Source organism: Monodelphis domestica, chromosome 4, assembly GCF_027887165.1.
Source record: "Monodelphis domestica isolate mMonDom1 chromosome 4, mMonDom1.pri, whole genome shotgun sequence".
Classification (NCBI taxonomy): Eukaryota; Metazoa; Chordata; class Mammalia; order Didelphimorphia; family Didelphidae; genus Monodelphis; species Monodelphis domestica.
This window is the reverse complement of record NC_077230.1, coordinates 255,774,641-255,918,819: the sequence shown is the minus strand read 5'-3', so window position 1 is coordinate 255,918,819 and position 144,179 is coordinate 255,774,641. Positions and strand designations below refer to the sequence as shown.

At 34.9% G+C, this 144,179-nt stretch overlaps 1 protein-coding gene across 3 annotated transcripts; it reads right to left on the bottom strand.

Annotated features, from left to right (window-relative positions):
- Nucleotides 1-24,449: 24,449 nt before the first annotated feature.
- PGR (progesterone receptor) lies at nucleotides 24,450-125,670 on the bottom strand. Of its 3 annotated transcripts, XM_001362335.5 has the most exons (8): nucleotides 123,151-125,668; nucleotides 121,746-121,897; nucleotides 78,394-78,510; nucleotides 46,988-47,293; nucleotides 32,011-32,155; nucleotides 29,501-29,631; nucleotides 25,366-25,523; nucleotides 24,450-24,984 (listed from the first exon to the last, which is right to left on the bottom strand). In XM_001362335.5, the coding sequence occupies exons 1-8, from the start codon at nucleotides 124,836-124,838 to the stop codon at nucleotides 24,829-24,831; spliced, it is 2,853 nt and encodes a 950-aa protein (XP_001362372.1). In that variant the 5' UTR covers nucleotides 124,839-125,668; the 3' UTR covers nucleotides 24,450-24,828. The 3 variants fall into 3 exon arrangements, with proteins under 3 accessions (XP_001362372.1, XP_007495012.1, XP_007495013.1); XM_007494950.3 differs by lacking the exon at nucleotides 78,394-78,510; XM_007494951.2 differs by lacking the exons at nucleotides 24,450-24,984; nucleotides 25,366-25,523; nucleotides 29,501-29,631; nucleotides 32,011-32,155 and adding an exon at nucleotides 32,162-39,033 and having other exon boundaries at nucleotides 123,151-125,670.
- Nucleotides 125,671-144,179: the final 18,509 nt, after the last annotated feature.

The following is a 144,179-nucleotide window of genomic DNA, read 5'->3' as shown; positions in this document are numbered from 1 at the left end:
TAGTCTAAAGATAAGCTTAAGAATCAGTAAAAGAAACAAAAAAAATAAAAGTGGTTAAAATGAATGAAGAAAAAGGAAGAACATATATGAGAAAGATAAAAGTAACAGTAAAAGTATTTGCTATGAGACATTGAATGTTAAAATGGCAGAATTAAATGTAGTGTAATCCTGCTGTAACTACATGGACTTGGATGTAATGTAGGACAAATTATGTCTTTTAAAAGAAAAGCACATTTAGGAAAAGCTTGATTTGATTTTGATCTAACACTATCATTTTATAGAGGTTTCATGTGTTTAAAAACAGCTAATGATAATAGCCAACATTTACATAGTGCATTAAAATTTACAAAGCAATGTACAAATTTCTCATTTTCTTCTCATAGTCACCCTGGGATATAAGTGCTATTATTATTTCCTTTTTGCAGATGAGGAAATTGAGATCGAATTTAAGTAATTTATCTAGGATCATACAGCTAGTAAATATCTGAGGACAGATTTGCACTCAGGTTTTCTTGAATTCAGGTCTGGTTCATTCCTTTCTAGGGTCTACTCTTGACTTTTTTAGACTTTTCTCTAGAATGTCACAGAAATCTTCTCACCCTAAAAGTTTACTTCATTCCTAGATTTTTCACACTGAAATGTATACCCCTTGAGAATAATGACTTCTTTCTTTCTATTTATATTTGTATTCTCAGTGCTTAGCACAATTCCTGGAACATTAGTGTGATCTTAATAAATGCTTATTTTAAAAATAAATAATATTCCATAGCATTCATGTACACAATTTGTTTAGCCATTTTCCAGTTGATAGGCATCTCCTTTGTTTCCAGCTCTTAATTATCACAAAAAATGCTACTATAAATATTCTAGAGTATATGTGGATTCCCCCCCCCCTCCACCTTTATTAATGGCTTCCTTGGGAAATAAACACAGAATTGAAGTCTCTGGTCCATTCAAATGGGTAAGGACATTTTAGTTACTTTATTTGCAAAATCACAGATTATTTTCCAGAATGACTGTAGTGATTCACAGCTCTGCCCACAATATATTAGTGTGCCTATCTCTCCAAAACCCTTCCAACATCCACAATTGCCTTTTTAGGGGTCATTTTTGCCAACTTGAAGTATGAAGTGAAACTTTAGAGTTATTCTGATTTGCATTCCTTTTATTATTAGTCATTTGGAGCATTATTTTCATGTGGTCATGAACACATTGCAATTCCTTTTTTTTGAGAACTGTTTCTTGATATCCTTTGACTGTTTATCTATTGATGAATATGTATTTGTCTTGTATGCATTTATTAATTGTTTAGGGTTATCTTGTATACCAAATTCTTATTAGAGAAGTTTGCTACAAAGATTTTTTCCCATTTGACCACCTCCCATCTTAACCTAAATGCATGAATATTCTCACAGCCAAAGGTTTTCACTTTCATCTAATCAGAAATGTGTATTTTATCTCTTGTAATTGCTTATAGCTCTTGTTTTTTTAAGGACATAACTCTTGCCTATCCGCCACTGTCAGACTCTGAATGCAGATTGAGGCACACTATTCTTCATTTTATTCCTCCATGATTTTTCTCTAGTGTTAAGTAGTATGTGTATTTCACATTATGATGAACATGGAAATAGGTATTGTATGATCACACATATATTACTCATATAATATTATCTTTCCTTTTGAGAGGGTGGAGGGGTGGGTGGGAGGGAGAGAACATGGATTGAAAAATATCAAAAAATGATTATTGAAAATTGTATCATTGTGGGATGAGCAAATTAATTGACTTTGCTACTAATAGCAATGCAACGACCCAGGGCATTTCTGTGGGACTAAGGAGAAGAGTGCTCTAGAGAAGTAACTGGAGGAGTAGAAATCCAGAAGAAAACATATGATTTATCACTTGTTTATATGGGCATGTGACTTGGGGTTTTGGTTTTAAAAGACTGCTCTTTTGCAGAAATGAATAATATGGAAATGGGTTTGAGTGATAATATATGTATGTATAATTCAGTGGAATTGCTTGTCATCTCCTGGAAGGGGAGAAATAAGAGGAGGGAGAAAACATGAATCATATAAACATGGAAAATTAAAAAAAAACAAAGAAAGAAAATTGTGTCAATATGTAATGTGAAAAATAAGAGAATGCATCTCTTACCCATATCTGTGAGTATATAATCTGTTTCTCACCTATTTTTAAAAATAGTACCATCTCTAATAATAAGTTAATGTATCCATTTTAAAAGGTATTATGGAATAGGATATAAGGTGTTGATCTAAGTCTAATTACTACCAGACTGCTTCCTAGTTTTCTCAGCAATTTTAATCAAATAAGGACTTTCACCCTATGTAACTTGTTCTCCACTTTACCAAATGCTGGATTACTGATTTCTATTGTTTCTAAATCTCCCTCCCTACCATTGATGTATCTCTCTTTTCTTTAACCAATAAAAGGTAGCTTTCATAACTATTTTTAATTTAGTTTGAGACCTAAAACTATTGCCCCTTCATCCTTACCTCTCTCCATCATTTCCCTTGATATTCCAGAACTTTTTTTTGTTATTGTTTTATCAAGCTCTGTGAAGTATCTCATTGGTAGTTTGATTGGTATAACAAAAGTGTAAATTAATTTTGCTGATATTGTCATTTTTATTATATTAGTCTATCCACAAGCACTGGACACTCTTCTATTTTATTCATTTATTATATTAAGGAATGCTTTGCAATTGAACTTATACAATCTTTTGTCTGTATTGAGAGGTTGGTCTCCAAGTATTTTGTGCATTTTATAATTATTTGTTTTGATTTTTGAGGATTTATTTTATTGCCTGCAACTGGTCTCAATTAGCGTCTTTCCGTAATCCCTTGGGTTGTCCAAGTAAACCAAAAAGGCAAAAAGGTGTAATCTTATCTTCTTTCTACCTATCTTTATTTCTTTCTTTATTTCTTTAATTCTTTTCTTTTGTTTTATTACTATTGCTAGCATTTCCAGAACTATATCAAATAATTGTGGGGAAAGTGGGCATTCTTGTTTCTCTCCTATGTTAAATGGAAAAGATTCTAGTGTTTTTTTCAATGCATATGATACTTGCTTTTGGTTTTAGACAGATGCTTTTAATGATACTTAATAAAAGGTCCCTCTATGCCTGTACTTGTAGGGTTTCTAGCACAAAAGAGTGTTATAATTTGTCAGAGGCTTTTTCTGCATCTCTTTGAGATGATTTTGTGGCTTTGGATATTTTTTAGTATTGTAACAAGGGAATCACTTTAAAAGACTGATATATATTAATTTAAGGTCGCCAAGGAATCAGCTATGTAATTCCTAAATGAAAAACTCAAGTCAGCCGTCAGCCTTTTTTGGAGTTTAATTACAATAGGAGTAAGAAGGGAATTAGAGATAGAGAGAGAGAAAAAGGGAGAGAAGGGAATAGGGCTTAAATACCCCTTCTGTTTAGGCTGGGCCAAAAGGCCCAAGCCCTTAGATAGCTGGGGCAAAGAAAAGAGATCAGTCCCTATTACTCACGTGTCCAAAATGGAGAAACAGTCTCAGAGGCCCCCACCTTCAGCTTCCTTCAGAGCAAGCCTTCTCAGAGCCCAGGAACCACACCGACCAAAACCTCCACCTTCCCCCCCTGGAGTCTGCAGACCCCCTATCTTTAAGGAAACCATCCAAGTTCCTCCCCTCAGTTCTCTCATCTACCAATCATTGTTCATCAATTTCCCTGTGCCAATGGAGGCTCTAGCTTAACCCAGGACCGCCCAGAGGTTTCTGTCTTTTGCACATGTCTGTTGAAGGTCATATTTTCAAATGATTAAATCTTTTCTCCTTTGCTACAGCCCTTTCTAAATCCTGTTAACTTGAGTATGGTAGAGATTGGAATAATTAAATTTTGATCTAGGCTGCAGCCCTTACTCAATCCTATTAGGACTGAATAGGGTGGAGATTTATTCCAAGTATCTCCATTGTATCAATTCTAAAATCAATCAAGACTCAAAGAAATTCCTGTTCTATGCTTAAGCATAGGTCAAAGTCCTTTCCATTGTTCAGCAAAGGGTTTCTGTCCTAAAGTAATCTTAAGAAGGGAAGAGAAAGAACCTCCCATGCCAATGGGGTTCCCATTCCCATAGACTATCAGTAAGAAATTTTCCAAGTATGAAATATCCCAATGGTGAAATTTCCAACATTTATAAGTCTAAGGAAATTTGAGGTTTACAGTATGATTATGTTGATTTTCCCCCTTAAAGTTGAACCATCCTTACATCTCTGGTATAAATCCTACTTGGTCATAATGATTTCATAGATAAACTTTTCTAGTCTGTTTAATAGCATTTTGTTTGAAATTTTAGTCAATATTAATTCATGATAATGATCTCTAGTTTTCTTTCTGTGTTCTATCTTTCTCTGGTTTAGGTATTGTCATCTAGGTCACACAGTAGATAGAGCACTGGACTTGGACTCAAGTCCAGCCTCAGACATTTATGAGCCTGTGTGACCAAGAACAAGTCTTTTAATGAGTTTGCCTCAGTTTCCTGTAAAATTAAATAGAGAAGGAAATAGCAAATAATTTTAGTATCTTTGCCAAGAAAATCCCAAATGGGGTCAAGAAGAGTTGGACATGACTGAAACAACTCAACAACAACAATAGCAGCTTAGGGATTAGGACTATATTTTTCTCATAGAAGAATTCTTATAGAATGTTTTCTTTCTGAATTTTTTAAAATAATTTGGGAACTATACATACTAACCTTTTAAAATTTGATTTTCCTGTAAATTTATCAGGAGTAGGTGTTCCTTTCATTTCCTAGTTCTTTTATAGCTGGATCTTTTTATCTCCCCCTCCCCCAAGATTAGATTATTTAACACCTTTAGCTGGTCATCTTATAGTTTGGATACTTTAAATTTTTGAGGATATTCGTCTATTTTGTATTCTCAGTTTTAGCAAATAACTATGCATAATAGATACTATTATTATTTTTTATTTTTTATGGTTTTGCTGTGATTTCACCTTGCTCATTTGCTATTTATTGATTTGATTTTCTGCTTTCTTCTTTTTAATCAAATTTATTAGGGGATTATCAGTTTTATGAGTTTTTTTGAAACATCTTTTAGTTTTATTATTTCTAAGGTTTTTATTTACAATTTATTTCCCCATAAATTTTAATATCTCCTTTTTGTGTTTATCTTAGGTTTGTTTTCTATTTTTTTTCAAAATGCATATTCATTCTGTTAATGTTCAATTTTCTGATTTGGTTAATGTATGTATCCCCTCCAACTGCCTTAGATGAATTTCAGAAATGTTTATATGTTGTTTCAACATTACCACATTACATAGTTAACTGTTTCTATGATTTATACTTTGTCTAATTCATTATTTAAGATTTCATTTTGAAATCTTCTTTTGGGTCTATATCTTTTGTTTTTAGTCCCTGAACCAATTTTTACTCTTATTTTATTATGATCTATAAAGCATGTGCTACCTATTTGTCTTTTTTCACTTGTTTGCAATATCTCTATGCCCTAGTATGTTGTCAGTTTTTATAAAAGTTGTATATAGTGCAGAGAATTATATATTTTCATTTCGCTCTCATTTTGGAAATGCCATAAATCTAACTAACTAATTTCCAGCAATTTGTTCAATGCTATATTTTTCTTTTTATTTATCTTTTCTGTTAGGCTTATCAAATACTTACAGTGTGATATTGAAGTCTCCTGTCATTATCATGCTACTTTCTATGTCTTCTTGAATCTCAAATAATGTTTCCTTTATGAATTTGGAGGACTAGGGATTTGGAGCATGTGAATTTATGGTTAATATTTATTTGCTTTCTTTGGTTTCTTTGCTTTCTGTATAATATGGTTTCCTTGTTTATTCTTTTTGATATTTGTTTATACATGATGTGAACTACTGCTTTTTAAGATTTGCTAGATGCATATTTTTTCCATTTTTTAGTTTTTTTGTGTTTGTCTCTTTTTAAAATTTGTTTCTTGTAAACAAAAGACTGTAAGGGTTTGCTATCATATCCAATTGATCAATCTTTTTTTATTTTATTGGTTTAACCCAGTCACATGTAAAATTGAGTCAAATTTATATTTTCCTTGATCTATCTCTAAAAGTTTTTTTTTCAAATTATAATCTTCCCACCTGACTTCAACTATAAACACAATATTATGTACCATCATTTACTTTAAACTTAAAAAAAATGTGATCCTATTCACTTTAGATCTCTTTCCTTCAATTATCTCTTCTCAGGTTATCCTTTTCCCTTTAGAGTTTCATTTGTTCCTCTCTCTTGCTTTTATCAGTTCTATTTCTTTCCCTACTTTCTCCCTTGTAGTCAAGCAGATTTCCTCTTCTTCTCCTCCCCTTCAGCTAGTCCTATTCTTTAATTTTCTTTTCTTTTTTAAAAAAACTCTCACCCTCCATCTTTGAAACAATACTATGTATTAGTTCCAAGGCAGAAGAGTGGTAAGGGCTAGGCAATGGGTTGGTGGGTGGGGGACGGGAGTTGTTAGTGACTTGCCCAGGGTCACATAACCAGAAAGTGTCTGAGACCAGATTTGAATCTAGGACCTCCTATCTCTAAACCTGGTTTTCAATCCACAGAACCACCTAGCTGCCCCTGTTGATTAATTTTACATTTTATTTTTTGTACCCCTTTCCAGAAAGGATTTCTCTTACTCTCTTAATTACCTAATTTCTCTTTCTGTGTACTCTTGACCCTCATTCTTTGATTCATGACTTTTGTAGTCACCCATTATTTTTGTTGTGCAGGCCATACATTCTGCTCTTGTAATTTTCATTCCTCTTTTAAACCACTCAAAAACAGCATGATATGGTTCCATGTTCTACTCAAATTCTATTGGGTCCTCAGTTTCACCAATTATTGGATTATTTTCCTGCATTTTGCAATATTTATTCATTGATTCACTATGCCAGTTTACAGAGTTGGAAGCCATATATCCTCTGTTTTTATTTTACCGTTTGACTTACCTCTTTATGTTCAAGGTGTTTGAAATGTTTTTCTTCCTGAAATCTTTGGCATTTTTAGTCTCTTCCCTTCTCCCCTTGCCTATCCCTGACTACCTTGTTTTCCTTATCACTCACTTCCTGACTCTCTCCCCTTTATTTAAAGTTTCCTAAAGAGATACATTTCAGAATGTCTAGATGTGTCGACCTTTTCCCACATTGGGTAATTCAGGGTTCACCAGCCTATGTCTCTCCCCCAAATGAATTTTTGGTGGTCAGAATTGGTTCCAGTTGGATGCCATGCTCTTTGTTCAGATTTGGTGGAGTGTTACATAGCTCTCCATATATACAGTGTCCTCTGAAGTATCCTTCAGAGTTCTCTCCTGGGCTCTCTTCTCTTCTCTCTTGGTGATCTTGTCAGCTCTCTTTAATTTTATTACCATCATCATGTTGATAATTCTCAAATCTACCTATTCTGTCTCAACCTCTCAAATTGATTTCCAATCTTTCACCTTCAATTGCTTTTCAAACATCTCACATTGGATGGCCAATAGACATCTTAAATTCACTATGTCCCAAACCAAATTCATTATATTTCCTCCTAAGCTCTCCCTATCTCCTAACTTCTTGGTTGCTATAAAATATAAAACCATCTTCCCCTTTCTCAGGCTCACAACCTAGGAGTCATCCTAGTAGTAGTAGTAGTCTCTTGGTAACCGAGGATAACTTTTGTCTTTCTGTGTTTTTGTGCACAAAGACACTTGTGCATGAAGATTTAAGTGGAAAAGTCGATGCACAGAGACAGTCCCACTCTCTCGGCGTTGGAAGCCTGGGTCCAGTGGCACGAAAAGTCGTTACACCTGGAGACTTCCTCAGCTTCATTGGATGACTGTGTTGTCTTTTGTGCTCCAACACGCCCTAAGCACTCCACAGTGCTTTGCTGCGTCGCCCTCTCAGCCGTTGAACCTTCTTATTGGTTTCTTCCATCTGTTCGACTGAAGCAGTCTTCACATGATGGGTGAGCAAGGCCCTGGTTCACCAGAGGTCGATGACCCAATGGCTACCCTCACAAGGTTTAGCTGGCCTGTCGAAGCCCTTGCCCGGGGTGTGGCCACTGCCGCATGCTAGCAGCTACTGGGAGCCACAAGTGAGAGCTGAGTGTCAGGTGAGTGTCAGAGGCTGGAGAGCTGCCCTAGGTGGGCATGACAAGCCCTCCATACCAGAGATATTACTCCTCCCTGAGCACCCCATGCACCCCTTAGATTCTTCTTTATATGTCACCCCCCTACCCCACCCAGTCTCCAAATTATTTCCAAGAACTTTGATTTCTCTTTTGCAATATCTCTTGAATACTCCCCCTTCTTTCATTTGACACTTCCATCACTGATTCAGGACATCTTTACCTCACACCTGCATCAACTCTCTCTCCACTCTAATTAATTTTCTAATCAGTTACCAAAGTGTTTTCCTCAAGCACAGGTCTATTTCCCCCCTCCCCCCATTTGATAAACTTCAGCAATACCCAATGCTCTGTTGGGCACTCAAAGTCCTTTATAACTTACCTCCTCCTATTTTTCCAGTCTTTTGCACCTTACTTCCTCACACACACTTTTTGATCTAATGATAATGGCCTTCTGACTATATCATGATATTGTTTCCCCCATTAGTTTATAAACTCCTCGAAGGCAATAACTGTCTTTTGTCTTTTTTTGAATCTTCAGTGCTTAGCACAGTGCCTGGCACAGAGCTTAATAAATATATGTTGATCAATATTTCCAAATTTCTGTTAGCCACACTTGAATAGACAGATTGGGAAAATGAGGTCAATGAAAGGAATGGAAACCATGTCATGTGAAGGTGAAGATCAAAGAAACTTGGAATGTTTAGCTTCATAGGACATTTAGGTGGGGAACCATGGGATCTACCTTCATATATTTGAAAGGCCCAGATTTGTTCAATTTGGCTTTGAAATGCACAATAAAGATTTGTGCTTGCACTTACAAGGAGGAAGATTTTACTTCAATATAAGGAAAAACACAGAGAGCCGTAGACTAATGGAATAGCTTGTCTTCAGGGTAATAAATCTTCCATCACTGGAGTTCTTCAAGTAGAGGCTAGATTAGTTTGCCAGGGATGTTGTAAAGTTTAGTCCTGCTTAATTAGGTTTCTTATGTTCCTTCCAAAACTGAGATCTCTGATTAAATAATAGTTTCTATTGATTCTCCACAGACTGTATAGCCCCCCAAAATGAATCACAGAAGCTATTTAGAAATTAAACCTCTTTTCAATAGATTTAAGAGGTATATTTCAGGAAAAAAATAATAGGCACAGTCTTCATCTTTAGCCACTTCTTCCACAGTCTCCTTGCCAACCACCTAACCACTCACATAAGATGCTATTGAAACTTCTTTCCCAGGGGTCTGTTCTCCTTATTGGTGACTGTCTCCTATGGTATTACTATTTCAAAAAAGTCACATCCATGCTTCACATCACTCTTTCATCCCAAGATACCTCCTTCATAGCAACCTCTAGAATTGTTTTGAAAGATTACACCTTTCTCCTTCCTTCTCTACCCTCAAATTCTAGAACCATGATCATGGACCAACATCATCATGGTGTTGATATACACCAATATGGTCCTATTTTCTGTCCCTATAATTTTCCAGACCAAAGTATTCCTTTTGGCTGCTGTTTCCTTATGTGCTATATTCCCCATTAAAATATAAGCTTCTTGATGGCAGGTACTTTCTCTGCTTTAATAATTGTATCTTTAATGCTAAGCATAGTAGTTGAAATATAAGAAACAATTAAATGCTTTTTCATTTTTTCTTTTATTCACTTTTCTGATTGACGGAATAGAAATTAAAATGTACCGATTGTCACATCAAGAAATATACAAATAGTGTGTGGAATGACTTGATTTGAAGTGTGATTTGTTAAAATCAATAAATCTTAAAATCATAGAATAATGATATTTAGGAAGTTACTCATCTAAGGAGTATTTCATCTAAACTGTTCCAATAGGATAGCTGGGTGTTTGAGCCCTCAAATGTTTAGGAATTAAGTAAATCTTCCTAGTAGGAGATATCTTCATTGCTAAATCTTCTCTAAGAGTTAGCTTGCATTTTTGTAATTTCATTCCATCTTACATCTACCAGAAAGAATGTGTAAAACCAAAATTTAATAGATAAGAATCAATGACAAAAAAAAAGATTTGGAAGCTAGGAATTTCTATTTAATGTCATTTTATTTTCCTACCTTTCTGTCTACAAAAAAAATGCAGCCTTAAACTTAAACTGTTATTGTGCTGTTTTTGCAAGTTTTGTAGTATCTGTGTCCTGGCCTTAACATTCCAGGTCATTTGGATGAAAAATATTATACATTCTTATATGTATAAAGAAAAAAGGGAATAAATATCCACTCTTTTATACCAAGAAGTTGCAGTGAGAACATTCCTCCAAATAATTAAAAAAATAAAATAAATGTGTCAGCAAAACATGATTTATGCCAATGAAATCTCATTTTAACTCAAGCTAACATGGGCTAGGTTCCAAAATGATTTTTATCATTAAACTGTGTTCCTGAAAATTTTAAATTAAACATGACCAGGCTAATGTTCATTAAATAACTCCTTTTAATAAATATACCCATCTACTTGCCATGTCATAAAACCCATTCCCAGAGGTCCAACCATTCAAAGGCAGGTTTGCTGAAACTATGTAGAAAATGTGACTAATTCAGAATAATGCTGTCTGGACAATTTCTATGAAAAAGAGATCAGAAGTCTCATCAGGAACCAGAAACACATCTGGATATAATGAAGGGCGAATTATATGATTATAATTTTAAACTCTGCTAAGTTCAGAATGATGATACAGATTGAATTCTTGCCTCTACTAAGTCTAGTTAGATGGCATTGGGCACATCACCAATTCTATAGTCCTGAATTTCCTCATATGTAGAATGTACATAGTCATGCATTGTGCTGCTCAAAAAGCTTCAGAGGGGACCATTAGGTGACTCAGTAGATAAAGAGCCAAGCCCAGAGTTGGGAAGTCCTGGGCTCAAATCTGGCCTCAGACTCTTCCTACCTATGTGACCCTGGGCAAGTCACTTAACCCCATTGCCTAGTCCTTACCTCTCTTCTGTCTTGGAACCATGCATAATATTGATTCTAAGACAGAAGGAAGGGTTAAAAAAACCCAACAACTTCAGAAGTTCCTTACTGCAACTAGGACAAAATATAAATACACAAAAAATACTCCTTTGCTCATTCCCAAAAGCCCTTCACAATCTGGTTCTAGCCAACCCTTCTAGACTTGTTATTCATTATGCCTTTTAGTGCAACCAACACTCTAGACAAACTAGCTGCTTTCCTCTTCCTTGTGTGTCACTTCTCATCTGCTCTCACCATTGCAAGTTCTATATGCTGTTCCTCAAACTGGATTTCATCCTCTTCTCACTTCTGCCTCCTTTAAAGATCAGTTCAAGGGCTACTTCCTACGCAAAGCCCTTCGTGATCCAAATCCCCTACTCAGTTGCTAGTGTCCTTATTTAGTTTATATTTGTTGTATGTATTTTTATTTACTTACATGTTCATACATTATTTATCTGGTAAAATGTTAACAACTTAAAGGCAGGACTGTTTAGTTTTTGTCTACGTATCACCAATATTTCATACATAGTCCTTGGCATATGATACGTGCATAGTAAATACTTATTGATAGATTGGTTGAAAATATGTGTTGGATCCTGTTTTATTGTAAAGTTAAATGCAAATAAAGTTATATGCTCTTTGTTATTGAAAAAATTGTGCAAAAATAAAAAATTAGGGAAAGGAAATATATTTTACCTCAGGAATAGAGAAAATATTTCCAATGAAAGATCAATGATTGACAAATAAAAACAATTTAAGACAAGTTGAGTTTTTTTTTTTTTAAGAAAACCCATAAGTTATATATTTTTGCTCCTCCCCACCCAGGGATATTGAGAAATACAAATCATCTCACTTTTTCAATTTTTGAAAAAATTAAAACTCTTACCTTCTATCTTAGGATTAATACTGTGTATTAGTTCCAAGGAAGAAGGGTGCTAAGGGCTAATCAATGGGGGTTCAGGGACTTGCCCAGGGTCCCACAGCTGGGAAGTATCTGAATCTAAATTTGAACCCAGGACCTCAAGTCTCCAGGCATGGCTCTTAAACCATTGAGCCACCTAGCTGCCCCAACTAATTCAAATGTTAAATTAAGAATAATTAGGAATAATACTTTTTCTTAATAAATAAGACGGAAAATTATTGTGTGAAAATACAGGAAGTATGGATAATAAGCAAGGTACATAAGTGATCCAAAAGCTAGAAGGTAAATTTGTCCATGCCTGAATATGCTACGGCTGCAGATGAGCATAATTTATTTTTAAAAATAGGCTAACTAAAGAGTACAGGATGGCAGTGTAGACTACTATATTAAAAATAAATAGTCATGTGAGGAAATCCAGGTACCAGATGCAGAAATGAGGCAGAGGATATTTGGTTAAAGATCAACAGAGGCAAGAGACAAATTCCCAAATAGTGTAATACTTTATTCTCACAATACTGCCTAGACAGAGAGATGAGGACTAGAGGAAAAAGATCCAAGGCTGATCTGGAAACATAATATGATAATGTGGGGAGTTTCAATGATTTCTCCCTCTTTCCCATATCCCCTTCCTCTCCCTTTCAGTACTCTATAACAGTGAATAATATCTAGATTTGCCTCAATGCTTTAATGTAGGGTGACTGCTATTCTGGGTCTCTGATCCTTACTAACAAAGAACAACTTGTTTTTGAAGCAGAAATAATGAAGTCATTTTAGAATTTGTGATAGAAAGGAAAGGAATGCTATGCAGAGTATGAGAAATATTCTAGATTTTAGGGGAACATGTTTCAAAGGGTTTAAAGAAAAGACACAGAATCAATTGACTAAAATTTTGTGGGGGAAATCAGCCTTGGAGTGATGGGAAGTTATCTCAAAAGATTAATGTGGATTCATTAGGAATTCATTTAATAATTTAAACACCAAAAAGGCAACGAGAGAAACAGCTAGATAGTGCAGTAGATAGAGTGATGGGTCTGGAGTCAGGAAAACCTGAGTAGAATTCAGCATTGGACAATAAACCATGTGATATTGACCAAGTCATTTAACCTCTATCTGCCTTTGTTTCCTTAATTGTAAAATGGGGATTAAGAAAAAAATAAAGTGGTAGGAAGGTTAGGAAAGAAAGATAAAATAGCATAATTCTGGAAGAAGTGAAAGTTCAGAAAGAGATGAAACTGGCAAGGAAAAGTAAGGATAAATAGGATGGGATTTTCTAGGTATTTAGTGGGAAAAGTAAAAGGGATAACATTACCCCTTGGGGTGTATTACAAGAAGAAAGATGAAATATTTGACTCCCATTTGCCTTGTAGTCCTAGAATCCAATAACAGCTTCAAATATCATCTCTGACTCTTATTTGTGTGACCCTGGCAAGCACTTATTTTTTAATCTTAGACCCTTTATCTGGAAAATGAAAAGGTTGGACTAGAAGGGCTGGGAGGTCTGATTTATGATACTAGAATCTGCAGATTAGAAAGAACAAAAATGGTTGCTCAGGAGCTGAAACTCAAGATAAGCAAAGAAGTGTTAAGAGATGTCTAGCTGCTTTGGAGGTGTTCAAGCTTCCAAGCCCTGATGATTGACATAGTAGGAAGAATGAGCTGGTGTGATTGCTGAAATCACTGGTAGTGGTCACTGAAAAACTGTGGAATTACTTTTTTTAAATGGGCCAGTAATCTTGACTGATTCTTGGGAAAATTCTATGTTGTACTATTGAAGGAGGTGATTATTAATATTTAGAAGAAGAAAGACCTTGCAGAGAGCCTCATGAAGAACAATCATACCAGAATCTCATTTCCTCTTTTTGATAGATTAAATAATCAGTCAAGAACAGTATGCCAGGTATTGTCATATAATGGGAGCTTTATAGATTAAGTTGACCTAGGTTTCAGAAAAGCAGCTGACAGTCCCTCATACTATGCTTAAGGACAAGATGAAAAGATGTGGGCTAAACAATATAATTCATAAGTTGATTCAGAGCTAATTGAATGAATGGAAAAAAGTAGTCATTAATAACATGATATTACCCTGAAAGAGCCACTCCAGTGGATCATCTCAGGTTCTTGGCTCTGCACTGCTTTTTTTTTTCTTTCTTAAATCAGTAATTAAGATAAAGCATAGAAATTTTCAGGTGATACAGTGCTGGCAACAGAGTTAACATAATGGATGACAGAGTAAGGATAGATTAGAAATGTTTTAAGATGTAAATGTAAAATCTAGCACTGGAATTAAATAAATTGCTTCACAAGTACAAACTGGAGGACACAATACTAGATAGCACCTTGTCTTTGAAAAAAAGTACTACAGGTTATGAACACAACTTAGCACAGGGTCAACCAGAATTTTAAAGTTCTAAAATAATTTTTGCAAATGAAATAAGAATGCTAGAGGAAAGAATGGAAAAAGAAATGGGAGTTATTTATGGAGGAAAAACTTGGAAAGAGAATTAATAGCTAAACTCAAGAGGTTCAAGATTAAGGCAAACAGATTCTTTGAAAATTAGAATTTGCCAAAAAGCAATTAATGACTCTGTTCTTGCTTTTGTAGCATAGATAGCGAAGTTAGAACTAGTCAAAGAACATGGCCACTCTGCAAGGATGGAGTGCAATTTCATTGTGTTCCATATGTCTTAGTCATGAAAAAATCTGTTATTTGTTAAAAAATAGAAAGCTAGACCAGTAGAACAGTTATATATGGAGAATAAAAAACAATATAACTTAATTTTTGAGAAAGTAAAAAACAAATTACTTAGGAAAGAATCCCCTATTTGATTAAAAATTGCTGAGAAGATTGGAAAAGGGTGGCAGACATTAGGCTTAGATCAACACTTTAAGTCATATTCTACAACATATTCTAAATGTAGATGTAATATCAAAGTTCATACAACTTTAAAATTATAAGATAAGCAGGTCATATGCCTCTTACAAGTTTGGGTGGGAAAGATATTTTTCGTCAAGTAAAGGATAGTGGCAATTACAAAAGATAAAAGAGATAATTCTGATTACATGAAAATGAAATGCTTCTGAGCAGACTGAATTAATAAATGCACCTATGATGAGAAAGGGGGTGGTTGAATGATAAAAGACCTGTAAAACAGGTTTCTCTGATAAAGGTTTAATATACAAGATATATAAAAAATTAACTCACAAATTTGATCAGAAATTATTCCTCAATAGATAAATGTTTAAAGAATATGAACAAGCAGTTGTAAAGAATTGCAAAGTGTTAATGATCACTTAAAGGAATGCTCCAAATCACTAATAATAGAGGAACTGCAAATCAAAACAACCTTAATATATCATTTCATATTCTGCAAATTGCAAAAGTGATAAAAAAGAACTATAGGTAATGTTGGCAGGAGTTATGGGAAGATAGGCACACTGATGAATCATTGATGGAGCTGTGAACTAGTATAACTATTTTGGAAAACAATTTGGAATTATGTAAATAAAATGACAAATGACTGTATCAAGGAAGTCAATTGATAAAAAGTAAGTCCCCATACACTCCAAAATATCTATAGAAACACTTTTGATTGCAAAGAATTAGAAACAAAAGAGATATCTACAATTTAGGGAATAGTTAAAGAAAAAGTATAATGTATTACCTTGCTGTAAGAAATGATGAATATGATTAATACAGAGAAGCATGGAAAAAACTACACAAACTGATTCAAAGACAAAGTGGAGCCAAGAAAGCAATATACACAATGTCTAGAACAATGCTAATGAAAAGAACCATACAAAAATCAAATGTGAATCTTGCAGATTTATAATGAACAAGTATGTCTTGAAGGAGGAGATACAAGAGAATGCTCTGAACCCACCCTTTCACAGAGGTGGGAAGTCCACAGTTATTTTACATTTTACTTGTTTTTAGACTTTTTCAATGTATTTATAGGTTGACCTGATTTGTCCTTCATTCCTTCGTTCCTTCGTTCCTTCGTTCCTTCCTTCCTTCCTTCCTTCCTTCCTTCCTTCCTTCCTTCCTCCTTTCTTCCCTCTTTCTTTCTCTTTTTTCTTTTCCTTTTCTCTCCCCAAAATATTATTTGTTATGATATGAATCTCTCAGAGGAGGAGGGGAGGAATACTGGGGGAAAGTATGATACTTTAAGAAAACAAAAGACATCAATAAAAACTTTTAAAAAAAAGATAGTAATGACTTCATGAGACAATAAGAAATGTTAAAAAAGTCAAAAAAGAAAAAATAGAAGAAAATGTATGTTATCGCACAGCAAAAAAAAACGGTTAGAGATTTTGGGAAAACCAATTTCAAAGACTTCAGGGAAAAGAGAAGTGTAATCTTGGAGTGAATAAAATAAAATCCATCAGAAGTAGTTGGCCAGGGAAGGATGTAGGAAACAAAAAGGGAAACAATTCCATTGAAGAGGGAAAATGAAATTTATCTGAATAGACTGATGTAGATTCAGGGAGAAGCATCTTGTGTCAAGTCTAGAACGATAGCCAGTATTATTGGGAAATAGAATGCAGTAAAGGCAGGAACCTCATCTCCTTCCTAGTTTGGGGTACTTTTGCAAAGTGTATTCCCTATGCTTGAAATGTGTACTGTCTTCATCTATAACCTTTTGAAGTCTTTGGTTTCCTATAAGATTTTTTCCATAAATTTATCTTATATATGCTTTCTTTATATAGATGCAAGTTACTTTTTATATCAGAATGTAAACCTCTTGAGGGCAGGGATAATTTCATTTTTGTTTGTGTCTCTCCAGTACCTAATAGAGAGTCTGACATAAAAAAAAGCACTTGCCATGGGCAAAGCATCCTCCTAATGTTGTCATCCCCAACCCCTTCCAGCCATATTCAAATGCTGGTCACCCTGGGATCAATTCCTTCCAAGGACCAACCTCTTTGGGCAAAGATAACTACCAAAACTTATTCTTCAATGATTAACATACTGTCACCTTCTCATAACCCACCCAGAATTAGCAACTTTGAAAGCCAATTGCCATTGTTCAAATACTGTTCTCCATTCTCCATTGATAAATTATTTATTCTTATTTGCAAAAACTTAACCCAAACTCCTACTATAAAGCTATTCAACCCTTCCAGTGTGCTCTCAGGAATGTCTGATCATAAACAGCAATGTAGATTAAAATCTTCCAACTAAATCATCATTTCTTGTCCCCTCCATCTTTTTACACTCACTGAGACTTGGCTCCATGAATTTTCCACCTGCTTCTGGGTGCAGGATATCCCCTGAGGAAAGTCTGATAGAAGTTGGATTAGGCATTTTCCATCTGCCCCAAAGCACGAGACATCTTCCCACTTCCTACTACCAGCCTAATCTTCCAAGTGGAATGTGGAGAACGTCCAGTGTAAAGAAAAGCAGCTCTCTCTTTGAGTTTGAGCTTCCCATCTCCTGCTGTGCCTGTCCTTTGAGGGTAGAGATATGGTACTCTTCTGCCAATGATGAACATTCTCATACTTGGTCACAACTTTAACATCCTAGTAACTCCGAACGTCCCCCTGATGACAAAGCACCCTCTCCAGTACTGTCTGCACCTTCATTCATATTCCTTGGCTCACTTGTCAAAGTGGGGGAATCAGAATATATACTCCTTGCTCCCCATTGTTAGTTCCAGGTTCCCTCCTACCTCTATTTTTCAATCTCTCATCCTTTTAGGTCCAAGCTGTTCATCTCTCTTACCCAATCAAACTTCTGACAACCATGGTCTAAAATACAATTTGTCTTCCTTTTTGGCACATGACTTACATTTTTTCTCTCCTCTCCAATTCCTACCCTCATAGTAGGGAATTTCAACATATGTATTGAGGCTCCCTAAAAACAAAAAACCTAACCACTCAATTTATCAACTTAACATACATACCATGTCCTATTCTCCCACCCAATCTCAAGAAAAAATGGTGACACCCTCAATCTTGCTATCACCCACAAATGTACCATTCAGTGTTCAAGAATTCTGAAATCCCCTTATCCTACCACAACCTACTGACTTCTCATCTGTCCCTCTGCCTCCTCTTACATACCTCTTCTCTTCATGTGTACCATGCCCTATAATCATACCTCAACCCCTCAATTCTCTCCCAGGTCATGTTCCATGAACTAGCCATTCTCTCCTCCTCTCCCCATCTTGACTGAGTCAATTGAACCAATTCAGCTCTACATTCCTTCTTGAATCTCTAGCCCCCTTACAATATTGCTGATGAAGTTCAACCAAGCTTCAGCCTTGGGGTACTATATATACTTGCTGCTGAACGAAAGTAGAGAAAATCATGCACTTGCTCTGACTGGTTCCACTACAAATTTATGTTACATAACCTCAACTGGGCCCTCCTGGCTGCTATCCTACTTTATCTCTCTTATAAATTTACTGTCTCACTTCCCATAACAGCTCTTCAAAATAGTTTTATCCCTCCCGAAATCTTTCTTGTATCCTCCTCCCCAGCTCTCTAAGCTGAGAATCTTGCCTTGTATTTTGGAGATAAAATTGAGGCCATTTGCTGTGAACTCCTCCTCCTCTTTTCCTTTTTCCTATTGCTCGGGTGTCTTCTGTCACTTTCTTCTTCACCCTTATCTCACATGATGAAAGGGCTTTATTGCTAACCAAACCCAATACCTCTACTTGTTCAAGTGATCCCATTTCATGCCATCTCCTCCAAGAGATTTCCTCCTCTGTCATCCCTATTCTTTCACTTATTATCAATCTCTCCCTCCATATTGACTTGTTTCCTACAAACAAGCTCATGCCTCCCTTATCTCCATACCTCCCTCACTTGAGTCCTCTATCCCTGCTATTTTCTTATATTTCTTCTTGCCTTTATAGCTAAATTTCTTGCAAGGACTGTCTATAACAAGTATCTCCACTATTTCTCACTCTCTTCTTAGTCCTATGGTTTCTGCCTTTATCATTTCACTGAAACTGCTTTATCCAAAGTTATCTCTTAGTTGCCAGATCCAATGGTTTTTTTTCATTCCTCATTCCTCTTGACTTCTCTGCAGACTTTGACATTGTTGATCATTTTCTCCTTCTTGATACTTTTTTCTAGGTTTTGGGGATTCACTCTCCTATCTGACTATGCCTCTGTTTCTTTTACTGGATCTTCATCCACTAACAATGGGGGTCTCCAGGTCTCTGTCCTGAATCTTCTTCTCTCCTTTCTCTAATATTCACTATCTCATCAGCTATGTAGAAATAATTATAATCTCTATGCTAATATTTCCAAGTCTACTTATCCTACCCCAATTAGTCTGCTGCCTTCAAATCTTGCATTTCCAACTGCCTTTTAGACATCTTACATTGGATGTCCAGAAGACATTAAAACTCTAATGCAAAGAGGAGTGGAAAGAGCTAGGTGATTTGGGTTTAAGTGACTTGTCCAGGGTCACACAGCTAGGAAATGTCTGAGACCAAATCTGAACCGAGCTCTTCCCACCTCTAGGTCTGGCATTCTATCCACTGTGCTACCTAGCTATCTCCCAGAAGACATCTTAAACTCAATATGTCCAAAATGGAACTCATTATCTTTTCCTGTAAAGTCTCTACTCCTACCTTTCCAGTTTTATTTTCTCATATGCACTCTTTGATTCAGTGACACTGGCTTCCTGCCTATTCCATGAAACTCTGGGCATTTTCCCTTAATTCTGCTCCTCTCCTCCCATGTCTCCAATGCTCCCCCTTTTCCACTCTATTAACCTCCCTGGCTTCATTTAAATCCCAATTAAAATGCTACCTTCTACAGAAAACCTCCCTCAATCTCTCTTAACTCCAGTTCCTTTCCTTTGTTAATCATTTCCTTTTTATCCTTTATTTAGCTTTTTTTAAATATATATCGGTTTGCATATTGTCTCTAATTATATTGTAAACTCCTATAAGTCAGGGGCTATCTTTTGTCTCTTTTGTATCTCAGTGCTTAGTACAGGGCCTAACACATAGTAGGCACTTCATGAGGGTTTATTGATTGATGATAGAGTTTCCTTTTCTTTTAAAAGATTTAACCTTCCAATTCCTGGCTATATTTTCATGATTCAGTGGTCATAGTAGGGGAGTTGGATTATGCCTTGCGTTCAACATTGCTTTCTTTTAGGCTCCCCCTCTGTCATTATCACACCAGTGTCCTCTCTTTCTTTTGAGGTGCATTCTATTCATATTTATCATCCCATCAGGATTCCAGTAGTTATAGTCTACTGACCTCTAGGTCACTATCTTTTCCTCAATGGATTCAGTGCCTTTCTCTTTTCTTCATTTCTTGAACCCCATACAAGGGGATTTCAAAATAGATATTGATATTCCCCATTATCTATTCTTCTACCCTTAGCTATAACAATATTCTTGATCATACCATCACATCATGAACTCTAAAATTTCTTTAATGATCATAATCTGTTTTCATTCTACCTTTTCCTTCCCCTCCTGTTCTTTGCCCTCAGTGTGATCTCTAATTTCTTGAACTTTTAGTCCATTTCTAGGCTATCACCTGTACACCATATTCTCTTCCCTTCCCTTCCCTTCCCCATCTTGATCTTCTAGTGAACTAGTCTCTTGTCCCCTTTTCATTTGGAAACTCTTGCTCTTCCAGACCCTAGACATAGGTTACTCTCACCATCTTCTACTTTTGTTCCTATTTATGTGCTGCTGAATGAAGTTAGAGAAAACCACCAAACCTTGCTGACTGGATATACCATAAGTTTACATTATATAGTCTCAAGTAATCCCTGACTGTGACAAGGTGATCAATCATTTTACAATTCACTAATAACCTCAGTGGACTGCCAGGTGGTTCAGTGGATGAAGCACTGGATCTAGAGTCAGGTAGACCTGAGTTTAAATCTAGGCTTAGCAAACCACTTAACTCTATTTGTCTCTGTTTCCTCAAATGTCAATTGAGCTGGAGAAAGAAATGACAAACCATTCCAGTATCTTTGCCAAGAAAACCCCAAGTGGGATTCTAAAGAGTCAGATATAATTAAAACATAAACAACAAAAATCACTTCACTACCTCATTGACTATGGTATCTTTTTTCAAATCTTTTTTTTTCATCTCTTCTCAAACTTCCTATGGTTTTCCCTCTCCTCCCCCTCTCAATGAGAATCTTGCCACATATTTCCCTGAAAAAATGAGGCCATTCAATGTTCTTTCCTATTCTTCAACTCACATCACTCATGTGCCTTCCCTTATTATCTCTCTTACCTCACTCCTCTTTCATATGAAGAGGTAACTCTACTCCTTAACAAAGCAAACCACTCTATAAGCATAAGTGATCCCATTCCATCCTATCTTTTCCAGAAGATTGTTCCCTCTCTCAATAATATTAATTTACTCCCTATTGGCTGCTTCCCTACTAGCTACAAACATGTCCCTGCCTCTTATCCTAAAAAATTTCTCTCTTGTTCCATTTATCCCCACAAGCTATCAGAAGACATCCAGCGTTTTTTGGCTAACCTTCAGAAATCTGTTTACAAAAGCTGCTTTAAATATCATCATTTAACACAAACTGATCTCCACAAAGTTCCTAATGTTTTCTTAATTGTCAAATCCAGTGACCATTCCTCAGTCCTCTTTCATTTTGACATCTCCACAGCTTTTCACACTGTCAGTCACACTCTTTTCCTTGATACAGTCTTCTTTCTAGTTTTTTGAAATTCTGCACTATCCTGGCTCACCTCCTACCAATATGACTATGTTTATTTCTTCACTGCCAAATCTTTATCCACCAACAGCAGGGGTCTCTCAAGGCTTTATCCTGCGCCCTCTTCTCTTTTTTTCCTCGATATTATTTCATTTGGCCATCTTATCAACTCTCAAGTCTTTGTCACCTTTATGTAACTGTTAGATCTACTTTTCCAGCCCTAATCTTTCTTCTAGCCTTTGATCTCCAAATGCCCATTGGACATCTTGAGCTGGATGTCCCAAAGACACCTTAAATTCAACATGTTTAAAATTGAGCTTATTATATCTTTCCCCCCCAAATCCTCTACCCTTCCTAACTTCCTTATTACTTTTCACTCAGACTTGCAACCCAGAAGTCAACCTCAATTTTTCTCTCTCACTCTCTGCCTTTAATTAGTGGTTGAGGTCTATTATTCCTATATTTGTAACATTTCCCTCCTTTCTTTCACTATGGCTGCCCACCCTGGTCCGGGCCCTCGTTATATCAATTACTTCAATTATTTCAATAATTTTCTGATTGTTCTGCCTGTATTAAGTCTCTCCCCAATTCACTCAACTGTCAAACTGATCTTCCTAAATTGAAAGTCTCCCCCTACCCTACCTTCAATAAACTCCAGTATTTCCCTATAACCTTTAAGATCATATTAAGATTCTGTTTGACTTTGAAAATTCTTTATAACCTGGGCCCTTCCTGAATTTTGTTCAGAAGCTAGAATACCACTAGGCTTACCTGGACTTAAATTCTCCTCTTATATTTATTAGCTTTGGGATCCTGGCTTTACCTCTACAATCTTCAGACAAACTTCTTTGTACTTATTGAATTAAAAATAAGTTGAGATCAGTATTGGTGACAATAGCTCCCTCCCTATTTCTTCATCTATTTGTGTATTAAAAATGTATCCATTCGAGTGCATTCAGAGGAAGAGATATCTATTACCTTTTGGTAATTGTCAGATGAAATCATGCAAAGAGCTCATGCAGTTTATAAAGCAATGGTGTCTTGTCCTTTTAAAATATTATTGGATAATTTGGACTTCATAGAAATAGTAGAGTTAATACATGTGTAAGATGAAGAATGATTTTGTTAATTAATTATTTCACATTATTTACTTTATCAATGCATATTTCCATATTTTTTAGTTCCTTTTGGCTTTCGTTCACTCTCTGACCTGTTCCATCAAGGATAATTCTACCATCAGTCTGACTTATTGACTGGTGAGCCCTTGCCCAGAACTGCCATATCTTAAGAAGCCTTCCCTATACTAGGTCACCTCTGGCTCATTCTCTGGTTTGCTTTCCTCTCTACCAACTGACTTGCCTTCGTTTCAGGTAGCCCAATCTCTACCTCTTCCCCATTCCTCTGTGTGATGTCTTATTCCTTTAGAACATAAGCTCCTGAGAGTTTGCTTTTTTGTTTGTTTTTTCTTAGCACAATATTTGGCACATACTCATACTTAATAAATACATGCTTTCTCTTTATAGTTTAAAGTAATATAGACTTGTAGTAACATCATTGCCTTCTTATTTTCTTGGGTCAAAAAAAGCTAAATTAATAAATCTCATAAGTCACAACTTGAGTATATCTTTTAAAACTCATGAAACCCCCAAAAGGTAATCATTTTGCTAATTTTATACTCAAGACATGGATATTGGGCATTTTTAAAAAAGGAAAATCATCTTTAGGAAAAGAAATAAAAGTAATCTTTTTACTTCTACAAATATCTGGGCCAATTTAAATATTTAGAATTCATAATTTGGTAAAAGTTACTATTATTTGTGAAGAAGGAGACAAATAGCTGAGATGCGTGTTTTTCTAATTTGCCATGAGTGATCAGAGAGATACATGCCTGGGTCTTCTCAGGGTAAAGTTTCTCTGGTGATGAAACATAACAATCTCATATCATACCTTTTTGCCTTCTAAAGGCACTGTTACATTCCACAAAATGCTTAGAGGGCATGTATATTGCGTCTAGTTAGTCTATTCATATGTATTCTGCTCATTTATAAAGGATTATTTTAAGATATAAATAATATCACTAGTCCTGGGAACCCACCATCATGTTCAAAACAAAACAAAACAATTTAATGCATGAGGTTTGGGAGCTTTTGAGAAGGCAATAATAAGAATAATGTAGATGCTTAAAAAGCTTCTGAATACGAGGAGTATCCGACTAGAGTATAATAGTATGATAAGAGAAAAGGCAGGACCACAGAAAAGTATAAAAATAGAAGGTAAGAGTTGACACAGTTTTGGAGAAAGTTAAAAAGTCAGACATATCATTTCACTAAATAGCTAGTTTAGAGGTCTACAGCTCTAATCTCAGTAGGAGTTTTGATAGTTTTTTTTTTTTATTGTGACTGGTTGTCATTATCATTGTTTGCCTTGGTCTCCCCCCTTTGTTAAATGACCTGGAAAAGAAAATGGCAAGCCACTGTATCTTTGCTAGGAGGACTCCAAATGGGGTCACAAAGAGTTGGACATAACAGAAATGACTGAACAATGACTATACACACACACATATATATCTGTATAAACATATGTATGTGTATATATGTATATGTGCATGTGTATACACATCCATATTACCATCAGGATTTATGTCTCATCAATTTGAGAAGGCTAATAGGACAAAACACCTCTTTCTGCCCCTGTAGTTAAACAAATAGTAGGAATTTTAAAAAGAGCTAAATAGAAGCAAAGTGTGTAATGAACATTTTATTTTCTGTACATTTGTCTTTTATGATGGTTTATTAAGTATAACAGGGAAATAGTTCTCTTTAAATTTGATGAAATAAAATGCAGATTAAGTTCAATTTAACATTTAATTTAAAGTACTTTTCCAATCTTGTGAATTCTTAAAGAAAATATGAGTACACAACACTTACAAAATGCTAATTAAGCTTTATAAAGGAAATTCATTTGTGTTCCACAATATCTCTCTTAAATTTACTCAGCATGCTATATTACAAGTATAAGGCATTTAGCAGAATATTTAAAAAATTTAAGACACCAAATCTTGACCAAAACAAAACAGAAATTACACAAAATGTAATCCATTTTAAGAAGAAAAAATCAACATTCATTTTTTATGAAAGAGAAGAGGTTTCACCATCCCTGCAAGGATCTTGGGTAACTGTGCAGCAATAACTTCAGACATCATTTCTGGAAATTCAACACTCAGTGCCCGGGACTGGATAAATGTGTTCAAGCAGTATAGATGAAGCTGTTTCACAAGCTGTTTTGTTTGACAAATAGGTGAAAAACACATAAGAAAAAGATACAACATATTCAAATCCAGTATCTTTTTTTTTTTTTAAGCACAATATTCTATTAACAGGCAGAAAACTTGAGGAGCATGTTAGGTAATTAGTAACAATTTTTTTCTCTACGTCAAAAAGGAAAATTCTCCCTGTTATATGTGAATCTTTACATAATGATTTTTAAAAGAATAGTTTGAACATGGAAGCGTAAAGCAACATGGTAGAAATAAATATATTTTTTGCAATGTTTATATTTACAAGCTTCGGAGGAATGATGCAAAATTGAATTTAAGTTTGAATGACTTAAAAAGGTATGTAGGAGTCAGTTACTGGTAATGAGAAAAAGAAATACTTACATCATGCAAAGAATCCATAAGTCTTGTAAGTTGATAGAAACGCTGTGAGCTAGCTACAACTCCTTTCTGCCTCAAACCAATTGCCTTGATGAGCTCTCTAATGTAGCTTGATCTCATCTCATCAAACTGGTTCTGACTTCTCAGTCCTTCCAAAGGAACTAAAAGAAGATCATTATTATTAACATTTCCTGGAAAAAATAGTATATTAGACATTTTTTAACACAGGCATTCCCTGAATAAACCAATCATGATTTTCTTTTCCTTGGATATTTGACTATATATTGATTCCAACTAAATAGTAATGATTATGTTACATGGAAGTATGAGTACAGGTGCAAGCTTCTTTGGTTCACTGGATCACCTAGGCAAGTAAAAGAAAGCTCACATGGCTTCAATTTTTCAATGAAAGACAAAATTCAATCATTTTTAAGGATCAACTTTGTTATAAAAGATCACCTCTTAAGATCTAATTTTATCAGTATATACTCTCTATATATGCTGGAAAATGATAAACAAAAAATCGACAAGTCAAGTCTATTCTTGATGACAAATTTTCATATATTTGGTCTTATTTTGATATACGGCTATTGAAATGTAATACAGAATATTTATTCTTACAAGCTGCTAACTTTTTCACCTGCATATTATAAATATACTCATTAAGCCCACAATTAGTGGCAAATTCTGGGTGTGAACCAAGATGTACTAAAATAGCATCCTTTATAAATAAAGCAAAGATAGCTAGTTTCAGGCAAATGCACAACCTCTTATCTAAAAAGTGGAAAGTAATATTGTCTCTCATAATAACTGTAGGAAAATAAGAAACTACTCAACACTTAGGAAGCATTATTGATAAACCATTTTATGACATTGCTATTAGAATAATCAACTCTTTATCAATCTCTTTTTTTAAGTAAAATAATTTTAAAATATACTACAAAAGAACACTAATCTTATATGTAATTTTGAGAAGTCCTCTACTGTATTATCTTTCAGCTATTGAAGAATTGGAAGTTCTTTTTTTTTTAAACCCTTACTTTCTATCTTGGAATCAATACTGTGTGTTGGTTTCAAGGAAGAAGAGTGGTAGGGGCTAGGCAATGGGGGTTTTTAAGTTCCCAGGGTCACACAGCTAGAAAGTGTCTGAGGCCAAATTTGAACCTAGGACCTCCCATCTCTAGGCCTGGCTCTCAATTCACTGAGCTACCCAGCTTCCCCCAGAAGTTCTTCTTTTAAAAAAAAATCTTTTGGTTTTACTTCAGCTCAAAAATTCCATAATCTTAACGGTAGTGAGATGCAATGTGTTCCATAATGGCACATGGATACCCACTTACTGTGACAGCTGAAAGGATTTTAAGATGGCACCAGGATATATACCTTTGAGCCTTGTGTCAACAGTGAAAACAATTGCTGTCTTCCATGTGAAATTCAGTTAAGACAGAGAAGAGCCCTTTAAGAAATGATGCAGATAACCATAGTAGAAAGGTACCTAATGCCTAGGAGCATTTCTTTTATGTAATTGGAGAGAATCTTTATGATGTCACGGAAATGAAAGTATATCTAAATTGTTGTCTTATTTCTTTGTTCCACATCTATTATATCCCTTCTACTCTACTACTAGATTGCTGTTTCTCAATTTAAAATTCAAAACTTCAAAATATTAGAATAGAAATTGTGTGAGGTCAAAAATGATAGATAAATCAGACATAGGGTGATAAGTGCTTATTGATTACTTCAATACTCCAAGTGACTCTTGATTTCATTGGTATGTGGAGTCTCTCATAACGTTAATTGATAAAAGTTTGAAATTCACTTTATACCTAAAATGCAGTACTTAGCTTTCAAGGTCATAAAAATTCACACCTGATAACCAATCTCCTTCTGACGAATCTCTACAAACTTCCTTCCGATTCCATTAACATCTCTCATGTCTAGCTCCTCTTTCTTATTTTTCCTGCAATTTCTCAAGTTTAGGCCTTTATCTCTTTCAATTCAATTCACTTTAGTTGATTAGCTATCCCTGATGTTCTGGACTATGCCATTATGCCAGAGCTGCCTTCTGACTCCACTCCTACAGGACCCTTCTCTAAATGGATTGCATTAAAAACATGAATATTTGACTATGTACAGAATACTTTATCCTGTATTGGGCATTCATAGAATAAAATGAAAGTTCCTTTCTTTAAGGAGCTTACATTTGCTGGGGTATATAAAAATATAAATAAATAAATAAAAATGTGTAAAACAAGGTGATTTTAGGAGGGAAGAAACACCAAATATTAAGAGAATCATGAAAGGCCTGTGCAAAGGCATAAAGGCTAAAGGACATGATGTTGAATATCAAGTTTAGGGAATAAAAACTATTCCAATTTGGGGAATACAAATACAGTGCATGTAGGGAAGTATTATGAATTTAACTGTGACTATGAAGATTATGAACTGAGTGCTATGAAATAAAACAGAAGAAATTGATGAGTCAGTCTCTTTGAAGGCTTTTAAAGCCAGGCTGAGGAGTTTGTATTTTTTCTTAGAGATAATAGGGAGACATTGAAGTTTTGGGTTCCATTTGGTCCATTATAATTTTTATGGAATTTGTTGCTTGGCTAATGTTTTGTATCTTTTGTTCTAAGTTATTTATTTCTTTTGTAATTCTGTCTTCCACAGTTCTAATTTCTTTTCATTTTTTTCCCCTTTAGAATTCTCATCTCATTATAAAAACATTTTAATTAAAAAAAAAAAAACTTTGTTTCTACCAGGAGTTCTGATTGAATCTCTACCCAAGCTGTGTTTTGCTTTGAAACTTTGCTTACAGATATTTTGGAGTTATTCGCTTCTTCTGAGTTTGTGTCTTGATCATAATTTTACCATAACAGTTTTTTAATTTGCTCATTCTTTTAGCTAATTTTCTGACTTAAACTTGATGTGAATGCTAGGCTCTGAACACTTCCGGAAGGAAAATCCGACATAGTTCTATTGCAGCTTTTTTCTGGGTATTGTGTTATTACTAAAGGATCTTAGGGACAGCTCATATTCAGGACCTGTAAACTTAAAATATTTACAAACTTGCCTGAGCAACATTGGACTTATACTAAACTCAGCTAACAATAAGCCAGATGACAAATTCTGTTACTTCAGAGGCAGAATTGCATACTCCTCTTGGAAAAGTCTGCTCCTAGCATCTAAGATGTGTGGTTGCTTTTGAATTTGCTTCTCTTTCTATATATATATATGTATATATATATTATAGGACTTGTGACTATTGTTTATTCAGGAATGCCACTGGTAGGCATTGGTAGGCATAGGACCTTCCTCAATTAGCTCTGGATTTGTAATAAAAAACTGGGTAATAGGCAACAACTCTGCTAGTTGGCACCCAATCCTGCTGTAAACTTTTGGGGTCTGAGGACTCCCCTTGCTCTGGTGCAGAGCCTCTTGTTGGGTGCTGGCAGTGTTATTTTATGCATTTGGTGAGTTCTTGTCCAGCAGTTGTCAATGTCCACAATACTCTGGATTAATATCCTATACTGACCTGTACTAGAAAAATGACTCAATATTACTTTTCTTTCAATTTCCCCATTAGGATTCAGTCCAATATTTTTTTAGACATGTGTGAGAGGCTTTTTTATGGGAAGTGAGGTGGTGGGGAGCTTACTATACTGTTTTGTGCTACTTTTCCATCTTAGCTCTGCCTAATCTATGGATTTTCACAGGTTATTTTCCAGGAATTTAATGTTCTCCCTTATGAAATTCTTAAGCTCCCTTCAAAGCTCAACTCAAATGCCAATTCTTATATTAGATTTTTCCCAATTTAAGTGATTTCCTCTCCAGCTCTCCCATCCCAAGTTACCTTGTATTTGTAAGAATGGTACTTCTTTTTGGTATTCTATAAGTCCCTTAAAGGTAGAGACTTTCTTTTTGCCCGTGTTTCTCCAGTGCCTTGAACAATGCCTGGCCTGCATTAAATTTATGTTTGTTTATTAATTAATTAATATTGTGAAGATAATACTCCTATTCCTGGGTGCTTTTTCTCTTTAGTGATGCTACAACAATCTCTATGTATCAAATAAGTCTTATATTATCTTATATTGAATGAATTCTGAATGAATGAATATTGAATGAAGGGTTAATTACTCACTTGTATTAAGAAGTAGTAACACTTTCATACAGAGGAACTCTTCTTGGGTAACTTGAAGCTTGACAAACTCCTGTGGGATCTGCCACATGGTAAGGCATAAGGAATAGAATGATGATTCTTTCATTCTCTGTCTTGTGCCACAAAAAACAAACAAACAGAAAAACAAGTAAAATAACAGAAAACACAATGCAGTATCTCAGGGAACTGTACATTATTATTTTAACAGAGAATGAGATACTACTCAACAACTTTGCCCATTTTTGCATAGTTCTTTCATTTACAAATAAGTTGAATATTTGGAATTTTTATCCATCAGGGAGAAACATGTTCCATAAAGCAGGGAAATCATGTATTTTATTATACTTAAAGCTTTGATGATAAGGGGTTTCATACTAGAGTAAACCTTATTAGAAAATTAGGAAATGTTAGTACAAAAGAACAATTTTTGCAAAGGTAGTCAGGCAGATAGGTAGCATTAGAAAAGGCAGTAATTATATGTCAGATTGAATCATATTTTTAAATACACATACCAAAAAAAAAGGGGCAAAATTCCAAGAACTATAAAGAAGCAAGACATGTTTAAAAATAGGAAAAATTCCTGTGGGTTGGGGGTACAATAGAAGCACTTGTAGGATGGCTTTCAAGATGGGATCTTCAGTTCCAAGTTGCAATGACCTTCTTATATCCAAGTGTGTAAATGCAATATGATTTACAAAAATTAGCTTTATTAATAATTTTGTTAGGAGAAATGCATAATAGTGAGAGCACACAGAAAATTGAATTGGCAGAGACCAATAAGTTTAAAATAATTCATAAAATCGAATAAAAATTCTGAAATTTATGGAATTTTACTTTACTACTTTAAAATTTATTTGATACCTAGATAATATAGCACTTATTGTATATTTATGTTTATAGCTCCTTTATTTTATTTTTTAATGAATTTATTAATTTATTGATTTAGAATATTTTTCTGTGTTTACATGATTCATATTCTCTCCCTACTCTCTTCCCTCCCCCATCCTGAAGCTGAAAAGCAATTTCATTGTTATACATGTATTATTGCTCAAATCCTATATCCATATTATTCATATTTGCAATAGAGTGATCTTTTAAAACCCAAACCCCCAATCATATACCAATAAAACCATGTGATAAGTCATATGTTTTTCTTCTGCATTTCTACTCCCATAGTTCTTTCTCTGGATGTGGATAGCATTCTTCTTCATAAGTCCCTCTGGATTGTCCTGGATCATTGCAATGCTGCTAGTAGAAAAGTCTGCTATATTAGATTGTGCCACAATATTTCAGTTTCTGTATACAATGGTCTCCTGGTTCTGCTCATTTCTCTCTGTATCAGTTCATGGAGGTGCTTTCAGTTCATTCAGAAATCCTCCACATCCTCATTCCTTACAGCACAATAGTAATCCATCAACATCATATACCACAATTGGTTCATCCATTCCCCAAATGACAGGCACCCACTTATTTTCCAATTTTTTTGCCACCACAAAAAGCACATCTAAATATTTTTGTACAAACATTTTTTCCTTATTATTTCTTTGGGGGTACAAACCCAACAGTGGTCTAGTTGGATCAAAGGGCATGCAATCTTTTAAAGCCCTTTGGGAATAATTCCAAATTGCCTTCCAGAATGGTTGGATCAATTCCCAACTCCACCAACAATGTATCAGAGTCCCAATTTTACCACATCCTCTCCAACATTTATTATTTTCCTTTACTGTTATATTGTCCAATCTTATAGCACTTATTTTGTACTCAGGAAGACTTGAATTTTAATCCTGTTTTGGATACTTCCTAGCAATGTAATTCTAGTCAAAATCACTTAAAATTCTCTCAGATTAAATTTCCTCATCTGTAAAATGGTCATAATAATAATTGGACCTACCTCATAATGTTGTGAAGTTCAAATACGGTAATGCATGTAAAGCACTTTGCAAACCCTTAAAGCTTATATAAACATTAAGAATTATTAGTTTGAAAGGTTATTAACACATGAAATAAGCAGGATTAAATTAGCAATTATAATTTGTCATAAATTATAACTGTTTTTAAAAGATTTTTCTTAATGATAGACACAAGGAACATTACAAAAATTTAAATATTACTAAATTATCTTAGTTATTATCTTTCTCAATTTTTTTAGTCTAATTTTTCCAGTAAAAAAGAAACATTTCTTTTCATGTTGAATGTATTATAACTTTTAAAAAGATAAAGTTCTTCTGATATTTTCTCTCTGGGAGTAGCAAGTTACTAAATTTAATAAAACTATACAACTATATGTCTTTAACTGCTCATGATAATATATGTAGAATAACATAATGTAATTTAAATTTTATTCTTGAAAAACATCCTTTTATATTTGTGAAACCTGAATCTCTTAACAAAATCTTTATTACTCAGCATGTCCTATTTGGAAGAAATATTATTTAGTAAAATAAAACTTTAATAATTTCAAAAATTCTTAACAGGCAAGCAGCTATACTTACTCATTAAATATCAGATCAGGTGCAAAATACAGCATTTGACCACTGACATGTTTATATGATCTCCACCCTAGTCCAAACACCATTAGGCTCATCCAAGAATACTGGATGAGAGTTATTTGATCATCAATATGTAAGTTACGGAACCCTAGAAATTAAATGCAAAATTAAAATAAGTCAAAAGTATTTCATTATGTAAAAGAATTTAAACACTTTGAGTTCTTGGTAAGTTATATGAGTTATATAGTAGTAAAATGTTATCAATCTAATTTCACAAACTTTGATTTTACAATGCTGAATACCAATTGCTAATAAACCCATGTGAAAAATAAATAACAGAAGTAATTTTAAATTGGACATTGAGATTTTACATTTGTATAAGTTACCTGACATTTTTGAAATTACTATCTAATATAGCTGCTTTATTCAAACTCAAAGTTCAAATCTATTTACAAGTGACTTGTTCCAAGTGTTCAAAAAATTAGAAAAATAAAAACCTACAACCAACAACCCCACAAATACTATTGATGACCTTGAAATGTCAAGTTTGGGAGAACTCCAGAAAAGAGCTATTGGTTCCTTCCCATAAATTATAAATATCTCCTGATTTTAGAGGAGGGGCATAGAAGAAGAAAGTATCATTGGATTTCTTTGTACATGTCTTTTGATCCAGTTCAGAAAGGAAGAAATTGGAATGTAAAGAAAAAAAGTTTAAAAAATAAGAGGTGAGAGTAATTCCCAAAGTAACAAGGGAAAAAAATGGTACTTCAAGAATGTGGTCATTTCTTTGACTCTTCCTTTATATTATACTCAAGCCCAAGTAAGTTCACATATTAAGGGTATGATTTCATAACAGTAGAGAGTAGCTGGTGCTTAAATTGTTTTGTCATGCATTTTTTAAAAAGTTATTTATGAACTATTAATTTGTTTTGAAATTTTGGATTTGTGTATAGTGGATCTTTACAAAACTAATGCCTATAGAGATAAAGTGATTTCCAATATTACATAATTAGTAGGAAATTAAGTCAGGATTTGAACTAAGTTTCTCTTCACAAAAAACTGTTTTTTTTTCTCTAAACTTTACCATGCAACTTCCTTTATTGGTTGTTTATATATCATACTATAACAGTGAGATTTGAATAGGAAGATTATTAAAGGTAGTATGTCTTATGATTTCTCCAGATACAAATTTATTAGTTTTTTAAATGTTTCTAGCTATCATTAGCATTTTTAATATGGCCTAAAGTGCTTCCTATGGGATACAATTTCATAATTTTAAAATATTTTATCTGGTATTTATCATGTTTTTGTTTTATTGTGTTGAGGAATATCTTTTTAATGGTAATCAGTTAAAATTTTAAATCCTTCAATTACTGAAGCTAAATATCATCACACTTTTCAACTTTTGTCAAGTCACTTTCTTTTTTTTTTAATTTTTATTTTTTTATAAAACTCTTACCTTCCGTCTTGGAGTCAATACTGTGTATTGGCTCCAAGGCAGAAGAGTGGTAAGGGCTAGGCAATGGGGGTCAAGTGACTTGCCCAGGGTCACACAGCTAGGAAGTGTCTGAATCCAGATTTGAACCTAGGACCTCCCATCTCTAGGCCTGGCTCTCAATCCACTGAGCTACCCAGCTGCCCCCAATCAAGTCATTTTCTTTAGTGTACACATTCTACCTTTTAATGAATTTTTAAAAATTTGTGCATTTTTATTGTAAGATTTAAAATAGAGTAATTTTATTACATAGAGGAAAGTTAAAATTTGTTGCAGTATCTTAAATGTTTAAAACTCTCAAATCATTAACAGTTATTTTAGCTCTATAACTGCATGGAATAATTACTACTACTACTACTACTACTATAATTACTTTACCTTTTACAGTGTTTACTAGTGATAAATGGGGCAGCGCTAAATTGATTTCAACATTTCAATATAGCAGTACTTTTTTTACTGCAATATCATACATTGTTATATGTCTGCACAAAGAAGGGACTACTGAGATCAAAATCCCATTGAAGATAGTGATCAGGTAAACTCAATACATTTCACATGATGTTGAAAATTAAAAGACTTCATGTAGAGAGGTGATTCATGACTACTCATTGTTTAACCATGAGTAGAGAAAAAAAACTTTTCCATATAAGTAATTTGACCTGGTAAATTTCTGATGGGAGCATTGTTACAAGGAATCCAATATCAAAGATTATAGAAAAAACTTTTAAAAGGCGCAATTCTGAAGACAACTTGTGACCTGCTAGGTTTCCTCCTTCTCATTTCTATCTTTCAGTCTTACGCATATCAAATGTCATGATGCCATTAAAAGTTAATTCTGTGAAGAAATGTGGCTGCTGTTAACTTTGGGGAAAACAGTGGGGTTATAGTACTCTTTGTGTCAGGAATACTTTGGTTATATGCTAGTGATAATATGATGCCTATAGGAAAATATGGAATACAATCCGCAGTGGCCTAAATACAGTTTAGATAGAGATGTTATCTGGATTATACATTTATAAGTGGATTGTTTCTGGGAAACCATTAGTAGTAGTAGTAGTCTCTCAGTAACTGAGGATGATGATTGTCGTTGTGCGTTTTTGTGCACAAAGACACTTGTGCATGAAGATTTAAGTGGAAAAGTCGATGCACAGAGACAGTCCCACTCTCTCGGCTTTGGAAGCCTGGGTCCAGTGGCACGAAAAGTCGTTACACCTGAAGACTTCCTCAGCTGCATTGGATGGCCGTGTTGTCTTTTGTGCTCCAACACGCCCTGAGCACTCCACAGTGCTTTGCTGCGTCGCCCTCTCAGCCGTTGAACCTTCTTATTGGTTTCTTCCGTCTGTTCGGCCGAAGCAGTCTTCACATGCTGGGTGAGCAAAGCCCTGGTTCACCAGGGGTGGATGACCCGATGGCTCCCCTCACAAGGTTTAGCTGGCCTGTCGAAGCCTTTGCCCGGGGTGTGGCCACTGCCACATGCTAGCAGCTACTGGGAGCCACAAGTGAGAGCTGGGTGTCAGGTGAGTGTCAGAGGCTGGAGAGCTGCCCTAGGAGGGCACGACAAGCCCTCCATACCAAAGATACTACTCCTCCCTGAGCACCCCATACACCCTGTTATCTTCCATATTTGACCTTCCAGTGAATAGTCTGAATTAATTTCTTTTAGTATTGACTGAATTGATCTGCTTGCTGTCTAAAGGACTCTAAAAAGTCTTCTCAAGCACCAAAGTTCATGAGCTTTGACTCTGTAGTGCTCAGTTTTCATTGTAGTTCAACTCTCACATTGCTACATCGTTACTAGAAAAGCCATAGCTTTGACTGTGAATTTTTGGCTGCAAGGTGATGTCTCTTCTTTTTTTAGTATATTGCTCAGATTTTCTATAGTTTTTCTTCTAAGGAAAAAGACATCTTTTAATTTCATGACTGCAGCGACCATATGCATATCTTTGAGTCTGAGAATATCAAATAGGCACTGTTTCCATTTCTTCTCCCTCAATTTGCCAGTAGCGATGGGATCAGTTGCCAAGATCTTAGTTTTTTTTTTTTTATATCAATCTTTAAGATAACTCTCCTCTTTCAACCTTATCAAGACGCTTTCTCTTCTTCACTTTCTGCAATCAGAGTTGATTGTCTGCATGTCTGAGATTGTTGAGATTTCTCCTGGCAACCTTAATTCTGGTGATTTGTCCAGTCTGGCATTTCTCATTATGAATTCTGCATATAAATTAAATAAGTATAAGGAAATCACAGAGAGCCTTGCCAAACTTTTCCAGTCACTGCCTTGTTGTGGTCAAGAGACGTGTAGTTCAATGAAACTATAAATGATGCTGTGCAGGGTTACCCAAATTGAACAGATCATTGTAGAAAGTTCTGACAAAGGGTCATATAAAGAAGGAGAAAGAAGTGGCAAACAACTCCAGGATCTTTGCCAAGAAATTCCCTGGATGTGAATAGAATATCTCAATATATGAGTACCTGACCAATTATTGAAAAAGTGAAAGGGATCTCATATGAAGCTCAATTGTTACAAATTAAAACAATAATTGAGCTCAGAAGTAGATTTTAAAGTAATAATAATAATGATGATAACAATACATATTACTATTGTCATCATTGTCAAAATTTTGGCTCTTGATACTGTCATACATGAATCAAATAGTAGCAAAATAAAGAAGCATAAAAATCAAAATATGTATTGGGAAAATTTTTAAAGACTATCAGGGAAAAGGAAATTTTTCAGTAATATAAGGCAGTTATCAAAAAAATTGCTTTCTTTGATTAAAATATTGGGACAAATATTTCTGAAAGACTTTAGAAAAACATATGTTAAACTTCCATTTCTATTCCAAGTAGGCTTCCCTGTAATTACCACCAGCTTCATTGAATACTCCACTTTTTTCCACCAGAATTTTAAGGAACTTTGAGCAGGGACCTATGGTAGTTTTTTTTTTTGGATAGTGTTTTCAAAATTTTCTATTTGAAAGAAAGACTATCATAGAGGCATTGGAAAGTATACCTTAAATTATACTGTTGTTTCATTTTAATCCCAGAAAATGAGATAAAGTATAGGGAAAAGACTGAGAATTGAATCTTGTTTACTTAAGTGATAATCAAGAAGAGAGGTGTGGACAATACACACACACACACACACACACACACACACATACACACACATATTTGAGAAAGAAGACTGTGAAGAAAATAGATATGGAACCCAGAAATTGGAGAAAAAAATTCTGTTTTTCATGTTACATAATATATTCAACCATTCCAAATTAAAAAAAAAACCCTCATAGAAATAAATAATACTTAACAACAAGTGATAATAACTTGTAATTTTTGATAAAACTATATGTGCCAAAGTGGCACAGTGGATAGGACACCAGGCCTAGAGTTAGGAAGATTACTCTTTCTGCATTAAAATCAAATTCAAAATACTTATGAGCTGTGTAACTCTGGGAAAGTCACTTAACCCCTTTTCTTTCAGGTTCATTATCTGCAAAATGAGCTGGAGAAGGCATTGCAAACCGCTTCAATATCTTTGCCAAGAAAACTCCAAATTTGGTAAAAAAAAACTTAGACATGACCAAACAACAACATACAAGCCTTCATGTTTCTGTAAAACATGTCAGACTTGATGAAATATGTTGGAAAAGTATTAACTAAAATAAAACTATCTGCTTATAGAAAGTTCTCAGCATATTATGGACTTTTATTTCAAGTTCATTAATAGATTGGTTGGAATTCAGGACATATTTTGACAGAACCAATGTTATAAATGGTGAATAGGCATTCCTGTGACATCTCACAAAAGTCTATTTAACTCCTATTTAACTCCCAAAATATTTTATAATGAAAAACAGAAAACTATCCTAACAAATCAGCAAAGCAGTAAAATGGAATAATAAATGTTATCTTCCTGCTTTACAAAAGGGGGGTTCAATTAAAGGAAGATGAATTAGTTCTAGAATAAGTGATTTTTTGGAGTCTCCAGTTAGAATTCTGGGGTCCATGCACTTTTGATGGAAAAAATACATCTTTATTTTCACTAAACTGTAAATGAAATTTATTATTTAAAAAGTCCATAGACTTCTCCAAAGTGAGAAAAGGCTCAGGTTAAGTTTTTATGTTCTTGAAGGTTGAAGACATAGATTTCATTGCTCAAAGCTTACTGAATTCTAGCTCAAACATATATTATTTTTTGACTCACCTCTTCAATTTTTTCTTCCTAACGTCTACCCAGGCAATATCAATTTTAAGGAATGAATTGGTAACCAAATACTATAAGAAAATTGATTCTCTTTCCCTCTTTTATCCTAATCCTTACAGATAGGTTGAGAATACTATAAGCAGCATATTATTTTAAGCAGAAGGAAAATCACAAGTTGATATGTTTGGTAATAAAGACAATAATGATAAAGAAACATGCTCTTAGGAATATTTCCAGATTATGGAAGTTGATTTTTGTGATTATGTCTTGTTTCACTGCAAAACTTTTGCCTTTTTCTTTCTTTGACATCACTAGCACAACTCATGCCTATCAACTATTCTTGGGATAAGTTACTAGATCACAAAAGAAATGGAGAGAAGAAATACATAAAGAGAGAAGAAAAATTTCCTGTGGTAACTGGAAAGCTTCAAAAGTGGAAAAGAAGGGGGCAGCTCAGTAGCTCAGTGGATTGAGAGCCAGGCCTAGAGATGGGAGGTCCTAGGTTCAAATCTGGCCTCAGCCACTTTTAGCTGTGTGACCCTGGGCAAGTCACTTAACCCCCATTGCCTAGCCCTTACCACTCTTCTGCCTTGGAGCCAATATACAGTATTGACTCCAAGATGGAAGGTAAGGGTTTAAAAAAAAAGTGGAAAAGATGAAATGGACAGACATAGGCATGGAGGGACATGACAATAAAGTTTGGTGTACTATGGAAGTTGAATTCCTAGACCCCAAGTGCCACTGTTAATGGCCTGATATTATCAGTCAGGTATAGTTTAATAGAGATATGTAAAATCCTATACTTCTCTTTAAAAATAAATCAACTTTTTAAGAACAAGATGATAGAGATTCTCCTAAATCATATGAAAAAGATGTTAAACCTTCAGTGGATTATGATTTTGATAAATCATTAGTTCAATGTAATAGTTCTAAAAATTATATTTGGCAGCATTAAGAGAATTAAAGTATTCTAAATATTGATTTCAAAAAGACAGGCCTCAGTTTCAGAGAGAAGCTTGGAGTCGTTAAAATATTGTGTAGTTTTCTACATAAAATACTGCAATTCAAACTGCTTTCAAGTCAAGGTCATTAAAAAATAAATCTATATCTGTCCAAGAGTTGTTTTACATAAGGGTACTACAGGTTGTTCAATATGTTATTCTGGATCATAAGACTCTTCATTCACTTGGTTTTCCCTCTGTAGATGGTTGTCAACCTTTTTCAAATGATTATGGATCTCTTCATAAGAGGTATTTCAATTTTCCAGGGTTTGATGAAATACGTGGAATAGCACCTCCATCCTGGAACATCTGCAGGACCTCACCTATAAAGGGAAAAACTCTTTCATCTGAATTCTATTAGACATTCTTAGTTTCTGAGGCAAAAACATTTACAAGTAGACTTCTTGTTTTTATCTAACTTAATATTGATGTTATCGAACAGCTTATTGCTGCAATTATATCTTTCAGTGAATGCTGTATTATTTTCAATATCTGTATTGAAGATACTTTGTTGCATTGTTATGCTGTACCAAATCAATTGATTTCTTTTGTCAACAAACAATATGCACAGAAATGCCCCAAAGACTTGGTGAGAAAGTCAATTAACAACTGTGAATTTTGAAAGTTAGTTAGTTTGCAGTTACAGTGGTAATACCTAAAGAAGTTTTATGACAGCAATTGAGAGCTTGAAATCAACACTCATTTCAGGGGGGAGTGTAGAATATTAATTTTCTCAGTTCCTTGCTCCTCCTCTTCCTCCTCCTTCTCCTCCTCCTCCTCTAAGCTGCTAGCCATAATTTATGTAGGGTAACTGAAGACTTCTTTTAAGCATCTTTCTTGCTTTAGCATTTTATTTCAGAGTCCTAAGAAGAGTCTTTTAATGAGAGAGAAGACAAACATTCTTGTTTTCTGAAAGATAGAGTAGGATTTTTCAATACCTTTTTATTATCCCTCGGATTAATCTATTTAATATCTGGGGGGCAAATTCCCATTGCCATTCAAACACCTTCTTCCTATGCCCCTTACAAGTAAGGTAAAGCAACAATTCCCTAGGTATTATATAACAATTTTGTAATCTAAATTTCCTTAAAAATTTTCCCCTAACCCATTAGGTTTTATGCATTTATCTAACTAGCCTTTCATTTGGCAATGTACCAGGTTCAATTTACTATTAATAGACGATTCATAATCTTTAGCACCTGGCACATTGTAGATTCTGCTCAAATTCTTCTTGAATTTAACTTATTAAAATTTTAAAATCTAGTTTGACATGAGAGGCTATGTAATTTTAAAAGTAATTTTATATTTTTTCTGGATCTGATTACCAGTCTTACCACTTTATGGTTCTCCTATGCTTAAGCAGGACCTTTATTCTCTGAATACATAATATGCTTTCTTACCCCCAAGCTCCTGTATCAAATGCCCTCTTCTTCCTCAGCTTTTGAAATTCTGGCCATTCTTGTGAGATTAACTCAAATACTACCTGCTCCAAGGGGCTCTCTAACTTTCCCAGTGGGAAAGAGAGATAAAAGTTCTAGTCTTAGAGTCAGTTATTAGACAGGGTTCAAATTGTGTGTTTAATATTAGTTGTATATCTCAGGACTACTTTCTTAAATTCTTTGAGCTGAACTTCAGTTTCTTGTAAATTTAGAATAGTAATACATGCATATGAGTTAGTTAAAAGAGCTAGAGTGAGGACATCATTTCTAAATCATCATGTGTTATCTAAACATGAATTATCATTATTGTTATAGGCATATAATAAATGCTTGTTCTCAATACAGAAGAGAATGCTCTCATGTTGACATCTACAGCACTCGGTTTGCAAAAGGGCATCTGAAAGAAGACAACCTTCAGCCATTTCTCTGCAGTTTTGCAAAAGCTTCTGAGTACTACAGCCCTGAAAGACATCATGGCACAGTGGATAGAATGGTGTGAATAATAATTTGCCTTCCTGACATATAGTCAGGAAGATCTGAGTTCAAATCCTATCTCCGATATTTAGTAGCTATATATCCCTGGGAGTTCATAACCCTTTTGAGCCACATCTATACAATGGGAATAACACAGCAATTACTATAAAGGGCTACTTTGAGAAACAAAAAAAATATTTTGGATATCTTAACTTTTGCTGATTATAAAATCCCAGGATTTTGGAGCTGAAGGTGATTTTGAAATTTATTTAGCCCAAACTTCTCATTTTATAGGATAAAACTGAAGTCCAGTTTCAACCCAAGGATTTCTAATTCCAAATCCAGTGTTGTCGGCCACACTTCCTACCCAACCATGATGATCATGATGTCTATAATAATAATTCATATCAGGAGACATTAGCTTCCTTAAAAATATTTTTCCTCATCTCTTTTCTTCTAATTTGTTCTTTACTCCATTTCTAGATGGTTTCCTTATGCAGATATCTGGTCATGTTGCATACCTTACTCAAAACTCTTCTCTGGTTCCCTATTGACTTCTGAGTACAATTTAAACATTTTTTTAATCTTTGCCTAGCATTCAAAGCTCTCTGCAACTACAGTTTTTCAAGTGACAATTTTATACTTGAAATGAAAAATTTATGTAATAATTGAAAATATCTAAAAGTGGAATGGGCTGATGCAAGTTGGTGGGTTCCCCCTCACTGAAGGTTTTCAAGTAAAAAAACACTTGTTAGGTAGTTTATTAGAGGGGATTCTTATTCAGGTATAATCTACTAGATCAGTGATACTAGATCACTACCTTTTAGAGACTGAGTGCTGTTCCCCCTCTACCCACTTCAGTGTCTGGCACACCTTGCCTTCCCCCCATCCCAACACATAGGAGAGGGAGAAAGCACTCCCATTGGGCTGCTGGGCAGAAGGGTGGGTGAAGTGAGGAATGTCCTCAGTGAGTGTAGAGAGGGGGGAGGTGAGTGGTCCAAACCCTCTGCTTCCCTCCAGCTCTGCTGCCTGTGAACTTCCCATCTTACCGCCTGTGCACTCCCATTGGGCTGCTGGGAAGAGGAATGGGTGATGTGAAAAAATGTCTTCAGGCCCAGTAGAGATGGGGAGGGGAGTGGCTCTACTGAAATCCCTCTGCCTTACTTGTAACGACCTCTGGGGGGGTGGCACACCTGCCCACATAGAGCCCTCTTTGCGCCATCTTTCACACATGCCATAGGTTTGCCATCACTGTACTAGATAGTTGTTGAGGGCTCTTCTAACTCAGAATTTGTGAAATTTAAAGTCACCCTACTGACAGAAACCTCCTCAACTGTTTTTCTACATATCCTTCAACTATAATCTCACCTTCTCTTTTCCTATATGGAGACTACTAGCAGTTCAAAACAAGCCAATCATATAGCTACATATTCTAGTGCTTTGGGCTTGGTCATCACAGAAAAAAATAAAATGTTGAAATCATTTAATAAAGATCAATATTAAGAGTGAAGACCCACAACCTCTCTGGCTGTCTATCTTATGAGGGGCCACTTATCCTTACCTGGTCCTAGGACTCATTCTACAAACATCCATTATGGACTAAGCTGAGTAAATATGGATTTCTCAACAAATAATTAGCTAAGATTCTACACTTGAACACCTTTCCCCCATATATTTCATGTACCTGTATTCAATACCCAAAACGAATGTACTCAATAAGGATTCTATGCTCTGCTCAATTTCTTTCCTTTCAACCCACCAGTTTTATGTTACTCATTAACTGCTCAACACAGTTGAGTAACCCCAAGAGATAAGTAATAATTGCAGACACTTGCAGGAACACTATGTCTTTCCTGAATGGTTATTTGCCTTCTCTCTTCTAAACCTGAATATTTCCTTGCCCAATTTTACCTTATATTATCTTCTCTGCATATTGCATAGGCTTTTGCCTAACTGTACAATTCAGTGTCCCCTGTGGGCATCCCACATTTTCCTGGCTCTGTGCTTTTGCTCACATAAATTCTTTCTGGAATGCATCTGTTACTGCCCTATTGAGTTCCTATCAATCCTTTAAAGATCAAGTCAAATGCCTTTTTCTTTAGTATGTCTTCTATCTCCTGACTCCACCTACACCCTTTCTTCACTACATTTCACAAATTTACTCTGGGTTTCTCTGATGTGCTTATAGTGTACAATTTTGTACCATAACTATTTATGTATGTGTCATATGCTTTTACTAATTCATAAATTAAAATGAGGCCTGAAATCATGTCTTATCCAAATATTGCATCTTTCAGAATGTACAACACATGGTATTTCTATGTTTGATGAAGTAAATTGCTAAAATGACATATAACCTTTGGTTCTAATGGAACCAACTTGATGAACCATTTGGTTCAATATGGAAATAACAACTAGAGATAATAAGAACTGACATAAGACCAATAATAATAACTGGCTCCCTTTCCCCACTTGATTCAACTTCAAATAATCATCAGGGAAAGAGGACCTTCAGTTATAGGCAAACCCCCCCACCAGTTTGAGTCTATTCACATATGACAAAATCCTCTTATTGGTCATGTGCAGTATTTAAGGACAATAATTTGGCAAATCCTTGTAACTCATCTCATTGACCAATACAAGCAAAAATGCCTTAGTGAATGAGTATAGTTTAAATAGCTCACTAGGTATAGTAAGAAATCAAACATGGTCTCTTCTCAATCCAACCAGTTATTCTGGTGAACATTCTTAATTTCTCCTAATTTACTCATTCTGTTAACAAATTTGGCAATGTATCGATTTTTGTGTGTGTGTGTACCTCTTTTAATATGTATTTATGTATATCACCCTTGCTCATTTTGGGGGCATGGAACTGGACTTGATTTGCATTGCCAACAGTCTTTGAGAATGACCACAAGAACTGATACACTTTGATATATATGGTACACAATGGGACATTACTTCCTTTAAATGGCATACTGGAGATGCTGCCTGACTTCCAGGTGGCTTGTTAAAAGGGTCAACCTGTCAGAAATTGTAATCCCCACAAATTCATTTTAATAATGTTGGGTGAAGTTATTTAATGTGATGGGACTGTTTTACTGTTGTTGTTTCTCAGAATTAGATTCAGCTGTGACACCTTGGATAAAGTTACCTATAAATGCGGTCAGTAAAATTGTCCTAATTTCCATGCAATTTCTGGACCTTTCCTTTCTCTGGACCTTTCAGACCTAATTGACTAATTCAATAGGACCTGGAACCTGACTGAAACAATGAAAATTATACACATTCTTACAAAATTCTTTATGAAAACCACTTTTTAATTTTATGCTGAGAAGATGCCTTTAAATATTTTTTCCTTTTCTGTGGAGATAATGTAGTATAATGAAAAGTGTGTTGGTCTTAAGTCTTGTGAACTCTCAGTATAAACCACAACTCTCATACCTACAAGTTATGTGATCCTGGATTGCTTTCTGCAATCCAGTTTCCTTAGCAACAAAATGCAGAAAATAATACCTGTAGTACATCTTCAATGAAGCTGTTGTAAGGAACAAATGAGATAATGGATGTAAAAAACTTTGCAGGCCTTCATATATGATATAAATATATATTTTAAATGTCTTTTCTCCACCCCACAAAACACAAACACATACACACACACACGCACGCACATACCTTAAACAAGCTTTAGGAACAGTCAAGCTTCAGCCTTTTTATTATTCTATAGACTTTGGACACCAGAAGAGAGTTCAAAAAAGGATCAACAGACAAAGCCAAGTAATATATTAATAGTAATATAATTCTTCAATTATAAAATAATAGCAGTCTGATATTTTATTCACTTTTTTTGCAATAAGAAAACCTCTCTTCTTTATATTTATACATGGTAACTATGGTATTTCTACTGGGTTTTAAATAATACTTCTTACCTTAAAATTTAAATTTAAATATTAATAAATGTCATGAATCATTGTCATGTGATATGGCCATGCCAAGTCTTTCTTCAATTACTGTGAGTAAATAAGAGTTGTTTATATGGTTATCTAAATATATATGTAGGTTGTCAGTAACAATTTTTTCATCTGATAATTTTTTTGTGTCTCAGGTGACCTCTTTTCAGATCCCAGGAACCTGGTATGCACAACTCTTTAGTGACTGGCATTAGTATTAGTCTCAATTGGAAAAGCCAAATTATATTTTGCAACAAAGTTATTTTGATCCTGAAAGACACTGTAACATACTGACCTGAATATCTGGGAAAACTTTGGTTGTTCTCATTTCTTCACAAAGGAACTAAATATAGTATTATAATTCAACAGTTAGGAATATCAGCCTTTCAAAGCAAAATTGTGAAAATATTTTTTTCAAAATAGGCAGAAAATGTTTTCATTAAAATTTTAATACACTTAAAATATGGAACTGCATTTCTCCATCTACTTATTTCTAGATGGAATTTGTAAACTATAAGCTACAAAATAGGCTAGTAAGTCTAGTCTTACTGTTTAAACAATATTTAGGAGTAGGGATGGACACTTTTTGGTCAATAGCATAAGTAAAGTTTTACTCACTGAGACATACCAAACATTTGTTTTCTCACATATCATAATTAGATTTGTAAGTAAAATGTTGGAAATTAATCATGGGGAAAATTTACAAGTAATAACTTTTTCATTTTAAGGGGGGGTACATTGGTTTTGGCAGACTATATATAACTTTGCTCTACTCTTGAGAAAACATAACTATAGAAATAGTTTTTAATAAAAGATTGGCTTGTAAATTATGGTTTCAGTTTTGGTTTCTATTTATTTTTTTCAGTAAATATTGAAACAAAAGCTATGGAGCATTTGAGCAAAAATAAAAATATCTCCTAAGAATAAAAAAGATGAAGATAAAAATATAAGCATCAATTTTAAATAATGAAAAATGATTTTTCATTCAAATTCACTAGTATTATAGTAATTATAATTTTGTTGAATTCACATAACATTAGTACACCATTTAAAAGTTTTTAGAAGTAAGGTCTGTGAGGTTAAATAATTTTCTCAAGGTCTGATGGTGGTTAGTGACATAGTAAGCATTAGAAGCTAGGACTTTTGATTTCCATTGCTTTAAAAAAAAACCCTAAACAGATATCTTTGTCATAAATGGGTTCAAAAAATTCTACATATATATGGTATTTGTCATACATTTCAAGTGAGAAAAATGAAGAAAAAATATATTCTTTCCTGCCTACTTCCTATGAATAAGAATGTAAATGGTAGTATTTAGGAATTTTTACTTTGGTCAGCCTATAAACAGACAATATTTTGCCTCTATTAGAATAGTAAATATAATTCATCTTTGTTTCCTGAGTATGTCCAAACTATTGTTTTACAAATAAGAATCAGATCCATAAAGATTATTTTTTAAAGAATTATGCTGTTCAGTGAGTATACTTGGAGGAAAAAGGAAAGTGAGAAAAGATTCTTCCCTTTCTATATAAGGTTATGAGGGCAGAGCAACTGTATTATATTTTCTCTAGGTCTTTCAGTCCAAAATAAACTAGAAGAAATAATTCAAGAGAAAACTACCCATTCTTTGGTTGCTATTGCCATAATTCTCTCAGCAACTATGTCTTTTTTGGAATCTATTGAATAATTAAGCACAAAGTTTGAAATTAAGCACTTTTATTCTTGCTATGATGAATCAACCTGGTTATAGATATAAGCAGTTGATAGATTATTCTGTTCTCCATCTAGGCACAATTCTGGCTGAGGTCATAGTTATTAAAAGACTCATTTCATAGAGTGTTAAAATTGTTTTATTTTAGGAAATCACTTTATTGATTTTTAATTTCTTTTATGGTTTTTAAAAGCTCCCAGTACATTGTGAAAACATTTCATTTGTTTTTCAAACAAATATTTTAAATCATTTTCAAATTTCATTTCAGTTGAGTTTGACCTTATGACAAACTAGAAATTTTTGAGTTATAATAATCAATTCACATTAATCTTTTCCTTCCCTGAATTTACTATTACACATAAATATAAAACCCTGAAGTGTAGTTCTTCACTGTAAGTTACCTGGTACTATTCTCTATTTGTTTGGTATGAATAATTCTTAATTACCCAACAGAATAGTAAGCAACTCATGGACAAAGATGGTCTTTTTTCATTCTTTTGAATCCCTTGTTATACCCAGCACTGTATTAGGGACACAGTAAATGATCAATAAATACTTGTTCATTCATTGATTAAAATCTATCATATATTATCTGATTATGAAGTTTATTGCATCAATTTTTGTTTAGTTATTTAACAATCTGTTATTATTAGAGGCACAATAAATTTTAGATTACTTTTTGTCATATATAAATTGTTTTTACCTGGCAGTGATTTAGACCACTTCACTACAGAAAGTAGTTGTCTCTCAGCTAGTTGATTTAGACTGTTCAGCAAAGAACTGGATGTTTCAGGTTTTGTGTTGTCATATCCTGCATAGATAACATCTGGCTCAATGCTCATTAACAGGTTGATCAGTGGGTGAATCAACTGTATTTCTTGATTTGGTGAAAAGGTGATTCTCTGTGTTAGAGCTTGGTTTTCATTTGGAAGGCCCACTGGCTGTGGGAGAGCAACAGCATCTAATGCTCTCATAACTCTGACTTTATTGAACTTTTTAAATTTTCGACCTAAAAAGAAACACACACATAAGTTTAAAAGTGTAATTACCTGAATCTATATAAGATATAACACATCAAGAAATATCCAATTATAAAAAATGTCGTGGTACAAGGCAATGCTTTGAATTCATGGAAATAGAGGATTATAGACCTTATGAGGAATGTCACCTTTTCTCTTTTTTCCTCATATTAGCTCAATGATCTTTTCCCTTCCTGTTTACTCTTACTCTCCTTTACATCCAAGTTCACCCTCTTCTCCTTCCCAAATAGTATTTGGTTAAACAGAAAATTTTACCAGAGCAAGTATGGGGATGCCTTTCAATGTAATCAATGATTACATTCCATTTTTGCCCATCCTCTCATATACTGATACTAATAGCCAAAGATCTTTTTTAGGATAATTGATATTTTGCCGTGTTTTTCCAATGCTATATTTGTAAAGTTGTTTGGAGCCTAACCACAAGACCTTACATTTAACACTTACATTTAATATTTTTAGTTTTGTCTCAGAAATCTAGTAAGATGAGATCAATCTAACTTTTTAGAATAAACACAACTTTGCCTCAAAGAGGATTATGTACTAAAGAGGCATTTGTATATTAGCTTCAATATGTATATGTAGCATCAACATGTCTTAATGTAACATATAAGATCAACCCAATTCAACAAGCAACAACTTAACACCTGCTATGTTAAGGTATTATGCTAAGCACAAGTTCAGAAAAATTAAAACTTTAAAATTTTATTTATTATATCATTAAAAAGTGCTAGTGTTTCATCATAAAATGAAAATGAATTAGCTTGCTCCAAGGCTGGACTGGTAGAGCATAAGCTTGTCAGGTCCTACTAAATTGAACAGATTTTAAGTACAGTCCCAGCAACATAGTAAAGTCTAGTTAAATGTTAAAGAGTCTTATCACTAGCAGACTGATCATTGGGTGATCAATTCTTTTGCCATAGATACATATGAAAAAGATAAAAATAAAAAATAGCTCATTTCTTTGGAACCCCTTCTATTTCTGTAATTTCTGAGATCAGAAAAGGAAGAAAACCAAGATTATTTAAGTACATTATCTATTAGTATCCTTAATATATTATCTTTTCCTAATCATCAAGAAGACAGAATGCTACTAGAGAACTGAGTAATATATATATTTATATTTTTGCTATACATGAAACTAAAAGAGATGAAATAATAAGCTTTGAAAAATTCATTTCATCACATGCCCAAATACAAGAACCATCATTTTATGGGACTTTTGGTCATCTCTCCTTGTAGATCTTTTCATGATGAACACTGTAAAGGAGGTCATTGGGTTACAATTTGCTTTTACCACATCTACTCTAGGGAATTAAAAAGTAGAGAATATTTTTGAAGAATTTGACAATATTATTTCAATTATTACCTTGATACATGGTGACTCTGATATAAAGGGAGTTATAGCAAAAATATTTTGAAAAATTGGTTTGGAATTAGGAATAAAAAAGACAGCAAACTTTCAGATTACTTACAAGCATGAACTTATTTCAAGACAATTAGAAGGCTCCCTAGACATGGTGTGCACCAAATAGTATCATAAAAAATGAAACTAATTGCACCTTTAAAAAGAACAGAATTAGCTATATGTAGACAGATACCAACTGTTTAAAGACCAAAATTAACACAGAATTAGAAGAAAGGATAAGGATAAATAGTATAAGATATTATACTTGAAACATAGTAATTGCCTACTATAATAGAATATTTTTCTGGGAGAGATGTAAAGTTTAGACAAAGCAGGGTTGCTATCTTTAAAGAGTTGATCATCTAGTAAGAGGCTGAGATAACAATATAGAGATTTATGATGAAAAATATACTAAAGAAGTGGCCTCCAAAGTGGGGAATGTGCTCTGTTGGGGAGAGCTAACCTCTGGGACTGTATGATCAATTAATCAGAGACTGAGAAGATAGGTATAAAACTACTCCCCCAAACAGGCAGTCATATAATAGAATATTATTTGCTATAAGTTATGTCAAAAAGGCATTTTCAGGGGAAACTAGTAAGATATCTATTAATAGATACAGAGATAAGGTGATCAGAAAAGAGAGAATAATTTATTCAATAACAACATTATGTAGAAAAATAAATTTGAAAGATTTTAGAATATGAAACATGCCATTCACCTGATAGAGAAGTGATGAGCTTAAAATGCAGAATAGAGAAATATTTGTGGACATGGTCAGCATGGGAATTTGTTATTCTGAACTATGAAACTATGTATTTAGGAGTTTATATTTTTCTTTTTAAAATTTGCTAACTGAGAGGGGCAGATTAATTTTTCCAAAAGGATATGTATTCCATGACATATATTTCAGTATAATTTACTTCTTTGCAGTGGTATAGCTTTGAATTGAAACTCTGGTATTTAATTACATTGTCAAAGGGGAATGATGCATCATCTTGCTACTAAAAAAAAATGTATTTAAATCTACTGCCTTAAAGGGCTTGGACTGTTATTGCTGTTATTGGGAATGAATGGAGAATATTTATTTTAAAATTTTGTCAAGTGCACAGGATTGGACATCATTTGTACTTTAAACCGCCTTGTTAAGATATTTGCTGTGTAATAAATAAAATCTAAATTTAGCAAGCTGCCTTTTTTTTATACAGCCCACAGGATAAGAATGGTCTTTATATTTTAAAATAAAGTTTTACTGAAACAGCCATATTAATTTCTTTACGTGTTTTTATTACTAAATACCTTCCATGGTACTCTCGTTGCTTAGTACTGTTACTGATCAGTACTATAAATCTATAAATTGCAGTTACCATTATATCTTTACAGTGTTTCAAGAGCCATGTGTATGGTTGAATCACATAATTTTATTGTTAAATTACCAGTATAGACTCATATTGTCAAGAAAAGAAAAGAGAGGGAGAGAAAAAAAAGTTTTATTATAATTTTTTTGAGCTCAGGGACAAGAATGAAAAATTTCTGAACAAGAACAGCCCTCAACTGCTATTAATACACACTGAATGACTGGAAATTTGCTTTTATTTGCAAACTTGATAATGTTTCTTAATGAATTCAACCCCAAAATTACAAGGCAAAGCAGTTCTTAAAAGCTAGTAAGAGACTGAGGCTAGATTTTAACTCAAGTCTTGCCCTCTGCCCCATCTATCTGCCCAAATAAATATTCTTATGAATAGACCTATATTTTTTAAAATTATACTCAATTATTATAATATTTTAAATTTTATCAATAAATTTTTTGTGGACTTTTTTTCTCTCTCATAGTATAAGAACCCAAGTAATATATTCAATTTTGACTCAGACTTCAAAGACCAAAATATTTACTATCTGGTGCTTTATACAAAAAGTTTACTGAACACTAGCCTAGAGCAAGGAGAGGTAAAATAACTTATTTTAGGTGTCATCTCTTTAAATGGTAGTATTTGAACCCAGATCTTCCAGTCTCCAAGACCTAGCTTTCTAAGTACTATATCTGTAGTATTCTCATGGAGGTAAAGTATTTCATTAAAAAGAGAGGCAATCTGAGTAAATGAATGAATTTAGTTGTTATGACATAATTTTATGCTAGGAAGAAGAGCAAACCAATTATCATGGTGACATGAGATATTGCTAATTGCATTATTATTTTTGAAAGGCAATGCCATATGAATAAAGGAGTAATTCAAATAATGTCCACAGTCATTGAAAGTGTCTATGTTTTTATAGTAATTCTGATGCAAGTGTACATATGACTTCCTATTTTCAAATAATAGCTAATAATTTGACAGTTAAACAGTATAGATCATTTACTGTAGGGCTTTTAGAGGAAAATTAAGAAAATGATGGTGTGGATTGGTCCAGGAAACCCTCATGAAATCAGTGAAGTTTAAAATAGACTTTAAAGGATAGATAGGATTTGAATTATCAGAGGAGAGAAGGAAGAATACAAGAGGAAAGTTATAAGTAGGGACTAAGACTGACATGAATGAAGGTATGGAGGTGAGAATGAGCAGTGTGTTTAAGAGACAGTGATAAGACTGGCTTTACTACAATGGATAATGAGTCAAGTTGTAGAGAACCTGTTGAATAATTAGGGTAAAAAAGCAAATCCCTCTCTCTGTAAAAACAATCTCATTCCATCTCATCTCTTCAGAATATTGCTCTCTCTTTCATTCCTAATCTATCACTTATCTTCACTCTTTCCCTCTCTGATGGCTCCTTCTATAAAACATGTCTATGTCTCCCCCATTCTCAAAAACTCTCACTATCACTTGATATTTCTAACACCACTAATGATATTGTATCTTCTGCCCTTCATGGCTAAACTCTTTGAAAAGACTGCCTACTAAAAGTGCCTTCTGACCTTATGATTCTACTGAAACTACTCTTTTCAAAGTTAGTGATTTCTTAATTGCTAATCCAATGACCTTTTCTTCATTCTTCTCTCTCTCTCTCTCTCTCTCTCTCTCTCTCTCTCTCTCTCTCTCTCTCTCTCTCTTTCTCAATATATATATATACATATATATATACATATATATATTATATGTCCTTTGAAACTGTTGATGACCCTTTTTTCCTTGCTGTTCTCCTCTCTAGGTTTTTGTAACACCACTTTCTCCTGGTTTTCCTCTTTTCAATCTGACCAATACTCATTCTCCTTTTCTCACTCCTCATTTGGTAAGGAATAAGATCACTTTTTCATGTGAGAGAGGGGTAAAGGAGGAGATAGTGGCAGAAGGTCCATTTCTTCCCATTTTCTCTCTTATCTCCAATGCTCAGAATGCTTTCCTTCCTTTACTCTGCCAACTGACCTCCCAGGCTTCCTTTAAGTCTCAACTAAAATCCTATCTTTTGCTGGAAACCTTTGCAATCCCTCTAAACTCTAGTGCCTTTCTTCTGTCAAGTATTCCCTATTCATCCTGCATATATAGCTTCCTTTGTATATATGTTTGAATGTTTTTTTCCCATTAGATTGTAAGCTTCTTGGAGGTACAGATTGTCTTTTGCATCATTGCATCCTCAGAGTTTAGCACAGTTCTTGGCACATATTAGGCACTTAATAAATATTGATTGATTGATTAATTGGGCTGACTGATATGAAATAGGGAAGAGGTGAGAAGAGAGAGCTTGTGGTGGATGACCTTAATATTTTTCTGTAAAATATGAGGCTGAGAGAGTAGGAATGGGAGATGGTGTAGAAAGGAAAACTAAAACAAGTTCTGGACTTTCTGCCACCAAGTTGGAACAAACAGCAGGTGGAATGTTAGAGAGAAGATATTGACAAGACTGACTGTTGAAGGGGGGGGGCAACTGGGAATGGCAGTTGGTCTTGTGACTGCACTTCCTTCCTGACCCTGCTAGACAGGAATAAAGGAAATCCTCCACCAGCCTGTGAGGCCTGGACTCAGCTCAAAAGCTGAGAGAGACTCAAATCTCATCTAGGGAAACCCCTCTTCCCTCTTCCCTGATACCCCCCCCCAATCCAAACTTGTTATTAAATTTTATTTTTATTTGAATATTGCTGTCAGATAAGAGGAATAACATTTCAGGGGACATAGAAGGAGCTGAACCTCAGGACAGCCAATCAACTAGAAACGGTTCTTATTGGACCCCTGCTAGGTGACCTTGGTCTGGGTGAAGACTTGTCCCTCAGGAGGGTCCCTACTTATCTGCTCTGGGGCATCTGCAACATCAATCTATAGAGATGACATTCACTCAGGCTATCATAAGTGGCCCATTTCTCAGGAACCCCATTTTTCAAAAATAGCCTCTCGGCAGGAGGCATCTCTCTCCTTTTACCTCACTGGCAGCCATATTCCCTCTCTCCCTTCAACTCCTCCTTTCCCTGCTACAAAACCTTCCATATCCCCTGTTCTGCAATCCCACCCATTTTGCCAATTAATATTACAATGGGAGAGCAGGATAGGAGATTTGGGGAGCAATTAAATTATTTTGTAGAGTTGCTATGAAGAATGGAATAGAAATATGATAAAGGAAGTGGAGGATTGCCAGGCAGCAGCAAGGACCCAATTGAAATTGTTTAACATAAATTTCTAGTGAACTGTTTTTATCATTGTGTATAGTAATTTTTTATCCCCATACATCCTGGATGATATCTTTTATACTACTTCTTGAATGTGAATATTCATTGGTAAAACACTACAACCTATTGAAGGTTTTTAACAATGATACATGTATAACCCAGTGGAATTGCTTATCAGCTATAGAAGTGAGGAGGAAAGAGGGATGGGAAAAATCATGAATCATGTAACCATGAAAGAATATTCTAAAATTAAAAAAAACACTATAACCTATCTACATTCCCTTGTATCTTTTCATGGAATTTGTAATATTCAGTCTTCAGAACTTATGGTATTTCATGATTTGCAGTCATACAGCATCATCTGTAGGAAATTACTATTAAAAAGACAGATTTTTGCTTCAGGAAGCAGATTGCAATCAATAAAATAATTTCTAAACTTCCCAAATGGGATCTAGCCTGCTTCCTTCCTCCTATTCAACTCTAAGCAGAGTTCATTATCCATTTACAGTAGCCTTTATAACATGTATGTACAATGGGACCAGCAAAATGATAAAGTTGTTTTTTTGCAATTGTTTCTAACCCCAGCATCTCAAAAGAAAGGAATTATGTAGCAGAGAGAGATAACTATTACACATGAATACACAAGCTAATAGTAACTATAAAATAATAGTAATAATAATAACTAGCATTTATAAAGCACTTTAAAGTTAGCAAAGTGTTTTACATATATAGGAATTGAAATTGTATCCTGTTTTAGTTCTTCCAATACCTCACCAGTGAGTAAATTAAGTAGCCAGAGTAAGGTAACTATAAACAGGAAATAGGAATTAAGAATACAAAGGGGAACATAGAAATCAATTGGCAAAACTGCCTCCTAAATTAAGACCACATCCAGAGATTATGTGCTAAATTAGGAGAAGCCAGCTAAGCCACAATAAATAGTTCTTGTTCTGCAAGCTTCAGATAAACTCTAGACATGTACAGTAAAACCACAGAGAAATATTATACTAATAAGGCTAATGTTTTGTTGACAACTTAGAGGTGATATTGATATTTTAATGAGCAAACACCAAGATGATATGGATAAGAGTTAGGTAATCTTACCTCACCAGAACCCTATAAGAATGAGAACTCCAAACCCTGCCTCTGGAGCACTCCTCCAATTGTTATGGGATTCATGCAGCCTAAGTGCTCCCTACTCCAATACATAGTTATGTAAGTGACTTCATGTACTCTTCTCCTTTAACTGTCCCATGCTGTCTGCCTTCCTCTCCCACTCCACTCTTTTACTGTCTGGCCCTATAATCTGTATGCCTTATTAATGTATGATTGATACATGACTTTCTACTTGCTGTCAGCATGAGCTTTTCCTTTTAGTATCCAAAAAACCAGTCTTGTTTGCTCTGACCCAACTGCGAACCCTTTTGTGGTCCCCCCCTTTTAGGCATTTATTGGTAAAATGAGTGCCCAGATGGACTTTAATTTGGCAGTGGCTGCCATACCATTTGATCAGCATTGCACCATGAATCCACTCATGGAAAGTAAGAGCTAACAAAGGAATCCTATGATACTTCCCCCTCTCCAAGAGTACCTCTCCTCATTGTTGGGCTTAATAAAATAATGTTATCTCATATGCTCCTCACAACAACTCTTTGGGAAGTAAGTGCTACTATATGCAAATTTAACATAAGGAAACTGAGGCTGAGATTAAGGAATTTGCCAAGAGTAACACAGCTAGTAAGTATACATGTGACAAGATATTAATCTAGGTTTTCTTGACTTCAAGTACAACAACTTATCTACTGTGTTACCTTGCTTCCTGGGTAGCTAGGTATTAAGTCAAAAGCCCTAAACAAGATAAATACATATAAATTAATACTGGAAAAGTTTAATACTTGTATTTTCTAATTGGTTTCCATACTTCCAAACCACTTTCTGTGACTGATGTGATGAGTTAGAGCAAAATCATAGTCTTGATCCTCAGGGTGTGACTGTCAGGATCTTCATCACAGTTACTTGACCTGAACCCAATTGATTCCAAAAGAGGTGACATAAAGGGATTCTATTCAGTAATGGCAAGGAAATGGAAGACAATTTGGAGCAGAGAAGGACAGAAGACTTGGGGAGGGTGTAATAGATATGTGGTGGCCAGAGCTACAAATAGTGGGGGAAAGAGTGTCTGGCCTGAGGTAAAGTAGTCTGGAAATGTAGCTAGAATCAATCCTCTGTACTCTGACATTACTCAAGACAGAACTAAGGTTGGATGATCCTAATATTCCTGAACATCAGGAAGCTAAAATCACATAGAAATCCAGACTCTAGAGGTGAGAAAGAACCATAAAAGCAAATGAATGGAAGAAGAATCTCAAAGATAAGAGAATAGAAAAGCTGAAAGACCAAGGGATCAAGAGATAAAGTGGATAAAAATCAGTCTTTCAAGAAGATAAACTAAACTAATAGAGAGGATCATAAAAAGAATTACTTAAATATTAAAGAAAAACCAAAACATTTTGAACAAGTTAATATAAAGGAAAATAACATTATCTGATGAAGAAGAAAATCATAGATTCTCTAAAGATCATAGAGCATCAAAAAAAATTCCAGAAATTTTTAGGGAAAAATTGTTAAAGTCTTAAAAGAATAGAAAGAGTCACAAAATGCAAAATACATAATTTTGACTACATCAAATTAAAAAGATTTTGTACAAACAAAACCAACGTAACTAAAATTAGAAGGAAAGCAACAAATTGGGAAACAATCTTCATAACAAAAACCTCTGACAAAGGTCTAATTACTCAAATCTATAAAGAGCTAAACCAGTTGTACAAAAAAATCAAGCCATTCTCCAATTGAAAAATGGGCAAGGGACATGAATAGGCAATTTTCAATTAAAGAAATCAAAACTATTAATAAGCACAAGAAAAAGTGTTCTACATCTCTTATAACCAGAGAGATGCAAATCAAAACAACTCTGAGGTATCACCTCACACCTAGCAGATTGTTCAACATGACAGCAAAGGAAAGTAATGAATGCTGGAGGGGATGTGGCAAAGTAGGGACATTAATGCATTGGTGGTGGAGTTGTGAATTGATCCAACCATTCTGGAGGGCAATTTGGAACTATGCCCAAAGGGCAATAAAAGACTGTCTGCCCTTTGATCCAGCCATAGCACTGCTGGGTTTGTACCCCAAAGAGATAATAAGGAAAAAGACTTGTACAAGAATGTTCATAGGTGCTCTCTTTGTGGTGGCCAAAAATTGGAAAATGAGGGGATGCCCTTCAATTGGAGAATGGCTGAACAAATTGTGGTATATGTTGGTGATGGAATACTAATGTGCTAAAAGGAATAATAAAGTGGAGGAATTCCATAGAGACTGGAACAACCTCCAGGAAGTGATGTAGAGTGAGAGGAGCAGAACCAGGAGAACATTTTACACAGAGACTGACACATTGTGGTACAAGAGAACGTAATGGACTTCTCCAGTAATGGCTTTACAATGTCCCTGAACAACCTGCAGCGATCTATGAGAAAAAAACAAACAAAACTATCCTCAAGCAGAGGACAAACTGAGGGAGTAAAAACACCGAGGAAAAGCAACTGCTTGACTACAGAGGTTGAGGGGACATGATCAAGGAGAGACGCTAAATGAGCGCTCTAATGCCAATACCAACAACAAGGAAATGGGTTCAGAGCAAGGACACATGTGATACCCAGACGAATTGCGCGGTTGGCTAGGGAAGGGGTGGGGGGAGTTTGGGGGGAGGAAAAGAAAATGATCTGTTTCCAATGAACAATGTATGAAAATGACCAAATAAAATAATGTTTAAAAAAGTCTTAAAAGAAGAAATTAAGAATAATTTAGGTCTTCAACCAGAACTCTCAATTCAAAATTACAAAACATAAGCTATAAAATTACATCATAGAAATAAAAATGTAATGAAGAAACTATTGGAAAATAACATATTTGGAATATAAAAATACCAAAGTGGAAGACAATTTGACGGAAGAGAAATAAAAGAAAATATTAAAAGAAAATGTGAATTTTACATAAGCCAAATGACTGACCTTGATAACAGGACACACATTGTAATTCATGACATAATAAAAGAAAACTGTCTGGAACTTTTGAATGCAGGTGAAGAATGATTGATAGAAATAATTGCCCGTGAATTGTCATGAGGAAAAATCCTATACTTTAAATCCAACACAGGTAATGATTACATTTCACAATTTCAGTAGCAAAAACAAATTTTGCAAAAGAAAGATCTTCAGATATTCAGAAAAGGCAACTTAAAATTAGTTCATTTTTGAACTAAGATTATTTCAAATTCATAAAACAAATCCAGTAGAGAATGAAACATTACTTCAAAAAGCAAAGGAGATCAAAATATAACTCAGAATAATGAATCCTTCAAATCTGTGATTAATCACCATGAACAAAGAAATGGATGAATAACTAATGAGAGGCATTTGAGGCTTGCTGGAAAAATTCTAGGTGGGAATATTATTTGACTTGAGGGAAACAAGTAATTATCAAAAAAATTAAGTAATGATCTCAAACTATACTACAAAGCAGTGGTCATCAAAAACATTTGGTACTGGCTAAGAGACAGAAAGGAGGATCAATGGAATAGATTTGGGGTAAGTGACCTCAGCAAGACAGTCTATGACAAGGCCAAAGATCCTAGCTTTTGGAACCAAAATCCACTATTTGATAAAACTGCTGGGAAAATTGGAAGACAGTATGGGAGAGATTAGGTTTGGATCAACACCTCACACCCTACACCAAAATAAACTCAGAATGGGTGAATGACTTGAATATAAAGAAGGAAACTATAAGTAAATTAGGTGAACACAGAATAATAAACATGCCAGATCTTTAGGAAAGGAAAGATTTTAAAACCAAGAAAGAGCCAGATAAAAAATCACTAAAAGTAAAAGTAATAATTTTGATTACATAAATTTAAAAAGTTTCTGTACAAACAAAACCAATGCAACCAAAATTAGAAGGGAAACAACAAATTGGGAAATAATCTTCATAACAAAAACCTCTGATAAAGGTCTAATTATTCAAATTTATAAAGAGCTAAATCAATTGTACAAAATAATCAAGCCAATGGGCAAGGGACATGAATAGGCAATTTTCAGTTAAAGAAATCAAAACTATTAATAAGCACAAGAAAAAGTGTTCTAAATCTCTTATAATCAGAGAGATGCAAATCAAAACAACTCTGAGGTATCACCTCACACCTAGCAGATTGTTCAACATGACAGCAAAGGAAAGTAATGAATGCTGGAGGGGATGTGGCAAAGTAGGGACATTAATGCATTGGTGGTGGAGTTGTGAATTGATCCAACCATTCTGGAGGGCAATTTGGAACTATGCCCAAAGGGCGATAAAAGACTGTCTGCCCTTTGATCCAGCCATAGCACTGCTGGGTTTGTACCCCAAAGAGATAATAAGGAAAAAGACTTGTGCAAGAATATTCATAGCTGCACTTTTTGTGGTGGCCAAAAATTGGAAAATGAGGGGATGCCCTTCAATTGGGGAATGGCTGAACAAATTGTGGTATATGTTGGTGATGGAATACTATTGTGCTCAAAGGAATAATAAAGTGGAGGAATTCCATGTGAACTAGAACGACCTCCAGGAATTGATGCAGTGTGAAAGGAGTAGAACCAGGAGAACATTGTACACAGAGACTGATATACTCTGTGGTATAATCGAATGTAATGGACTTCTCCATTAGTGGCATTGCAGTGATCATGAACAACCCAGAGGGATCTATGAGGAAGAACACTATCCACATTAAGAGAAAAAATTGTGGGAGTAGAAACACAGAAGAAAAACAACTGCTTGGTCAAATGAGTCGATGGGGATATGATTGGGGATGTAGACTCTAAATGAACATCCTAGTGCAAACATCAACAACATGGAAATAGTTTTTGATCAAGGACACATGTAATACCCAGTGGAATTGCCCATCAGCTATGGGAAGGGTTAGGGGAGTGAAGGGAGGGAAAGAATATGATTCTTGTAACCAAGGAATAATGTTGTAAATTGACTAAATAAATAAAATAATTAATCAATTAATTTTTAAAAAGAATAAAAAAATTAAGTAATGAAAAAATTCTTGTGTTTGTGAGGTTTTTTTTTTTTAATTCTTACCTTTCTCAGAATCCACACTAACATATTTGTTCTAAGGGAGAAAACTGGTAAGGGCCAGGAAATTGGGGAGTGGGTAAGTGATTTGCTCAGGGTTGCAAAGCTAGAAAGTATCTGAGGACAAACTTGAACCCAGGACCAATCACCTCTAAGCCTTGATCTCAATCCATTGAGTCACCTAGATGCCCTATAAGTTGTTGTTGTTTTTTTAAGGGGGGAAATTATATATGAGTTAAAAGAAAGAAGGAAAAAAAATGGATACCTAAGGAACAGAAAGTACCTAAGGAGCCTAATATGTAACAGGAATTTAAAAATCAGGAAAAATGAAACTATTGGAGTTAAACTAAGCCTCCAGGGAGTTTTCATAAATGAATTAATATTTGTGGGAGTGGAATAAAAGAGTAAAATATTTCATGAAAAGGAAAAAAAGAGAGATAAGTAACAGAGGGATGTATCCCTCCCTACCAAATCTGAAGATCATCAGTGAAGAGAAAACAAATCTTTTAGTGTTTTAGTGAGAGAAAGGATAGTGAGAAACTAGAATAGGAAACTATAGGGATAAAGAGAATGGCAGGGGTAGAAGTTTACCCCAAAATGGAAAACAAAGTGGGACACTTAAGAATATTGTCATGGGAGGAGATATGATTGAAGTAAGAGACTAAAACTTTTATAATAATATTTATCTATTTAGTTTGCCCATTAGGACCTCACTTTCTCTACCTGAATCCATAAAGGAAGCCAACACTCAGGTTTTTTTTTTCCCCGGGGGGTGGGGGTGGGGGTGGGTGGGTGGGGGGTGAAGCAAAGAATCAGTGAGAAGAAATACGGCCTTAGGAAACTGATCCTGGCAAAAGTAGAGGGTAAGATTAAGCCCTAAGGACTTCATATACAGAAAGACTGCTATCACAAAGAACTACTTTGATCTGCCATTGTTTTACTGATGAATATATTTCTAAGAGGATGGTACTTTTGTAAAGAGTAAAGGGAGAGATGGAGAACAAGATAATGGTTAGGAAAAAAAAAACTCAGATCTGGGTCTTTGTAAGCTCCTTTAAAGGACATGGAGAGCATAAAGAACAAACAAGAGTAAATCTCAATAGATCATTAAAAAATTCATATTATGTTGAAAAGAAACAAATAATGAGGAAGAAAAAACAATGGAAAACTTCTTGGAAGAACATATAATAAAAGAAAGTTACTTAAAGTATGAGGATGGAAGTGAAGAGTAAAGGGAAGATTTTGAATCACATGTTTAGCTGGGAGAAGAAAAAAAAAGCAAAAGAAAGAATCCAATAAATAAATAAAAGAAATTAAGAGGATGGAAGAAAAATTAACAATTTAAACAATTTGGGGCATCTCAGAGAAGAGGGGAAGGGTGAGAGTTTGTGTGAATGAATTACTATCAAATGTAAGTAAAATTTGTGACAGGGACAAAGGCTTACTTAGGAGAAAAAATTCAATTCAAAAAATTCTAATAAGTGTAATATAAATAATTTAATAATCCCATTAAATGAAAGTGAATAACAGACTGGTTAAGAAAATAAAATTCAACAATCTGCTACATACTAGAAACACAACTAAAAAAAAGACACATATAAGAAAAAGGCTAGAACAAAATGTACTACATGTCAGGGAATTGAAACAAGGCAAGCATTTCAACAATGCCAACAGGCAATGCAAAAATAAAAACTCATAGTATAAGAAAACTGTTTAAAAGATTAAGGGAACCACAGATTTCCCCAGTATGATCATTAAAAGTGCATATACCAAATAGCACAGCATCTAAATTTATAAAGTAAATGTTGACTGAATTGCAAAAACAATAACATAATAATTATGAGACTTTAGGGTTTTTCTGAGTTTGACAAATATAACAAAATGATAAATGAAAAGGAGAATACAGAATTTGACAAACTGTTAGGAGAATTTAGAACTGAAAGATTTATGATGACTTCTGTATGGAAGTGTTCAAAATATTTATCTTTTCAAGAACTACATGGACACTAAAAAAAGATGATTTACTATGACAGAAAAAAACATAAATAACTAAAAAATACAGAAAGTTTAAATAGATATTTCATAGACTATTTCCATGGAAATACCAACTAATATAGGAAATATTAGCAAAAGACATAGATTTAAGAGAAGCCTTAACAATGATATTCCTAATTATGAATATGTAAAAGAATAAATCAGAAATCATTCTTAACTATTTGAAAGAGAATGATAATAAAGAAAGTGTAATTTCTGATGTTATAACAATCATTAGTTGAAAAGTTAAATCTCTGTGAACATATATAAAAAATAGAAAAACAATAATCATTAATTGAATTACAATTTTATAAAATGAGAAAATCTACAAGCATTCAAAATCAAAATAAAAAGTAAAATTTCAAAATTGGAGGAGAAATAGATAAGGTAGGAAACAAAATATAGGACTTATGAATAAAATAAAAATATTGTTCTTTGAAAAGACTAATGAAACTAATAAAATTCAATTAAGCTAATCAAAAGGAGGGAAGAAATTAAATTACCAAAATATAAACACACAATGTAATTTAAGAGTTTCTGGAAACAAGGTCAAGATGGAAGAATAAAGGAAGCTTTACAGTTGACCTCTCCCTGCCTTTTCTTCCAAATAATTTTAAATAATAATAGAATTATTATGGATAATAAAATTATCAAATAGAATTATGGAATACCAAAGCCAAGAAAAGACTGAAGTAAGCCTTTCCCCAGGTCAATACAACTTATGAGGTTAGAACAAAGTCTATAACACTGGGGCTGGGACTGGCCTATAGTCCCCAAATAGAGGCAACATCAGTTTTAGGTATTGGAGGCAGAAGTGGCAGTAGAAGCAGGAATTCTTAGCCCAGAGATGGTCAGGGAATTAGGCAGCTATCAAAAAGAAAAATGGAATATTGGGAAGCCCTATACTAGCACTAGGCACTTGAATGGGTGCTAATTTGGCAGCTCAATTGCTCACATGCAATTCTAGGTTGTGGCTCTAGAGTGCAAAGGAGTGCTTTCAGTTGTAAGGGAGCAGAGTAGTAGCACTTGTAGCTATGAGATATCAGGGACCTTCCTGGTTAAGGACCAGAAAGTAGACCAGCAGAGTAGTGAGCATACCTCTCCTTGGATCACAGCTTGGATGCATTCAAAACTTCAAAATTCCAACCCCACAGAATAAGCTTTGAAAGCAGCAGCTTATAAAAGCCTGAAGTTTGGGATAGTGCCCTGTCCCCTTTGGTATATAGAGCTCGACTTTAACAAAATCTTTAGTCACAATATAGGTTACAAAAATGAGCAAATAACACAAAAAAGAACCTGTCCATAAAAATCTATGATGACAGGAAAGCATAAGACAAAACTAAAAAGACACATATGAAAACAGATACAAGCAAAACTTAAAATAAAAGTGCAGCCTGGACAAAAGCCACAAAATAAATCCTGAAAGAGCTTTAAAGTTGATTTATAAAATCAAACAAGAGTGGTAGAGGAAAAACTGGAAAATAAATTAAAGCAATGCAAGAAAGTTATAGAGAGAGAATTGACAGCTTGGTAAAAGAGAAAAATTCTGAAGAATATAACACATTAAAAACAGAATTTGCCAACTAGAAAAAGAGACACAAAAGCTCACCAAAGAAAATAATACATTAAAAATATAATTGAGTTACTGGAAACTAAAGACTCCATGTGACATTAAGTAAGGATAAAACAAAATAAATGGAATACAAAAAAAAGAAAATGTTAAATATCTAATTGGAAAAAACAAAAGACCTGGAAAAGAGATTGAGGAGGGATAATTTAAGAATTACTGGATTGCCTGAAGGTCATAATAAAAAAAGGAGTTTTCCCATCATATTTTTAAATAGCATAAAGGAAAACTGCCTTAATTATATTACAATCAGAGAGTAAAGTAGAAATTGAAAGAATCCATCAATCACTTTGTGAACTAGAACCCAAGATGAAAACTCCCAGGAATATTATAGCCAATTTCTTAGCTCCCAGGCTAAAAAGAAAATATTGAAAACATCTAGAAAAAAATCACTCAAATATCATGAAACCACAGTCTGGATCATATAAAAGGTCACAGTTTTCATATTTTAAGTTGCATGATTTGAAATATGATATTCCAGAAAGCAAAGAATTTAGGAATACAACCAAGATTAACCTACCCAGCAAACTGAGCATGGTGGGGGGGGGGTATGGATATTTAATGAAATAGAGGATTTACAAGTATTCTTGATGAAAAGATTTGAATTGAATAAAAAAATTGAGAATCACACATGAGACTCAAGAAAAGTATAAAGAGCACAAAAAGCACTCTTTGCAGATGCTATGATGGTATCTTAGATAACCCTAGAAAATCTATAAAAAACTAGTTGAAATAATTAACAACTTAAGCAATGTTGTAGGATATAGAATAAATGAACATAAATCATCAGCATCTCTATATATTACTAACAAGATCCAGTAGGAAGAGATAGATAAAGAAAAATAACTGTGGATAATATAAAATAGGGAATCTATATGTCAAGACAAACCCAAGCATTATATGAACATGATTGCAAAACACTTTTCAAACAAACACAGATCTAAACAACTGGAGAAATATTAGTTGTTCATGGGTTGGCTGAGCCAACATAAAAATTACAATTCTACCTAAGTTAATTCATTTATTCAGTGCCTTAGCAATCAAACTATACATTTTTTTAAATAAAGTTTTAAAAGATCATAACACAAGTCATCTGGAAGAACAAAAGGTCAAGAGTGTCAAGGAAATCAATGAATTAGCAGTTCCAAATTCCAAACTATATTACAAAGTGATAATCATCAAAATAATCTGGAATTGCCTAAGAATTAGATTTCTGGAAAAGAAGAATAGAGTAGATACATAATACACAGTAGTAAATGATGATAGTAATCTAATAGTTGATAGAATCAAAGATCCAAAGCTTTGGAGTAAGAACTCCCTATATGACAAAAGTTGCTGAGAAAAATTCAAAAACAATTTGGCAGAAGCTAAGCATAAACCAATACCTTACATTGTATACAAAGGAAAAGTGAAAAGAGATAAAAGATTTTGGCATAAAGGATAATATCATAAGTAAAATAGGAGAGCATTTGTAAGTGTGCCTGTAATATATATGAATAAGGAAAGAATATATGACCAAACAAGAGATGGGAAGATCATGGGAAGTAAAATGTATAATTCTGATTTTGTGAAATTAAAAAAGATTTTGAACAATTTAAAGTAGCAAAAAAAAATTTAAAAACCAGGAAACTGGAGAAAAAATTACAGTAAGTTTCTCTGATATAGACCTTGTTTCTCAAATATATAGGGAACTGAACTTTCTAAAATTATGTGCCATTCTCTGATAAATGGTCAAAGGATATGAACAGGCAGTTTTCAGAAGAAATCAAAGCTATCAATAGTCACATGAAAAAGTACTCTAAATCAGTATTGCTTAGAAAAATGTAAATTTAAACATCTCTGTGCTACTATCACATACCTATTAGGTTGACTTACATGACAGAAAAGGAAAATGACAAATGTTGGAAGTGATGAAGAAAAATAGGGACATTAATGCACTGTTGGTAGAGATGAGAACAATTTGAAACTGTGACTAAAAGGTTATAAAATTGTGCAGGCATACCCTTTGACCTTACAATGCCACTACTAGGTCTGTATCATGAAGAGATCAAAGAAAAAGGAAAAGAATATATATATATATATATATATATATGTATATACATATACATATGTAAATGTGTGTGTATGTTTAAAAATATTTATAGCAGCACTTTTGGTGGAGGCAAAGAACTGGAAAATTGAAGGGATTTCTATCAATTGGGGAATGGGAGAACAAACTAGAGTATAAGTTCTTTGATGGTGTTTCTATGCTATTGTTTCAAATGGGAGATTGTTTCAAAAACATCTGGGAAGACATGAATTGATGCAAAGTGAAGTGAGTAGAAGTAGAACATTATACAGATTAATATTATAATGATGATCAACTTTGAAAAAGCATGCTACTCTAATCAATACAATAATAAAAAACAATTCCAGAAGAGTCATGATGAAAAATATTATTTACTTCTAGAGAGAGAACTGATGAATTCTGTATAGATTGCTAATATTTTTTTCACTTTCTTCATTTTTTTTCAGGTTGGAAAAGCAAGAAAAGGCCAGGTTGTACAGGGTTTTAAAAACCAAACAAATGATCTTATTTTTGGTCCTGCAGATTAGTAGGGAGCCATTGAGTATATTAAAGAGTGATAGACCTGTACCTTAGGAAGATAACTTTGCAACTGAATGGAGAATGGACTGGAGTGGGGAAAAACTTGAGGCAAGAATACCAAACAGAAGGCTATTTTCATGTCCAGGCATGAGATGATGAGCTTCTGCCCCTGCCTTATGTGATTGGTGAGAAGGGAACCTATTTAAGAGATGTTGTGAAATTATAAATAAAAAGACATGGCTTAGAGGGCAATTATGGGATGAATGTGATTAAGAAGTTGATAATGGGGAGACTGCAAGCCTGGGTAATTAGAAGACTATGGTATGCTTGATGGTATCCTATAATAGGGAAGTTGAGAAGAGAATTGAATTTGTTAGGAAAGATAAAGATCTTTGTTTTGGCAACTATGGTCCACTAGCTATGGTATAACAGATTGAGAATAAGGTTTTTAAACAAAAGACCAAAGACTGAGTCCTGGTATTGTCACTTATAAGCAATGTGACTATGGGAAAATTATTTAACTTCTCTCAGTCTCATTTTACTTATATATAAAATAAAGATAATCCTGTTTATAATATGCATCACATAAAGCTATTATAAGGGAAAGTGCTGTGTGAACTTCAAAGAATCATATAAATTTGATCCACTGCATCAGCTGGATTAAGGAGGCTTAATTCCTTAATAATAAGTAGTTAATTCAAATCCTGAGACCATTTTAAACCAGTCCTCACTATGCAAAGAATTTCTGGATAGTTTGGTTGCATTTTTGCTTCTGTCCTCTGGAGAATAGATATCCAGTTTTATTTAGGGTTACTGAATAAGAGACCCCGGATCAGTCTAAAAAGCTTTATGTCATCATATGCAAATAAATCCTTCAAGGAATTTTATAGAGAAGTTAGCAAATATATATTAAAAAGTATATTTTTTGTTTTCCTTTCTTCTATTCAATGTGGATTTTTTTTGCTTAAAGTCTAAATCTGAGAATAAGCAAGTTAAATTCATTTCCTGCACCATAACATCTCTCCCTCTTCTCCAGAGCTCTCGTCAGAAGGCCACTGATGTTGTCTTTAATCTCCTTGCCAAAGGAACTCAGGAGTGGAAGGAAGGGTGGAGTATTTTGGCTCAATATACATTTTTCTTTAAAAATTGGAAATGATGCTATTTCTAAGGAAAAATAATTCTATAAAACTAGACTCTTAATTTTAAAAATTATTTGTAATTTCATGTTAATAAGACCTTTTTCACTTAATGTTTATTGAAGTGAATTGAATCTTTAAAAGCATCTCAATGCCATTGCAGAATTAAGTTTTAACTTATTTTTTGCAAATACAAAAGATGTTTCATTAATAATTAGTAAAGATTTAAGCTTGTATCACATAGTACATATATTATTTAATAAAATTATGCTTTCAAAACTTAAATAAATTATAAGTTACTATCTGTAGAACATTCCTGAGTTTTAAACAACCATGAACAGAATGAGTTCAATGTAACCTGCCTAAAGGTGAGGAAAATTATTCATTCCAAAGAAGAGTTTACAACATAATTTTTTGCTATCACATCATTGCCACTGAAGCAAATAAGGAAAAAATAAAAGTACTTATTTATTTGAAACTTTTTCATAGTTTTGTTAATATAAATGCTGTTTCCAGGCCTGTTTGCCAAAACATATTATTTCTGATTTTCCAATGTCATTTTATGGAAGAATTTTATTAAATCTATGGCTGAGTATATCAGTATTCTCTCTTTTATGTCTTATGATAGAAGCAATTTATAGCACAAATGTCAAAGATGAATATATTTTCAGTGACAAGTAGATAAATGTTGTCTTTATGCACAGGAAAAAAAGAATCTTTTTTTTAGACTGTCCATGATGTTGGTGGTCATTTGATATTTACTTTAAACTTTCATAACATTCCTACTACTCAAAAGAAGAGTAATAGTTCAGACATTATAAGCCTGGTGCTCATGAACTTATTTAAAAAATATTTTGATAATTTCATTTGAATAAAATTGTTTGCCTTTGTAATCCTAAATATGTTAATTTACATAGTTAAAAACATTCTGTAAAGAAGCACATGGGATGCCAAGGGAGTCAATGACACAAAAAATATTAAGAATCTGCCCTACAAGCAAGTAGCTAGAGGTCAGAGATGGCCTGTGTGTTGATCAAGGTAGCAGGAATGAAAATACATTCCTTTCATTATGGATAATATATTTCCAAAACAAAATCTGAAATCATACTAGCTGTGTTTATTGTTCTTGTAACTCTTACGGCACCTATAATACACTAAACCCCACAGAATTCCTTTCATGTAAACAGTCATGAAGTAAGTAGCCCCATCCTATCTTAAAGCATTTTTTAAAACTCAAGTGCAGGGCTTTATATTTACCATTAATAAATTTCACCTTATTAGAAATGGTTCAAGATTGTTGAAACCTTTTTCAATTCAATTTTGTAGTCCAGGTTAGCTTTCCCACCTGGTCTTCTTTCACTCACAAACCTGAGAAGTATTTTAATCTATGAATTATCCAAATTGTAGATATAAAAATCAACTCTACAGATAGGCAAAATCAGGGTTATTTTAGTGATTATTGGGAAATAAAATCTGAAAATGAGTAGTAGTAGTAGTAGTAGTCTCTTGGTAACCAAGGATGACAATTGTCTTTTTGCGCTTTCATCTGTGATGTAGATGAGTGTGCACAAAGACACTTGTGCGTGAAGGAGATTTAAGTGGAAAAGTGTTGTAAAGAAAATAGTGTATGGCATAAATTGGGATAGATAAAATGGACGGTGAGTAAATTGTGACCGCAGAAAATATGTTTCACTACAGTGTTTTGGTTTTTAAATCAAATATAAGGTGGTTGCCAGGGAAATATTCCCAATTATTCAATATGCACAAGTCAACTGGGTTTTATAGAGAATTTAATGAATAATACAATGAGTAATCAAAGAAAGAGAGAGAGAGAGAGAGAGAGAGAGAGAGAGAGAAAGAGAGAGAGAGAGAGAGAGAGAGAGAGAGAGAGAGAGAGAGAGAGAGAGAGAGAGAGAGAGAGAGAGAGAGAGAGAGAGAGAAAGGAAATAAGCATGAAGGGCCTTAAGCCAACATGGCCTAGACCTGAGTCTTAAGAGAGAGATCAGTCAGTTAGTCTTTTATCACTCACCACAAGGTCTGTCTAAGCAAGGATTCTAGGGACACCAGGCCAGCTCCATCTCAGCTGATTTCATCAGAGAGAGTTCCAGCCAGAGTCCTCCCCAAAGAGAGATCCAGCCAGAGACTGTTCCAAAGGGCCTCTCTGCAGAGCCTCCAGAGGGACAGAGTCCCCTCAGAGGAGCTCCAGCAAGACCTCCTTAGAGATTGTCCTCTAAGAGCTTCCCTTCTCCAGCGCCTCTCTCAAGAGATTCTTCCCAAGCGATCCTCATAAGAGCTTTCTCCAAAAGGATTGTCTTCTCAAGAGATTCTGCTTTTTCTTATATAGGGGTTTTAATCCAATGTCACCTCCCCTAAGTCCTTACATCTACCAATCACTGAAGATGTTCTCCAAAGGACTGCCCATATGAATTCCTGCTAAGTCGACTAATCTCCTCAGTAAGTCTGAACCAGAGAAAATGCTGCTGTGTCGACTAATCCCCTCAGTAAATCTGAACCAGAGAAAACACAGCTGAGTCGACTAATCTCATTAAGAGAAAATCTGCCCGACCTTTATAGGTACCTAGCATCCCATTGTATCAATTCTAAAAATAGGCATGGCTCAAAGAACTCCTTGCCTCATCATAAGCATGGTCCAAGTACTTTCATTGTTTAGCAAGGAGTTTTCTCCCCTAAAGCAGTCTTAAGTACAGGTGGAGTAGAGGCCCTCCCATAGCAAGGAGTTTTCTCCCCTAAAGCAGTCTTAAGTACGGGTGGAGTAGAGGTCCTCCCATTTCTGATAATGTTTCCAGTAGGGAATTTGTTCCAATGGAGGATTCCTCAATGTGGAAATTTTTAACATTCACAAGTCTAAGAAATTTCAAGATTTACAAAAGTCGATGCACAGAGACGGTCCCACTCTCTCAGCATTGGAAGCCTGGGTCCAGTGGCACGGAAAGTCGTTACACCTGGAGACTTCCTCAGCTGCATTGGATGGCCGTGTTGTCCTTTGTGATCCAACATGCCCTAAGCACTCCACAGTGCTTTGCTGCATCGCCATCTCAGCCTTTGAACATTCTTGTTGGTTTCTTCCACCTATTCTGCTGAAACAGTCTTCACATTCTGGGTGAGCAAAGCCTTAGTTCACCAGTGGTCGACGACCCGATGGCTACCCTCACAAGGATTAGCTGGCCTGTTGAAGCCGTTGCCCGGGGTGTGGCCGCTGCCGCATGCTAGCAGCTACTGGGAGCCACAAGTGAGAGCTGGGTGTCAGGTGGGGGTCAGAGGCTGGAGAGCTGCCCTAGAAGGGCACAACAAGCCCTCCATACCAGAGATACTACTCCACCCTGAATACCCCATGAGTATAATCAGTTAAATAATGAAAGTTAAAGGAGCTATATATTATACATTTGTATTCAGTTAGATTGAAATGTTACGGATTAGAATGACTGTTTTACTCTGAAGAAAGGAGGAATATCTTAGTGCTCATCCTTCTCTCTTCACTTTGACAATGAGAGATAGGTGAATTGGGAAGGAAACATGAAATAAATGCCATGTTTTTTTTTTCTTTTTCCTGGAGGAAATCTGTGACAGCACTGGCAGCAAGATCTTCTTGCGGGAAGAAAGACATAGCAAAAGAAGGAAATTTTGACCTAGGGAATGTTTAGAGGTGGCTGATTTCCCTATCTACCAAGGATACAACTATCAAGGAGTTCAGAAGAAACAGTGCTGCCTTGTAGAACATTTGTCACACTCAGTTTATTTAGGAGAGGGGGGCAATCAGAGATACTATAGTCTTCTAACCTCTCAATTTTGAGAAGTCAGTCATCAAACATTTATTAAGTCCCTACTATATGCCAAGAAAATTGTTAAGCAGTGGAAAAAAAAGAAAGGCAAAAGACAGTTCCTATTCTCAATGGAATTACAGCTTAATGGAGGAAGCAACATGAAAATATCTATGTACTGAAAAAAATGGAGATAACCAACAGAGAGAAGGTATTAGCATTAAGGGGGATCAGAAAAAGGTTATTGTATAATAATATTTTAGCTGAGACTGAAAGAAAATAAGAATAGCCAGATGAGGGAGAAAATTCTAGGTAAGGGTAGAACTTCATGGCCTCATGTTATTCCTCTTAACCAGAAAACCCTTCCCAAACCTACCTGTTTCTCATGACCCAGCTTTTCCATGAAGCTTTTTACTAACAATCCCTACCTATGCTGATCTTTCTTTCTCTGATGTAATTCAATAGTAGTTACTACTTGTACCATATATCACGGAACTATAGCATTTGGATGATATATGATATTACAGATTGATATATAGACTTATTTGGCTCCAAATCACAGAGAGCTAGAAAGGATCTTTGATACATTGAGGTACATCTTTTTTGAATAAGGAAACTGGGGAACAGAGAACTTAAGTCAATTTCCCAGGGTTATACAGCAAGTAAGTATCTGGGGCAAAATATAAAATAAAAACTCTTCTGACCCTTAAGACCAATCCACCATACTACACTATCTGGTATTGTTATTCAACTGCATGAGAAGTGCTGATCTTATTTCCTCAATGATATTATAAGCACTATTTAGGATAAAAATCACATCTCCTACTTTTATCTCTGCTCCAATACTTAGCATATTCTTAAGGATAAAATTAGGGAATTGGCCTCAGAACAAATACAAATTAGGACACTGCACGTGAAAATATATTAACCAGGTCAATAATATTCACTATTCCATCTAAACAGCATTTCAGCGTGTTGCATATTACTAACTGGCTGACCAATTTATACTTAGATAAAGCCTTATTATTTACAGACTATTTCATGTCACTCTATCTCAAAACAGCTCTGAGAATAAGGCAGGGCAAGTATTATTATCCCTAATTTACCAGTGAAGAATATGAAGCTAATAACAGAGGGTAGGTAACTTGTTCAGGGTCATAGAACTAATAGTTGGTCAGGTTGGTACTCAAGTCTAGATCAGAGGAGTATAGATTTAGAATTGGAAGAGACCTTACTATTGGTTATCTGCGCCAACTCCCTCATTTTCAAAATGAGGTGTATGGAGGTTAAATGATTATTCAAGATCATATCGATAATAAAGGCCATAGTCAGGAATTGGACCCAGCTTCTTTGAATCCATACACCTGTGCTCTTTTCCTTTCCACTGTGCTATGTTGATTTTCTTATGACTCAAAACATAGTGCTCTCTTAATTACGCCACAGTTGTCAATTAAAACTATAGATGACTATGGTCAATTAAAAACATAATATAGCAAGTAAAGAAAAAATAAAATTCCTGGGTATTTGTATGCATATTTTATTTAGGTTTTATTTGTAAAATATAGTATACATTATAAATAAAAATATATGCATATCATATATATGACATATACATAATTGCAATTCTTTTTCTTTCAGGAAAAACTATAGCTATGTATTTAAAAAACACAATTACTAGAATCAACAATGAAAGTCGCTCCTAATGGAAATAATAGATGGCATATATATATATATAATCCTTTTGGTGGTGAAGAAACTATAGTATTCTACATAAAAATGCAATACAGAAGAGAAAGGTGTAATACTATGGTTTTTTTTTTAATACTATTCTTTTAACCTTTGAAGCGGCAAAAGTGGAAAATTGAGCCAGAATTCCTTTCCACATATCAACTAAAGGAAGGCAATAGCAGCAATAACCAACTCAAAATAGGAAATATAGAGGCAATTTCAGTATTTTTTGCCAAATAAGAATATGGGGATGGAATTCAAGTGCTGTGGAATTCAATATTTATTTATTATAGTTAAGTCTCAATTGCTGTGGCCAATACCATTACTTCTCAGAATTTTTCTTCAGTTTCAAAGAATTTTTTTTTCAAATATGGGAATGATATCACTATGAAACATACAATTTGGGAAGTTTTTCCTTGTCTTGATATGCTTCCACGATGGCTTCTATGATTTCTGCAACAGTCTAATGAAAGTTTCAGAAACAAGGGATACAGAAATAACTTTTCGAATATTATGTTTCACTCACTATTGGCAGACTAATAACTAGAAAATTTTTCTCTTAACTTCTTAACTTTCTTATAGTTCCATTAGAAAACAATGTATTTTATAGAATTTGTGAGTGCTTTAAGTGAAAATAATATTTAATGCTAATTATTAGCAATATTATTTAACATTTTTTAATAATCAGAAAAAAGAAACAATACAAATTGACTTGTCCACCACATCTTGATAAGACAACACTAGAACTACAACCCAGATCATCTTACTAAGATCAGTGTTCTTTCCTAATAATGAAATACCTTTCCTGAATAAAGCCATAGTGTCCAGGAAAGCAGACAGAAGATTCTGAAGTTCAGTGGCAAAATGAAATGAGGTGAGTGGATCTCATTATATTTTCATTTTGAGTCTAATGTGTCATAGTTTGCCATAGTAGTTAGCTGCCAAGTGTAAGTGTACTATGTTTGTGTCTGCTAATACCACTTAATACTTATTGTAACAAAGTAGAATTTTTTTTTTCAAAAGAGAGAATAAAAATACCTAGAAGAATGTATCCTACTCTCTAGTTTTTGAGGGAGATTAAAGGGTTTCTTGAAATAATAGAAGATGTGTCTCATCAAGGAAACAAAAAAAAAGATATAAAGAAAAAAGGGAAATTTTCATCTATGCCAAATATTAAAGTGTTGAAAAATGACATATGACATTTGTAACTAAGTAGTAGATATGTAGCTTTTCTAATAAATGGAAGAAATGGATCATTTCTGGATAAGGTAGTTTCTTTTGCTCAAAGAAAGATGTATCCATAACTGATATCAGGTAAAGAGTTCTTTAATAATAGTCAAAGAAAGAGTGTTTAAGAACTGTTGAATATAAAAACATTATGCCACCCTGGTCAACTGATGTGTAGACAAATTATATCACCAGAAGCAAAAGTTGAGAATTCTGAAGATGTAGGGGGCATGGTATATATTTTTAAATCACTACTATTGTTTTAAAGGTAGGGGATTTAGAAGAGAAAGAAAGAAGACTGCCTAGGGATATGATTTCTGGATCATGACCTAAAATACAGTTGTATACTCTTAGAAATGAATGTTTTGGGGGTAGCTGGGTGACTCAGTGGATTGAGAGCCAGGTCCAGAGAAGGGAGGTCCTGGTTCAAGTCTGGCCTCAGCCACGTGCTGGCTGTGTGACCCTGGGCAAGTCACTTGACCCCCATTGCCTAAAAAAAAAAGAAATGCATGTTTTGAATCTAAAAACAGGCATTAAAAGCAAATTGGCCTGGAATCTTAGAAATATAATCAAAAGGGTTTTGAACTGAAGAAAAATTGAAAGACAGAACACTGGTAACATAGATATGGCAAGTCATATAATGAAAGCAAAACAAGTACAATATAGAAGGAAAAACAGAAGAACAGAGGACCAGTACTTCCAGAAATAAAACCAAGAATAGTCATAATTTTTAAAAAATGGTCTCATATGATTATACATTGATACAGCAAGTATTAGTAATAAATGACTTGAATTTGAGATTCTAATACAAGGAAACAAATTTGATCTCAGAGATATCAAAGGGTTGGGGGGAACAGGGCTTATTACTAGAATTTGGCCAGAAGAGCATACACCTTATTCAAAAAGATAAAGATAGATAAAAGTAGATAGACTGGTAGTGCATATTAAGAATATATGCTTATGTGTAGGAATCTAGGAAACTGAGGTAAAATTTTGAGTAACAAAGGAAGAAGAAACAGAAATATTTTTGTACGTTCTTGTTATTCAGTAGTTTTCAGTCATGTCTGATTCTTTGTGATTTCATTTGGGGTTTTCTTGGCAAACAGTAATTTGCCATTTCCTTCTCCAGCTCATTTTACAGATGAGAAACTGAGGCAAACAGAGTTAAGTGACTTGCCTGGAATCACACAACTAATAAGTGTCTGAGGCCATATTTGAAGTCAGTAAATGACTTCCTGACTCCAAGCCTGGCATTCTATCCACTATGCCACCTGGATGACCTTTGTAAGGTCTACTTTGGACTACATGGATAGGAGGAATTAGATGGGGATTTTGGGAAACAAATAACAGCTAGTACTAGTTTTGAAATGGGATGGACTTTGGCTGATGGAGTTTCCTTTCTGCTAAATACAGAGCCATCGATTAATTTGTGGCTTGCCTTAAAGATGATTTTCTCTTTCAAAAAGGTGATGTCAAGGAGAATTGCTTTGCTTCAATGAGCAGCTAGGTGACTCAGTGGATAGAGTGATATAGAAGACAGACCATGATGGAATACTACTATACTGTAAGAAATGATTAGTATCTTGATTTTAGAAAAAACACTGAAAAAATTGCATGAAATGAAAAATGAAACAAACTAAGCTACTTTGAGTAGTATGAATTTTCAAACCAACTACAAAGGACCTACGAAGGAAGATGCAATCAACCTCCAAAGAAAAAATTGAAAAACAGAAGTATGATTTTTGCATATATTTATATCAATATATCTATTTCTCTCTGTCAAATGGTGGCCTTCTCTAGTGTAGGTGGGGAAAAGAGAGAAAGTTTGGAACGGAAAATGTAACAAAAAAAGAAAACTAAATTAAAAAAGAACTAGAAATAATTTCAATGAAAATGAGAAAAAGAAGCTAAGGAGAGAATGAAATATTTTCACCAATTCAGAATTAAAAAAATAACCCTTACCTTCCCTCTTGGAATCAATAGGTCCTAAAGCAGAAGAGCAATGAGGGTTGAGCAATGAGGGTTAAGTTACTTGCACAAGGTCACATAGCTAGGAAATGTCTGAGGCAAGATCTGACCAGGACCTAATGTGTCTAAATCTGGCTCTCAAACCATTGAATCACCTAACTGTTCCCTAACAATTCAGATTTTTTAAAAGATATGTGTAGAAGATGAAAGCAATGGCAAACTAACTAAAAGTACAAAAGAGTAGCATAGAATTTAGGAATCAAGTCAGGAATTCTAAAATTCTTAAGCTAAGACTGACAATAAATTCTAGGTACGTGAAAAGACATTTTCTTTATTATAGGTATGTTAGAGACTTGAGGAGGATAAAAGAAGGGACAGGACTGCATGGTGTGGTATGAATGAGATAATAGTAACAGGTATTAGTGACAAGACTAAACATTTAAATTCTAATTTCTTCCATTTTCTCTTCCAAAAGTGGTCTTTGGATTCAGAAGTATGGAACAGAAATCCAAGAAAAGTGTTGGATCCCAGGCTTGTGTAAATAGAGGTTGTCTGATTGCTATCCCTTTGGATGTCAGTTTGCATAGCTGTAAAACAAGAAAAATAGACTAGATGGGTTTTGAGGTCCCTTCCTATTCTAATCTGATGCTATAGTAAAGTAGCATTTGGTTTTCATCAATGAGTTTGAGTGATCAGGCTGAACTACATTCTAGAATAGGGAGAGAATAGATAAATATGAATGCTGACTCACTGTTGGTTATCTGTAAATAGTAGAGGTATTGAAGTGGAGAAGGAAAAAGATGCCAATTTTCAAAGAAATAGAAAATGATGGACTCTTTAAATTTTAGACGATTGAGCTTTTCTTCTATTCCTGACTAAATGCTAGAACATATTATTAACGAGATTATAAGTGAGTTCTTAGAATCAGAAGAAATGTTCACAAAAAGCCACCAAGGCTTCACTGAATCAGAAGAGATCAAGCCAAACTAATCTAAAATAATGTTCATTTTAACAAGGTGGTGAAACTGGAAACACTGAGCATATTAAATAGAATACAAAGCTTAGAATCAGAAGAGTTGGGATCAAGTCCAGCCTTTGACAGTTAACAGTTAGTGGCCAAGTCACTTAACCTCTACATACATCAAGCATTTATCCATTATCATTTATCACCTATCATTTATCCACTAAGTCACAGAAATATCTGAATGGCTGAAGGAAGTTCCCAAACAGACATTTCACCCTCTGATGAATTCATTTAGCCATCCAGTATTTGTTAAGATCATATGTGGGCAGGTAAATAACTTACTTGCCACCTGTTTTTGTATAGCTGGCTAGAAAACTAAGAACAGTTATTGCATTTTAAGACAAAACCTACAAAAACAAGCAGTTGGCCAAATTTGCCCTCTGGCCACGTTCTGATTATTTCAGGTCTAGACTGTTGGTTCAACAGAATGGTGAATATATTGTACACTTAGATTTTATAAAAGAATTTGACAGTGTTATGTTATAGTTATTATATGGACAAAATGGAAAGATAAATACTAGATATTAGTGTAATTAGTTGGATTTGGAACAGAGTAGATGGCTGAACCCAGCGAGTTGTTATTAGGGAGTAAATGATAATCTGGAAAGATATCTTAAAATATTGTACCTCTGCAATCTCTCCTTGGATTTCTGATGTTCAATAATTTTTTTTTACCAATTACTTAGATGACAACAAAGATGCATGGTTTTCAAACTGCAGATGATATGAATGATGGAGGGATGGATAACACATTAGATGACAGTTTGGATCCAGAAATATCTAGATAAGTAAAAACAATAGGCAAACCAAACAGTATGAAATTTAGTAAGAGAGATACAAGATCCAGAAAGAAAAGGGTAATAGATCTATTATAGTCTGCCTTAGTAAGGCCACATCTGAAAAACTGTGTTAAATTCTGGAAAGATATAAATGGCCTGAAGCATATCCAGAACAGAACAAATAGCATAGAGGGAAGGAGTTAGGGAGGAAGGAATGAAGAAAGGAAGGAAGGAAGAAATGATACAGGGATTTATTAAGCTCTATGATCTTATGTGCTCAGCATTATAAATATTATTTCAATTGATCCTCACAATGACTCTGGGAGGTAAATACTATTACTATCCCTATTTTATAGTTGAGGGAAATTGAGGCAGATAGCTGTTATGTGACTTGCCCAGGGTCATAAAGATTGTAAGTCCCTAAGACTACATTTGAATTCAGATCTTTCTGATTCCAGCCTCAAAATTCTATCCATTGTGCCACCTAGCTGACTATAGGGCATATTAAAGGATGGACAGCTGAAGGAATTGGGGAAGAGAAGAAAGGGGTACCATAGTTTTCTTCAAGTATTCAAAAGGTTCTCATTTATAAAGGCATTAGACTTGTTTGCTTAGCACTAGAAACAGGACTGTGAGTAAAGTGTAGAAGCTGAAAAAAACTTTTTTACAGCTTTCTATAAAAGAAATGAAATAACTTTGGTGATAATGGAACTTCCTCACGTTAGCTGATTAATCTACTTGTCAGAGGTTGTAAAAAGGATTCTAGGTCAGCAGTGAGTTGTACTAGATGGTCTCAGAGTTCTTCAACAGATATTTCATTAATTGCATAGATTGAAAAATGTTGAAAATCTATGATGTTAAACACATTATGGTATCTTATTAAGCCAGTGAGATACAAAAGCAATCCAGGCAACAAAACAAATATGAAGCAGATGCTAGCAAGAACAGACTTTTTAAAAATTCAATTTTGTATTCTAAATACTGCACAACTCCTGATAAAGAAAGATAACAATTTTACCTCCAAGGACCATGCCAGCCTGACAGCATTTTCTTAGACGACATGCTGGACAATTTTTTCTGCGAATTTTATCAACTATGCAGTCATTTCTCCCAGCACATAAATAATTATGCTGTCCTGAAAAAGAAATTAAATTATTTTTGATATTTCAAAAAAATTTAAAACTTTATAGATTAGTAGTGGTTTAAGTAATTTAATTTTTTAATAACTCCCATATTTTTGCATAGATATTAAACTACATTAAACTACAGAAATAACTCATGCATGCATTTTTCATTAAAGACAAAGATCATTTTCTTTTCCTCCCTCCCGCCCCCCCGTGGCCGACGCGTGATTCCACTGGTATCATATGTGTTCTTGACTTGAACCCATTGCCATGTTGTTAGTATTTGCATCAGAGTGTTCGCTCCGAGTCTTTCCTCTGTCATGTCCCCTCAGCCATTGTAGTCAGGCAGTTGCTTTTCCTTGGTGTTTCTATTCCCTCAGTTTGTGCTCTGCTTTTGGATAGTGTTTTTTTCTCCTTGATCCCTGCAGATTGTGCAGGGACATTACACCACCACTAATGGAGAAGTCCATTACGTTCGATTATACCACAGTGTGTTTGTCTCTGTGTACAATGTTCTCCTGGTTCTGCTCCTCTCGCTCTGCATCACTTCCTGGAGGTTGTTCCAGTTCACATGGAAATCCTCCACTTTATTATTCCTTTGAGCACAATAGTATTCCATCACCAACATATACCACAATTTGTTCAGCCATTCCCCAATTGATGGGCATCCCCTCATTTTCCAATTTTTGGCCACCACAAAGAGCGCAGCTATGAATATTTTTGTACAAGTCTTTTTGTCCATTATCTCTTTGGGGTACAAACCCAGCAGTGCTATGGCTGGATCAAAGGGTAGACATTCTTTTATCGCCCTTTGTGCATAGTTCCAAATTTGCCTTCTTCAAAGTAGGAAGTTCAATATACTATTTTTTAATCACTAGGCATAATATAATAGGTCTCATGGTCATCTTTATGAACATTAAACTTAACCATCTATGTAAGTGGTATAGGACCTAAACTGAGTAATTACTATGCACCATAAATACACCCCTAAAATCACTCCTTTTTTATTAATCTCAGCTTTCTTTTTTTAAACCCTTATCTTCTGTCTCAGAATTGATACTAAGTAGTGACTTACCACTGTCACTGCTTTTGTTGATGATTGCCATTTATCATCCATCCTCTTTTTCCATCTGAATGGTTGCCATGCTTTTCATTTTTCTCCATCTCATTGACTTAAGAATAAAAGCTTTCAAATTTGGGTTTCATTGATTATTGATATATTAATTAATTACAATGCTTCTTCAAAATTCATTTGACTATTTTAAAAGATTCTTTTTAATGGCATGGGCTCAGTTGTTCTTGACAAACCTAGAATTTCTGTGTTAACTGCAGTGACAATTGCTTAGTTTCCATTTTCCAAAGTGGACAGTAATGGGCCTAACTTAACCTATGATCATATTTCTAACAATCTATACCAGCTATAGCAGCCACAAATAGGGAAGTAAGTATACAATTTGTCTTCTGATGGCAAGGAACATATCAATCAAGAAGTCTATCACTTAGATCCTCACTCAGAACTTAATGATCTAGAACTGAATGTGAAATAGATCTCTTAACAAGCTTAATTCTTAGATACTTTCACCAGCAGTTTTATATACAGAAGATTGGGAGACACCTTCAATGAATGTTTAATCAAGGAAATGAAAGGCCAAAAACAAAAGCTGTTGGCTTCAAAAGAGCATTATCCCTGTAACTGAGCAGGAAACATCAACAGATGCTTAGTTAGAGGTAAGCTGGGCAAGTTGGTAAATGAAGCAGATAATTATCAGAGGAGCATTCTCCAGCCTTACAAAATTCATCCAAGGGCTTTTAACTATTCATTCTTTAAGCATCAATTATTAGCAAATAGCAAAGAGCCCATAGCAAATGATTTGGTTTATATATCCCTAAAATTCTACCCATTATTAAGCAGGAAGATCAGTTAAACAAATAAACCCATCGGCCCACTTTTGTGTAGGAGTCTATATAGCTAGAGGCTGGAAAAGAGTGAAGAGGTGACTTAGAAAAAGGGCAAATATCTTTTTAAGCTTCATAGTAGGTGATGCTATTGGATTTACACCTTAGATTGTGCAGATATATTGCCATACAATTTTACACAAGAAGCAGTGTGGGATAATGTAAAGAGCACAACAGTGGAAACTAAAAGAACTGGATTCCAGTTACTTAACTTTATTTGTAGAACAAGGACAAAGGTATGTGTATTACCTACCTTCCTGGGTTATTGTAAATAACGTACTTATAGATGACAAGGCACTATAAGATATAAGCTATAATTAGTATTATTCTTGTGTGTGCAAAGGGGCAGATAGATGGCTCAGTGGATAGAGGCCAAGCCTAGACCTGAATCTTACTAGCTGTGTAACCCTGGGTAAGTCATTTAATCATGTTTGCCTCCCTTTCCTCATCTGTAAACTGAGCTCAAATTGGCAAACCACTCCAGTATTTTTGCCTAGAAAACCCCAAAATGGGGTCATAAAGACTAGGACACACCTGAAAATGACCAAACAACAGCAACAAAGTTTGTGCATTTAGAGTGAAAAGGGATTCCTTTTCTTTCATGTAAATTTTTAAGAAGAAAATTGTACCAACAGTTTTTACAAGAGTTTGTCTTCTCCCAAAGGGAGAAATAGGTCCCAATTGTTAAAAATATAGAAACACATCTCTCCCCTGTACAGATAGCAGAAATACTAGCTATATGTAAACACTATATGTAAAAATGTGCATTTATGTAGAGGGAAAAAAGGAATGTGTCTGTGGCACCTATCTGTTTCTGGGTTGTGAAGACCCAGAAAAGGGAATTGTTCCTTTTGAGTGAACAGCTAGAGAAATTTTATCTTGGCTCTCTTGGCTTCCTTATCTCTTTCCCTCTGAGACATTGTTGTTGTTTTTTTCATATAGAAAGTCTATAAATGGAACATGTTTTTTCCCAGCTTATATATAGCTATCATAAGTCAATAGAAGTCCTACTGAACCTAGAAGCAGGATGAAAACTCAAATCCCAATGTCCATGATGGTAGTAACCTTCCAAATGTAAAAGGGAGACAAGTTGATATGAATGCTTAACTATATATTGAGTAGTCGAGCATCCTCATTTTCCCTAGGGATCTTGAGGCTCAGAGAATTTATTCAATTGCTTAATGTCACTCAGCTAGTCAATTGTAAAGATAAGACAAGAACTCAACTCATCGAATTTAAGTTCAGAGCTCTTTCTACCACACTGCAATGTCTTTTACTTCAATAAAACTGATGAACTTAATTGAACAAGATACACTTTATTATTTTTATGTCAAACTAATTCCAATAGCATTTTACTCTGAAGTTTCTCAAACTGATGCAGTGAAAGTGATGTTGGGTTTACTAAAGTTATGCTATTGGAGTATACCTTCTGGCAGTTACTGTATATATATATGCATATATATCTATAATAAGGATTTCCATATGGGCCTCTTGATAGACCATATGTCTATTATCTATAGACCAGGCTAGTCAAGTTCAGAAAGGTTTATTCCTAGAGAACTGATCAGTAGATGGTGAGTCTTCTTTTTCCAATTCAACAACTAGAAAGATCCTCTTTTATTGCAAGGAGATCATTAGAGTACCACACTGATAAAAATCACAGATTCTTGAAGTATTGATGTGAGCAAGTCAAATGAACTTTTCATTTAAAAAATGAAAGCACAGGAAAAAGTAGGAAATATTTTCACTTTTTTGATGCATTACTTTATAAAAATTCCTTTTTATCATTTATGGAGCAAGAAAGTTCAAAATATGATTTCTCTCAGGAAAACAATACAACATAGCAAAACTTGAACAGAGCATAGAAGTAAAAGTTATCCTTTATTTTCCCAATCAACAAAGCTCTTCTTTTGATCCAAATGTTTACCTGCTACCAAAAATACACAATGTATTTTGTATTTAGAATTACAGTAATGTCTATTATTAAAATGTTGTTTATTACAAAAGTGGTAAGAGTACTTAAACAAAACAATTTACATTCCTCAGTATGCTTCATTCTGTTAACAGTTCTACTGAATTCAATATGACTTTAAAACAATGTGTTAAATTCAAGCAGAATTAGGTGCAATTCAGATATGTTATAAGGCTTCTCATAGTGCATGAGTTAGAAAACAGTATATCAACACTTTTACTTTATTTTTACTTATTTTATTAAAATTTTCTTAATTACATTTTAACCTGGTTTAGAAGTAATGGGCTCATATTTGACATCCTTCTCTAGTATAATATGAAAATGAAAAGTGTTACACACCTATTTAAAGTAATTTCTATCTATATGTATGTATATACATAGATGAGTAATAATAAGAATGAGGACTTTTTAAAAGAGAAAAACATTAGAAAGGTGGTTCAAATGAAGAAAAATTTCTCATAGGTGAAGAAACTCTTTCTTTTACAACACAACTTTATACTGTTTTCTTCTATTTCTGCAGTCTGTTAGAAAAGGAACCTGAGAGAAAAACTAGCATTTATCCTTTGATAAATTATAGGGAAAATTTACCATCCTGCTGCTAGGTAAGTTAAAATCTATAAACTTGGTGATCATTGGTGGTGGGAAGGAAGCTTATAGAGTTTTTATCACTTGGTAAGGCTGCTAATGCCTTCTTGTATGAGAGAAGCTAAAAAGTGGTTTGACTTGCTTAAAAATATTGAAGAAATTATACTTAAAGCTTGAAGAGAGAGAGGCAGGATAAAATTAAGCAGTAATTGATAGCATTTGGCATTAGTAAGGTACCTAATTATACCTATATTCCAATTTCATTAAATCTTGTCTAACTGACATCCTTTATATACTTTCATAATCAATACTTATTAAATGTCTGCATGAATAGTTAACATAATGTCTTCTAGTTTTAAATCTTGACACTAAAATGTGTATAATTTTCAGTTATTATTATTATGCTTGGTTACTTTAATAAAGATGTATTTTTATGAAAAAATACATCATAACTCTTGATTTTTGTCCCAGTTAACATCATACTTAAGAAAGCTGTTTGAACAAAGTGAACCTAACCTCCTGATAGCAGTTTTCTTTAATTTGTACCCAGAAGGAAGAAACCCATTCATAGGAGACATATCCATAGTAGTGTGCATGTACACATGTACACACACACACACACACACACACACACACTGCATACCCCCTCAAAATATGCCCTCTATTGAGCCTTACAGACTCAAATCAATAAAGTAACAGTGTATGACCCAAGGAGATTCTTGTATGTCATTTACCTTGTAAGGGTGCCATAGAGACCCTCCTTTCAATGGAAACTTCATCCAAACCCATGAACAATAAAATAGGGAAACCAATATAAAATATGCAGAGTAGCAGAAAGATTAACTTCCTTTCTGGCTGATTCTCAATCAGTGTACCTATGTCCCCTTGCTTATTAGAATATCCAACAGTTAACAGAAACTGAAATTTTAACAGTAATGAAACTGAACATGCATTTCCTGCTGAAGGCTTATGTATCTGCAAACTATACTATCAGTTAGATGAGGGAAAGTTCTAAATCACATCAGTTCTCTTCATAGTGTACTCTACTGAAAAACACAAAGACTTCAATGTCCAGATTTATTTCATTTTGAAAATGCACAGAATTGGAGCTGGACTTGTGATTTCATTGCCATATGAACTCCAAGATGAAGAAAGTCTCTTCCAATGCAAGCTAGTACCTTTGCTGCAATTCAGAGACGCAAATGACTTGCCCAAAATTACACAGCTAGCCCATCAGAGCAGGATTCTAGGTTTTAGGATTTGCTATGATATCTTGCCTCTCTACTATTTGTATCAATATCACTAAAAAAGGAAAGATACTTTGCTTTGACTGATTCATTAACCTGATATAGGTTGACTTATATACTGTACTTTGGGGTAGGAGTGTCTCTTCACAAATACTTACCCCAATTTGAAATAGGGAAGGTTGCTTCACCTTCCTCAGTGTTAGTCTTCAGAGTGGGTAGCAGGTATGCTTTAGGGAAAGGAAATAATGTCTAAAATGTACTAAAGCTTTGTTTCCTTTGTATACTTATTATGTGCTTAATTCTTTTAGATACAGGTATAGTCAAAACCAAAATAGAATTTGCAGGGTATCTATCTGTTCAATTTTTTCAAAACAATCTTTTGAAATTTTATATCCATTTACTACATATTAATTACTCTTAATCTTATTCATCATGGTTTTTTTTTTTACTTTTTAAAGCTAGCTGTCTTTATTATAAGAAATTTACCACTAGATATACCCAGCCACTAAGTTTAACAACTTTTGTATTTTGAACACCAACATGTTTTTTAAAATGTAATTATCCCTGGAATATTTTACACTAATCTTGCATGAAAAGACAGACACAAAATGAAATGTTAATGAGAATTCTTTAAATGTTAATTCTACATTGTTTTTTCTACTTATAGCTTTTAATGAAATAATTTTAATATTATATTATATTACATATTATTAAATATTGTTTTAAAGATACTATCTCACAATAAAATAGTATCATTATTATGATTAAGTTTTTTTGCTTAGTGATTTATAATCACTTTTACTACAATCACTAAAACTTAAATATTTAATATGTAATTGAACTTAAATCTCTTGCAGACATATGAGGACATCTCAGTCACTAAAAATCTGTAACAGTTGTGCTACCTAGCAGCCATTTTCTCAAATTCAGCCCAAGAGAATGAATTTATCAAAATTTAATACAAATGAATGACTTCTCTTGATCCCTTTTGGAAAGTAGGAAGAAATATAGAGACAAGTGCCAAGGGAAATTAATATGTGAAAAATTAACAATAAAGAGAATAAAAAGAAATAATAAATTAAAAAATAAATAGAAAAACAAGAGTTGGTGACAATTATGTTGTTTTAGTATCTACTTTTTAAAGCATAAAAATTGAGAGCTCCACTGAGTGGTACCTACCCCATTGTGCCATAGAGTTGATCATGGGCTCTCTAAAATTATATCAACAGATTTCAAGTTCTAAGCAGATCTTACTAAGATGAAAAGACTTTAAGTCTGAACCATATAATGGACGATATATCTGTTATACAATGACCAGACTGCTCAGTGTGAAGAGGTTTGCCATTAGAATTTTCAGTTTTGGCAATTCATGAAATATGGAGGAGTTGTGATTTGTGTTGGTGGAAAGGAATACTCTCATGTCAATGAAATCACAGATCTTTCAAAATTTCAAAATATAGACCTGAGAAACTCTTTGTGAACTGTTTTTAGATGCTTCAAGTTCATGATATCTATGATTGTGGACATTGGTATGGGGATTTAATATTTTATAAAAAATAATATAAATATAAAATTTAATATTTTAAAAAAGAAATAATATACATTATTTTTATTTGTCCTCACAATAATTCTATTAAGTAGATTTAACAGATAATGTTATTTCCATTTACTGATGAGGAAATAAGACTAAGAGAAGATAAAGTGGCTTACTCACAATGACACAGCTAATAAGTATCTGAGGAAGAATTCAAAACTAGATATCTCCTGCCTCCAAGGCTAGCAATCTTTTCACTATACAAAAATGCTTTAAATGACACAAATTTTTATATAGTATCTTTGAACCATGTCTCAGAAATGAAAGTGAGAATATTAGAAGCTACTATAAGAACTGACAATACTGCATGAAAAATTTTCTGTACTGTACCTTGTTTTTGCTTGCAACCAGAACAGGGTCACAGCTCTAAGAGACTGGGTCACCCCAAAAAGCCACTTGTGAAGGCAAGAGCTAAACAGCGGGAAGGAGATATAGAAGCAGGGTCAATGAAAGCCAGGATTTGATCTTAAAAGGGTGGGGATAAGAATTTAATTTATCTGAATTAAAAGTATTACACAATGTTTTAATAATTTTCATCTACATATAATGTGTTAATTACAACAGAATTTACATAAGCTGACCTTTTGAATTCAAATCACCTATGCAAATTTAGTAATGAGGTGAGTTCTACATAGCTGGAAAATTATGAATAGTCTACTGTTAAGGGATAATATTAGTAAATATATGTGTGCATACACATATATAAATACATACACACATATACATATATACACACAAACATACTTTGGCTTAATATTATGAGTAAAACTAAACCACTCACTGCTTAACAAAATGCTAAAATGAACTGCTAACATATAAACTAATCCACAGTCCAAGATAAGCTTGGAGGAGAAGAAAACTTACTTTGATTTGAAAATACTATCAAATGAATTGTATATATTTTAAAATGTTACTAAAATAAAGTTTCATTTTATGTAAAAGATTGCCTGCAGACACCATTTTCAAAAGATGTAAATGAAGAGGATCACAATAAAAACAGAAAAAAATTCTTTTTACAATGTCATTAATCCTCTTCCTTACATTGATTCTATAACATCAGTATTGTCATATCTTAAGAGTTAGATGTGACTTCAAAATTCATCTAATTTAGCCTGTACTTGAAGTATGAATCCCATCTTCCAAAATTCTGACATTAACTAAATAAACACTTTTAGAAAACCTACGGTGTAGAGGAATTCATTACTCATCCAAGACACTCAATTTTAGGAAAACTGTTACAACGTTTTTCCATATGATGGGCTGAAATTTTCTCCCCTTTTAACTTCCATCTATTGGTCTTAATTCTACTCTCTAGAACAAATGTGCAGTGGGATGGTGAGCTGTCTTTTGTAAGACAATCATTCAAATATTTGAACACTTTATCATAAATCTGTCCATCCTTTCTTCTTTGGGTTAAGCATTTCCACTTATTCAACTAATTTGTCAGGATGCATGGTTTTACATCTCTAATTATTCTATGCCTTCCTTAGATGCTGTCAGTTTTTTACCTTAATGGCCTATTGACCTCTCAAACTCAACATGACCAAAAAAACAAAACAAAGCAAAACATGACCTGGAAAAGATTTTTATCATCTCACTCCTAGATTACTGCAAAAGTTTGCTGGTTTGTGTCCCTGCCTCAATCAAATCTCCACTCCAGTTCAGCCCCACACAGCTATCAAAATGATCTTCCTAAAACATAGATCTGATTATGTTACATATTATCAATTTCTCTGTGCCTCACCAATCAGATTAAATAGAAAATCTTCTATTTGACTTTTATAACCCTTAATAACCGACCTCCTTTCTACCTACTGATTATCTTTAATATATCCTATATGCATACATATATGTACATTTATACATATATATATTTCCTTTGTACATAGTTGTTTCCATGTTGTTTCCCTCATTAGAATATGAGTTTCACCTTTCTTTCTATCCTTTCACACTTATAGTGATATAGTAAATATGTAACTACTAAATGTTAACTGGTAACTGACATATCCAATAATTCTTTGTATCCCTTGTATTTGTAAATTATAAACTTTGTAACACCTGAGTGTATCTTAATGATCTTTGAATCTCTATTACTGCCTAGAACAGTGTTCTGTATACCATAAAAACTCGACAGCTGTTGAATTGATCTGAATAGGAATCCTACTGTGATTTATTTTTAGATGCCCAGGACACAGCCTTAGAGTCTAAAACATCATTAATGGTGATCATTTCTAATGACAAAGTGAGTGATAGCTGTATAAACTTTACAAGCCTCTAGAAGTTATGATGATGGCAAGTCCAAGCCTGTAAGCCATACTAGTTTTAGCTTTGTTTCAGGACCAAGATTCTATGACAATAATAACGATTACTAGAACCTGAATCTCTTTGATACTTTCTTTGACCTTTACTTTTTTGATGCTGTGCTTTCTTCATTTTCTCCTACCTATATATAATTCTTTTACTACTTTTTGACAGTCTTCATGGTTACCTACTACCTCTCCACAATATTTCTTTTCCAACTTTTTTCTCTAATAATTCATAAGCTACTGATGATATATGTTAGAGAAAGCAAGGAAGGAAAAGAATAAATAAAAGAAAGTATTTTAAAGCACTTACTCCATGCTAAACATTGAACTATGCTCTAGGAGTTAAAATACAAAAAACATATACAGACTTTGCCATCCAGGAGCTTACATGCTACCTGGGGAGACAATATAAAAAGGAACTTAGTGGCCAGGGAGATTTTAATTTAGGAAAGATAAAACAAAAAAAGTTGTACATGGAATTGAAATAGAAAGTAAGTGAAAAGGGTTGCCTTGAATTATTGGTCTTAATAAGGGTTAATGTCTTGATTTTGAAAAGGGAAAAAAAAGATGAGGTTGAAAACAATATCAAGGGGAATTTCAAATTCAAATTTATTTAGTGCTTCCTTTGTGCAAAGCATTATAGGAGTGCTAGGGAAATAAAAACAATTAAAATAAAACAATTCCTACCTTCAAAGTATTTACACTTTACTATAATAGAAGCTTAACATGATAAAATTGTCTCTCACAGTGATTTTTAAAAAATCTTTGCCTTCTGCCTTGGAATCAGTACTAAGTATTGTTTGCAAGGCAGAAGATTAGTAAGGGCCAGGCAATTGGGGTTAAGTGACTTGCCCAGGGTCACACAGTGAAGTGTCTAAAGCCAGATATGAACCCAGGACTTCCCAACTCTAGGCCTGGCTCTCAATCTACTGAGCCACCTAGCTGCCCTTCTCATATATTATTAAAGGAATAATTTGTGAACATTTAGGATGGGAAGTGATGACTGTTAAAAGCCAACATGGCTTAATCAGAAAGTCAAAGCAAACTGATTTCAGTCTCTTTTTTGATAGGATTACTAGACTGGCAGATTAAAGGAATGTCATAAATATTACAAATCTAAATTTCATCAAAATGTTTGACAAAGGCTCTTCTACTATTCCTCATGAATAAGATGAAAAGATGTGTCCCAGAGAATAAGTTATGTTGATTCAGTTGTAGCTGAATGACTAGACCCAATGAGTTCATTAAAATCTCCAGTGCAAAAACAGGGATTTCACCCTAGACCTGGCTGTCAACATGTTTATCAGGAATTAAATGAAATTATAGACAGCATGCTTATGAAATTTGTAGAGGGCATGACACTTGGAACTATAAATAACAATTTAGACGAGAATAAAAACATGAAAAAATCTTTAAAAGTTAAATAATGTGTCAAAGCTATTCTCAAATACTGAAATAGACTAGTGATTTCATAAGTTAGGAAGTGATAAAATTGAAACCCATTCATTCCTGCTCAACCTGTATAATTTTATGTTTTCATAGAACATGGTGATGTTGATGGTACACAACACAGGACTTGATGCTTCTCCCTCTCCTACTATAGGATACCTTGGGACAAGAACTGTGAATAGGGCATGAGATAGGTACTATAGAGAAATGGATTGGGGATGTGGGATTCACTATTGGTAGAATTTCTCTTTTGCCTAGAGATGAAGATCCATGACTTCCCACTTCGCTTACCTATCTAAGTAGATGATGAGGTTTATTCCTTGATTTCTGTAACCATAATCATTTTTATATCAGGAAGTGAGCTTGACAAAATGGTCATTGAAGTCAGTACCACTGTCAGCATGTCTGCCCAAATGCCCTAGTCACAAAGTACCAGCCAAATTCACTGACTCTGATCTTCATTACCCTGTCTTAAGGATGTGTCTGCATGAACAGATCACAGCTCTAAGTCTGGGAGAACAGCTAAGAGTTATCATGTATAATTCTTGTTTATGTCCTCTCAAAAGTTCACCATAGTGGTTTCACTCTGTGAAAATTTCTCTTTCTTTTGACATCATAAGGGTACCAGCTGAAAACTGGCTTTTCATTGTACTTTTTTGTCACATGACCAATAATGGCTCTTGATTTTAAATATTAATCATTTTAAGGAAAGCTCTCTTTATTCCTATACTTCTCAGTTTGTTTGCTTTTTAAAAACAGAAATGGTTATTGGATTTTGACAAAAACTTTTTCTGCATTTATTGAAATAATTATATGATTCCTATTATTTTTGTTCCTATAATGGTCAATATTGCTTGTGATTTCCCTTAAATTGTGCTAGTCCTGCATTCATGGTCTAAATAAAACATGGTCATAATGTATGAATTTTGTACTATATTTATTTACTTAATAGTATTCATTAGGAAAATTCATGAGTAAATTTATAATTTTCTTCTTCGGTTTTAACTCTCTCTGGTTCAAGTTGTGGTATAAAAGGAATTTTGGTAGAATTTTCTGGAAAATCCATCTGATTTTTTTTTCCTTTGGGAGTTGTTAGCTTGTCAACCTTTTTTTTTCTTTTTAAAAATCAAAGAAGTTAATGATTCATTTTATTGAGTTGTTTTTTTTTTAAATCTCAGTTTCATTTATTAATTCAATTGATTTTTTGTTAACATTCAATTTTGTTAATCTCTCCTTTGATTTTCAGGATTTCTATTTTACTGTTTAATTTGTGGGTTTTGTTATTTTCTAGCTTTTTAGTTGATGCATAATTTGCTGATTTACTGTTTTATGGTTGTTTTTTAATATGCATTTTCCTATAAAAATGCTACACCCCATAAATTTTTCTATGTTGTCTCATTGTTCTCATTATCTTTAATGTAAGTATTATTCCTAGAGTTTCTCTTATGACTTACTCATTTTTAGGATATTGTATATAAAAAATTAATCTGGAAGTTTACCAGGTTTATAAAAATTTGTTAGTAAATAGAGAGAAATATATATTTAGAGAGAGAGATAAGTCTCAACTTTCTAACTTTGGAGAGAGATCAGATTCTCCATTTTGCTGGCTCAGGACACAGCTTGCCAAAGATTACCAGATAGGATAAAGAGCAGAAAGAGCAACTCACAGTCTGGTGTGTCTGGTATGCCTGTAAAAAAGAGGATTTTCTCTACTTTCTGCACTTGTTTTAAACTCAATTCATTCCTCCCTCTGTGGTGAAATTGCACTGACTGGTTTGCTGAGTTATCAGCGTTATCATGTGTCTCTGTGACTCCTATATCCCACCACTAGGGTGCACAAAATCCAAATCCCCTAAATAATTTACCTCACACAATGATTAAGTTATTTGGCTTTCAGCTAATTTTTACTCTATGACTCAAAGACTCTTTATTAAATCAAATTTTGTTGTATTAAGATCAGTTAAAATGTGTTTAATATTTCTGCTTTACTGTATTTGTGCAGTGTTCATGTCTTAATACATGATCAGTTTTTGTGAAGGTGCCGTGCATAGTTGAAAAATAGATATATTAATTTTCTATTCCCATTAAGTATAATCCAGAAATCTTTCATATCTAACTTTCCTAAAGTTATATTCATGTCCTTAACTTGTTACTTTTTTTTTTAGTTCAATTTTTCTAAGTCTGAAAGGAGTAAATTCGGTCTTCCCACTATTATAGTTTTACTGTCTATTTCTTCCGACAACTCATTAAATTTTTTCTTTAAGAATTTAGATGCTATGTGACTTGGTGCATATATGTTTAGTGTTGATATTAATTCATTTTCTATGGTATGTGATAGAGGCTGGCACTAGAGAAAAAGTGCCAGACTGAAGAGTATATGAAATTGATCACCTTGATGGGGGAGGGGCCCCAGGAGTGAAATTCTGAGGGGAGAAGACTCTGGCTTGGAGAGCAGTGAAGAGTCTCTCTGTCTTGAGACCTCGAAGAGAGAAGGTGGATTAAGACATTTTCCTGAGGGTTACCCATTTTTCCTGCTGGTGACTGGAAATCCTTCCCCCAACACTTCCCAATTGAAGGAACCTTTTTGAAGAGAAACCTAAGCAGACTTTACCTCAGCTCCTGTTGCCCAGGGGTGAGTCAACCTGACTTTCTCTCAGGGGCTTCAGGTTGCCAAGGCCTGAGTTCTCCCCAAACTTGAGGAGGGAGGAAAAGGGCTTAGATAGAGACAGGGACCCCTTCTCTCCACTTTCCTTTTCCCATTCTTCCCTGCCCATTATTCCTTTTGCATTACCTGATTGAGTTAACATTAAAAGTTATCTGTTCCCCAAGCTGAGTGTGAGTGAACGGATCAAGGAGAGGCTTGGGCCTTTGGTATGGAGAGGGAAAGAGAGTACAACCCCCTTCCACAAAGCGGGGTATATGGGGAGACAGCAGATGTAATGGGTTGGCTCAGAGAGAGGAGAAGGGGTTTGAAGATTTTCCCTTCTGCCTTCCCTCTTTAGCTAAAGCTGCTCTCCCCAATTCGCTCTTGTCCCTCTCATCCCCCTCCACTACTGGAGACCTTTTTATTTTTTTTAACAGGTATCACTCAGTAAAACATGGTTTCAATGTTTATCTCTTTTAATTAGGTCTATTTTTGCTTTTGCTTTTGCTTTATTTAGAGATCACAGTTACTATCCCTGCATGCTCACTTCTATTTCAAGGGTGGTTTTGTTTTTTTTAATCCTTCCCTTCAATCTTGGGATCAATACTGTGTATTGTTTCCAAAGCTGGAGTGGTAAGGGCTAGGCAATGGGGGTTAAGTGACTTTCCCAGGGTCACACAGCTGGTAAGTGTCTTAGGCCAGATTTGAAACTAGGACCTCTCATCTCTAGGCCTGGCTCTCACTCCACTGAGCTACCAGCTGCCCCCTCAAGGATGTTTCTTGTAAACAACATTTCCTGGTTTCTGGTTCCTATTTTTCTATCCACTTTTATTTTGAATAAGTCCATCCCATTTCTATTTAAAATTATGACTGCTGCCTGTGTAATCTTTTAACGTTTCTCTCAACTTTTGAGTTTATGTGTAAAGTTTTCTTTCAGCTCAGTCTTTTTCACAGAAATTCTTAGAAGTACTCCATTCATTAACAATTCATTTTCCCTGTAGTAATACATTGTTTTGCTCAGAAGGTTCACCCTGATTACAAGTGGTTTTACCTTTTGGAATACCAGATTCTGATTTCTTCACTCTTTTATATTGGTAGCTAATAAATTTTGGGTGATCATGACTATGATTCCTTGGTACTTGATTTTTTTTTATACTTCTCATGGCATTTATTACCCCATTACTTGGAGCTTTGGATTTTGATTATAATATTCCTATGCATTTTCATTTCGGGGTTTCCTACAGGAGGTATTTGGTGGGTTCTCTCAATTTTTGTTTTGCCATGTTGTTCTAAGATGGAAGGGCTGCTTTCTTTTATGATTTCTTGAAATATGATGTCTAGATTCTTTTTATTCATAGCTTTAAAATAGTCCAATTATTTCTAAATTATCTTTTAAAAATATTCTGTTTTCTCAACTACATGTAATAAGAATTTTTTGCATGTTTTCTGAAATTATATGATCCAAATGGTCTCCCTCACTACATTCTCTCTTTCCCTTTCCAAAGATGGTAAGCAATTTGATCTGGGTTATACAAGTATTATCATGAAAAACATTTTCATATTGGTCACTATTGTAAGAGAATACCCATATAAAACCCAAACTTTGAAATAAAAACACAAATAAACTAAAGTAAAAATATCTGTAGTATGACTACTATAGTTCTTTCCCTGGAGATAGATGTCTTTGGCCTTCAGAGTTGTCCTTAGTTGTAGCTAAGTTTCTTGGAGTTGATCATTTTACACTACTGGTATTCTTTTGTACAATGTTCTGTTTCTACTTATTTCACTTTGCATCAGTTCATGTAGGACTTTCTAGCTTTTTATAAAACCAACCTGATCATCATTTCTTATAGCACAATAGTATTCCATCAACATCATATACCACAGTTTGTTCAGCCATTCCCCAATTGATGGAAATCATCTCAGTTTTCTCAATTTCTTTGCCACCACAAAAAGAGCTGATATAAATATTTTTGGATAAATAGTCCTCCCTTTTTTGGGCACTCCTTGACATAGAGAAGTAGTAGTGGTATTTCATGATCAAAGGATATGAATAGCTTCATGGCCCTTTGGGTATAGTTCCAAACTGCCCTACAGAATGATTGGGTCTGTTCACAATTCTATCAACAATGCATTAGTATACCAATTTTGTCACATCCATTCCAACATTAATCACTTTGCTCTCCTATTGGCCAATCTGAAAGATATGAGGTAGTACCTCAGAGTCATTTTAATTTATATTCCTTTAATCAAAAGTGATTTAGAACATTTTTTATGATTAATAATGGTTTTGATTTTTCATCTGAAAACTGCTTGTCATATACGTTGATCATTTGTCAATTGGATCATGATTTGTATTCTTATGAATTTGACTTAGTTCTCTCTATATTTAAGAAATTAGAGAAATTTGCCATAAAATTCATCAGAGAAATTTGCTATGAACATTTCCCCTGGTTTATTGTTTACCTTCTAATCTTGGTTATATTGGTTTTGTTTGTTCAAAACCTTTTAAATTTAATAAAATAAAATTACTCATTTAATATCTCAACATTTTCTATCTCTGGTCATAAATTCTTCCCTTCTCCATAGATCTGACAGGTAAACTATTCTGTTCTCCTAATTTACCTATGGTGTCATTCTTTATGTCTAAATCATATAAATGATCTCTTCTTGATCTGCTTTTCCAGTCAATTATTTTTCCTATGAGATTTTCTTTTTTTCTAGTTTTTTCTAGTTTTATTATTTCTTCATGGCTTATAAAATTATTATCCATTTAGCCAACTTTAATACTAAAGAAGTGATTTTCTTTTGTTAGGTTTTGTACCTCCTTTCCTATTTCTTAGTCTTATTCTTTATAAATTACCTTCACTTATTATTTCTTCTACTGCTCTCCTTTGGTCCTCAAAACAATCTTTAGCTTCCTTTTCATTCTTGCTTTAATTCTTTTAGGAATCCTTATTGAATTTGTGTCCAAACTTCATTTGTTCTTTGACACCACTTGTAGATTTTTCTGAATCATTTTCTTCTTTTTTTTTAGTTTTTTTTATTTGATCATTTCCAAGCATTATTCATTAAAGACATAGATCATTTTCTTTTCCTCACCCCACCCCCCATAGCCGACGCGTAAATCCACTGGGCATTACATGTTTTCTTGATTTGAACCCATTGCTATGTTGATAATATTTGCATTAGAGTGTTCATTTAGAGTCTCTCCTCTGTCATGTCCCCTCAACTGCTGTATTCAGGCAGTTGCTTTTCCTCGGTGTTTCCACCCCCATAGTTTATCCTTTGCTTATGAATAGTGTTTTTTTCTCCTAGATCCCTGCAAATTGTTCAGGGACATTACACCGCCACTAATGGAGAAGTCCATTATGTTCGATTGTACCACAGTGTATTAGTCTCTGTGTACAATGTTCTCCTAGTTCTGCTCCTCTCGCTCTCATCACTTCCTGGAGGTTGTTCCAGTCTCCATGGAATTCCTCGACTTTATTATTCCTTTTAGCACAATAGTATTCCATCACCAACATATGCCACAGTTTGCTCAGCCATTCCCCAATTGATGGGCATCCCCTCATTTTCCAGTTTTTGGCCACCACAAAGAGCGCAGCTATGAATAATTTTGTACAAGTCTTTTTGTCCATTATCTCTTTGGGGTACAGACCCAGCAGTGCTATGGCTGGATCAAAGGGTAGATATTCTTTTGTCGCCCTTTGGGCATAGTTCCAAATTGCCCTCCAGAATGGTTGGATCAGTTCACAACTCCACCAGCAATGAATTAATGTCCCTACTTTGCCACATCCCCTCCAGCATTCATTACTTTCCTTTGCTGTTATGTTAGCCAATCTGCTGAGTGTGAGGTGATACCTCAGAGTTGTTTTTATTTGCATCTCTCTGATTATAAGAGATTTAGAACACTTCTTCATGTGCTTATTAATAGTTTTGATTTCTTTATCTGAGAACTGCCTATCCATGTCCCTTGCCCATTTATCAATTGGAGAATGGCTTGATTTTTTGTACAATTGATTTAGCTCTTTATAAATATGAGTAATTAAACCTTTGTCAGAGGTTTCTATGAAGATTTTTTCCAATTTGTTGTTTCCCTTCTGATTTTAGTTACATTGGTTTTGTTTGTACAAAAGCTTTTTAATTTGATGTACTCAAAATTATTTATTTTACATTTTGTGATTCTTTCTATGTCTTGCTTGGTTTTAAAGCCTTTCCCCTCCCAAAGGTCTGACATGTATACTATTCTGTGTTTACACAATTTACTTATGGTTTCCTTCTTTATGTTTAAGTCACTCACCCATTTTGAATTTATCTTGGTGTAGGGTGTGAGGTGTTGATCTATTCCTAGTCTCTCCCACACTGTCTTCCAATTTTCCCAGCAGTTTTTATCGAATAGTGGATTTTTGTCTCAAAAGCTGTGATCTTTGGGTTTATCGTATACTGTCTTGCTGAGGTCACTTTCCCCCAGTCAGTTCCACTGATCTTCCTTTCTGTTTCTTAGCCAGTACCAAATTGTTTTGATGACTGCTGCTTTGTAATATAGTTTAAGGTCAGGGACTGCAAGGCCCCCAACATATGTGTTTTTTTTTTCATTATTTCCCTGGATATCCTTGATCTTTTGTTCTTCCAAATGAACTTTGTTATGGTTTTTTCTAAATCAGTGAAGAAGTATTTTGGTAGTTCAATGGGTATGGCACTAAATAGATAAATAAGTTTGGGTAGGATGGTCATTTTTATTATATTGGCTCATCCTATCCATGAGCAGTTAATGTTTTTCCATTTGCTCAAGTCTAGTTTTAGTTGTGTGGAGAGTGTTTTGTAGTTGTATTCATATAGTTCCTGAGTTTGTCTCGGGAGATAGATTCCTAGGTATTTTATTTTGTCTAAGGTGACTTTGAATGGGATTTCTCTTTCTAGTTCTTGCTGCTGAGCTGTGTTGGAGATATATAGAAAAGCTGATGACTTATGTGGGTTTATTTTGTATCCTGTAACTTTGCTAAAGTGGTTGATTATTTCAATTAGCTTTTTGGTTGAATCTCTAGGATTCTTTAAGTAGACCATCATGTCATCTGCAAAGAGTGATAACTTGGTCTCCTCCTTGCCTATTTTGATGCCTTCAATTTCTTTTTCTTCTCTAATTGCTACTGCTAGTGTTTCTAGTACAATATCAAATAGTAGAGGTGATAATGGGCATCCTTGTTTCACTCCTGATCTTATTGGGAATGCATCTAGTTTATCCCCATTGCAGATGATATTAGCTGATGGTTTTAGATATATAATGTTTATTATTTTTAGGAATGACCCTTCTATTCCTATGCTTTCTAGTGTTTTTTAATAGGAATGGGTGTTGTATTTTATCAAATGCTTTTTCTGCGTCTATTGAGATAATCATGTGGTTCTTGCTGGTTTGCTTGTTGATGTGGTCAATTAGGTGGATGGTTTTCCTAATGTTGAACCAGCCCTGCATCCCTGGTATAAATCCTACTTGATCATGGTGAATGATCCTTCTGAACGCTTGCTGGAGTCTTTTTGCTAGTATCCTATTTAAGATTTTTGCATCTATATTCATTAGGGAGATTGGTCTATAGTTTTCTTTCTCTGTTTTTGACCTGCCTGGTTTTGGAATCAGTACCATGTTTGTGTCGTAAAAGGAGTTTGGTAGAACCCCCTCTTTGCTTATTATGTCAAATAGTTTGTATAGTATTGGGATTAACTGTTCTCTGAATGTTTGATAGAATTCACTGGTGAATCCATCAGGCCCTGGAGATTTTTTCTTAGGAAGTTCTTTGATGGCTTGTTGGATTTCATTTTCTGATATGGGATTATTTAAGAATTCTATTTCCTCTTCTGTTAGTCTAGGTAGTTTGTATTTTTGTATATATTCATCCATATCTCCTAAATTGGTGTATTTATTGCCATAGAATTGGGCAAAGTAATTTCTAATGATTGCCTTAATTTCCTCTTCATCGGAGGTGCTGTCCCCCTTTTCATCTTTAATGCTGTTAATTTGCTTTTCTTCCTTCCTTTTTTAATTAGATTGACCAGTACTTTGTCTATTTTGTTTGTTTTTTCAAAGTACCAGCTTCTTGTCTTATTTATTAAATCAATAGTTCTATCACTTTCGATTTTATTAATTTCTCCCTTAATTTTTAGGATTTCTAGTTTGGTTTTCTGCTGGGGGGTTTTAATTTGATCGGTTTTGAGTTTTTTCATTTGCATTTCCAATTGATTGATCTCTGCTCTCCCTAGTTTGTTAATATAAGCATTCAGGGATATGAATTTACCTCTGATTACCGCTTTTGCTGCATCCCAAAAGGTTTGAAAGGATGTCTTGCCATTGTCATTTTCCTCGATGAAATTATTAATTGTTTCTATGATTTCTTCTTTAACTAAACGGTTTTGGAGTATCATATTGTTTAATTTCCAATTGGTTTTAGATTTGGTTTTCCATGTACCATTACTGATCATTATTTTTATTGCCTTGTGATCTGAGAAGGCTGCATTCATTATTTCTGCTTTTCTGCATTTGTGTGCTATGTTTCTGTGACCTAATGTATGGTCAATTTTTGTGAATGTGCCATGTGATGCTGAGAAGAAGGTGTATTCCTTTTTATCCCTATTTATTTTTCTCCATATGTCTATTAATTCTAATTTTTCTAAGATTTCATTCACTTCTTTTACCTCTTTCTTATTTATTTTTTGATTTGATTTATCTAAATTTGATAATGGTTGGTTTAAGTCTCCCACTAATATGGTTTTACTGTCTATTTCTTCCTTCAATTCTCCTAGTTTCTCCATTAGAAATTTGGGTGCTATATTACTTGGTGCATATATGTTGATTAGTGATATTTCCTCATTATCTAAAGTCCCTTTTAACAAAATATAATTACCTTGTCTATCCCTTTTGATCAGGTCTATTTTTGCTTTGGCTTTATCAGATATCATGATTACCACTCCTGCCTTCTTTTTATCAGTTGAGGCCCAGAAGGTCTTACTCCATCCTTTAATTCTGACCTTGTGGGTGTCAACCCGCCTCATGTGTGTTTCTTGAAGACAACATATGGTAGGGTTTTGGATTCTAATCCATTCTGCTATTTGTCTACATTTTATGGGCGAGTTCATCCCATTCACGTTCAAAATTATGATTGTCATTTGTGGACTCCCTGGCATTTTGATAGCCTTCCCTAATTCTAACCTTTTCTTCTTCGGCTCTACCTTTTAGTCCAGTGATTTACTTTGAATCAGTCCCCCTTTCCCCTCCCTTGATGTTTCCCTTTTTAGTCCCTCCCTTTTTGTTCCCTCCCCTCCCCCCTCTCTTTCCCTCCCTTTTTGTTTTCCCTCTCCCCCTCCCCCCTTGGTTTTCCCTTCTCCCTACCCTTGTTGGGTAAGATAGACTTCAAGTTCCCAATGGATCTGGATGTTTTTCCCTCTCAGAGTTGATTTCCCTGAGATTAAGGTTTAAGTAAAAAACCCTCTCTTCCTCTCCTTCTTATAGGAGTTTTCTTCCCCTCCCCTTCCCATGTGAATCTTTGTGTGAGAAAGATTATTCTATTTGGTCTTTCTTTACCCCCTATTTATACATTACAGTTTCCCCACATGTTAGTATACATAGATTGATATAAATGTAGTCCTTATAGAAGAGAGTTTGAGTAAAAGAAGATAACATTTTTTCCCCTTTCCTTAATATTTACCTTTTCAGTTATTCCTTGCTCTTTGTTTTTCAGTATCAAACTTTCCACAGAGCTCTGGTCTTTTCTTTGCAAAAAGTTGGAAGTCTTCTATTTTGTTGAATGCCCATACTTTCCCTTGGAAGTATATAGTCAGTTTTGCTGGGTAGCTGATTCTTGGTTGAAGACCCAGCTCTCTTGCCTTTCTGAAGAGCATGTTCCATGCCTTACGATCATTCAGAGTAGAACTTGCAAGGTCTTGTGTGACCCTGATTGGCATTCCTTTATATCTAAATTGTCTTTTTCTGGCTTCCTGTAGGATTTTTTCTTTTGTTTGAGAGTTTTGGAATTTGGCAATTACATTCCTGGGAGTTGTCTTTTGGGAGTTTAGTGTAGAAGGTGTTTTGTGAGCTCTGTCAGTGGCTGTATTGCCCCCTTGTTCTAGAATCTCTGGGCAATTTTCTTTGATTATATCTTGTATCACGATGTCGAGTTTGGTGTTTATTTCTGGCTTTTCTGGAAGTCCAATTATTTTTAAATTATCTCTTCTCCCTCTATTTTCCAGATCTGTCACCTTGTCGGTGAGATATTTTATGTTCTCTTCTAATTTCTTGGTATTTTGGCTTTGCTTTATTAATTCTTGCTCTTTTACATGATATTTGTCTTCCAGCTGCCTGATTCTGTCCTTTAAAGCCTGGTTTTCCTTTTCAGTTTGGTCACACCGGTTTTGTAGATGCGTGAATTTCTTTTGCATTATTTCCCACTTTTCCTCCCAGAAGGCTTCCATCTTTTTGGTCATTTCTTATTCAAATTCTTCATGGGTTTGTGGAGAGTTTCCATTTCCTTTGGAAGGTTTCGGAGCATTTTCTTGTGTATCGTCTTCTATCTCCTCTGTATTTTGTATTTTGGCTCCGTAGAATGTGTCCAAAGTCTCCCCTTTCTTCTTATTTTTCTTGGGATTTTGGGGCTTCTGTGCTTCTGTGGAGTTTGCCATCTTTGAATGGGGAGGATTAGCTTTTCTTATCTCTGTCTTGTGTTCAGAGGCTTTAGTCCTGGGCAGATTGTCGGTTCTATGAGCTTTCCCTGGGTAAAACTGAGTATGCCTTAAGGCAATGACTTTCACTGGAACTGGAATGGAAGGGTCAGACCAGGAGGCCACACTCTCCCCCAGCTCTCTCTGTTTCCCTGCTGCTGAGGTGCCCCCTCGACTGGGTCGGGTTGCTTTCTGGAAGTTGCCTTCACAATAGCTGGCTGTGAGGCTGTTTTGTCAGCCCTGAGGGTTGCTGTTGTTTCAGAGGACCCTGCTCTCTGTGGGGGAGGCGGCCGTGGCTTCCCGGAGCCTTGGACTCTGCGCTCCTACCCCTTAGGTCCGAGTGATCTCAGGTTCTGTCTTTTGAGGGGGGCCGTACCTTTTGATCCAGGTCCAGGTCCAGGAGGAGGATTCCCAGGGTCTATGCTGTTGATCGTTTTGAATTTCGGCGCCTTAGGAGCTTATAGTTTGAGATCGGTCAGGAAGGGTTTTCTGGAGATCTGAACTTTAGCTTCCTCTAAGCTGCCATCTTGACCGGAAGTGTTTTTTCTTCTATTTTTGTGTCTTGAACTTCCCTAGCATCATAATAGCCCATTATGCTTGGATTTTTTGCTCATGTTTCCAGCCTACTTCCTGCCTTTGGACTTTATATTAGTGCTGGTTAGTGAATTATATAGACTTTAAGGGAAGATGTTGGAGAGTAACATCTGACCTATGCTTCTGCCCTCATATTCTTCAGCTGCTTTCATACTGGCATGATTGTGAGGAGGTCTCTTCATTGATTTGAGTTCTGTATATTTCTGAGCTGGTTTTGGTTCTATGGACTTGTTTCTAATTGGGAGTTTCATTAAACTGCTGCTTGTCTAAGTCACTATTAGGCCCACTGGTAGGCTCTGAAGATACACAGCAACTTAATTGCTTGCTTCTCTTTGGTCTGAGATGTTGTACTTTGTTCATTGGACCAGTAATTCAACTACTCAAAATTTGTTTCATGCTCACTAGGGCATACTAGGGCCCACACTTGCAACAACTCTTCTTTGTCATGGCTCTGTGACTAAGAACTGGGTGATGGGAGGCAAAGCTGACAGATGGCACTTTTTTCCTGCACTGAGTCTTAATCAGGAATTCCTTGGAATATCTTTCTGCCTTGCACTTCCTGTCTTATCACCTTGTCTCAGCCATCTCTCAGTCCATGGACTTTGAACTTCTCTCTACTACATGTATTGTTTTCCCCAGTGTCTGCAGACTCCTTGGTCCAGTTAAAACTCTGTGAACTGGAAAAATTACTCTCTATGATTTTTTATTGGTTTTCTTTATTAGAGTTTAGTCTGAGGCATTCTCTAGATCTTTGAAGAGGGTGTGTGCATAGGGGATTGGGGGGAGGGAGAGATAGATTCTAATGCTTTTCACTCTGCCATATTAGCCCCACCTCCCCCTTTCCTTTTAAAGAAGAGTTTGATTAAATATTTCATAATTAAATCTTTTATCTAACAAGGTGGAATTTGGTAATGAAAGATTAACTTCTTCCTCGACAAAAATTTTCCTTTGTGGATGACATATTTTGTCTCAAGGGCAATATTAGGTTTCCAAAGCCTCTGCTAGATAAAAACAATCATGGGGGCAGCGGAGTGGCTCAGTGAATTGAGAGCCAGGACTAGTGATGAGAAGTCCTAGGTTCAAGTCTGGCCTCAGACACTTCCTAGTTGTATGACCCTGGGCAAGTCACTCAATCCCCACTGCCTAGGCCTTATTGCTCATGCCTTAGAAAAAATACACAGTATTAATTCTAAGATGGAAGGCAAAGGTTTAAAAAAAAACAATCTTAGTAAGTGATCAAAAGGGAAAAATTTTGAATACAGCCCATGTTATGAAATGCATTTGGTGTACACTAGCTAAGTATGGAAAAATCCAGTTATGAATTCTTTGGTCATGGTGATTCATGTAAGAATTAAAAATGCAAAATAGTTATCTATCCTGAGTCTCCCTTTTTTTTTTAAAGAGAAGCACTGGGCCATAAAATGTATAAGAAGATACAAAAATTTAAACTTTGTTAGACTGTGTCTAAATCTTAGTTAAACTGATGGCTATCTTACTTCTACCATAAAATCCTACTGTGATACCTCAGCCTGTCATGGAGGTAACCCTTGGTCTTAAACACTGTGCAAGGGCAGTATAAGCTCTATCATGCTAGAAAGACATTAAATATAATTTTAGCACTAGCCTATATAAACTTTTGAGGATCAGCCTAGCTAAATATGGAGAGGCTCTTCATCAGTAAATTGGCTATTTGGTGTATGATTTGGTCATACAAACCTATAAAATATGAAAAAATTGAAAAATGATCCCAAATCCTTCTGCTTTTGCAATAATGGTAGCAAGTAATGGAAGAGGAGGGGAATAGGGTACTAAAATCAAGGATTTTTATCTAAACATTAACTCATATTTTAGTAACAAAAATGTGAGATGCATGTCCAGGTGACCAACAAAAGATTATATTATTGGAGAAACTGAATTATATAAATTCTATTTGTATAAGAAGCCAGAAGACAAAAGAAAGATAAAACTAATAGAAAAAAGAGCTCACAAATTATTGAATTATTATGTATTCTAGAGGAATAAGAAACATCATTTATTGGGAAATCTGGTAATTTCATATTTGTAACAGAACAGATGCTACCTACTTCTGGTTATTCATATGAAAACCAATGATAATGCTGTAAACTAAAGAGCATTGCTAAGGCCTATGAAGTTTTAGGCAAAAAAATTGAGACCTTAGAGGAATAAGTATTTCCCCCCATTATTGCTGAAAAATGAAGTTAAAAGCTTCAGATAAGAGGCAGATTTGGGAAGAAAATTGCAAATTAAAATGATATTCTGAGAATAAATTTTGGGTTCCCCTGCAAGACTTAAAATATAGGCGTGATGGGCTCCTAGAAAGTGATTGAGTGTACCCAAACAAATATGGTAAGAATCTATTTGCTTGAAGGCTTGTAAATGCAGTAAAAATACTTCAAATAGGAAAAAAAGGAAGGAGAAAACCACTTATATATAAAATCACACACATTCATTGTTTGTACTTTGCTTTCAAAGAGGGTCAATGACATCATGGACTGATGTCTTGAGCTGTCTTCAAATTGGATTTAAGTGAGGCAGAGTTGCACAAAGTCATTAACCTCACTCTTCCTTCCAGAGCCATCAAAGTCCAGTTGCAAGACAACATTCATGATAACTGGTAATGCCCCAGGATTCAGTTGATGAACTTGGTATCTTTGATGTCTGACCAAGCTCAAAGTGCTTCACAGCATTTTCATTAACCACTTTCATGACCACTAAAACAAACTGTTCTCATCTACACATTTCACCACATCCCTCTAACTTACCAATGGGTTTGAAGCCTTTTGGTTACCTTCCACCTGTTTTAGATGGTTTTACTATGATGTAACCACCTTGCATGCCAGAGCTTCTTGGAGCCACAAGTTAAGATTTGGGTGAAAGATATACATCAAAGGATAAGAAGCCCTGAAAAGGGCTTGGCAAAGATTAGTCCCTCATGAACATCCCCACACACACGCACACAAATGTATATACATATTATAAAGCTGATAACCTAGATACTACAGAGGATAGCTATAAATAATAAAATTCATGCCCTCAGTTTTGAATAAATGCATGAAATTAAGTTCCCCAAGCATACCAAAAATCTCTTAACTGTTCAGTCTAACAAACTTTTATTAGTCTTCATTCTACTTGATTACTCTGAAACTTTTGATACTACTGACCATATTTCTATTCATGGTTTCCATGATGGAAATTTGAGGGACAGCCTAAGAAACTGAAATGGATAATAACCTAGCAGATGAAGTTGAGAAAGGGAACCAAGACAGAGCAGTATTAAAGAAATCAAGTAGTAGACTATCCAAAGAGGAAGGGGTTCAATTCCATGTCAGGATTGATAAAGGGAACTAGGCAAATTCTGCTTGGCTTTAGAGGACAGAACTGGGAACAATGGGTAGAAATTGCAAATTTTGACTTGGTTTAAGAGAAAACTTCCTGATGATGAAAAAATGGCATGAGTTGTTTCTAGAGATTGTGATTTTCCTCACCCAAAAGTGAACCCAGATTTTTGACTGAAAACCTACTGTCCTCTTTACTATATCCTTATTAGACTATGTATATATTTTCCTAATATATTAATGAAGAACATAATCAGATATCAATAAAATATTTGTGAAACTATCAAATATCATAAGACTAGTAGTATATATGTATATATCACATTGTAATTCCTATGTCAATTTAGCAATTAGTACTTAGAAACCATAATATCCCCTGTTATGGAAAGATTTAAAATATCATATACATTTAAGATATTATAGATAAACTATTATGAAGTTGTAAGTTTATAAATTATTACAAATTTCATGCATTATTATCTAAAATTTTCACATTAATAATTAAGAGACAACTTCCTAATTGTTTTCCTTATTGCAAGTCTCTCTAAGCCATTTAGGTACTTTCCAAAATGTTGATCTCCAAGGTCATTTGGTCTAACCCCTTCATTTTCTAGATAAGGAAGACTGAGGCCCACAGAGGTTAAATGACTTGTATAAGATTACACAGGAAATAAGCTACTGAAGTAGCAATTGAATCTAAATCCTTCAATCCCAGGATCAGTGTTTTTATTGTGCTGACTACTATTTTCCCTTTTAAATCTATGTTCCAAGCAGATTGTCCTTCTTCACCACAAGACACTCCCATCTCCTACTTTCATTCTATCATATAGGCCAGGAAAGCATTCCTTTCTTATCTCTGCCTCTTCGAATATTGAGCTTCTTTCCTGTTCCCTGGCCCCAGTCTTCTCATTTCCACTTAATGTTTTTTAAACCCTTACCTTTCATCTTAGAATTAATACTGTGTATCATTTCCAAGGCAGAAGAGTGACAAGGGTTAGGCAATGGGAGTTAAGTGACTTGCCCAGGGTCACAGAGTTAGGAAGTTTCTAAGGCCAATTTTGAAACCAGGACCTCCCATCTCTATCCACTAAGCCATCTACAGATCCTCTTTTTTTCATACATATTTTGTATTATGTGGGTACATGTTGTTTTGCCAGATATAATGCAAATTCCTTGAGGGTAAGTATTGTTTAACTTTTTTGTTTGAACTCCAAGGGGTTAGTTCAGTTCCTGAACATGGGGAAAACAATAAATATTTGTTGAGTGATTGATTAAAGAGGAAAGCTTTGGAGTCAGAAGATCTGCATTCAAGTCCTTCATCTGACATGTAATACCTATGTGACCACTGACAACCTCTGGCAACTCTCTAAAATAATAGTTTTGGAAGTCTGCCTACTGGTAGGGAGTTTCCATACTTGGAATACCAACAAAATCACAGGATTGGATAAAAAAATTTAATTAATGGCTTTAATTTGGTTTCTATATTTATCTTTTTAAAATAGTCCTTACTTTTTAAAGTTACTATTTAAGTTCATTCATATCATCCTCCACTATAATTCTATTCTAAAATTTCATTTAGTGTAAAAGTGATCCAGAGATCTTGTAGGCTATTCCAATGAAACACAAGTGTTGGCAGATTTGATTGAGCAAAAGAGTTTTAAAGAATGATTCCGGCAACAGACTACAAGCTAAGTTTAGAAAGACTCATTCATCATTATATTGGTTTCAGGGTGATAAAACTTTGGGTTATGGACATTCAGAAAGATCATCTACCAAGTCAGAGAGTGATTGTAAATTTTTTTAGAGAGAATATCCTAAAATGGGAGAAAACATGAAGTAGCAGCAGTAGTCTCTTAAAAGCATGTTTATAGTAAGTTAAAATATATACAAAAATTTCAAAATGGCAGTCATTGAATAATATTATCTAATATTTATGTGTGTATGTATCCATTAGTTAAATCCATATTACCTAAATTTTTGAGAAAGGATCTAAAGGAATTGTGATGAAGTGGGAAAAGCAATGGTGTTAGAGGAAGACAATGAGTTTGATTTCCAGATGTGGTACTAATTAGTAGTATGCTTCTGGGCAAATAACTTTAACTTCCTTGTACCTCAATTCCATAAGTTAAGAATGGATATGATGATATTGTACTATATCTACCTTGAAAAATTATTATGGGGAAAATGATTATGTAAATGATTTACAATTGTGAGAAAGTGCTTCACAAACATGCTCTTTTAAAATCTAATACTGAAACACTAAAAGAAAAGTAATCAAAATTCCAAATGAGTTTTAATAAAGGTGTCAGAAACTAGTCCAAATATTATTTGCTTTAGAAATGTTACCCATATATTATCAAAACCATTTACTTTGAGCCACAAATCCAAGTAGTATCTTTGGAGTATCTCACTTTGCCCTTTTATCATTTAGTCTGTCTAATAGGTGTGAGATGCTGTCTCAGAGTTGTTTTGATTTGTATTTCTCTAATCAGTAATGATTTCAAGTATTTTTTCATGTCTATATAAAGTTTTTATTTTTATCTGAAATTCTTTTGTCTTTTCATATTTTTTACTCTTTTTTTAGTTGGGGAACGGTTCATATTCATATACCTTTTCAAAGTTCTCTGTATATTTGAGGTATTAGAACTCTATATGAGAAATTATGTATTCAATTTTTTAAGTTTTCTATCCTCCTTCTAATCCTTGCTACATTACTTTTATTTGCACAAACTTTTAAAATTCAATGTAATCAAAGTTATACATTTTATATCTCACAATGCTCTCTTATTTATAAAATTGTCTACTATCCATAAATCTTGAAGGCAACATGTTTCCTGTTCTTTTAATTTGCTCATAATATCTCCTTTTATGTCTTGGTCATGTGTCCATTTTAATCTTATCTTGGCAAATGGTGTAAGGTATTGGTCTATAACTAGATTCTTCTATCTAGTCTGCCCAATAATTTAATTTTTTTTCCTGAAGGCAGTTTAATTTTTTTAATTTTTTCCCCATTTCAATAAGTTTATTTAGTCAATTTAGAACATTATTCCTTGGTTACAATAATCACATTATTTCCCTCCTTCCCCTCCACCCACTCTTCCCCCAGCCAACACACAATTTCATTGGGTATTAAATGAGTCCTTGATCAGAACCCATTTCCATGTTGTTGTTTACACTAGGATGTTCATTTAGAGTCTACATCCCCAACAATATGCCTTCAACCCATGTATTCAAGCAGTTTTTTTTCTTTGGTGTTTTTATTCCCACAGTGTTTCCTCTGGATGTGGATAGTGGTTTTTATCGTAGGTTCCTCCAAGTTGTTCAAGGTCATGGCATTGCCGCTAATGGAGAAGTCCATTACATTCGATTGTACCACAGTGTATCAGTTTCTGTGTACAGTGTTTTCCTGGTTCTGCTCCTCTCACTCTGCATCAATTCCTGGAGGTTGTTCCAGTCCCCATGGAATTCCTCCACTTTATTATTCTTTGAGCACAATAGTATTCCATCACCAACATATACCACAATTTATTCAGCCATTCCCCAATTGAAGGGCATCCCCTCATTTTCCAATTTTTTGCCACCACAAAGAGCACAGCTATGAATATTTTTGTACAAGTCTTTTTCCTTATTATCTCTTTGGTGTACAAACCCAGCAGTGCTATGGTTGGATCAAAGGGCAGACAGTCTTTTATCGCCCTTTGGGCATAGTTCCAAATTGCCCTCCAGAATGGTTGGATCAATTCACAACTCCACCAGCAATGCATTAATGTCCCTACTTTGCCACATCCCCTCCAACATTCACTACTTTCCTTTGCTGTCATGTTAGTCAATCTGCTAGGTGTGAGGTGATATCTCAGAGTTGTTTTGATTTGTATTTCTCTGATTATAAGAGATTTAGAGCACTTTTTCATGTGCTTATTAATAGTTTTGATTTCTTTAACTGTGAAAATTGCCTATTCATGTCCCTTGCCCATTTATCAATTGGAGAATGGCTTGATTTTTTGTACAACTGGTTTAGCTCTTTATAAATATGAGTAATTAGACCTTTGTCAGACATTTTTGTAATGAAGATTGTTTACCAATATGTGGCTTCCCTTCTGATTTTGAATGCATTCATTTTGTTTGTACAAAACCTTTTAATTTGATGTAATAAAAATTATTGATTTTACATTTTGTCATTTTTTTCTAGCTCGTTTGGTTTTAAAGTCTTTCCTTTTCCAAAGATCTGATAAGTATACTATTCTGTCTTCACCTAATTTGCTTATAGTTTCCTTCTTTATATTAAGGTCATTCACCCATTCTGAGTTTATCTTGGTGTAGGGTGTGAAGTGTTGATCCAAACCTAATCTCTCCCATACTGTCTTCCAATTGCCAGCAGTTTTTATCAAAAAGTGGGTTTTGGTCCCAAAAACTGGGATCTTTGGGTTTATCATAGACTGTCCTGCTGAAGTCATTTACCCCAAGTCTATTCCACTGATTCTCCTTTCTGTCTTTTAGCCAGTACCAAATTGTTTTGATAACCACTGTTTTATAGTATAGTTTGAGATCTGGGACTGCAAGTCTGCCTTCCTTTGCATTTTTTTCTTGATTTCCCTGGATATCCTTGATCTTTTGTTCTTCCAAATGAACTTTGTTATGTTTTTTTTTTCTAATTCTGTAAAGAAGTTTTTTGGTAGTTCAATGGGTATGGCACTAAATAAGTAAATTAATTTGGGTAGGATTGTCATTTTTATTATGTTAGCTCGTCGCACCCATGAGCTGCCCAATAATTTTAATCAAATAGTGTATTCTGAATCCCAAAATTTGGATATTTACTTTTGTCAAATACAAGATTACTATAATATTTTACTATTGGTTTATTTTGTGTCTTTTCTATTCCACTGATGTACTTTTCTATGTCTTAGACAATATCAGATAGTTTTGATAATTAACATTTTATAATGCAATTTAAAATTAGACCTCCTTCCTTTACATTTTTTCACTAATTTCTTTGATATTTATTACCTTTTGTACTTTCAAATCAATTTTTTTATTTTAGTTCAATAAAATACTTTCAAAATAATTTAATTGGGATGGCATTTACTAAATAGATTAGATAGGATTGTCATTTTAACCACGTTGACTCTGTCAACCCATGAATAATCAATCTTAAAGTGTTTTATAATTATGTTCATGTACTTCCTGAGTTTGTTTTGACAAGTGTACTCATAGATATTTTATTCTGTTTATAGTTATTTTAAGTGGGGTATCTTTCAATCTCTACTTGCATGCCTGTTGGTGATCTTTAAAAATGATGATTATTATGTGTTTTTTTTTAATATTCTGCCATTTTGTTAAAATTATTGATAGTTTCAACTAACCTGAACTAACTAGTTTAATCTCTAGTGGGTGGTAGTAGTCTCTCGGTAATGGAGAATGACATGTCTTTGTGCGTTTTCATAAATGAGTGTGCACAAAGACACTTGTGTGTGAAGGAGATTTAAGTGGAAAAGTCTATGCACAGAGACAGACCCACTCTCTCGGCGTTGGAAGCCTGGGTCCATTGGCACGAAAAGTCGTTACACTTGAAGACTTCCTCAGCTGCATTGGATGGCCATGTTATCTTTTGTGCTCCAACACACCCTAAGCACTGCACAGTGCCTTGCTGCATTGCCCTCTCAGCTGTTGAACCTTCTTATTGGTTTCTTCCGTCTGTTCCGCAGAAGCAGTCTTCACATGCTGGGTGAGCAAAGCCCTGGTTCACCAGGGGTCGACAATGACCCGATGGCTACCCTCACAAGGTTTAGCCGTCCTGTTGAAGCCATTGCCTGGGGTGTGGCCACTGCCGCATGCTAACAGCTACTAGGAGCCACAAGTGAGAGCATCTTAGTAGCAGTGAAAGTTGAAACCACTCTGAGAATTCTTCCAAACAAATCCTTTAAAAGTACCTCAAAACAACAGGAGTCAAAAACTATCAGTAAGACAGAGTGAGGGGGCTCTCCCCTGTTGAACACAACTTAAAAGGTGGGCAGAGAGAATTGAATTTCACCAAATAAGGGGGAACTGGAAGCAAAATTGCACACAGAAGAATGCTAGCTGACCACCTCCCATCTTCCATGCCATGTTCTGAACCTGGGCATAGGACAACTCTGGGATCCCTGGATCCTGCCTACATCTTCAACAGAGCACCCTAAACCCCAGAATCACCCCCTTGAAGTCCCAAGCCCTAGCACCAACCCAAAGTGAGGCCTGGAAGTCCATAGCATTTGGCCTTTTCAAGCCTGTTCTGTGGTGAAGCCCTTAGCCCCAGGATAAAATAGCTAAAAGTGCTGGTTCCTGAAAGCCATCAACAGAGGAGACAGAAATCAGGAGCTTTCAGAACCTCCAGTCCACAGGCAAAAAAGGCTAGGGAAGTGAGTAGACAGCTATCACTCACTGTAAATCATATAAACCTCAGAAACAAATTAATAAAATTAATTTCATATGTATTTATTAAATGGTATTTATTGAAAGATACATTCCTTATACTGACAAAAATATCACCATTAATTTCTTCCACTGAATATGATCTTCTCCTGAGAAACATCTAATTACTAAATGATAGTAAAGATATACTTTTATGAAATACTTTATATTTACTATCTTAAAACATGACTTCTTTATATTTTAACTTTAATATAAACATACTACATGCATATTCATTAAGGGTTTGACTTTCCCTACATTCAATAAGTATGAGGAAAAAACATAAACTACTCTATGCTAAGTCCAATGCTAACAAACTGTCACCAATGGGAAAAGGAGAGCTCTCAGAGTATTTAAAAATAAGGTATTAGCTTGTTGTCATAATGACAATGAATAGAAATTGCAGAATTTCACAATTGGAAAGGACCTAAAAAATCATGAATGACTGAATAAATAAACCATGTATTAAGCTCTCTTTATGTACAAAGAACTATGTAAAGCACTGAGAATGAAGAAAAAAAATAAGATAGTCCCCATTCTTGAAGAGGTCACATTCTATAGGGAAGACATTACATAGGTAGGATTTTAGCTACAAGTCAAGTGGAAAAGTCCCATAGTCTTCATGGTTCACTAGCAAACTGGACAGTTAATGCATCATCTTTAAAGATATTTTTACTAATAAAATCATGTGAGTTTTTTATGTTGAAGGAATAAAATACCTACTATTATGTGCCTAGCACTCTTTTAAGTGCTTTACAAATATTATCTCATTTGATCATCAAAATAACTCTGGAAAAAAGGTGTTATTATTATTCACTTGAGGAAACTGAGGCAGAGAGAAGTTAAGTGATTTGACCAGGATGACAGACAAGTTTCTGAGATGGAATTTGAATTTAGATCTTCTTGATTTTAAGTACAGTGTTCTGATCACTGTACCATCTAATTCCCTCTGTTGAATTATTTGATAATTCTGAGCCCTTTCGGTGGCAAGAACTATTTGGGGGGGGGGTCTTTAATAGCTATGACTGTAGTACCTTGCCTTTCTTGTGTGGGGATGGCTGGCCCCTTATCCAAAGAAGTTGCTTCCCAGAATGCTGGCTGTGAGGCCTGGACAAAAAGGATTGATAATCTGGAAGGTGCTTCCCCCTTCCAGAACTTCTGTGCCTATCTGACTGCCATCTGGTGAACATATAACTAACTAAACAATAACCCCTGTTTAGTATGAACATAATAAAATATCATTCAGGCCTTGATGAAGAAATCTATTAAAAAAACCACTAACTTTTTTTTTTAACCCTTACCTTCTGTCTTGGAATCTATACTATGAATTTAGAATCATACTAAGTATTGATTCTAAGGCAGAAAAGTGTCAAGGGTTAGGCAATTATGAGTTTCCCAGGATCACATAGCTAGAAAATGTGTGAAGATACTCTTAAACCCAGGTTGTACCAACTCTAGACCTGGAGTTCTATCCCTAGTCCTATCTAGTTGCTTGTGGAATCTATTAACTTTTGAAAAAGCTTACTGCATGTATGGTAATTCTAAATGCTTGGAAGTTTTTCCCACAAATAAAGACAAATTTGTCTATTCGAAACATCTATCTACCCACTGCTTCTAATTCTGCTTTCTGAGACAATTCAGAAGTTCCCCTTCCATATGGCAGTTATTCAAATAACTGAACGAGTTATGTTTTCCTCAAATCTTTTGTTCTTCAGGATAAATATTCCAACTTTTAAAAAGCTGATTCTTGTATGACATGAATTGGAAACCCTTTATCATCCTGGTGGCCCTTTTCTAGAAGCTCTAGAGCTTTAGAACACCTTTCTTAAAATGTGGTACCAAGAACTGGGCAAAATACTAATATATGAACCAGTATGGTCTATTTTTTAATATGATGCCTCTTATTTTTAATGAAATTTCAGATTCAAATAATTATATCTGAGCTACCATATCTTAGCTGAGCTTGAAGTTCAACAAAATCTGCAGATCTTTTGCCTCCCATATGTCTTGTATTTGCAAATTTTTCACCCAATTATATCTTTTGAGATCCTTCCTTCTCCACCAAAAAGGTACAGTGAATACAATTGTTAAACTTGGCTTTTATATCTTGCCTCAGAAAGTGACATGAGCTCAATCAAGTTTCTATCTTTTTCATCCTTAATTTTCTCATTCATAAAGTAATAATAATCCATAGTTCTTATATCACAGGCTAATATATATATATCCTGACCGAGAACCCAATTCCCCTACCAGCCAGAATCTTCTCCAGAATTCAATCCCCTGGGGCCCTTCCCCCATCGAGGTGATCAGTTCCACACACTCTTCAGCCTGGCACTTTTCTTATGTGCCAGCCTCTATCACAAGGCTCATTATAAGGATTCAAATGATATGCTATTATTTCTCATTCTTCTTATCTTTATTCTATCATTATTAGCTTTTAGCTTTATTTCATCTGGAAATTTGGTAAACATATCAAGTATGTCTCTATCCAAGAAATCAACAGAAATGGAAAAAAAAACACAGAGCCTAGCACAAATCCCTGAAGTGCTCTACTGGCTTCTTTCCAGGCTGACAGCAAACCATTAATGACTATGTTTTGAGATTAGCCTATTCAACCAGTTTTGAAACCACTGGGTCATACTATTGTCTAGCCTACTCCCTTCATCTTTCCCACAAAAGTAACATAATCGACTGTCAAATGTTTGCTAAAATATAAGTAAAGTATGTACACTACATTTCCTTGACCCATCAATCAAATATTTTTTTTTACAAAAAAGGGTAATTAGGTTTGCTGACATGATTTGCTCTTGATGAATACATTCTAGTTCTTTGCGATTATCTTTTTCTTTTATAGATGTCTACTAACTACCTTTCTGATGATATTCTAGAATTTTGCTAGGAATTAGTTGAAGTCAAGTTCATTGATCTATAGGTGTGACAGAACCCACCACCCCCTCTTTTCTTCTTTGAAAATCAGGATATTTATCTGGCCCCATGGCACTTCTCCCTCTCACTTTCTAGGAGCTTTTAAAAACATCTAACAATTACTGAGCAATTATGTCTGCTAGCTCTTGCATTCTGTAAGAACTGTAAGAGTTAATTGGCAGCAAGTAACTTGAGCAAATGAAGAACATCTAGATGCTCTCTTACTATCTCCTAAATCACCTTGAGTTATAATTAGTTTTATATACATTTTTCTTTTTACTTCAAAGATAATTAATCTTAATAAACAAAATATAACCATAATAAGAATTGAGAAGGATGATATTATTTTAATTATCATTATCCATTCCATTACCAGGCAATATAGGAAACAAAACACTTAACTCTTGTCTTTTAACTTGTTTTTACCCTCCTCTTTTTTGCATTAGTCTCAGTTTTATAAATCCATACCACACTTTTGCATTCACATTCTGTTACTTGCCCTTGAAGACTGGATGTCTGTCACCAATAGAATTAGTGAAAGTAGAAGAAATAAGAGGTTTATGGAGAAAGAACATAAGCTCAATTTTAGACATGTTAAATTTGAGATACTGAAGGGACATACAGGTGAAGCCTTGTGAACAATATGGAAAGTTGGAGCTACAAAATGAGATTAGGACTAAAGATTTGGGAATTACCTATATAATTATAGTAGTTGAAGCCATGAGAATTAAGAGGTTGAAAAGTAAAAGAGAATAAGGAAACCTAAGAATAAAACTTTTGGGAAAACTATCCTAAGGCATTAGGAAGAGGATGATGAGTTAAATGAAAGAGAGAGTAAGGACTGTCAGAGACATAAAAGGATAATCAGGATGATGTGATTATTATGAATCCAAGATAGAGAAAAGATAAAATAGGAAAGGAAGTTCAATAATATAGTAGGCTATAGAAAGGTCAAGAAAGATGAAAACTGAAAAAAGGTCATTGGACTGTGAGAGTAGTTTCAAAATAGTGTTAGAGTCAAAAGTCAGATTGCATGAGGTTATAGGGAAGGTGGGTATCAAGAAAGTAAAGGTATTGGGCACAAAAAACTTTTTCCAACAAGTTTGACAATAGAAAGGAAAGAGATAAAACAATATTTAGGAGATACAATGTTCAAGGGTAGTAATTTTTAATGTCAAAATATTTTTGGCATTGGGTTGATCTGAGGATATTTATAGGCAGATAAAAAGTTGAGAAACAAAGCTTTAAATTTGTTGTTTTTTTTTAAGAGGAAATGATTATTAGAACAAAATCCTGAAGGATGTAGGGAAATCAATCAAGAATACAGTTAAAGGGATTAGCCTTGGTGAAGAACAGAAACACCTCTTCTTTTGTGACCAGTAGAAAGAAGGAAAACTTAGTTGGTGATGTTGGATTTCATGGGAAAGGGAAGTGGAGTTAAGAAAACTCATATTCGATAAATTCAATCTTATATTAGTATCTTCAAGTTAAGAAGCATTTAAGTGCCTACTGTGTGCCAGGTACTGTACTAACCTCCAGGAATACAAAGAAAGGCTAAAAAAAAAACCCTAATCCTTGATCTCAAGGAGCTCAAAGTCTAATAATATCAACCTTTAACCACCATAAATCTCTATCATCTCTTCTTTGGGCATAAGTGTCTGAGGAGACTCCATTTGAAAGAAAAGTATGCAAAAATACCTTGTCTTGGAAGGGTAGCTTAGTCTATAAGTATCTCCTTACTTGGTACTCCTCTTTAGGCAGGAAAATGTCTATATTTTGACTATCAAAAACCCCATTATCCATAAGGGCTATCTGCCTAGACAAAATCTCCATTTATCTGCAACTTCTCCCTGGACTCTAATCCTTATCTGCTCCAGTCCTACCTCTAACAGGTCTCTCTATTTTTCTATCTTGTCTATCTAGTGTGCTCTCTGAAATCACTCCTCTACTGTTAACAATTCCCTTTTTCTTGACTACCTTCCTTCTGTTTTCAGGTGCTTACTGAAATTTGGCTCTCATCTATATATACTATATATCCCTTGGTTCACCTTCAAATTAATATTGGCTAGTACTCTAAAGTTTCTGAAAGCATACCCATACCACATTAAGATTTAAGGTATTTCTTGCTCTTTAATATTTCTAGATTCTCGAATTTAATGGACTTCTCCATTAGTAGCAATGCAGTGGTCCAGAACAACTCAGAGGGATTTATGAGAAAGAACACTATCCACATTAAGAGGAAAAACTGTGGGAGTAGAAACACAGAAGAAAAACAACTGCTTGATTACATTGGTCGAGGGGATGATTGGGGATGTAGACTCTAAATGATCATCTTAGTGCAAACATCAACAATATGGAAATAGGTTTTGATCAAGGACACATGTAAAACCCAGTGGAATTGCATGTGGGCTACAGGAATGGGTGGGGGAGGGGAGGGAAAGAATATGTTCTAAATTGACTAAATAAAATTTTCAAAAAATATTTCTAGATTCTTCCTGCATTATACTTATTCACCAAGATCATTTTGACTTTTATTCCATTTGAGAGTATCATACTGTCAAGATCCTTAGAGCTATCAACTACTGAGTTGCAGTTCACTTTCCCATCTTCCACACAACAATTGTTTCTCAGTTCTTTTCTCTAAAATTCTACTTCCATTCATGATAACTTTTAGTATTGGCATTGATGACCTTTTGAAGTTTATCACCCTGCACTCCTTTGAGTCATACTTCTGGTCCCATCAGTTACCCAATTAGGTGGTCGCCCATCTTAGTCTTCACAATAATCTAACATTGTTCCATTACTAGACCAAACAATCACAGAATCACAGAAATTCAGAATTAGAAGCAACCTCATTAGTTATCTAGTACCCTAACCCTTACTTTTAACCTTAACTCAGACTCTTAATGAATTTTCTTAACAACACAACTGACAAGTGGTCATCCAGCCTTTTCTTGAAACTTCCAACAAAGAGGAACATACTATTTTCCAAGGTATTCATTCCATTTTTGGATAGCTCTAAATTATTAGAGATGTCTCTATTAAGAGATGTTATTTTCTATTTAAAGCCTAAATTTGCCTCTTTACAATCTCAATCCAGGAACCTGAAATCTCTCTGTGGACAGAAAGAATGTCCTTTCCCCTCCTTCTGATACACTTAAATAAAACCTTTTTTTTTTGTTTGTTTTCACTAAATCTATGATCTTCAATTTTTGCTGTTTTGGTAGTTCATAAATCTTGTTATATCTTTAATTTCATTCTTTCATAATATTCACCTAATTAGATTAAAAGGGTTAAGTTACTGTCCTCTACATTCAGGTCTTTCTCTTTTGTTAGCCTTTTCCTTTTCATGCTCTGCTAATTTTCAACAATGCATGCCACCCCTTACATTCACCTTTTCTGCCCCTATTCCCAAGCTATTGAATGAAGGAAGTCATAAAATCATGTCCCAGGGCCACTGAAAATTCCTTATTAGTGTTACACTGAAATCATTTTATCTCTTTGACTCTATATTACTAGCTCAACCAATCTTTTTCCCTAGAGCCTTCTTACCTTCTTACACTTAATAATCCTTTTCAAATTATGCTATTAACTTCTATATATATATGCTGTTTCCCCTTATATTGTTGTAAAGTTATATTCAATGGTATCTGGTTCTTCCAGACCCCTTTTAGGGTTTTCTTGACAAAGATACTTCAATGGTTTGCTATTTCCTTCTCCTGTTCATTTTACAAATGAGGAATGGAAGCAAATAGGTTTATGTGCCTTGCCCAGGGTTACACATCTAATTAAGGGCCTGGCTCTTTTAATCTATTGCATTACCTAGCTGCCTATATCCCACCCATATCTCCTAGAAAATAAGCTTCTTGTGGGGGCACAAATTTTATTTTCTTTTTATCTCCATAGAGAACACTATGGCACAAAGGGATAGACTACCTTCCCTTTTCAACTCTTTTTTTTTTTAATTCCTGGTTGATTTGAAGACTCAATTCAAATACTACTTTTTGCAGAATATCTTTCCTGGTTCCTTCCAGCTGCTACTACCTTTACTCCACTGTTTGATTTCTATCTATTATATATATATATATATGCATATATATGTGTGTGTGTGTATCTATAGGTATATATCTTCACAGATTATTTCCCTTTTTACAATATAAATTCCTTGAGGACAAGGACTATTACTTATTTTTCTTCTCTTAGTATTCCCAAGATTAGCAGTATTTGGAATATAGTAATAACTTAATAAATACTAGTTGATTAATTGATTCTATGGATTCAATTATTACCTCTATGTAGATCAATCCTAAATCTACACATTCAGGCCCAATTTTTCTCAAAAATTCGAGTTCTATACTTTCAATCCAGTTCAGTGTTTACAACTGGATACCCCAACAGAATCTCAAATTCAACATGGCCAACATGTATCTCATCCTTTCTCCCTCTAATCGATACTTATCTCAGGTTCTCTTTTTAAAATTTTATGTTATAATCAAACTCCCATTATTTTATTAATATATGCATTTATTGAATGAGCATTCATTAAATATCTGTAATGGGCCAGGTACAATTCTAAGTACTGAGGCATTATTCTAGGACAAGTCACCCAAGTTAAAACCCTAATCATTCTTTATACTTCTCTTTTGCCTATCACTCATATTTATTGCCAAGTTCTGATTATACCTCAAAAATCATCTTTCTCCTTCCAAAGTCACCACCCTCACAGTATCTTAGGCCTTTGCCATATCTTGGTTGTATTACTATAATAGCCTCCTAATTTCAGTTGCCTCTCATTGTATGAATACTAATGGAGCATAATGAAGATCTATTGTTTATTCTTTTGTCTTGCAGCATTCATGGTATATCTTCTTTTAAAGTCATACTTTTTGATATCTTTTATATTTACTTCTACTGTGCAACTTTGGGTAGGTTACTTAGCCTTTCTGGTCCAAATTACCTAGAATCAGAATTCATTACCTTATAAGGTCCCTTCCAGCTCTAAATCTGTACCTCTGAATCTGTGCAATTTTTCTTTGAAAATTTTATTTGTCTGAAACTGTGTCATTTTCTTACAAAAGAAAAAAATCTTTAATAATTTCTCAATTCACAAGATATATTGCAAATTTATTAACCTAGCATTCAAAGCCATTTATAATCTGACCACCAACTTGTTAATCTTTATCTCATGATCCTCCAAATGAATCTTCTACTCTGCTGAGAATAATTTTCTTCATAGTTCCTTGAATACATCTGGCTCAACCTATCATTTTTGCTCATGATATGCTTGACCTCAAAAGCCATCTTCAATTCTTTGTTATTGTTGTTTTTTTTTTAAATATCTAAATTCTACCTATTTCTCAAAGCAACTGCCACTTGAAGCTTTCTATACCATTCTAACACACTGATTTTGCTTTTTTGTCAATACATCAGTTTCTGTACTACAAATTCATTAAAATATTTCATATATATATTTTTTATGGGATCACAGCTGTTTTTATGTAGAATCACAGATGATCTCCAAGTCTCTCCTTGTAGAGCTATAATCTTGCTATAGATTTATGATACTAAAACTCATTGTAAATTGGCAGCTATTGAAGGTTTTTAAATGGGAATCATTTGATAAAAGTTGTGCATTAAAAATTAATCTGACATGGATATAAAATGGATTATGAGGGAATGACTAAAGGTGGACTAAGTGGTATGACTTTATTATAGACTTAGTCAATATAACTTTATAATTTTCTATTACAGATGGCCATACAGAAAATGAGGATAAAGAAGATGGGAAATAATCCAGGATTAGAACTGATTAAGTTTAGGAATGAACAAAAGTATAGTAATAAAACAGGATGATTAAAAATGTCAGAGAAGGAAGTGAAAGATAAGAAAAGTAGGAATTAAAGGGAAAATGAGTGCAAATAAACAGGTAGTATTTAAATAAACATTTATTAAACATGACACTTTGAGCTTCCTGTGTATTCTTTCTTTTCAATAAGTATCCTCTTTCACCAATGGTTATTTTATAAAGAGGGGGTGAACCTTCAAATACTTTAACAATTTTAGACTTTTATTGATAAAGAAAGTAGAGGAAAAATATTGCTAAAAATCCAAGAAAGTTTAACCTATAAATGCACTTTTAAAGGTTTGGAAATAATGATAAATTAGGATAAATGAATGGGTTCTCATACAAATATTCATTTATTAACTTTTGATAAATATTACTAGTGCAAAGAATCACTTGAATGGAATTCTTGGACTTAGTCACTATTATTTTTCAAGGTGCTTTTCTATAATTGAAGAATACACCAAGCACTTTCTAAAGAATGACTTAAATATTAAATGAATAACGATCAATATTTCTCAATTCTAGACAATTCAAATACTTAATTCTTGTTTGGCATTAACAATGTACTTTTTGATTAAATGCATTTTTAAAAGTCACTAGACCTCTGGGAAGAAATCTACATGAAATTTATTTGAAAGCATCAACAAATTACATATTCTACTTCCTTCTTTCAATGAGGTCTTTAGACCAGAGATTCCTGCATTTAAAAAAGGGGGGACCCTCAAACCAAAAGCAATATAACAGAACTCTTGGCTCTCTCACTTAAAGTCACACTACTCCTTCCTGAAGATTCCAAGGTTAGGTATGCACAATTATAAAAGGTTTTCTACTATAGTTGTTGGCTACAAAAAATTTTTATTTTTTAATGTAAATGTCTTTGGCTCTCTAAAGTACAAGTGCAAAAAGAACTTTAAAATGTTCTCTCTAAAAGTCTATTTGAGAATCTTATGTATATTCCCAAATAGATACTAAATACACTTGAATTTTTTTGTCCACTACAACATATAGCTTATATTATTTATAGTAAAACAGTTCTGTAAATGAGATTTCTTCACCAAGAAACCAAATCTGTCTTAATTTGAATTAATATGCTTAAAATTACAGTAAAGTATCCTATGACATCAAAATGTTCACAATATTATTTTATTGTGGACATTTCATAGAAAATGACAGTATACCAACATAGTAAAAAGCAAAATATAAAATAACTCATTAAGACCATCTTGGTGATTAATATTTTATCTTATTTTAGAATATTGCATGCCATTACATCCCATTAGCTCACTTAAAATAATTTTTCTTGATCAAAAATTTAATTTTAAGTACTTAGCAGGAAGCAATGAGTTAAACATGATTTATTTGAAATGCTAAAATAAAATTTTAATTAGTAATAATATTACCAGTACAATAATGCCTCATATACAATAGTCAAAGTATCAGTTAAATGGTCTGAAAGGCATATAACTTTTCGTTCATATTTTTAAATGTTAAAAATTATCTAAAAATGCACAAAATATTTTAAACTAGATTTTATCTTCTTAGAAGCAAGTATAACTAGAAGTTTGAAATGAATAGCTAGGCTCCATTTACATTAGTATATTTTTAAAAAGTATACAATCCTACCTTCCATTGCCCTTTTAAAGAAGACCTTACAGCTTCCACAGGTGAGGACTCCATAGTGGCAACCAGATGCTTCATCCCCACAGATTAAACAAATCTTCTGAGGTAATGATTCAAAACCATATTGAGGACTCTGGTTGGCTTCTGTATCTGGCCTTTGAATTAAATAAAAAGTATGATGACATTTTCAATATCCAACAATGAAACCTTTAAAAAAACCCACTGAATTCAAAAGGTTAATTTTTTAAAAAGAAAATTCCAATGATTCTAAATAAAAATTGAAGTAATTTAAAATATACTGATAAACAGTTCCCAATTTCCTTGTCCTTTTCTTGTAAACTTTATATAAATAAACTATTCATTTGTAACATTCTTCAGAGATATAAACTTTTTAACCAATCAGTAGCATCCAGTTAGAAAGGTCAACAAATGAGGGAAGAAGACATGATGCCAGAGAAAGGCAGTCCATAGCAAAAATGAACTGTTTACCAGTAAACGTAGAAGTTAGAAGTTGTCAATTAAAATGCTAACTTTGCTTTTAATCAAATCCACTACTTTCTGGGAATAATGTACCTTTGTGCTTTGTTTATTTGACATGTATCAATAAACTATGACTCGGCTCTTCTGGGACAGCATGAAGGTAAGGCAGTGCTTTAACCGCCATGCAAATGCCTGATGCAAAATCCTATCTCGAAAAAAAAAAAGTAATTTTATGATTTTGATCGTTTAGAAAACTAAATACTCCTTTTTTTAAGCATTTTTTTTCTTTCCTTTCTGGTGCGCTGCTTTTCACACCGCACTAATTCTATTCTAAGTGGAAACGGAAAATTTTCAAGTTCAAAACAACGAAAACGCTAGCAGCATTCCTGATTTCTCTACTTTCACTCAAAACTTAGCGGCTTCCGCCTGGAGCTGCCCAGATCAGACCCAGAAAGAGTGACGCGGCACATTTTTCGTGGGGCAATATGGGTCTGCAGATCCCAGCCGAGCTCTAAAGTTTCACTTAGGGCTTTCGAGACTCCAGGTTCCCTAAGCGCCTTCCCCTAACCTCCCGGTAATAGGTGGGGAGGAAAAGTCGGAGAAAAGGAGAAAGAAGGAAATACAAAAACAATCTTTTCTCTCTTCCTCACACACCCTTGCCCACGGTCCGGAAAAGCTCCTAAACCGTAACACGCAAGGGCAGGACTGAGGAGAGAGGCACGACTATTATGCCCGTTATCTTCCCCGAAAATGTGATGCAACCACAGGATTCCATCCTTTCTCCTCTCACCAGAGTTTTTCACCTTTCCTACCCCCCACTCACCCTCCACCCCACCGGGGACCCGGATTCTAGAACGTTATCCCAGGTAACCCCTCCCCCCCATCCCTCTCTCCTTGCCCCATCTCGCAACTCCTCCACCCCACTCACCTCAGATAGTTCAGATAGGGTGGGTAGACCTGTGGCAGACTCTCCTTCAGAACCGCCGCTTGGTAGCCCAGCTGCGGAAGCCCATTTAGCCCAAGCGGCTGGTAGAGTGCTGAGGCCGGGCCGGAGGTGGCCGAAGCTGAGGTGGAGGGCAAGCTGTCCCGCGTCAGGAGGCAGCCGGCTCCACTCGGCCCTTTGCAATGAAGGGGCCCGAAGGGACCCGACTGAGGCGGCGCCGTTTCGGCTTTGTAGAGGATGCACTCGAGGGTAGAGAGAGAGGCGGCCGCGGCCGCGGCGGCAGTCGCTGAAGTGGAGGAGGAGGAGGACAACGACGACGAAGACGACGCGGAGGAAGCGCTGACAGGGGCTGTGGCGGAGATTGCAGACAAGTCGCCGGGTCTGGACGTGGGCACCCGCGGTGGGGGCGGAGGCGGTAGCGGCTGTGGGGGCAGCTGCGGGCCTAGAGCATAATCTGGACCAGAGGCCGGATTGGACCCAGGCACCATGTAAGACCGAGGAGAGCGAGCAACACCGTCCCCACCTTCTTCCTCCTCTTTGATCTTCAGCGTGGGCGGCTGGAAATCTCCATACTGCGGGTATGTGTCTTCCTTGGGCTCTGCGTCTGGCTGGAAGGCGCAATCGGGAAAGTCACCTCCGGCTCCCGGGGTAGACGAGGAAGCGGGCGAATCCCGAGGCTGAGCGAAGGCGCCAGCGCTGTCCTCGTATCCCTCCACTTCCAGCAAGTGTCGGGTGCGGGCCGCCAGGAAGGCGGGGTTGATAGGCAGGATGGGCAGGTGGATGAAGTCCATCAGCGAGGTGGCCAGCGGGGAGCGCCCCGGCGCGGTCGAAGGCTCCTGATCGGCTGAGTGGCTGGGTCTGGGCGCCGAGAAGCGGAGATCTTCCCTCGGCACGGGAGGATCGTCTCCTACGGGCGGCAGGGCCGGGGCTGTAGCCATGGCCGCCGCACAGCCGCCACCTGCCAAGGCCCTGGACCTGCCCTTGGAGAGGTGCCCGGCGCAGTCCTCCGGCCCATCCTCGTCCCGCGGCGGCAGCAGCGCCGGCTTAGCGGCTACCTCGGGCCATTGGGGGCTGGCTACCAGCAGCGGCCGAATAAGGGGCGGCCCCCCGGGCGGGACCTTATGAGAGGCTGCAGTACCTGAAACTTCTCCGTCCTTGCTGGGCAGCCGGTTCATGAGCGGCGGCAGCGCCCCCTGGGATGAGAGGGCGGCCCCAGGGTCTTCAGGGAGCTCGGTGCCAAAGAGGCACCAGGGGGTGGCGACACAGGCGGGGGGGCTGGCGTGACTGTGTCCCGGCCCCGGGGGCGCCAGCAGCGTGTCCAGGACACTGTCCAGCAGCCCGCTGTCCTTATCTGGGGGTCTGGCGCTGCCACTTCTTCCTCCTCCGCCTCCTCTACCTGATCCCGCAGCTACTGCGGGATACGCGCTGTCTACCTCTGGTAGTTCTTGCTCGCCTTCCCCCTTCCCGTCCGGCAGCTCCTCTTCGTCCCTGCTTCTGGGGAAGAGCAATCCGTCCAAAGATATGGGGACCACCGGCGAGGTTTCCGAGTTCTGAACCGGTTGGAAAGGGTCTGGGTCTGGGTGATCCAAAAGTGGGATTTCAAGCTGGGACGGGGAAGGTACACCATCCGCCACGTGGGGAGTCCGGAGATCATTTGCCTTCAGCTCAGTCATGACGACCGGGACACCCCCTCCTCTCCTCCTCCCTCGCCCGTGGGGAGGAGGGAATGGAGACGAGAAGGGCGGGGGGGTGTCCGAGAGGAAGGGGAGGGAAAAAAAAAAGCTCACTTTGGCTTAGACCAGGGGATGGTCAATCTCCTAGGCTTAAAAAGGGCGGAAGCTGGTCACTCTTTACACTGATCCTCCATCCTCTGGGAAGGGGTGGAGGCTGGAGGTTTCTCCCAAGTTTGTAGGTTTGGGGAGCAAGAGTGGAGGACAGAGTTGTGGGGATATCTTTTTGTTAAAGTGGTTCCAGCGGAGAGAACTCAGGCTGCTCCTCTTTTGCCAGAAGGAGTTCTGGCGCGATTGATAAGACTCACACACAGCTCTAGCACTAAGTCTGGGCAAATCGTTAGGCTCCCTGAGGTCTCCCTTCCTCGGTTGCAAAGCCCATTCATAACCCAAACCGATGTATCTAAAATAGCATTCCGTCCCTTTTTCCCAGCTTCGTTTTGAACAGCAAGTCCTGGTGCGAGTCAAATCTGGCTACAGCAGGTAGCCCCGAGGACTTAAAAATAAAGTCACCTCCGCCCCCTCAGTGTTTGCTAGGTGCTCCTTTTTTTTTTCTTTCCGCCCTGACTGATTTAAGAGCAGAAGTGACTTCGCTCTAAATTCCGAGGGGCCGCAACCTTTGCGGTTCCCGCAGGTAATCCAAACGTTTAGGATGAATAGTAACAGGAGCTTCACTCAATTGTGTTCGCCGCTCGTCAGTTGAAATCCCTCTCCAACAGGACAGAGTGATTGGAATATATTCTGTCCCGAAGTGGAGTCTTGTAACACTGGGCAGAATAAAACTGGAATCGAATCAACCTGGAGTAGTAGCCCCAGCCTTCCCATTTGTTGCAGCAATCTGGCTCCCTACGTCTGGCCCCGCCTTAAGGTCCTTCCCACCAACCAATTATGGGAGAGCTCACTGTCTCTCAATTCATACCCAGACATCTTCCAGTTTGGGATACAGGAGGCATTATCTTCACTCAGTGGAGTAGGATGAGCAAGCTACAAGGTATAAAAGACAGGATCTTTACAGATATCTGCTCTGATGTAGTGACAAATGAGAATTTCCCCATTCCTTATAAATCAGAACAAGAATGAATAAATACAATTTCTCTTGAATCTTAATTATACTACTGTGACAGACACAAATAGTTGAAATTTACAGAGTAAGATATTGGGAATTTACAGTACTGGACAGAAAGCTCTATTTAGTATTCTTAGTTGAGGACTCTTGGTTTTAAAACTCAAAAATAATTTCCTCCTTCACTCACACCAAAGTTTCTATACAGCTGGACCATTTCCATTTACTTTTGTCTGAGGCAGCAAGATATCCTTCCCCCCAATGCTCATTTTCTGTGCAATGGGAGAAGAGGAAGTGTCAGTGGAATTTGGAAAAGAAAGATAAATAATGATATCTTCTCTCTTAGCTCCAGTTTCTTTGTTTGTAATGTTGGGACTATAACATAAAATATCAATTTCAAAGGGAAATTGTAATGGAAATTACTTTGTAAACTATAAAACAATATATATGTGAGGAGTTGTTATTGTATTTTCTAATTTTGCAGTGAGGGTTTAAATTCTGGTTGTCATGCTCATATTTACCCATCCTTAATTAATACATTCCAAAATTTTGAGCTGTACTTGAAGGAAATTTTGCTTTTATGTCTAATCTTTGTTCTGCCAGGCTAGTAGTCATCCTGGGCTTTTCCTTTTGTCTCACCCCACATATCCATTCATTCAGTTGATAAATTATATTGCCTTTGTCATTATAATATATTTTTCATTTCCCTGTTTTGTGCCACTTACATACCTTAGTTCAAGCCCTTATCATCTTTTGACTAAACTGTATTACAGTATCTTTCTAATTGGACTCACAACTTTTGGTCTCTCCTACCTCAAATTCCCCCCTTCCTCCATATAGAGAGTTGCTCAGTTGATCTCAGTATATCACTGATTATATCACTTTCCTAAAGAAATCACCACTCAAGTGATTGACTCTTCCCCATGGGATAAAATATAAACTCCCTTTGTTTGTTTTTTAAAGTCCTTTATGATTTGGATCCAGCCTTTCTTTCTAGGATTATTTCCTTCATAAACTCCACTTTCCAACCAAACTGGCCTCCTTGTTGTTCCCTGCAAATGGCATTCTATTTCTTGCTTGATCCTTTGTGTAGGCTATATCTATGCCTGACTAAAATCTAAAACCTTTGCTGGACCACAGGGACTAGAACACTATATCAAACCATCTCTAAGTTCATGTAAATTTTTAACTTAAAAAGCTTTTTTTTTTTTAAAGAAAATAAATGAACAAGCTAAGACCCAAAGAGGTCAGGCAATTCCCGCAAGGTTGGGGAAGGAGGATAATGTATATTCATAAATAACTGTAATAATGCAAGGTAGGTAACATAAGGTAAGTGCTGTATAAAGATTCTGTGATTGAGTCAGTGGCAAAATTCCGGCTCTTAGGTTCCCCCCCACCCCACTATATCACACAATTTTCTTAGTAGTTGGAAAAACTCATTAAAACATGACTAAAAACGTCAACAAAGTTACAAATAGTCCAAATGAGGAAAGAAAGCATGCTTATTTAGCCTTGGGAGCAGAAATTTAAAAGACAATGTCTTTACATACATGACGATACTTGGAAAATTTAAAGGGATATATAATCATGTCTTCAAACAGACAAATAATCATGCAGAAGGAATAGTCTTGTTCTGTAATGCTATTGACTAAACCTAGGATCAGTGGATAGCAGTTCTGGAGGAAGGAAGATTTTGAGTCACTATAACAATACTTTGTAACAATTGGTGCTGACAATGGAATGTCTGTAGGTAATATGACAAGCTCCTTATCACTGCAGATATTCAAGAAGAGTCAGAATTCAGATACACTACAGAAAAAAATTCTTGCGTTGAGCAATATTCATGCATTTGAGGGAAACCAGTATTCTAAAAATTATATAAATCTGTGACTGGCAATGTATTCTAATCAAAGAATCTCATATCAGTCCTTTCCAACATGAAGGTATGAATGAAAATTGATGGTATTACAATCGTTTTGAATGAATGAAAAAAAGCATTTATTAAGCACTTCTGAATTTAATATATATATATATATATATATATATATATATACAAACATGTGCAAGCATTGTAACAAATTCTGGATATACAAATACAAAAGAAAAGACAGTCTCTTATCTCAAAGAATCTACATTCCAGAATTAGATATTGAGGTGACAGTGATGCAGTATTTCTATAGGGGAATATAGCTTGGAGTAAAGTGAATCAAGACTAGAGTTATGCAGAGATATAATGGGCCACATGAAGCAGAACTAAGACTGTTCCAGACAGCAAATCAGTTGTCAGGAAGATGGCTAAGGAGTAAAGGAAAGTAAAAATAGTTGGTAATTGTAATCAGTGCATGAGCACCTACTTTGCAGAATACCAGTTAAAAAGAATTGTGAAAGATTTGTAGTATCACTAACTAATAATCTAATCTTTCAGTATATATATCATAATTTGAGATTTTGATGTACTTATTGATAGTGATGTAAAGCAAAGGTGTTAAATTCCCTTGCAGGTAAGAACCAATTAAACTGTAATTCCAGTTCTTTACCACCAAAAAAAGAGCTGCTACAAATATTTTTGTAAAAGTAGGTCCTATAATTAATCTCTTTGGGATATAGACCCATTAGTGGTACTGCTGGGTCAAAGGGTAAGCACAATTATATGACTGCTAGATTACATTTTGACATATTTTCCTTGACATAATTCTAGGGCACAGATTTATGTAAATTATTATTCTAGGACTCATTTAAATTTTTTCTAAGGTATTGATGAAAAAATTTAAAGAAATGTTGTGATGTTGCACCTACTTATACTGTGTATTTTACTTTCAAAGGCTTGGATGAAGAAACATTTTGTTTGAAATCCACAAACTACTTTTAGTATGGAACACAAACTATATATGACTTCTTTTGATCATTTCTTTGAAACAAATGAATACAAAAACGCAGAGACAGAAGGAAAAATGATGGAACAAATTAAAAAAAACAACAAGATTAAAGTAGTTTAACTTGGCAAATAGGAAGCTCTTAAATGCTTTTATGTATTTATTTTTGTACATTTAGTTTATACATTTATTCATTCAGTTAAATTATATTAAATTTATAGATAGTTTTAAATTTTTTAATCTTTAAAATTAATTTGACCCTCCCAGTTGCTTACACTGGGAAATTTTTTTAAATCCCTGAAAAATAAATCTCTTAATATGTAGCTACATGCATCCAGCAAAACAAATTCCTACATTGACCATGTCTGAAAATGTATATTTATCTCTGCATGTTAAGTTCATTGTCTTTCTGTCAGGAAGTGATGGGCCTATTCTTTATGTCCATTTTTTTGGATATGTGTACTTTCATTGATCAAAGTTCTAAAGAAAATGATATGTATCATTTTCCCTCCAGTTATGGATTTCTACTGATTTTAACTATTACTGCTAATGATAGCCAGCATTTATATTGTGCCTACTATGTGACAGGTCCTGTGCTATTATACACTTTACAAATATCATATAATTTAATCTTTACAATAATCTTAGGACTAGGTTTTGATTCTCACAAAATCCTGGGAAATAAATGCTATTAATTAAAAAAATCTGGTTAGACATATGCTTTATTTTTATTTTTATTTTTTATTCAAAGATATTTTATTTTCCCAATTACATGTATCATAATTTTCAACATATGTTTTCCAAAATTATATTATTCAAACCATCTTCTTCCCTGTCCCCATTCAGGAATGGTAAGCAATTTGAGCTTACATATGTTATTATGTAAAATACACTTCCATATTGGTCATTGTTGTAAGAGCATACGGATACAAAACCTAAACCCCAAAGTAAAACCATAAATAAACTGATATGAGAATATGCTTTGATCTACATCTCACTCCAACAGTTCTTTCTCTGGAAGTGGATAACATTCCTACTCACAAATCCTTCAGAACTGTCCTGAATCATTACATTACTGAGGGTAGTAAAGTCTTTCACAGATGATCATCATGTACTATTGCTGTTAATATGTACAATGTTCTCCTGGTTCTGCTTATTTTTGCTCTGTTTCAGTTCATGTAGGCCTTTCCAGCTTTTTCTGAAATCATTCTACTTATCATTTCTTATAGGACAATACTATTCCATCACCAACATGTACCACAATTGGTTTAACCATTCCTCAATTGATAGGCATCCCCTCATTTTCCAATTCTTTGCCACCACAAAAAGAACTGCTAGAAATATTTTTTTACTAGTATGTTCTTTCCACTTCTTTATGATCTCTTTGGGATACAGACTCAGTAGTGGAGGATTTATGGCCCTTTGGGCATAGTTCCAAATTGTTCTCTAGAATGGTTCAATCAGTTCACAATTCCAACAACAATGCATTAGTGTCCCAATTTTGTCATATCCCTTCCAACTTTTATCATTTTCCTTTACTGTCATATTGGCCAATCTGATAGTTATAAGAGTTAATTTTCATTTCTCTAACCAAGAATGATTTAGAACATTTTTGCATATGATTATTAATAGCTTTGATTTCTTCATCTGAAAATTGTTCATATCCTTAAGCCATTTGTCAATTGGAGAATGACTTATTCTTATAAATTTGACTTGCTTCTATATTTACTTGAGAAATGAGATTATTACCAGAAAACTTTTTTGTAAAAAATTTTCCCAGTTTGTTGTTTCTCTTCTAATCTGGGTCACATTGTTTTTGTTTGTACAAATCCTTTTTAATTTAATCTAATAAAAATTATCCATTTTGCATTTTATAATGTTCTCTGTCTCTTTTTGGTCAAAAATTCTTCCCTTCTCCAAAGATCTGTCAGGTGAACTATTCTATATTCACCTAACTTACTTATGGTATCCCTCTATATCTAAATCATAAGCACATTTTGACCTTATGTTGGTATATGTAGTGTGAGATATTGGTCTGTACCTAGTTTCTGCCATACTGTTTTCCAATTTCACCAGTAGTTTTTGTTAAATAGTGAGTTCTTATCCAAGAAGTTGGGGTCTTTCAGTTTTTCAAATATTGGGTTGCTAAGGTCATTTACCCCTTTATATTGTGTATCAAATGTATTCTATTTCTTAGACAATATCATATTCTTTTAGTGATTACTGCTTTATAGCACAGTTTGAAATCTGGCACTACTAGGCCACTTTCCTTCACACTTTTTTTTCTCTAATTTTCATGTTTTTTTGTCCTTTTGTTCTTCCAGATGAGTTTTGTGATTATTTTTTCTAGTTCTACAAAATAATTTTTTGGTAGTGTGACTGGGATATGTGGAAAGGAAACAAGACTGACAGTTTGTGGGGGAAGGGGCCAACTGGTAGTGGCAGTTGGGTCTTGTGACTAGCACTCCCTTCCTGGGGGTGGGGGGGTCTGGTTTCCTGGGGTTGGAGGAGAGAGGAGCTTGTTCAGCCCAGTCTGGAGTGGCATGCTCTTCTTGGTTCAGCCGGAAGACACAGGCTTCTAAAGGTTAGAATTGTTCTTGTTTGCTTTCTGTCTATTGCTAAGATTCTGAATTAGAACAACCCTCCGCCAGCCTCTAGGGCCTGGCCCTATACTCTGAAGCTAAGGAAAAACTCCAATTCCAACTGGATTATTAAACTTTATATTACTTAAATTCGCAGTCAGATAAGTGGACTATCTTTACTGATCATAGAGGGAGCTGAACTTCAGTTTCAATCATTCAAAGACAAACCGTTCTTATTGGACCCCTGCTGTTTCCTCTCAGCAGGGGCATCTCCCTCCCTTGCCTCACCAAGAAATATTCCCTCTCTCCCTTTAACTCCTCCTTACCCCTATACAAACCTCCCATTATCCCCTTGTTTTCCAAATCCTATTTCCTTTCCCAATAAATATTACAGATAGCACTGAATAAGTAAAGTAATTTAGGTAGAGTTATTATTTTTATTATATTAGATCAGTCTACATATGAGCAGTGAATATTTTTACAGTTGTTTAGATCTGACTTTATTTGTGAGAAAAGTATTTTGTAAATTGTGTTCATTTAATTCCTGTGTTTGTCCTGGCAAGTAGATTCCCATGTATTTGATATTGTCTAGAGTTATTTTAAATGGAATTTCTCTTTCTATCTCTTGCTGCTGTACTTTCTTGGTAAAATATATAATACTGGTGATTTATATACATTTGTTTTGTATCCTGCAACTTCACTAAAGTTATTATTTCAGCTAGTTTTTTAGCTGATTCTTTAAGATTCCCTAAGTGTACCATCATATCATTTGCAAAGAGTGATAGTTTAATCTCCTCATTGCCCGCTTTAATTCTTTGAATTTCTTTTTCTTTTCTTATTACTATCAGCATTTCTAGTACAATATTAAATAATAGTGATGATCATGGGCATCCTTGATTCACACCTAATTTTATTGGGAAGGCTTCTAAGATCCCCATTACAAATAATACTTGCTAATGGTTTTAGGTAGATACTACTTAGCAATTTAAGGAATGCCCCATATATCCATATGCTTTCTAATGTTTTTAATAGGAATGGGTGTTGCATTTTGTCAAAGGCTCTTTCTGCATTTGTTGAAATAATCATGAGATTTCTGTTCATTTTGTTATTGATATATTGAATTATGCTGATAGTTTTCCTAATATTAAACCAGTCCTGAATTCCTGATATAAATTCCCCTCAACATAATGAATGATCCAATATATTGCTGTGGTCTCCTTGCTAATATTTAATTTAAAATTTTTGCATCTATATTCATTAATGAAATTGACCTATACTTTTCTTTCCCTACTTTTGCTCTTCCTAGCTTAGATAACAATACCAATATTTGTGTCACAAAAGGAATTTGGTAGGATTTTTTTTCTCTGCCTATTTCCCCAAATCATTTGCATAGTTTGGGATTACTTGTTCTTTAAATGTTTGATAAAATTCACTTGTGAATCCATTTGGCCCTGAGACATTTTCTTAGGGAGTTTATTGATGATTTATTTAATTTCTTTTACTTATATGGGAATATTTATTCTATTTTGTTAATCTGGTCAATTTATATTTTTACTCATATTCATACATTTTACTTAGAGTGTTGGATTTATTGGCATATAGTTAGGCAAAAAAACTCCCAATGATTGTTTTAGTTTTCTCTTCATTGCTGGTGAATTCATTCTTTTCATTTTTTATTATGATTATTTGACTCTCTTCTTTCTTTTTTTAGTCAAATTAAACAATGCTCTATTTTATTTGTTTATTCATAAAACCAACTTCTGGTCTTATTTATTAATTCAATGGTTTTGTCACCTTCTCCTTTAATTTTTTAAGATTTCCAATTTAATCTTTAATGGGGGGTATTAAATTTGTTTTTCTGTATTATTTTTGGGGGGTTGCATGCCCAATTCATTGATCTACTTCTTTCTCTATTTTATTGAAGTAAATGTTTAGAGATATAAAATTTCCACTAACTACTGCTTTGGTTTGATTCCACAAATTCTGATATATTGTTTTCTCATTGTCATTCTCCTTGATGAAATTATTGATTGTTTCTATAATGTTTTCTTTGACCCACACCTTTTTATCTATCATTAGATTATTTGGTTTTTAATTAATTTTTTATTTGCCTTTCTATGGACCCCTATTGAGCATAATTTTTATTGTGTTAGAATCTAAAAATGATGCATTTACTAATTCTGCTTTTCTACATTTGGTTTTGAAGTTTTTAAGCCTTAAAACATGGTCATGTTTTAATTGTGTAGGTACATGTGTAGGTACAATGTACTGTTGAAAAGAAGGTAGATTCCTTTCCATTCCCGTTTACCTTTTTCCAAAGATCAATTAGTTCTAACTTTTCTAAAATTTCATTCACTTCCTTCACCTCTTTCTTTCTTTCTTTCTTTCTTTTTTTTTTTTTTTGTTAAATTTATCTATATCTGAAAGAGGAAAGTTGAGTTCCCATACTAGTATTTTTTTAATGTCTGTATCCTCCTGAAGGTCATTTAACTTCTTTAAAAATTTTATGGCTATACCTTATTGAATCCCCTTAATTTTCTCTTTCTTGTTTACCTTTTTAAGCTTCTCTTGTGGCTTATTTTTAAACATCAAAATTTCTGTTTAGATTTGGTGTTTTCATCAAGAATGCTTGGGAATCTATTTTATTAGATGACCATTTCCCCCCTGAAAAAATTATATTCATTTCTGCTAGGTAAGTGATTCTGGATTGTTAACCTACATTTTTTGCCTTTGCAGTATTTTCTCTTTGGCTTGCGTGTTCTTGAGTTTAGGTATAGTATTAATAGGAGTTGGTGTTTTTAGGAATTTATTTTTAGAGATGATCAGTGCATTTTTTCAATTTCTATTTCATCCTCTTTTTCAAGAATATCATGACAATTTTGGGGGAATAATTTCTTGTATTATAATGTCTAGGCTTTTTTTTAATGCTGCCTTTCAAGTAATTTCACAATTCTTAAATCATCTCTTCTGGATCTATTTTCCAGGTCAATTATTTTTTCAATAAGATATTTCACATTTGTTTCTGTATTTTTCCTTTCTTTTGATTTTGTTTGTTTTTTCATGTTTCATGAAATCATTAGCTTCTAGTTGTATAATTCTAATTTTTAAGTAATGATTTCCTTTTGTGAACTTTTGAACCTTCTTTCCCATTTGGCCAATTCTACTGTTAAAGATGTTATTTTCTTCTTCAATTGTTTTTATTTCTCTTTCCCATTTTTCCTCTGCCTTTCTTAATTGATTCTTGAAATCCCTTTTTTTAGCAGTACCAGAGCTTGACACCAATTCATATTTTTCTTTGAAGTTTTGCATGCTTTTGCTTTGCTTTCACTGTCCCATTCTGTGTCTGTGCCATGTTCTTATTTGTCACCATAAAAATTTTCTATGGTTAGGTTTTTTTTTTAACTTTAATTTTTGCTCATTTTATCAATCTTTTTTTTTTAACTTTTACTTTTATCTTGAAGGTGGGTTCTGTTCATAGGATAGAGAATACACTCTCTTAAACTTCAGTTTTTCCTTATAGTCATCTTTAGTTCTGTTTCTGGGTTTATGCAAGTTTCAGTTCTTCCAAGATACCCATAGGCTGGGAGCTCTTAAAGACACCTCCAAGTGCTGATTCAACCATCTATGGAACTTCTGAAGGCTTGCAGAGCTCAGAGGATTATGAACTACTCTGTCCTGGGACTCAGGATTTAGCCTTTTGTTTGGGTAGGAGTTTTTCATCTGACTCTGGACTTTATCAGATCAGGTACACTAGGGACTGCCTTGTACTGGTGCTTGTAGCTTAGTCTTGATCTTGGGTAGGGGTTTTGGGCCTCCATCTGGGCTTACACAGGCCAGGTATGCTCTGCAGATTTCCTGGCAATGGAATTCAGGATCTCACTATAGGGCTAGGAAAGAGTTCTGGGCCTTAGGTTCACACCAGCTAGGCATGTTGCTAGCTGCCTTGCACTGGGGCTTGCGGTCTCAGTTTTGTCTGAGGCAGAGGCTCAGAGCCTCCTTCTGGGCCTGTACAAGCCAGACACACCATGGACTACCTTTTTTGGGATATCACTAAAATGTTGGGCTAGGGCTTAGAATTTTAAGGAGTGGGCATGGGGTTGCACTGCTTTTGGCTTAGGCAAGGTCTCAGTCTTGACATTGGCTTGGGCCCAGTTTCAGATCATGGAGCAATAGATGTGGGGTGGGGACTCTTGCTTTTGGTTTGCACAATTACTCCTTGGTAGAGCCTTGCTATGAGCTATTCTCCCTTCTCACCCTAGTGAACATGACCCTTTCTGCTTAACTTTCAAGTTGTTTTCTATAGGAAAGTTGCTTTACTCTGTCCTCTTGTTGGTCCATTCATTCCAGTATTTGTTTTGAAGTGTTATTTTAAAGTTGGCTGGAGAGGATTCTCAAAATAGTTCAAGCTTTCCCTGATTCTACTCCACCATTAATAAGTCCCATTTTTTAGTTGCTAAAACTGTAGGAAATAAAGCTTAAGTGATTTGCAAAGGGTTATAAAGATATTAAGGGTCTAAGGTAGAATTTGAACACAAATCTTCCTGTATCTAGGCCCACATTCTATCCACTGTTCTATCTGACTGCCCCTACATTTGATTTGTTTGTGCAAAACCTTATTTATTTCAAAATTCCATTTTGTGTGCTGTTCTTTATAACTTATTGAATCATGCACTACTCACCAACTATAGATCCAAATATCTACCTTGCTCCTCTATATTTTTTTCATAATGTGTTCTTGTATATACAGGTTATAAATCTATTTAGATCTTATTTTGGTAGATGATATGAGATATTAATTTCTGTAAGATTACTGTAAAGTTTCCCCAGTAGTTTTTACCAAATATATATATATATATATATGCATATATATATTTTAGTATAGTTATAGGGGGAAAGTAACAGAATATATCTAATAGTTAAAACACAGTACATTAAAATGATTCAGTGTAACAGTATAGTATTGAATACATTAACATATGAACTTAAAACCAACCAAAATAAATTGTAAACAGACAATCAGCAAAATACAATAAAATGCAGAGAATGGAGTCTGAAGAGGCTTAAAATTTTCACCTTCAGTCTCTTTAGTTCCTTTCTCTATCCATTCAGATTCCTTTTGTCAGGACTATGGGATCTCCTATATGGAGAGAGAACTCCTTGCTGAGCATAGTATGAAGGAATCCCAAATTGGATGAATTTTAGAGACTGCACAGGCCCAAATGGCAAAGCCTTGTATGGAAATGAATTTCTCCCCTGAATCTCAGGCAAGATAAATGAAAGGACCACTGCACTCATGAATGATAGAAGCTGTTTGAAATAGGCAAGGCATTGCTCTTTCAAGGAGTGTGCCATACTTATAATTTACTTCCTGTTTGGAAGAGTAATTTCCTTCTTCTCTTCTCCTTCCCCCTTGAGATGCTTGTTTCCCCAGCCATGTGATGAGGGAGTTAGGAGGCTAATCATTGCCTAAGGAAAATACACCCCAGTTTTTACCAGTTGCCCAGAAAGTGACTCCAAGAACTCCTAGCTTCTTGGGGGCAACAATCAGCAGGATTAACAGTGGTTGGGGTTGGGGCAGAGGCCAATTCAGGAGCAGGAGTAGGAACAGGGCCAAAGATCAGGAGGAGGATTGCTAGAGGCAGCAGCAAGGAACTGAAGAACATGGGCTCAAGCAGAGTCCCCCAACTAAAAATAGCCCAGAGAGTGACCAGGCAAAAAAGTAGGGAAAGAAAAAGGCAACAGCTCCAAAGAGAGTTTGGAGTTCTCTTGGAGTTTGAGAGGGTGAGTGGGTAGGTGGGGTGGGAGAAAAGCCTTGGCAGGAGAAACATGGCTTAAAAAATTTATCTAGGCTATCTTTAAAAATTGAGAGTTTTCCCTCCAGCTTCTTGTTGTCATAAAAGTAAAAGTCAAAATTAGATCTCAATAATAAAAATATTATATTTTTAGGAGATTTATTAATGGTCATTAGAAATCAAGGAATAAAGTGGATACAAAATAAAGACCACATGCCCATGGCTGATTAACTCATTTAAAATCCCTATGCTTAGTTTACTACCACCACCAAGCTTGATGTCATCATGCCAAAGAGGCCCAAGAGGACCGCATACTTGCCAATATCCTCTGTCTACAGGAAGTATGTAATGACAGGAAGTCAGTGGGCTCCCAGGAAATGTAGTTCTTTTTAGGGTAACAGATTTTCAATTAGACAGTGCCTAGCTGTCTTTCGAGATAAGAATCGTATAATGAACTGTGCCCTGGGAGTGATTTAGGTTCCTTAGGAAGTCAGAGTCATGGGGTGTATGGGGTGCTCAGGGAGGAGTAATATCTTTGGTATGGAGGGCTTGTCATGCCCTCCTAGGGCAGCTCTCCAGCCTCTGACCCTCACCTGACACCCAGCTCTCACTTGTGGCTCCTAGTAGCTGCTAGCATGCGGCAGCAGCCACACCCTGGGCAACGGCTTCGACAGGACAGCTAAACCTTGTGAGGGTAGCCATTGGGTCGTCGACCCCTGGTGAACCAGGGCTTTGCTCACCCAGCATGTGAAGACTGCTTCGGTGGAACAGGTGGAAGAAACCAACAACAAGGTTCAATGGCTGAGATGGAGACGCAGCAAAGCACTGTGGAGTGCTTAGGGCGTGTTGGAGCACAAAAGACAACACGGCCATCCAATGCAGCTGAGGAAGTCTCCAAGTGTAACGACTTTTCGTGCCAATGGATCCAGGCTTCCAACACCAAGAGAGTGGGACTGTCTCTGTGCATCGACTTTTCCACTTAAATCTTCATGCACAAGTGTCTTTGTGCACAAAAACACACAAAGACAATCGTCATCCTCGGTTACCGAGAGACTACTACCAGCTGTCTTTCAAGATAAGAATCTTATAATGAACTGTGCCCTGGGAGTGATTTAGGTTCCTTAGGAAGTCAGAGTCATGCATCTCAATGTTACCTCATAGAGAACCAAGAATCTGGGAAGAGATAACCTAGGGAAGTTAGATAAAGTGTTCATAAGTTCAAAGAGATATGAAATCAAAAGGAATAAGTGGAAGTATTAGCCTCCCTCAAATAGGGTAATGGAATACTTCCCATTGCACCCTATATTTAGAACTGTATCAATGATTAGCATTTGGGACTAGATTTCAGAGAATATTACATGATATAAGGTATAAGAAAGGTGATAGAAGAAAATGTACATTACAAATTAATATCAAACTATTTCAACAGGAAACTATCCAAGATGATGGAATAGGAAGAAACAGGGAGGTCCAGTTCTCCCCATAAGTATTCTGAACAAAACTTTAAAAAATCCAGATTTGAATACTGGTTGGGAAATCCAAAGATCAATCATAGTTTATAATCCCCCCCCCCATCACAAATTTGATCCAGAGGCAAAAAACCAGGGCAGGAATTATGAACCAAGTGGACCAGCAATGCTGATACTTTAAGAGCAAGAACAAGGAGAGATAATTCGGGAATCATTCAACTACTTAAAAACCATGCTTTCCCCATAAAACTATAGTAGGCACATTGCCCAGACATTACATTTCAAGAAAACGATAACGAAATCTGTCCAGATCATTAGGACCAGAGAGAAAAGTGAAAACAAAATCCACCAGTCATCTCCTAAAGAAACTCTAAAATGAAAATCCTATCATCCAAAGCTGCTTGTTAAAAGAAAAAAATTGTAAATAGACAGGAACCAGTCAAGATTATATAAAATTTAACTATCATTTTTAGAGAGCAGAGGATATAGAATAAGATATTCTCAAAGGCTAATGATAGAGCTCATAACTAAGAATAACTTAACCCAGTAAAGCTAATGATAATACTCTAAAGGAAAATACTAAATTTTAATGAAGTAGAGAACTTCAAGCATTCTAGATGAAAAAATCAGAGCCTTGTAGAAACTTTAAAATGGAAATATGACAATAAAGAGGAACCTAAAAAAAGTTAATATAATAAATAAGGCAGAAGCATTAGGTATTTCATCTACCTACTATTTTGCATTTCTTTGAACATTTTTTAATAAATATTTTGGTTTTCCTACTTTCTCTCCCCAACTTAACTCACCCTGTCTGTGTGTATTTTGGGTGGTGGAAAGGGTAAAACTGACTGAAACAAAACCTTTAGAAAAGTTGAAGAATATAAAATAAACCCATAGAAACCAGTGGTATTTCTATATATTACCAACAGTGTCTAGCAGGAAAAGGTAGATAAATTCCATTTAAAATTACTGCAGACAATATAAAATATTTTACAGTCTACCTGCCAAGACCTCCCCAGGAACTATTATGAACACAATTACAAAACAGTTCTATACAAAGTCAGATCTTAAAACTTGGAGAAATGTTGATTTCTCATGGGTGGGTGAAGCCAATATGAAATAATGTTATATAAATTCCCTTGTTCTGTGCCATACTACATTATTAAAAACTATTTTATAGACCTAGAGAAATAGTAACACTACAATTCATTTGGAAGAACAAAATGTCAAAAATATTAAGGAAATCAATTAAAAAAAAAACAGTGAGGTAAGGTGGCTCAACAGTGTTGTGGTTGTTATATCATTTAGTCATGTCTGGCTTTGTGACTCCAAGGGCCATAACATGCTAGGTGCAACTGTCCTCCACTTTCTCTCAAAATCTGTCCAAGTTCCTATCTGTTGTTTGAATGAATCTCATTCCCTTCTCTCTCCTTCCTTCGCTTTCAGTGTTCCTAACACAGAGTCTTTTCTTGAGTTGTCTTTTCACTGTGTGAGCAAAGTATTTAAGCTTTATCTTCAGTATTTAACCATCCAGTGAATGGTTTGAATTAATTTGCTTAAGTATTGACTGGTTTAATCTCCTTGCTGACCAATGGTCTCTCAAAAATCTTCTCCAGTACAATTCAAAACTGTTGATTCTGTTGTGCTTAGTTTTCATTATAGACCAAATCTCACCACCATACATTGTTACTGGAAAACTATAAAACTACTTCCTTTGCCACTTCAAAAACCAGCTTACTCTTCTGGGAATTCTCCATTCACATACTGCTGATGTCTGGCTTGCAGAATCTTAACAATGCTAATATGTGAAATGATTACAATTGTTCAGTAATTTGAACATTGTATTTCTTTGGGATTGTAGTATATACTGATCTCCAGTTTAGTGGTTTTTGTTCAGTTTTCCAAATTTGCTAGCATATTGAGTATAGCACTTTAATACCATTATCATTTAGAACTTTAAATAGCTCAGTTGGAATATCCATGATATTCACTAGCTTTATTTTTAGCAGTACTCCCTAAGACTCATTTGGCTTCATTTTCTAGGATGTCTGAATCTAGATCAGTATCCATACTATCTTGGTTATCAGTGACAAGATCTTTCTTACAATTGTTCTTCAATCTATTCTTGCTATATCTTCTTAATCTCCTCTACTTTTGTTAAGTCCCTATTATTTTTGTCTTTTATCTTGCCCTTTTTTAGTGTGAAATATTCCCTTGAGATCATTATTTTTCTTGGAGAGATCTTGACTTTCTCATAATTTTTTCTATTTCTTTTTTAGAAAGTCTTATTTAAAAAAAAAAGATATTTTACTTTACCAATTATGTGTAATAACAATTTACCACATAAGTTTTCTGAAGTTATAAGATCCAAATTATCTCCCTCCATCCTTCCTTGACATTCCCCTTCCTGGAGATGGTAAACAATTTGTCCTGGTTTTTACAAGTAACACCTATTTCCATATTGTTCATGTTGAAGGATAATATTCACATAAAATCAAAACCCCTAAATAAAAATCCAAATAAACTAAAATGAAAAACTGTATGCTTTAATCTGCATTCTGACTCAAAGTTTTTTTCTCTGGAGGCAGAATTCTTTTCTATAAGTCCTTCAGAATTGTCCTAGATCATTGTATTGCTGAGAGTAGCTAAGGCATTCACAGTCAATTATACCATAATACTGTTGTTACTGTGTACAATGTTCTTCTAGTCCTATTTATTTCACTCTGCATTGGTTCAAGTAGGTCTTTCCAGATCTTTCTAAAATCATTCTATTCATTTCTTATACCACAATAGTATCCCATCACCATCATATACTGCATTTTGCTCAACCATTCCCCAATTGATGGAAATTTCTTCAATTTCCAATTCTTTGCCACTATAAAAAGGGCTGCTATAAATATTTTTGTACAGTTATGTCCTTCCCCCCACCTCTTTTTTAATCTTTTTGGGATATAGACCCAATCTTATGGTCTATATGATGAATCTTATGATGAAAAATACTCTACATCTCCAGCAAAAGACCTGTAGTCTGATTGTAGGCTGAAATGTATTTTTAAATTTCTTAATTATTTTTGTGTTTTTTGGTCCTTTTCAAGGTGGTTAATATGAAAATGTTTTGTATGACTACACATGTAAAGTCTATATAAAATTCCTTGTCTTCTTAAGGAGGGATGCTGGCAGGGAGGGAGGGGTTGATGATGGATCTCTACATTTAAAAATGTTAAGAATTTTTGTTTACATGTAATTAAGAAATTAAAGCTGGGTGGCTCATTGGATTGAGAGCCAGACCTAGAGGTGGGAGGTCCTAGGTTCAAATCTGGCCTCTGACACTTCCTAGCTGTGTGACCCTGGGCAAGTCACTTGACCCCCATTGCCTAGCCCTTACCACTCTTCTGCCTTGGAGCCAATACACAGTATTGATTCCAAGATGGAAGGTGAGTATTTTAAAAAAACGAATGAGGCAAACCACTGGAGTCTTTCACTGAGCATGGTGATGCATAGAAGAATTATTCAAATCCTGTGGAAATCTGGAAGTAGACAAGAAGCAAGTGGAAAGAAATTTCATTGCTTTTGATACTCATTCAAAATATGGGATTGTAGTGTCAATTAAGTACTACTATCATAGCCCTTATAGAACATATGCTTTTACTCATAGACTGACTCCCACTATTTCCAAATTCTTGATTTATTAATATTTAGGATTTGGAAATGAGAGTTCCAGGAAATTCCAAAGAATTCCCAAAATCATGTGTTCTCTACTTTTCATAACATTTTATGTGTTTTTAAATAATAGCCATTTTCTGTGCCAGGTTTATATAAAAAGTGCCAGAGGTTTTATGTAAAAATAATAAGTGTATGATTTGTTATTATTAACCAACATATCATGAAAATAATTCAAAATGTATATAATTAGCTGATTGAATTAACTTTCTTAAAGTACTCCCAACATTTTTTGTATTAACATGAATATCTAAAACTGTTCAACAAATAGAAATGTTACATTTGATAGTATTTACACAGAACTATAGCTTTATTTTTTTAAACCCTTACCTTCCATCTTGCAGTCAATACTGTGTATTGGCTCCAAGGCAGAAGAGTGGTAAGGGCTAGGCAATGGGGGTCAAGTGACTTGCCCAGCATCACACAGAAGTGTCTGAGGCTAGATTTGAAACTAGGACCTCCTGTCTCTAGGCCTGGCTCTCAATCCACTGAGCTACCCAGCTGCCCCTAGAACTATAGTTTTAAAGCCTATTCAAACATGGAAATGCCAATATATAATTAAAGAGTATTAAAAATGTAATAATCAAATTGCCTAGTATGTTTTAAAGCACTACATACAATCGCATATCAAAATTGTCAATTAAAGGACTTGTTTTGCTTCCAAAACTTGTTATTTATGTAATAATTATATAATTTATATACTACCTCTAATAATTTTGCATAAAGTATTATTAAATTATTTGGGCCCTGTCTGACTCGTTGTGACCCCATTTCTTGGCACAAAGATATCAAAATGTTCTTTTTCAGTTTCTTTGGAAGTTCATATTATAGATGAGAAACTGAGGTAAACAGCGTTAAGTGATTTGCCCAGTGTCAGTTGACTAGTAAGTGTATGTATGAGAAGAGATTTGAACTCATGAAGATGAGTTTTCCTGATTCTATCTACTTCACACTTATTATTTAATTTGGTAGTAATCTTGAATATCTGAAATAAAGTGAAGGGTTTGATAGTTCTAGGTCACATGAGTTACAAAGTGGGAAGGACTAGACATTTTCCTTGATCCCTGTGATGTCTAAAATCTCTCAAAAACAGAAATTATGAGGCAAAGCAACTCCTGCTATTTTTGAAGTCTAGGATATATCTAGGATTCAAAAAGTGCAGCAAAATCCAAAACCAGGAATTGACAGTCACTGATTTTGAACTCTTTTCAGCTCCCCTTTCTAACCTCCCATGCTATTGAGAAGGAAACATCCAAATATTGACAGGAAATGTAGAGATAATTTAAGCATCATAGATTTCCCAGGAGAATATTATAGGATAAAAATAAAACGTTTAACATAACAAGGGAAATAATAGAAGAAAATTGCTCAGAACTTCTGAATATAGAAAATGAAACTTCAATTTATAGAATTTACAGATTGTCTCCAGACAACAAGCACACTACCAACTACAAAGCTTCAAACTACAAGACACATAATAGTTAAATTTTAGAATTCAATTCAGAAAAAAAAAAGTTTTCTTTAAGCCATCAGGAGAAAGGCCTTTTAGTAAAAAGAAAAGACTGGAATAACGCAAGACTTTTTTTGCACCCACTAAAAAAAGGAAAGCAATGAAATAATGTGTTCTGAAGAGACCTGAAACTTAAAATATGGGCCTCTGTGACCTATCCTACAAATCTGAGCTTAATCATAAAGGACAAAAGATGGATGTTCAATAATAAAAACAAGTTTGAAACATTTTTAGAAAGAGAAAGAAAACTAGTCCTGATGAGATTATTTGCTTCT

Coding starts and splice junctions, on each gene's coding strand:
- PGR (XM_001362335.5), bottom strand. CDS start 124,838: ATGACTGAGCTGAAGGCAAATGATCTCCGGACTCCCCACGTGGCGGAT. Junction 32,156..46,987: donor GTGGTCTAAATCACTGCCAG/GTAAAAACAATT, acceptor TTTAATTTCTAG/GGTTCCGTAACTTACATATT. Junction 29,632..32,010: donor CCTGATCTGATATTTAATGA/GTAAGTATAGCT, acceptor TTGTGGCACAAG/ACAGAGAATGAAAGAATCAT.